The sequence below is a fragment of the Rhineura floridana genome, chromosome 16 (genome assembly GCF_030035675.1).
Source record: "Rhineura floridana isolate rRhiFlo1 chromosome 16, rRhiFlo1.hap2, whole genome shotgun sequence".
NCBI lineage: Eukaryota > Metazoa > Chordata > Lepidosauria > Squamata > Rhineuridae > Rhineura > Rhineura floridana.
In genome coordinates this window covers 9276941-9392656 of record NC_084495.1, presented here as the reverse complement: position 1 = coordinate 9392656, position 115716 = coordinate 9276941, and the positions used below count along the sequence as shown (strand labels likewise).

At 45.3% G+C, this 115716-nt stretch overlaps 10 protein-coding genes across 13 annotated transcripts; all 10 read right to left on the bottom strand.

The window, feature by feature from the left end:
- Positions 1-7577: 7577 nt before the first annotated feature.
- On the bottom strand, positions 7578-12420 carry LOC133371447 (uncharacterized). The gene is made up of 2 exons (XM_061598899.1): positions 11987-12420; positions 7578-9262 (listed from the first exon to the last, which is right to left on the bottom strand). The coding sequence occupies exons 1-2, from the start codon at positions 12285-12287 to the stop codon at positions 8847-8849; spliced, it is 717 nt and encodes a 238-aa protein (XP_061454883.1). The 5' UTR covers positions 12288-12420; the 3' UTR covers positions 7578-8846.
- A 1903-nt stretch (positions 12421-14323) lies between these two features.
- On the bottom strand, positions 14324-19712 carry LOC133371451 (uncharacterized). The gene is made up of 2 exons (XM_061598905.1): positions 19245-19712; positions 14324-16196 (listed from the first exon to the last, which is right to left on the bottom strand). Exons 1-2 carry the CDS (start codon positions 19522-19524, stop codon positions 15805-15807), a joined length of 672 nt encoding a protein of 223 aa, XP_061454889.1. The 5' UTR covers positions 19525-19712; the 3' UTR covers positions 14324-15804.
- A 1878-nt stretch (positions 19713-21590) lies between these two features.
- Positions 21591-25550, bottom strand: LOC133371441 (uncharacterized). The gene is made up of 2 exons (XM_061598884.1): positions 25069-25550; positions 21591-23205 (listed from the first exon to the last, which is right to left on the bottom strand). Exons 1-2 carry the CDS (start codon positions 25373-25375, stop codon positions 22835-22837), a joined length of 678 nt encoding a protein of 225 aa, XP_061454868.1. The 5' UTR covers positions 25376-25550; the 3' UTR covers positions 21591-22834.
- A 6979-nt stretch (positions 25551-32529) lies between these two features.
- On the bottom strand, positions 32530-41118 carry LOC133371221 (uncharacterized). The gene is made up of 2 exons (XM_061598413.1): positions 40672-41118; positions 32530-34077 (listed from the first exon to the last, which is right to left on the bottom strand). Exons 1-2 carry the CDS (start codon positions 40976-40978, stop codon positions 33698-33700), a joined length of 687 nt encoding a protein of 228 aa, XP_061454397.1. The 5' UTR covers positions 40979-41118; the 3' UTR covers positions 32530-33697.
- Positions 41119-48074: 6956 nt separating this feature from the next.
- LOC133371452 (uncharacterized) lies at positions 48075-53992 on the bottom strand. Of its 2 annotated transcripts, none has more exons than XM_061598907.1 (2): positions 53318-53992; positions 48075-49458 (listed from the first exon to the last, which is right to left on the bottom strand). In XM_061598907.1, the coding sequence occupies exons 1-2, from the start codon at positions 53616-53618 to the stop codon at positions 49277-49279; spliced, it is 483 nt and encodes a 160-aa protein (XP_061454891.1). In that variant the 5' UTR covers positions 53619-53992; the 3' UTR covers positions 48075-49276. The 2 variants fall into 2 exon arrangements, with proteins under 2 accessions (XP_061454891.1, XP_061454890.1); XM_061598906.1 differs by having other exon boundaries at positions 48075-49654; positions 53318-53983.
- A 3808-nt stretch (positions 53993-57800) lies between these two features.
- LOC133371449 (protein shisa-2 homolog) lies at positions 57801-63792 on the bottom strand. 3 transcript variants are annotated; one of them, XR_009759320.1, is made up of 4 exons: positions 63035-63792; positions 61936-62120; positions 59412-59862; positions 57801-58281 (listed from the first exon to the last, which is right to left on the bottom strand). XR_009759320.1 is itself a non-coding variant. In XM_061598902.1 (3 exons), the coding sequence occupies exons 1-2, from the start codon at positions 63372-63374 to the stop codon at positions 59444-59446; spliced, it is 759 nt and encodes a 252-aa protein (XP_061454886.1). In that variant the 5' UTR covers positions 63375-63769; the 3' UTR covers positions 57801-58281; positions 59412-59443. The 3 variants fall into 3 exon arrangements, 2 of the variants coding, with proteins under 2 accessions (XP_061454886.1, XP_061454887.1); XM_061598902.1 differs by lacking the exon at positions 61936-62120 and having other exon boundaries at positions 63035-63769; XM_061598903.1 differs by lacking the exon at positions 61936-62120 and having other exon boundaries at positions 59536-59862; positions 63035-63768.
- A 1480-nt stretch (positions 63793-65272) lies between these two features.
- On the bottom strand, positions 65273-70018 carry LOC133371446 (uncharacterized). Its single transcript, XM_061598898.1, has 2 exons — positions 69527-70018; positions 65273-66706 (listed from the first exon to the last, which is right to left on the bottom strand). Exons 1-2 carry the CDS (start codon positions 69999-70001, stop codon positions 66546-66548), a joined length of 636 nt encoding a protein of 211 aa, XP_061454882.1. The 5' UTR covers positions 70002-70018; the 3' UTR covers positions 65273-66545.
- An 11622-nt stretch (positions 70019-81640) lies between these two features.
- Positions 81641-87327, bottom strand: LOC133371256 (uncharacterized). Its single transcript, XM_061598470.1, has 2 exons — positions 86821-87327; positions 81641-83322 (listed from the first exon to the last, which is right to left on the bottom strand). Exons 1-2 carry the CDS (start codon positions 87080-87082, stop codon positions 82907-82909), a joined length of 678 nt encoding a protein of 225 aa, XP_061454454.1. The 5' UTR covers positions 87083-87327; the 3' UTR covers positions 81641-82906.
- An 8299-nt stretch (positions 87328-95626) lies between these two features.
- LOC133371450 (uncharacterized) lies at positions 95627-100694 on the bottom strand. The gene is made up of 2 exons (XM_061598904.1): positions 100276-100694; positions 95627-97320 (listed from the first exon to the last, which is right to left on the bottom strand). The coding sequence occupies exons 1-2, from the start codon at positions 100565-100567 to the stop codon at positions 96836-96838; spliced, it is 777 nt and encodes a 258-aa protein (XP_061454888.1). The 5' UTR covers positions 100568-100694; the 3' UTR covers positions 95627-96835.
- A 6704-nt stretch (positions 100695-107398) lies between these two features.
- LOC133371409 (protein shisa-5-like) lies at positions 107399-114389 on the bottom strand. The gene is made up of 2 exons (XM_061598803.1): positions 113846-114389; positions 107399-109345 (listed from the first exon to the last, which is right to left on the bottom strand). Exons 1-2 carry the CDS (start codon positions 114288-114290, stop codon positions 108576-108578), a joined length of 1215 nt encoding a protein of 404 aa, XP_061454787.1. The 5' UTR covers positions 114291-114389; the 3' UTR covers positions 107399-108575.
- Between the last annotated feature and the right edge of the window lie 1327 nt (positions 114390-115716).

Below are 115716 nucleotides of genomic sequence, written 5' to 3'. Positions count from 1 at the left end.
TAGTGGCAGAACGTGTGATGGGCGGCTGCATCCTTCCTCGGGAGGACGACGACGCATCAGAGAACGTGGCGCAGCTCCCTACCAGGTCCAGTGGCACTTGCTCTCGGGTAGGCGAGCAGCCTTCGCCAGCCTGGTGCCCTCCAGATGTTTTGGACCACAACTCCCAGAAGAGCGTCCAAAACATCCGGAGGGCATCGGGTTGGTGAAGGCTGCCTTAGAGGAGACTTGGGTAAGTTAGATTTCAGCGGGGCTTAACCCTTTCGCAACAGCCATAGCCTATCCAGATCTACTCAAACATGAGTCTCATTTTGCCCACGGGAGGTAGAGTGGTATTCAGCGAAGACCTACTCAGAGTAGACCCACTGAAATTAATGAACCTAAGTTAAGCACGTCTATTAACTTGAATGGGTCTACTCTGAGTAGGACTAGCACTGAATGCCACCCTTAACCTCAAGTAAGTGTCGCACACGCACAAGCCCCGTTGACACCCTTGGGATGGGTTTCACAACGTCCACTTGTCTTCCTTGGGAGCGAGTGCCACTGAAATCCTTGGCGTCAGTTGCTCCGGAGTAAATGTGCCTAGGATCTGGCTGTTAGGAGCTGCAGTGTGCAATTGGGAGCGATTCCGATCAAACACAGTGCAGGGATCCCTGCGGAGCATACATCTGCATCAGATTGTAAGCACAGTTACTCCCTTGCTGGGAAACCCACCCGGCCAAATCCTGTACCTTTAAGAGAAGGCTAATGGACAGAAACCAGCAGATGGAGCTTTTTTTGGGGGGGGGAGCTGAGGTTAGGCAGGCTCACCTGCTATTACCTGTCCTTAGCTCCTCTTAAAGAGATATCTACAGGCACCCTGATTTTTCAGGGAAGCTACTGGCTCCAGCATTTGAAATCAGTGTAGACCACTGCCAGCCTGGTGCCCTCCAGACATCTGGATCAAGTTGGCAATGGCTGGTGTAGCCAGCCAGGCTACAGACTGCTCCTTGCTATATTGGTTTCTCCTGCCAGTGAGGTTTATTTATTTATTTCCATGGGGAAGCATTCAAAATTCTGCTTCCCAGCAGCACTCTTAAGGACATGAGAAGGGCCCTGCTGGAACTAGCCAAAGGCCGTTCGAGTCCAACATCCTGTCCTCACAGTGGCCAACCAGATGGCAATGATGGTGATGATGATTACTATTTATTGAACAACTACTTAATGCTTTATTTTATGTACAGCGCCATGTGCATTTGATGGCGCTATATAAAATACTAATAATAATAATAATGTTTCTCCTGCCCTTTCTCCCAAAGGACCCCAGGATGGCAAACACATCAACAACACCAATAAGAAAAGCATTCTAAAAACAGTTAAAAACATCATAAAGCACAATTACAATTAAAAACATTCTTTCATCAGTGATCATCGGGTTGCTAGGAACAGTACTTTTCAGCCATCAAATGCCTGGGCAAGCAGGAATGTTTTCAAATTCCTCCTGAAAGTTAATAGTGATGCACCTTACTGGGGAAGACATTCCACAAATGGGGAGCCACCACCAACAAGGCTCTGTCACAGTTCAGCACCAACCAGGCAGCACTCAGTGGCGGCACCACCAACCAGGCCTTGCTTGCCAAGATGGTTGATGATGGGGGAAGGCACTCGTTTAGATCTTTGGGGCCTGTTCATATATGTATGTATTATTTATTTAATTCATACCCAGTTTTTTCTCCAAGGAGCTTCAGGTAGTGTATACGGTTCTCCCCTCCCCATTTTATCCTCACAACAACCTTTGACGCTATTTAGGCTGAGAGAGAGCAACTGGCCTGAGGTCACTCAGTAAGTGTCATGGTTCAATGAGGATTTGAACCTTGGTCTCCCAGCTCCTAGTCCACTGCTCTAACCACTGGCTCTTTTGGGTGAAGGGAAACTTGGAGGAAGAGAGGAATGGCAAGAAGAGAAAACAAGGCAGGGGAGTTATGGGGGGATGACGACAAAGCCCTCTGCAAGCAATTGGTTCAAGCCATGGGTCAAAATGGTCTATTCCAGGGGTGGCCACTCCGTGGCTCTCCAGATGCTGCTGAACTGCAGCTCCCATCAGTCTCAGCCAACACAGCTCATGGTCAGGGATGATGGGAGCTGTAGTCCAGCAGCATCTGGAGAGCCACGGAGTGGCCACCCCTGGTTTATTCCTTCCTCAGCAGCTCGCTAGAGAGAAAAAGAGGGGAGTGACCATGCCCAACAGCTAGCATGTGGCTCCCAACAGTTGGCCCCCAGGGGGATGTAATCACTGACAGGGTAAAAAAAATTGCCCACTGCTGCTCTGATACAATGTTATTCAGCCTTGGGTCCCCAGATGTTAAACTACATCCTTGGCTGTTCGCTAAGTTGCCTGGGGTTGATGGGAGTTGGAGTCCAACATCTGGGGACCCAAGGTTGAAGAGTAGTGCCTCAAAGATGTAAACTAAAGGGAGGCTTCCAATGCTGGATTACCAAGGACAGTAAGATATACCAATTAGCAAAGAATTAAAATCTTATGGAACTGCCATATCAAGTCATATCATTCATCATATAATTTTGCCCAGGGATGATAACTATGACCCTAGATGATGTTGGGGGTCCACAGCCCACCAGCCAGCATCACCAATGGTAAGAGGTGAGAATATTAGTCTAAGAACATACAGAGGGCCACAGGCTCCACATCCAGGATTTAGCCCAGAGGTAACAGACATGGTGCCTTCCAGATGTTGGACTACTGCCTGCCTATTAGCTACCGGGCTAAGTTCAGAGTTTTGGTGTATAAAGCCCTGTTTGGACGCACCAGGATCCCTGAAAGATTGCCTTTCCCCTGATATATCCAGTTGATCACTGCAGGCGAGGGTCTCCTGCAGATACCATTTCTTCAGGAGGTCTGCTCTCCACAACACAGGAAAAAGATCTTTAGTTTTGTGGCACCAACACTTTGGAATTCCCTCTTGTTAAATATTAGACGGGCACCATCTCTATCGTCTTAGTTGGCACCTGCTGAAGACCTTCTTTCAACAAGCCTTTTAAGTAGAGACCTTATCCCAGTCCACATCCATGTTGGAATTGTTTTTTAAGATGTTTTAAACATGTTTGTTTTTTAAAAGATGCCTTTTTAAAAATATGTTTTGTTTTTATGATGTTTTAAAATGTGTTTTGTATTTAATATGTTTTATAGATGTTTTTAGAGCTTTGCCATTTGTTTGCCACCCCGGGCTCCTTCCAGGAGGAAGCGTGGGATATATGTTTAATAATAACAACAAGAAGCAAGAATTCCTATCAGGCCCAACCAGCATGGCCAATTGTGAGGGATGATGGGAGTCGGACTGCAACTCCAAACCAGGATACAACAATACCTGAGGGCACCATGTTGGCTACTGCTGACCTAGCCCCCCCATGGTCTTTTCTGACTGGCTAACACCATTCCATTGCCTAAAGGCAGGAAGTAAATGTTCTTTCCCATCAGCTTCTCTTATCTGATAGCACATCTGGAGAGAGCAGGGATTGAATTTGGGGCCTTCTTCACACACACCACAGAGCTATAGTCCCTCCCTAGGGACATACCAATGCTGTTAAGTGGATTGATCAGGGGTAGCCAAAGTGGTGCTCTCCTGGTGTTGGACTACAACTCCCATCATCCCTGGCCATGCTGGCTGGGAGTTGTAGTCCCACTATATCTGGAGGCTGCCATGTTTGCTAACCTCAGGCTAGAGTCATGTTACACATTCTCAAGTTGAAAACAAAACACTCTCTGTGTAATGTGTTAGTCGCTCTTTGTCACATCCTGGGTCCTGGACCTACAATCCTTCCTGTTCCTTCTCGCCTGAAACAGGAGACCCCAAAGATGCCCACCTCAGCTTTGGCCAGTTACCAACTGCACCACAACCCTCAGCAATCCCACCTCCTCCCTGGAAGCGGCCAGTGGGTTGAAAGTGGTTTAGACCTGTGGGGTTATTTATATGTATTAGCGTTTAGAATGCTGTTTGGTAGCATAGCGAAAAACAAACATGCACATGGAAATTTAAATAAATAAAAGTGTATTGTGGCCAAAGTATAAATTACTGACGTTGTATCTGCTTTAGTCCTAAACCTAACCTGCCAGCCTACCCATGCTAAACCCAACCCACAAAGGCCACACTATCTACCTCATAACCATAGCCCCATCTAACTCCAACAACAACCCCACTGTCACTTTCCCTTTATAAACCTTTCACTCACTCCCACTCCCTTGCAAACACTCCAGCCAATCACACGTAACATTCCGTTAACCCCAGAGCTTGGAAGATTACTTTTAAAAAGTAATAAATTACAGTTCCAGTTACATGGCCCAAAAAAGTAGTAATTACCATTACAGTTGCATTTGCTCTGAAAGTAACTGATTACTTTACTTTTTCTCAAAAGTAATCACTACAATTACATTTCTTTAATTTACAATTACTTTTAAAAAAGCCTACAAGGTGCTGGCCTTGGCTGCTGCACAAGTAGCCTAAAACAACATTAAAAATAAACAAACACATACAGCGGTAGTAGAATAATTATTTTTATTCATAAGATAGCAATGGTGGTCTCTCCGCTGGTAAGGGTGGTGGGGAGGGTGGCTGAGGCCACTACTCAGATCTTTGCATGTCAAACCAAGTGCAACCCTCCCCCACTCAGCCAGCCAGCATAATCTCTCTCACTTAACCACCTTCCAGACCCTGCCCTGCCACCAACTAAGGGACATTCACCCAAGCAAACATTTTCCCCTGAGATGCAAAAAAGTTAAAATACTGCCAATGCAGTAGAGTAGCCAGAGAGGGTGGTGGAGGCCACTTTGTGTGCCAAGTGCAAACACAGTATTTACACACACACGCATCGTCATCTTTCACCTTCACAGTTCTTTATCTCCATTCTGCTGCTGCCTCCTTCTCCTTTATCCATGTTCTTGACCTCCGGATCCTTTTCCCCTCCACTTCGTTCTTCACCACCACTATCTGTTTTTTAAAATAATTGCTTTCTCCACTCCACCCCGTCTCACTCTCCTCCTCCTCCCTCGTCGCCTCCTGCCCATCCACAGAGCATGAGGAAAGAGCGATGCTGCACAGAAGCCCAGTTTGAGGCACATGATTTTCATCCACAAATCAGAGGAGCAGAAGACTTCCCCTGCTGCCCCCCCCAAGTAATGCCCAAAAGTAACTCTGGAAATGTTACAATTACTCCACAAAAGTAGTAAAATTACTCCTAGTTCTATTACAATCAAAATGTAAAGGAATTACCCACTCGCTACTCAAAAAAGTAATGAATTACAAGTAATTCGCTACTTGTGACAAGTTACTTCCAAGCTCTGGTTAACCCTAACCTACCTGTACATAAGTTAATAGGAATTGAACCTTGTGCTTCTGTCACACTTTTCTAAACACATACACACATTCAGAGCGGCTTATGATTAATAAAAGATTAAAAATATGGAAAAGTTACAAACAAAAATGATGTTATGGAAATTTGTATATGCAGAGATCGTCAGCGGTCTGAGAGCATGTGTGCCAGTGTGTGCATTTACCCAAGTAGCAGGCTTTTACCCGGCATTTAGATCACTGGGACTTAAGACTTAGTAAAATAAGAAAAGCTACTGTATTTATAGAAGTACATAGTAGATAGGAAGGCATACCTAGTTCTAACTAACTAAGTTGGAGGCGCAACGCCCAGACTTGGGTATTGCCCTCATGGCTCAGGAGAGAGCGCGCGAAGACAAAGATGTCTCCTCTTTCCTTGGACAGTCGAAGAAGAAGATAAAGGAAGGAGGGACAGGTCAGCTTCTCTGAGCATATCAGTTTACAAGGGAAGGAAGTTAGGTAGAGAACAGCACAGGTAAAGGGAAGCAATTTGGATTCCTGCATTGAGCAGGGGGTTGGACTTGATGGTCTTATAGGCCCCTTCCAACTCTACTATTCTATGATAAGCCTAGCCAACTGGAAGCCCCTAACTCTGTATTCCCTTTGGGATGCAAACAAAAGAACCCAAACAGGAGTTGCTGTTGCCCCACTTCCAACAATGATACATAAGGCGGTGGAGCAACCCTTCTTACAATTCTATACAACAGACCCTCCAAACGCCTTCCAAAGTGAAGAGCTAAATGTCTGGGAGGAGAGAAATGTTTTTGCCTGGCACCTAAATATGGATAATGATGGTGCCAGGCATACCTCCCTAGGGAGGCATGTTCTACAAAAGGGGGGCCACCACTAAGGCGGCCTTTTCTCATGTTGCCACTCTCCACACCTCCTTTGGAGGGAGTACATGAAGAAGGACCTCCAATGCTAGGCACAGGGTCTGGGTTGGTACATATAGGGAGAGGTGGTCCTCTAGGTGTTGGGGTCCTAAGCAGTATAGAGTCCAAGAAGTTAGAGATCTCCAAGCCATGACAAACGCACTGCACTCACAGGAGACGTGAGTCTGGTTCCCAAAACTTGACAACTTGTCAGCTCCTGGTCCAGTGGTGAACCAACAGCAAAGGATGACTCACAATGTCTAACTTCAGAAGTCACATAAGCGATTGAACCAGGGAGGAAGCTATCGGAACTCATGCTGCATATATAGGAGTCTGGGCCCAATAACCTATGGGATGCTGGGCCCAATGTCCTGAAGGACCCTGCAGAGTTGCGTAGCGGAACGGAGAGTTTTGAGAGAGCGTGTGTGTGTGTTTGAATCTGTGCTAAGATTCTACCTTCCCTGCAAATTAGTCAGACAGAGGCTTTAAGCTTTAAAATAAGAAATAACTACTTTATTCTGGAAGTACATGCTTGATAGGAAAGAGTCCTATATCTAGCTAACTACCTAAGTTGGAGAAACGAGCACTGAGCCTAGTACTCGCCCTCATGCTGGTGGAGAGGGAGAGACAAGGAAAGATGTCTGCTCCCTTCTGGAGAGAAAGAAGACTGGGAAGGAGGGAAGGAACTGGGATCAACATCCTTTGCATATCAGTCTAGCAGGAAGGGAGAGACAGCAGGAGATCAAAGGACAGGTATAGCCTAGCAACCAAGAGGTCTCCTCTCTAGCTACCCTTTTTAACCCCATGCAGCCTCAACCCACAAGTTGGAGTTGAACCTCATACATTCCAACAGCATACACAGCATACATTTAAAACGTGACTTCCCCTGAAAAATCCTGGGAACAGTCGTTGAAGTTTTAAGGGTGCTGGGAATTAGAGATTTGATATGGGTAAACTACAGTTCCCAGGATTTTTGGGAGGCAGCCATCTGCTTTAAATGTATGGCGTGTACACAGCCTCAAGAGTTCAATAGGTGATGATACAATAGTACAATGCGTGTAAGTATTCACATGCAGGACACCCCTGGATTCAAATTTCCTTGTAACAAAATTGAAGGAGAGTGCTTAGCATGCCAAAAGAATCTGGTTTAAGGCTTTTAAAAAAAACCACCAACCTGCACAGAATACCTAATGTGGGAGGGGGGAGACAGAGAATGTGTAGAAGAGGAACCCAAAAGGTAAACCCTCCAGTTGTTTTCCTGCCTATTGCAGAATGAGTTGTAATGGAATCACCCCAGGAGTTGGATCAATACAATTTCAAGAGACCAGGATGAAAATACTATAGACATTTTTATTGGTGGTTTCATACATACATTTGGAAACATACATTTGACAAGTGTCTGTGCTAGTAAAACAGCTCCATGCATCCCGGAAGCAATTGATTCTGGAGGAGGCAACTATCAGTACGTGCCTAGTTTGCCTCTTTATGGGTAATGCACAGAAGAGGTCATACAATCATCATGTTTTAAAAAGCCAGGGGGTACCATCTGGCATATAAACCCCATGAGAGATACCCTGGCTTGTGCCAATGTGTAGCAGACAGCAACAAGTCTCCAGCAGGAACAGTCACAAAGAATGATACACAGATAAGTTGACCCAAAGTATATCCCACTAGGAGGTACAAAGGCATTGCCTACCTGAGTGTGCTTCATGTGGCAGCTGAACAATACTTCGTCATGTCTTCATGGGCAATGTTTGCAGCATTTGTTTCAGGAGCAGCCTCTGGGCATTGCCTGGTCAGTGGTCTCTCTAATGAGCTACAAAATGATAGCACAGAACTAGCTCTGCCCATAGGATTTGGTGGGTGCTCTTGGCAACATCTATCCCCCTGCCCCAATATTTTGGACATAACACAAGTCATCCCACATAAACCTATACTACTGGGCCTTAGAGATAGAGTCATCAGAGTTAGATAACTATCAACTGCATTTGCAACTGAAGACAAAGCATTTAATAGTCCACAGTTCTGTCCTTGAGCATGTGAACAACAGTGTAGTGTCCAGGCAACTTAGCTTCAGCCTTTTGTTGCCAGAGTGAAAAGTATTAAAACACGCCTTCTGGTTAAAGTAGTTCTCTTAAATTTAATGATCCACTGGGAAACATTTTGTCTCCAAGGAGCTCCCCCTAATCTATTGCATGAATTGGGGAGCCAGGAGTCTAGCAAACACCCAATTACAACATGCCAGTTTCTTGTTTGCAAAAGGTGGAGGACAGCATTCATGAAGGAAGCATTACATCTAAAAGAATAGTCCACCTTATTAATATAAATCAGGAGTTGACAAATGTGGCTCCCTTCAGATATTGTTGAACTCCCAGCTGCCATCAACATGGCCAGTGGCACCTTGGCTGATGGTGCAAGCTGCAGTCCCAACAACACCTGGAGGACACCCCAATGGGTAGCTTTGACACACATCATTAAAAACATATACGATTAGTTCATTTCCTTGACCCTGAAAGTGTGCTGTGACTAGCGGGGTAGTGCTTCAACTGTCTTGCTTAACTATTTAAATTAGAGGACAACATCCTTTAGACCGGAGAGCTTAAGATGCATTTTCCAAGCGTAGCTCTAAGATGTCCCTGGGAGTAACCCCAACTGGAAAACATGCTGCAGGCAAGATGACCGCCCCGTCACCGGTGCTCCCACGATGGAACTCCACAGCAGGTGCATTGTCCTGTGCAGGAGAATTGTCACAGCCTTCTGAAAGGTCCTTATAGGTATCTTGAAGGTCCTCAGAACCAAATGTTGGCAGAGCTCGTCTCAAGCAGGCACTAAAGCGGTGAAGTAAGTTAATGGTAGAGCGCCTTGTAGGGAGGAGATTCTCCAGATGGAACTGCTGACGTTCCTCACTGTATGATCTCTCCCAGAATTGGTTCCGGAAATAAAAATAGTAAATCCAATAGAAAGCTGTAACCACCACAATGGCTGCACCGATAACCAAAAACATATTCCACCAGTCTGGAAACAGAAGATCCATTTTTTATGTATTTCTACATGTTTATATATATCTTCCATAGTTCCCCCCCACATCTTTTCTGTATCCTCTATTCCTCATTTTTATTTTTATTTTTTGTTTCTTTTTTATTCCTTGTTTATTGTGAGCAGGTATAACTTGATTAGACTCTTAGTTTGCATGGTATGCAGTTGGCATAAAATAAGCTTGTAGTTTATCATTTAACAACATGTTTACATCCTTTGACTGTTAAAAATGTAGTCTTGCATGCATTTTGTACTTTTCTCATCTTAAAAAAATGCAGTTATCAATACTCGCTTTTAATACACATTTGCTGAACCATTCTGTTCATAAGACACATTATATTAAATGGTGTTACATCAGTGTGGTGTAGTGGTTAGAGGGTTGGACTACGACCTAGGAGACCAGGGTTCAAATCGCCACAGAGCCATGAAGCTCACTGGGTGACCTTGGGCCAGTCACTGACTCTCAGCCTCAGAGGAAGGCAATGGTAAACCACCTCTGAATGCCGCTTGCCACGAAAACCCTATTCATAGGGTCTCCATAAGTCAGGATCGACTTGAAGGCAGTCCATTTCCATTTTCATGACTGCAGCCTAAGCTAGATGAACTTGGCCCCCATTGAAACCAAAAGGAACTAAGCCTGGGCCATGAATAGCTTGCCTCTACTGATTTAAATAGATCAAAGTTCAACTTACTTGGGATCCAGCAACTTGTGCCCACCTCTCTCTCTCTCTCCCAATCCCCATTTTCTACCCTCAGACCCTTCCTTTTTTACCCGACAGCTCTTCTTCTCACAGGACAACAAGCTCACACCTTATTCACCCGAGAAGAGTTAAGCCACAGCAGCTATTGCTTCCTAGCCATTACCGTCCTGAGCATTATTAGATGCCCTGCCCTACCCTCCACACATTAATAAGCACTAAAAAAATGGGGGGTGAGGGAGCCATGCCCATCCAGACCAGCCCTCTGCTCCATGCTCACAACTGACAAGACAGAAGGGCATGGAAGGGGCAATCACACAGGACGAGTCTCGGCCATAAGCAGGAAGACTGCACACGATTTGCTGGACAGATTCTCAGTCTGAAGATGTAGAGCCAGGAATGAAGTCATGGGGCACAGTTCAGTGATCGAAAAAGATGTTAGCATGCTGTGATGGATGGACCGATCTAGTATCTCCATCCCAGCTATGAGTCTCACTCGCTCACTCTCTCTCACACACACACACCCGATTTCATAGCTTCATAGGATTCTGTCTCAAGAACTCAAGCCTTACATCACCGAGAGGTAGGGTATATAAGGCCAGGTCCCTGGTGAGTGCCTGGATGGGAGACCGCCTGGGAACCATATGTAAGCCGCCTTGGGTTTCTATCATGAAAAGAAAGGCGGGGTATAAATGTAATAAATAAATAAATAATAATAAATAATAGTTGAAGGCTCTGGGCAGCATGCTCCAGAATAAGAAGATGCATGCAATAACTTGCCTGGTATCTTTGAGGGAGCCACTGAATTCGACAAGGGACAGCAGGCACTTTCCAGTTAAGGATGGCTGAGGACCATTAACAGGAGCTGCAGCTAAAACACTTCAGCTCTAACTGCTGAGAAGGGCTTGTGCTGCTTTGTAGGTCAGAGAGCAATTCGCTGCGCATGGATCCTTGTGCAGCTGACCAGCACCATTCTTGCATGCAGGGGGCAACAAATCAAGAGGCAAAGCCCAAGGTTTGCTGCAGTTAGCAAAATGTTTAGAAAAGGCCACAAAGGCGTGGAAGGAAAGGGAAAGAACCCAAAACATCCCAAAGAGGACTAAGCAACTCTCACTGGCTGCAGGAGGGAGAGAAAATGAGCAAAGGGAATCTCCAGAAACGGAAAATTCAGGCAAAGGGCGTGGATTCCCTTCTGAAGAGGAGCACCTCATCCTACAACATTTTTTAAAAGGGTCCCACTTATGTCTTGGGGTTTAGACTTTACAATCTCCTCCATATAATCATAATAGGGCAAGAAGAAATCCCTCCCCTTCCTGTAATTTAGTATCTGCAAGGAAAGATTGTAATAATAACCCTACTCTCCATCAGACCTGTAGCCAGTGGGGCTGGGGGGAACCCCTTCTGAAAATGTTCTCCCCACACCCTTCTTGTTCTTTTACAAAAAAAGTAAACTGCAGGAAAAAAAACCCTTTTGGGGTTTCACCCCCCCCAAAAAAGGTGAGAGAGCATCCTAGTAATGGGAGGCTTCCAGCATCCATATGAGCTACCTCAAAACAAAAGAGCCTGCATTGGAGCAGGCAGGCAGGAGGCCAAGGTGATGGCCTTCAGCCTGAGCAGAGCCCAGCATCCTACACGAGAGGGGCGGCTTGGAAACCTTTCCAAAGGGGTGGCCATGTTAAGTCCTTTGCATCAACATCAGCAGAGGAGCTTCTAACATCTTTCAAACTTGCAAGGCACCTCAGAATTCTTTGCTTTAGAACGCACCGTTCCGTGTAATTTCAGTTAGGAGGACACTCGCGCAGAGTCCAAACCACTGCTACAAAGAAGAAGAAGATACCTTCTGGGGAAGAGAGCACCTCAGCGCTGCAAACAGGAGATTTATTTCCCCGTTATACAAATGGAGAGAAGGGCGGCTCTGGCCGCCTAAGGGGACCAGACTTCCCAGGCGCTTAAGGCCCACGCCAACTCCCCTGAGGCTGGACACGGCAAGCAACAAGTATCTTACCATGATCAGGTCCCACCTCGCCCCGGCCCTGGGTGACAGCCTGCAGCCTTCTGCCCGTGGGGCGCCGCTGCTCGCATATAGGGGCCTCTCCCAAGGAGCAAGAGCAGGGCGGGCTGCACGTCCCGCAGCAGAACCGGGAGCCCGCCCCGTCGCGCTCCTCCACGCATTGAAAGGCCCCCACCGACGGCGGCTCCGACCCGTACAGCCAGTTGCGGCACAATTCCTCTCCCTCCGTCTGCCTAGAGGCGCCTCCACCGATAGCCATCAGCAGGACCAAAACACACAGTAGAGCCCCCTTCATGGCGCAAACGTCTTCAGGGTAGGACCACGTCGGGGCGACGCCTCTTTCCACGGGCGGGCGCTTCTAGCTATTCAATCCAACCTCTCCGTCTAATAAACCCCAGTGGTCTCACCTGTTCCATTCAACCTCTGCCCAGCCATTTTATATGTGGCTGGAGACGTAACTGGTCTCAGCTGGTCTGGCCCCGATCCCTGCGCCAGAGGAGAACCCATTCTGGTCATTCACACTGGGCCAGAAGCAGTTGGTCAGTCTGACTGATGCTGCCCTGGGCCCCGATTCAGGGGTGCCTTACAGCAGGAGTCCATACAAGCTTACTCAGGAGTAAAAGCCTCGCCAATTTACAGATGGAACTAGCTAGCATAGATTTGCTCAGAAGTAAAGCTATACTTGGAGGGACATCACTGTTCAATGGAGAAGGCAGAAAATAATCTTCCCCATGTTGGACTATGACCTGGGAGACCAGGGTTCGAATCCCCATCTAGCCTTGAAGCTCATCGGGTGACCTTGGGCTAGTCACTGTCTCTCAGCCTCATGAAAACCCTTGAATTGACTTGAAGGCAGTACATTTACATTTTTAATGTTTAGACAAGTGACCAGGGCCAGCCATAGGACTATTATTATTATTAATTATTATTATTATTATTACCATTTATAGACCTCTTACTATCTAAAAGATCTCAAAGCAGTTTACAATGGATTACACATGGTACAATAAAAAAAAATCAAAATGAATATACAAAGCAATTGCCCCATGGGCCACAAGTGCCTTTGCCTCCCCCCCTTCAGTTTTGCACGGCCAACCAGAGGATTTATGGGGCTTGGTGCAGGTGTGATGTTGGGGGCCCTGCTGCTGCCCCCTGCAAGGACCCATGCAGTGTGTACAAAGCTGAGGGCTGTTGGAAGTGGGGCAAGAGCAACTCCTGTTTTGTTCTTTTGTTTATGTTCCAGAAGGAAGATAGAGTTGGGGTCCTCCAGATGGCTAGGCTTGACTACCTTTACCTGTGATGCTCTGACTTCCTTCCTTCCCTCTTCTCTTCTTCCACTGTCTGAGAGAAAGGAGACGCCTTTGTCTCTGCTCTTTCCATCCTGAGCCATGAGGGCAACTCCCAAACCTGGGCGTTGCGCCTCCAACTTAGTTAGAACTAGGTATGCCTTTCTATCTACTATGTATTTCTATAAATAAAGTAGCTTTTCTTATTTTTCTAAATCTTAAGTCTCATGATCCTAATGCAGGGTAAAAGCCTGCCGCTTAGGTAAACGCACACACTTGCACGCACACATCTCAGACCATTGACAGTCTCTGCTAATATCTATACAAATTTACATAACAAGAGCCACATGTGAGAATTATTGCATGTAGATGCTATTGGAAGTCGCTGATTCATAGGGTCGCCATAAGTCATAATCGACTTGAAGCCACATAACAACAACAAGAGACTGCACACTTGAGCATTCTGGCCTGCAGCTCCTCCTTGCCTTGGGATGAAGCAGAATAATAGATGGGCTTCATTTTTTTTCTTTCATGGGGATAAAGGAATAGGCATCCAGTTGTGCTTCCCCTGAATACCTCCTCCAAATTCCAAACCCTTTCTGGCAGAGCTTCGTTTTGCTTCCTAGGACTTACAGCTTATGTCTTTATTTTATTATTAAATATGTAGCGCTTATAGTGTTCATAGTAATGTTGCCTCAAAGCCTGTGTTCCACTGTGCTAATGACCTCAAAGAGGAAACTGAAAAGAAACATACCGTAAAGCTAACTGAGGGAACATCGTTTTCATAGCTAGTACCCAAACAACCTGAAGAACCTGGAGGAAAAGGTCACACTAGATTTGAAAAGAGATTTCTTAATATGCAATAAATAAATAAATAAATCTGGTTTTAACCTTACTTTTTAAACAATTCATCCACCTGAGCAGAATACCTCAGACAGGGAATGCAGACAGAGAGTGGGAATCCTAAGGGTGAGCACGCAAGGCCAGCCCTTCAGTTCCTTTCCCGCGACCAGCTGCAATGGAATCAAGCCAGAAGAGACCAGGATCAAAGTATCACACACCTTTTTATTGGTACATACATTTGGAAACATACATTTGACAAGTGTCTGCTCTATAAAAACAGCTTCATGCATCCCAGAAACGACTGATTCAGGAGGAGGCACCCATCAGTGCTTGCATGGTCTGCCTCTCTGTGGGTAATGCACAGAAGTGGACATATAATCCTCAAATTTAAAAAGGTCTTGCGGGTACCATCTGGCATATAAACCCCCATGATTACTATACTTGCATCAATGGTTTGTTGCATATTGGCACAATTACTATACATTACTAAAGCCTTGCATATAGCATGTGGCAGAATAACCCCCATGTTAAAGTATACTTGTGCCAACATGTTGCAGACTTTTTGGTAGGAACAGAATGATACATAAATCAGCCACCCAAAGGCCATCCCCTTAAGCGCAGAGGTACTAAGGTACCAAGTGTATTTCATGTGGCAGCTTAACAATACTTTGGGTATGTCTTCACTGGCAAATATTTACAGCATTCATCTCAGGGCCAGCCTTTGAGCATGACCTGGTCAGTGGTTTCTCTACTGAGCTATAACTTGCATCACAGAACTAGTTTTGCCCATTGGATTTGGTGGGTATGCAACATCTTTTGGTCTCCCCCCCCCGCAACATTTTAGATGCAACATAAGTCATTCCATATTAACCAATTTTCTTTAGAGATGGAGCCGTCAGAGGGAAGGCAAGTTTTATTAATCATACATTCGCAGCTGAAGACCAAATGTTTAACTATGCCCTCTAGTCTTGGAGTGTGTTGAAAAATGCATAGGATGATCAAGTGCAAGCAACTTGGCTTCAGCCTTCAATGTTGCCAGAGTGAAAAGAGTTAAAAAATATACTGCCCCTTGGTTAAAGCCATTCTCCTCTTAAATATAATGGTCCATTGGGAAACATTTTATCTCCAAAGAGCATCCTACCGCATGAATGAGGGGTAGGGAGTCTGCCAAATACCCAATTAAAACATGCCACTGTGTAGTTTTTAAAAGGTAGACAACATGCACCAAGGAAGCACTACATTTAAAAGAACATTCAGTCTCCTTAATATAAATCAGGTGTGGACAATGTGGTGTCCTCCAAATGTTGCTGAACTGCCATCAATCCCAGTCAGCATGGCCAATGGCATCAAGGGTGATGGGACATAGTCCCAACATTTGGAGGGCACCAGATTGGCTACCTTCGATATTAAAATCATTATTATACATGGTTAGTTCATTTCCTTGACCCTAAAAGTATGCTGCAACTAACATGGAGTGGTGGTTTGGCCACCGTGCTTAACTGTTTAGAGCAGCCTTTCCCAACCAGTGTGCCTCCAGATGTTGTTGGACCACAACTCCCATCTTCCTGACCATTGGCAATGCTGGCTGAGGCTGATGGGAGTTGTGGTCCAACAACATCTGGAGACACACTGGTTGGGAAAGGCTGGTTTAGAGGATAATGTCTTGTTGCATCACTGGGTGGATCAAGATCTATTTTCCAAGCTTGGCTGTGAGATGTGACCAGTTGTCGTCCCAACTGGAGAAGATGCTGGAGGCAAGACTATTGCCTCGTCCCCAGAACTCCCATGATGGAAGTGCACTGCAGGTTCACTGCGCTGTGCAGGAGAAATGTCACAGGTATCCTGAGAGCCTTCAGGGCTAGATGATGGTAGAGCTCTTCTCAAGCAGGCACCACAGCGGTGGAAGAAGTCAACGACAGAGCGCCTTGTGGGGAAATAATCCTCCAGATAAATCTGCTGTTCATCACTGTCTGGCGTCTCCCCAGACCGATACTGGGTATAACAATAATACATCCAGTGGCAAGCCATAAAACCAAGAATGGCTGCACTGAACACCCAAAACGAGTTCCACAGATCTGGAAATAGAAGATTGGTTATTTATGTATTTATATAAAAGTGTACATATCTGCATATATTTGTATCCTATATAATTCCCCTGTTTTCTTTCCTTATCCTCCTCTGTTCTTCATTTATTATTGTTAATTTTTTGTGGGTTTTTAGTTCCTTTTCTAAAAAACAAAGCAAAACATTACCCAGTGGTGGCTTGTGGCTCCATGTCAGTGGGGCAGTGGAATCCATTCCAGGTTCAGATTCCACTGACATGGAGGCACCAGCTGCTGCCACTGGTGTTACCTAAATGGATTCTGATTTTCTATGGTATACACTTCGGTATAAGTTTATGTTTTATTGTATGTGTATTGTACTTTTCTAGTCTTATTAATCCCCCTTCCCAGGCAACTCTGAGAATTATAGCTCTGTAAAGGGAATAGTCTCCTAACAACTCTCAGCACCCTTCACAACAGCCCTCGGGATTATTTGGGCAGTTATATATACTTGGTCTAACAGGGCTGGCACCAGGCATGACTGGGCATTTGGGCACCAGCCTGCCCCGGGCCCATGGCACCACAGCCCAATATCCCCCATACAAGTGGTGTGGGACTAATAAGCCCACCTGCATGCTCCACCTACCTCTCGAGTCATGTGAATGACATGCAGCGTAGCAAGCATCCCTGCCATCACCCAAGATGGCAGTGGGGGCATTGGCCCCTTAGGGGAGCCCCTGCTGCCATCTTGGGTGATGGCAGGCATGCATGCACTGTACATACAGCATCCACACTGATGCGAGAGGTAGGTGAGGCATGCGTGTGGGCTCATTGGAGCCCATGCTGTTTGTATTAAGGAGGTGCCTGGGAGCACCCTCTCCACAATACGTGGCAGGGTCAGGTTGCAGAACCCGATGCCACAGATCACTGAACGGGAACACCACCCACCTACCCTAAGAAGGGGCACTTCAGGGACCCCTTTGGACAGCAGGGGCCCTCTGCCAGGGCCCAACCTGGCTGCCCTCTGGCACCAGCCCTGTGGTTTAACCTTGCATTTGGTGAACTGTTTTGTTCAACTTTTTTTATTGTAAGCTACTGGGGTCAGTTTGTACCCCAGAGATATTTTTTTGTCACCACAAGTGTGCTTGACACTACAAAAGCATGTTGAGCCAACAAACGAACAAACACACACTTATGTGGAGTACTGTACATTGGCCCCTTCTCCATGCATATCATGTAAACGAGGGTAATTTTTGATCCAAGTGTTTATTTGTTTCCAGAAGGAAAAGGATAAGTGGTAACTGGCTGAAGTTTGGGAATGTTGTATGGGTGATAGTTTGTGCCAATGGCCTAGGAGGACAACCCTGTAGGTCTGCTCATGTGTAAATTACACAATAAAAGGCAGAAATTTGCCCCCGGGGCTTTTGCTGGGTTATTTTTGGACCACAGTAGGATTTTTGTTTCCAGAAGGAAAGTGGTAAGTGGCAGCTGGCTGAAATTTGGGGTTGTTATACAGATTAAAATTTGTGACAATGTCCCAGGAGGATATCCTTGTAGGTCTGCTTACATGTAAATTACACAATGAAAAGTGCACCTGGGGTTGAAAAGTACCCAAGTCTGCATGAATGCTACAAAGTACTAACACAATGATTATGCTATCAATTCAATTCAAATTTATTATACGGTCAAAGACCCGTTAAGCATGTACAGTTAAAAGAAATTAAAACAAGCAAACATATAAAATAAAAGTAACAAGGTATGGGGAAGTTATGTCTGTCAGGACACGGGGTTAGTGGTGTTTTCACAGCGTAAGGATTGAGCCGTGTGGAGAAACTTGGCAACCCCGAGCGGATTATGCTATCATAAAACGTGTTAACCTTTATGGCACAAAACGTGTTAACCTTTATGGCACAAAACGTGTTAACCTTTATGGCACAAAACGTGTTAACCTTTATGGCACAAAACGTGTTAACCTTTATGGCACAAAACGTGTTAACCTTTATGGCACAAAACGTGTTAACCTTTATGGCACAAAACGTGTTAACCTTTATGGCACAAAACGTGTTAACCTTTATGGCACAAAACGTGTTAACCTTTATGGCACAAAACGTGTTAACCTTTATGGCACAAAACGTGTTAACCTTTATGGCACAAAACGTGTTAACCTTTATGGCACAAAACGTGTTAACCTTTATGGCACAAAACGTGTTAACCTTTATGGCACAAAACGTGTTAACCTTTATGGCACAAAACGTGTTAACCTTTATGGCACAAAACGTGTTAACCTTTATGGCACGACAAGGAGTTGTATTCAATGCTAAGTCCTACTCAGACAGACCAACTGAAGTAAATAAACATGATTAACTTAGGTTCTTTGGTTTCAATGGGTTTAACTCTGACTTCACAGCTGGTATAGCACAGTGGGGAGGAGAGCCTGGCTGGGAGTCCAGAGTCTGTGAGCTCAAATCCCCGCTCCTGTCTCCTGGGTGTCAAGGGCCAGCTAAAGATCACCCCCACAGGCAGCGGCTCAGGGTTTACGTGCCCTGCCTCCTGTCCAGCCATGGGCAAGCGGCATAGTCCCAAGGAGCCCAGTTGCCCCCCAGCTGGCAGTTGCGGACAAGGGAGGGGCTGGCTTGGGCAGCTGTAGCAAGCTGAGCTGGCCCGAGCCAGCTGGGGAGGGCAAGCCTCAGAGGGAGGCAATGGTAAACCCCCTCTGAATAGTGCTTACCATGAACACCCTATTCATAGGGTAGCCATAAATCAGATTGACTTGAAGGCAGTCCATTTCCATTTCAACTCTGATTTAGTTGAATACAACCCAAGGTTCTTTGTTTAAAAGTGCAACATTCATGTTAACTAACTTAACATTCATGTTAACTTAGGCTGCTGGCCAACCTACTGCTACAGAGAGGAAAGGGAAAATTCTGGGGGAAGAGAACCTAAGGACTGCAGAGACAGGGGGCTCCTTTCCCCAAACTACAAAATGGAGAGAAAAGTATGTGAACACCAGAGAATACCAGACGGAGCCCCTCAAGGCCAACCCCAACTCCCTTGAAGCTGGCGGTGATGGCGGCATCTTACCTGGTGCAGAAGACGAAGATTGCTTGAACTCTCCATCGCCCTTAAGAATCGCCTGTAGCCTTCTGCCCGTGGGGCGCCGCTGCTCGCCTATAGGGGCCTCTCCCGAGGAGCAACAGCAGGCCACCCCGTCGCGCTCCTCCACGCATTGAAAGGCCCCCACCGACGGCGGCTCCGACCCGTACAGCCAGTTGCGGCACAATTTCTCCCCCTCCGTCTGCCTGGAGGCGCCTCCACCGATAGCCATCAACAGGACCAAAACACACAGCAGAGCCCCCTTCATGGCGCAAACGTCTTCAGGGTAGGACCACGTCGGGGCGACGCCTCTTTCCACGGGCAGGCGCTTCTAGCTACTTAATCCAACCTCTCTGTCTACTAAAGGCAGGCACACGCCACACAGGTTCCTTCAATAAGCTTTTATACGCCCATCCAACAACTTTCCCTTGAGGCAGCTGGGAAACACAGCTAGTCTCAGCTTGCCTGGTCCCGATCCCTGCACCAGAAGCAGACTAAAAGGGCTCCAGCTGCACTCTTGGCCCCGATTCGTGGGTGGCTTACAGCAGGAGCCCACCCAAGCTTACTCACAAGTAAGAACCACACCAATTTACAAACAGAGCTAACATACCTTTACTTGGAAGCAAAGCTATACTCCAAGGGACAACACCATCCCATGGGTGACGGTAAGGGAGAGGGGCTTTCCCAGTAAGCCATGACTCCTAATGCTTAAATTAGTGGCAGTGTCCCCCATACCTTTCTCTTAGCTGTTCCATACCCGATTGTATAACGACAGGAGTATTGGAAGCAATAGTGTAGCGGCCAATTCAGAAGTGGAGAGTCCCTTCATGAAAACCACAGCCATGCCCCCTCCCCCCCCTTTTTTTGCTGCTGGGTTAAGAATGTGATTCTTGTTAATGCCTTCTCCCACCTCAACAGACATCCCTAGGAGCCAATAAACATGAAAGGGGAGAGTGTTAGCTACTGAAAAGAGTCTTCTCAGAGGCCGACTCACCTTTCACCCTGATTGCCTCTAATCAACAGAAAGGAAACTTGTTAGAAGACTCTTCTCAGTGGCTAACACACTCTCCTTTTGTGCTAATTGGCTGAAGATACAAGGACCCTGCTGGAACCCTGTTCCCAAAAAAGTAAGGGGCCTAAGACCCCCACCCCACCCTACCCTGGACAACTACATCCCTCAGCAGAGTTAACACAGCAGTCGCAACAAATCAGTCTGTTAACATTGGAAGTGGGGCAAGAGCAACTCCTGTTTTGTTCTTTTGTTTATGTTCCAGAAGGGAGATAGAGTTGGGGTCCTCCAGATGGCTAGGCTTGTTTACCTTTACCTGTGATGCTCTGGCTGACTTCCTTCTGTTGCTAGACTGTTATGTGTTTAGGGAAGCTTACCTGCCCCTTCTCCTTCTGCCTTTCCCCTTCTTTCTTCTCCGACTGTCTGGGAGAGAGGAGACATCCCTTTGTCTCTGCTCTCTCTCCTAGCATGGGGCTAACTCCCGCACTTGGGCGTTATGCCTCCATCTTAGTTAGAACTAGGTATGCCTTTCTATCTACAATGTATTTCTATAAATAAAGTAGCTTTTCTTATTTTACTAAGTCTCCAGTCTCAGTGATCCTGAAGCAGGGTAAAAGCCTGCTTTCTTAGGTAGACGCGCGCGCACACTGGCACACTCGCATTTCAACATCTGCTGCTACTCTCTGCTGCTGTGGTGCTGCTTTTAAACAAAATTAAACAACACAAACACACACAGCAACAGTTAAGGCCAGTGGTAAAGGTGAGAAAGAAAAACTAAGGTTTATTTACTTCTAATATACACAGCCCTCTCTCCGAGTTAGAGCTCAGATAGAGAGCGCACCTCCTCATACATGGAGAACAAAGGAGAGTGTGTGGTCCCAGAAGAAGCAGGAAGAGATGCTCAAAACAAACTAAGTCGCAAGGTGGTCAAGTGAGAGGAACAGAAAACATTCCTCTTTCTGTCTAGCACCCCCTCTCCCTGGTTCAGGTAACCAAATACAAGTGTTGTTGGTTGTTGCTTTCTTCCAGCAAGGATGAGTGCAAGTATTTGTATGCAGGCCTCTTTTCAATTCAGATTTCCTTTTAGCACTAGATCTGAAGGCAAGAGATTGACTAGTGTGCAAAAACTAACCCAGCCCTGATTTAAGCCTTAAAAAAAAACCATCCACTTGAGCAAAACACCTCAGAGTGAATGCAGAGGAAGAATAGCAACCCTACAGCTAAGTACCTCAGACCACCCCTCCAGTTCTTTTCCTGCTCATTGCAGTACCAGCTGGCATGATATCCAATCAGAAGTTAGACAGCTACAATCAAAGAGACCAGGATAAAAATACTACATGCATTTTTATTGGTGATTTGGTGCATACATTCGGAAATATACATTTGACAAGTGTCTGTGCGACGAAAACAGCTCCATGCATCCCGGAAGCAATTGTTTCAGGAGACACCCAACAATGCTCACCTGTTTTGCCCCTTTATGGATAATGCACAGAACTGGTCATACAATCATCATGTTTTAAAAGGCCTTGGGTGTACCGTGTGGGATATTGGCCCTATGAGAGATGTCCTTGGCTTGTGCCAATAGGTGGTAGACAATAATTCTTCAGTAGGAACTGTCACACACAGAGAGAGAATAGTACATAGATGAGCTGCCCTAAAGCACATTCCTCTAGGAGAATTACTGAGAAATACTGTTTCATGTGGCAGCTGAACAATACTTTGTCATGTCTTCTCTGCCAAGGGTTTGCAGCGTTCATTTTAGGGGCTGCCTTTGGGCTTTGCCTGGTCAGTGGTCTCCCTACCAAGTTATAAAATGAGCACCCTCTTCCCCCCTTCCCAGTTTGGGGCACAACACACATCATCCCATATAAACCTTGAATTCAGAGATAGACCTACCAGAATTAGAGAAGGGAGGGGTGGAGTTGTATTCATTGTACATTTCCAACTGAAGGGGAAAGCATTTAATAGTCTGCAGTTCAGTCCCGGGGCATGTGAAAGACTGTGCAGCATGACCAAGTCCAGGCAACTTGGTTTTAGCCTTCTGTTGCCAGAGTGAAAAGAATTGAAAATACCCCCTCTGGTTAAAGCCATCCTTCTCTTAAGTATAACAATCCATTGGGAAACATTTTGTCCCCAAGGAGCTGCCTGTAACCTACAGCATGAATTTGAGGGGTGGGTGAGTAGGGGTCCAGCAAATACTCAATGACAACATGCCAGTGTCTTGTTTTTAAAAGGTTGACAGCACTAAGAATCAAGGAAGCACTACATGTAAAAGAACAGTCAGATTCAGTATAAATCAGGTGTGGACAGTGTGATGCCCTCCAAATGTTGCTGCTGAACTGCCATCAGGCCCAGTCAGCATGGCCAAATGCATCAGGGGTGATGGGACTTGTAGTCAGGAGGGCACCACTATTATGGCTACATTTGATGTACATTATTAAAATAATCATTATACATGGTTAGTTCATTTACTTGATCCTAAAAGTATGCTGTGACTAGCTTGGAGTGGTGCTTAAGCCACCTTGCTTAGCTATTTAGAGGATAATGCCTTGTTGCATCACTGGATGGATCAAGATCCATTCTCCAAGCTTGGCTGCGAAATGTGACCAGAAGCTGTCCCAACTGGAGAAGATGCTGGAGGCAAGATGATCGCCTTGTCCCCAGAGCTCTCACGATGCAATGGCACAGCAGGTGTATGGTCCAGTGCGGGAGAATTGTCCTGAAGGCGCTCAGGCCCAGATGATGGTGGAGCTCTTCTCAAGCAGGCACCACAGCGACAGAAGAAGTCAATGACTGAGCGCGTCGTAGGGAAATAATCATCCAGATAAATCATCTGCCGTTCACTACGGGGCTGGCTCTGAATCCAACATTTGTAAACCCAGTAGCAAAGCGCAATAAAAATAAGGGCTAAAGCGATGCCCCAAACGGTGCACACCGAGTCTGGAAATAGAAGATGATCTGTTATTTATGTACTGACACATTTTGTATTTATATTTGTCTTTTGTTGACAAATTTTCCTCAATCTTCTCTCCTTAACCTCCTCCAGTCTTCATTTTAGTTTTTTCTTTTTTGGTTCCTTTTATTTGAACAGGTGTGGCTTGATTAGATTCTTATTTTATATGGTATACAATTAGTATTGAGCTTATATTTTATTCCTTGTGCTATGTACTTTTCTAGACTTTTAAAAAAAGGTGGTGATCAATACTCAGGTTTTTAATTACACATTTGCTGAACTGTTCTGTTCAACTTTTTTTTATTGCAAGCCACTTATTTTATTTTACAGAAGTATTTCTATACTGCCCCCTCATCATTCATAGGGTAGTCATAAGTCAGGATCATCTTGAAGGCAGTCCATTTCCATTTTTCACAGATCAGGGTGGTGTACAGCAACATTAAAACTTTACAAACATTTAAGAGCAGTACAGAACAATTATTAAAATGGTTGGCTAAGAACTTGTCCCCAAAAGCAGGGCAGAAGTAAATAGACAGGGCATCTGTGCCCATCTCAGATTCTGGGTTGGACCCAGACTAAAGCTAAAATTCTAAACATGTCTACTCAGAAGGAAAAAAAGGTAAAGGTGTCCCCGCACTTATAGTGCGAGTTGTTTGACTCCTAGGGTGACGTATATATGGGGTGGGATTGCCAGTTCCTTCCCCGGCCTTTCTTTACCCTCCAGCATATGCCGGGTACTCATTTTACTGACCACGGATGGATGGAAGGCTGAGTCGACCTCAACCCCTTTTACCGGAGATTCGACTTCCTCCTTCTGTTGGAATCTGTGAGCAGAGCTTCGGCTGCGTTACTGCCGCTTATGACTCTGCACCATGGAGGATCTTAGAAGGAAGGCACATTGAATTCAGTGCATAAGTGGTGCCAGGCCTACAGCCTAAGCTAGCTGAACTTGGTTCCTTTTGAAATCAATAGGGACTAAGCCCATGCCATGACTAGCTTGCCCCCACTGTGTTTAATAGGACCAAAGTTCAACAGCATTTTGTGCCTCTCTTGCCCCCTTCCCCAGAACTTTCATTTCCCCTCCCAAGAACTCCTTCCCTTCTCACAGGGAAATTTTGCATGTGCAACAGGCTCACACTCAGAGGTGTAGTTGTCCAGGGTCATAGTGGGTCTCAGATCCCTTACTCTTTTGGGAGCAGGGTCCTTTATACAAGCCTATCAGCATGAAAGAGGACTATGTTACCCACTGAGAAGAGTCTTCTCACTTGGCTGGAAACATGCTTTCATGCCCTTTTGTGATGATTGCAGCCAATCAGAAGAAGATGAGTCAGTCCCTGAGAAGACTCTTCTCAGTAGCTAACACACATCTCTCCTTTCATGCTGATGGTCTCCTAGGGTAAGTGAGAAGTGAGCTTCATGGCAAAGTACTTTCTCCCTTGGTTAGCAACATGCTTCTTTGTCCTTTTGTGCTGATTGGAGCCAATCAGAGTGGAAAGAAGGTGAGCCAGTCACTGAGAAGACTTCTCAGCAGCTAACACACCTCTCCTTTCCTGCTGATGGGCTCCTAGGGTAAGTGAGAAATGAGCTTCCCCACAAATTACCTTGGTCTTCCAGAATTCTTACATTTCTGGCAATATTTAGCCCAGAGAGAGAGAAAGAGAGAGTGTCTCAGTCACAAGGAGGAAGGGAACAAGACTGTCAATCCAGCGCTATGGGGGTTCTGGGGAAGAGAGTCGAAGGGCTACAGAAAGAGGATTTCCCCCCCCAAAATACAAAGCAGAGGGACGCAGCCAGCTGCTCGAGGCCCACCCCAACTCCCTCGAAGCTGGACGTGGACGGAGTCATCTTACCCGGCATAGGAGCCGAAGCCTGCCTGAACTCTCCTTCGCCCTCAAGGATCGCAGGCAGCTTTCTGGCGGACGGCCGCAGCCGCCCTTCGGCGAGAGCCTCCTCCAAGGAGCCACAGTTGCAAGTCCCGCAGCGGAACTGGGCGCCCGCCCCGTCGCGTTGCTCCACGCATTGAAAGACCCCCACCGATGGCGGCTCCGTCCCGTACAGCCAGTTGCGGCACAATTCACCCCCCTCCCCCGTCTTCGCAGAGGGGTCTCCCCCGAGAGCCAGCAGTGGGACCAAAACGCCTAACAAAGCCCTCTTCATGGCGCACACGTCTCCAAGCGGGGGTGCTGTCCTACCTAATCATTCTAACCCCCCTCCACTAATAAACGCAAGTGGTCCCTCCCGTTTGCCCAGCTGCTTTTAATAACCCCTGCAGCAACTTTCCCTTGGTGAGGTCGGGAAACGCACCTGTCTCAGCTAGTCTGGCCCTGATCTCTGTGCCAGAGGAGAGCTCGGACTAAAAGGGTTCCAGCTGCAATTGGTTAACTGACCCTGCCCTTGGACCCAATTCCGGGGGGGGGGAGCTGACAGCAGGAGCTCACCCAAGCTTACTCAGAAGTAAAAGCCACACCGCTGTAGACCCTTCATGCAAACTTTTGGGGTACGTTTGGCCTCCAAGTGCACTTTCTATTATATAATGTCCATATAAGTAGACGTACAGGGGTGTTCTTCTAGGACATTGTTACAACATTTAAACTGTAAAAGGCCCCCAAATTTCATACAGTTAGCATTTACTGATTTCCATCTGGGGGAAAAACCCTACCTGGGGCCCAAAAATTCCCAGAAGTCCCGGAGGACAAACTTCTGCCCCAGGTGCAGTTTTCACTATATAATTGACATACAGTATGAGTAGACCTACAGGGTTGTCCTTCTAGGACAGTGTCACAAACTGACACCTATACAGTGTCGCCAAATTTCAGCCAGTTACCAGTTATTGTCCTTCCGGAAAAAAGAAACCACCGTGGTCCAGAAATAACCCCAGAAATTGTGTTGTGTTCAGTATGCATGGAGAAGTGGACAATGTGGATTGCTCAGAAAAAAAATTGCTTCCTCTGAATGACTGCTTTTTGGCTCAAGATGCTTTGGTATTGTCAAACACAGTTGTGGTGGCAACACAGAAAAAATGGTCTCTGGGGTACAAACCTCATCCTTTCCATTGGAAATCCTATTGGGATACAAATATATCCTTAGGTCAGCCAGTGTGACTTTTTTGCCGGGTCAGAATGAAGGTTTTTAAAAACAAATGAAGCTAGCTTATGTTTGCTGGGAAAGAAAGCCGTACTTTCTGAAAGTGTGTGGTGTCCTGCTGGGATTGTTGAAAGGAAAAAGAAAAGTAGCGGTGTCTTTGACTGCTTTGATACATATAAAAAATCAAGAATGTGAAGGACTTGCTATTGCAGCAACAATACCCTGAAAAAGAAATATGCAACAATTACAAAGATAAATATTTATTGCTGGACTTAACTATTGTTTCCCCTTTGTACTAGAATAGTGTACTGTATATTTTTGGAAGCTGCCTATAGCATATCATTTTGTCATAGAATATTTGGGCCTATGCAGTGCAGAACCCCCTCCTAGCAAAGAATCATAATGAAATTAAGGCTGTTTGTGTACAGGTGTGTTTTTGCAATATCATGTTTCATTGTACTTGCGAGGTCAGGCAGTGAAATACTGGGACAACCACACAATTGTTTTGTTTAAGTTTCCTGTATACCTTTCAGCACCTGCTTAAAACTTTTTTGTTTAGGCAAGCCTATCCTTACATCTATGGTGTTGATGTTGATAGATATTTTAGATGTTGATCTGTTTTAATCTTTTAGTAGCGGTTTTGTTTTAAATATATTTTGATTTCTTTTACAGATAATTTTAATGTTTTGTAAACCGCTCAGAGGTCTTTAGTTCCAAGCGGTATATAAATTTTGTCAAACACACACATACATCTGAGAAAGCTCATTGAATTCTGTGAGATTTATTCTGAGTACACATGTTGCACTACACTTCTGTGCCTATATGTGGCCAGATTTTAAGAATATTTACTGGTAAGAAAGTTCCACTATTTTCAGGGGAGGATTACACTCAGGTGGGGTGTTCAGATTGCCATGTTACACAGAAGTAAATGCCTTTGGATATAGCAAGAGTAAGCATGCAGAGAGATAGCTAGATAGATGTCTGGTTCCTTAGGTCTAGTGGAATCCAGATTACCAACATTCAGGAATAGTGAGTTCTGGCCCTATAAATGTTGTTGAACTACAGGTTCTCCATCCATGATCTAGTCCTTTATGATCTACTATAGGACTACTTTCCAGAGTCTGAAAGGAAGGAAGAAAATTATATTTCCCATCATTCCCTGTAATTTGATCCTCGAACTGGAGACTGACCTTGGGACCATGTGTGGGCAGACTGTGGTTTCTATTCAGTCCTATGCAAAGTGGACCCACTGAAATGAATGAACCTAAGTTAGCCGTGTCTATTAACTTCAGCGGGTTTACTCTGGGTGGGACTAGCATTGAATACCACCCTATGTGCTAAGCACCTCAGCTGTAGTCCCATCATGTGTATGTGCCCACATTGTCTATTGGCTAGAGTCACTGTTAACAAGCCAAGCACTCAACACAAATCAGAGCTCAGGATGTTGGAGATCTTCAGACCGGGATAACACACTGCACTCATATGAAAGACTTTGGTGAGATAAAGGATAGCATCTTGTGGGTCCTAAGGCATATGATGACTCTCTCGTTCCTGATCCAATGGTAAACCTACTTCAGTGCATGACATATGCTTAACTTCAATTTACATTTTACCCCATGGTTCATGCATTTTGGAACAAAACATCTTAATTTCACACATATGCTCATGGAGTCTAAACTGGCAGTGACTGACCAGGAACCAGACCTTGGGGTCATAGTGGACAGCTCAGGGAAGATGTTGACCCAGTGCACGGCAGCTGTCGAAAAGGCAAATTCCGTGCTAGGGATCATTAGGGAAAGTATTGAAAATAAAACTGCCAATATCATAATGCTGTTATAAAAATCTATGGTGCAGCTACATTTGGAATACCATGTACAGTTCTGATCACCTCACCTCTAAAAAGATATTGTAGAGTTGGGAAAAGGGCAACCATATTGTTCAAGAGGGTGGAGGAAAGGTTGCAGCATTTGGGGCTTTTTAATTTAGAGAAAAGGTGAGAAAGAGGCAACATGATAGAAGTATATAAAATTATGCATGGCATGGAGCAAGTGATAGAAAGCAGTTCTCTCTCATAACAATAGAATTCATGGACATCCAATGAAGCTGAGTGTTAGAATCATAAAATTATAGAATCATAGAATAGTAGAGTTGGGAGAGGCCTATAAGGCCATCAAGTCCAACCCCCTGCTCAATGCAGGAATCCAAATCAAAGCAGTCCCGACAGATGGCTGTCCAGACGCCTCTTGAATGCCTCCAGAGTTGGAGAGCCCACTACCTCTCTAGGTAATTGGTTCCATTGTCGTATAGCTCTAACAGTTAGGAAGTTTTTCCTGCTATACAGTCAAAATCTGGCTTCCTGCAACGTGAGCCCGTTATTCCGTGCCCTGAACTCTGGGACTATTGAGAAGAGAGCCTGGCCCTCCTCTATGTGACAACCTTTCATGTACTTGAAGAGTGCTATCATATCTCCCCTCAGTCTTCTCTTCTCCAGGCTAAACATGCCCAGTTCTTTCAGTCTCTCCTCATAGGGCTTTGTTTCCAGTCCCCTGATCATCCTTGTTGCCCTCCTCTGAACCCGTTCCAGTTTGTCTGCATCCTTCTTGAAGTGTGGAGACCAGAACTGGATGCAGTATTCAAGATGAGGCCTAACCTGTGCTGAATAGAGGGGAACTAATACTTCACTGTGATTTGGAAACTATACTTCTGTTAATGCAGCCTAATATAGCATTTGCCTTTTTTGCAGCCACATCACACTGTTGGCTCATATTCAGCTTATGATCAACGACAATTCCAAGATCCTTCTCAATATTGTACTGCTGAGCCAAGTATCCCCCATTTTATAACTGTGCATTTGGTTTCTTTTTCCTAAGTGTAGAACTTTGCATTTATCCCTGTTGAATTTCATTCTGTTGTTTTCAGCCCAATGCTCCAGCCTATCAAGGTCCCTTTGAATTTTGTTTCTGTCTTCCATGGTATTAGCTATGCCCCCCCAATTTTGTATCATCTGCAAATTTGTTAAGCATGCTTTGTACCTCCTCATCCAAGTCGTTAATAAAAATGTTAAAGAGCACTGGGCCCAGGACCGAGCCCTGTGGTACCCCACTCGTTACTTCTGCCCAGTTTGAGAAGGAACCACTGATAAGCACTCTTTGAGCACAATTCTGGAGCCAACTGTGGATCCATCTGATAGTTGTTCCATCCAGCCCACATTTAGCTAGCTTGCTAATCAGAATATAATGGGGCACTTTGTCAAAAGCTTTGCTGAAGTCAAGATATATTATGTCCACAGCATTCCTACAGTCTACAAGGGAGGTTACCTGATCAAAAAATGAGATAAGATTAGTTTGGCAATATTTGTTCTTCATAAATCCATGTTGGCTCCTAGTAATCACTGCATTGCTTTCAAAGTGCTTACAGATTGACTGCTTTATAATCTGCTCCAGAATTTTCCCAGGGATTGATGTGAGGCTGACTGGTCTGTAGCTCCCCGGTTCCTCCTTCTTGCCCTTTTTAAAGATAGGGACAACATTAGCTCTCCTCCAGTCATCCGGCACTTCACCGGTCCTCCATGATTTTGCAAAGATAATTGAGAGCTGTTCTGAGAGTTCTTCAGCCAGTTCCTTCAATACTCTAGGATGCAGTTTATCGGGCCCTGCCGATTTGAACTCATTCAAAGTGATTCCTTGACTGTTTGTCTATCAGTCTCAAGGTCCAATCCTGACCCTTCTACATCATGTTTCCCGGGAGGGTCATAGACCCTTTTTTGGGAGAAGACTGAGCCAAAGTAGGAATTGAGGACTTCTGCCTTTTCTTTGTCATCTGTTATCCTTTTGCCATCCTCATTGAGTAGCTGTGCCACCATTTCTTTTCTCTGTCTTTTACTATGGATGTACCTGAAGAAAGCTTTTTTGTTGCTTTTAGCATCCCTCGCTAACCTCAGCTCATTCTCAGCTTTAGCCTACCTGACACCATCCCGGCAGTTCCGTGATACCTGCCTGTACTCTTCCTTTGTGGCCTGGCCTTTTTTCCACTTCCTGTATGTATCCTTTTTTGTTTTAAGGTCAGCTCTAAGCTTTTTGTGAAGCCACATTGGCTTCTTCTGCTGTTTCTCCCCTTTTTTCCTTGTTGGAATTGCTTGCCATTGCGCTTTTAGAATTTCCTTTTTTAGAAACCCACCCATCTGTGACTCCTTTTCTCATTAGGGTCGCTTGCCATGGAACTGTACTTACAATTGTTCTGAGTTTATTAAAATCAGCTTTCCTGAAGTCCAAGGTGTGCGTATGGCTTCTCTCAGCTTTTGCTTCTGTTAAAATCAAGAATTCAAGTATGGTGTGGTCACTTCCCCCCAGAGGTCCCGTAACTGCCACTTCATCCACCAAAGCATCTCTATTGGTTAGAATCAAGCCCAGGATAGCTGATCCTCTGGTTGATTCCTTCACTTTCTGTAGGAGGAAGATTCAGGACAGACAAAAGAAAGTCCTTCATACAGCACATGATTTAACCATGGAATTTGCTCCCACAAGAGGCAGTGATGGCCACCAACCTGGATGACTTTAAAAGAGGACTAGACAAATTCATGGAGGAAAAAGGCTATCAGTCACTACTAGACATGATGGGTCTGCTCTGCCTCCACAAGCCAATTGCTGGAAACTGCAGGAGGTGAGAGCATTCTTGCACTCAGGGTCTGCTTGTGGGCATCCCATGGATATCTGTTTGGTCACTGTGAGAACAAGATACTGGACTAGATGGGCCAATGACCTGATCCAACAGGGTCTCCTTATGTTATGGTCTCTTAGCCGATTGTTGAATAGGCATTTATCTATGGCACGAACGTAAGCATTAGCATGTGGGTTCCTATTCAGTTCAGATTTCCTTTTAACACCAGATTTTAATGAGAGCAATGCTTAGTAAGTGGGGTGTGCGTGTGTGGATCTCTAATGCAAGCCTGATGGGGGGGAGAACCAGTCACCTGATCAGAAAACCTCAGGTGGGGTGGGGACAAGATCAAGAAATCCCACCAGTTCCCCCATGCAATTCAGTCCTCTCTCTTTGCCCAAGAAAATTACATCCATTGTGGTGAAGTGGCTAGCATGTTGGATTAGGACCTGAGAGACCAGGGTTCAAATCTCCGCTTGGTCATGTAGCTCCCTGGGTGACCTTGGGTCAGTTGCTGTCTCTCAGCCTAACTTACCTCACAGGGTTGTTGTGAAGATACGATGCTGTCGGGAGTCATGTGCTCCCAGCAGGGTCACCCATGGCGGTAAGGTTGAGGGAGAAGAACCAGACAAAGAACGATCCAAGAATGTCCTCAACGGCAGAACAGGCGGAGGATAACAATGTGTACGTTACAACGGCTGTGAAGGAGGATGAAGGCTGCAGCAGATAAAAGACTTCCAATTGTCGTGGCATCCCATGCCATTGGATCAAAGCCTTTTTCTGTCAAGATTGTGTGTTGATCGTCGTGCACCGATCTCACCACATAAAACAAATTCACGCACAGGCATCTTCCAACCAAATTATCTTGGAAGACAATCTTACTCGGCCAGGAGTGATCGCCAGCCACAGTGGGGAGGAGGAGAACTATGTATGCCGAGTTCCTTGGAGGAAAAGTGGGATAGAAATGTAATAAAAACATAAAAATATATTGGAGGCAGATAAATCCTTGGATCACAGGCTACCAATTACCATCTGTAATGGAATCAAACAAGAAGTTGGAACAGTACATTTTAAGAGATGAGGATTGTTGGAAGTGGGGCAGGAGCAACTCCTGTCTGGGTTCTTTTGTGTGTATTCCAGAAAGAAGATAGAGTTAGGGTCCTCCAGCTGGCCAGGCTTGCCTGCCTTTACCTGTGCTCTTCTCTACCTAACTTCCTTCCATTGTAAACTAATATGCTCAGGGAAGCTGACTTGCCCCTCCTTCCTTTGTCTGAAGGGCCACAGTTTTCCCCATAACCTGGTGCAAGAAATGGGGGTTGGGGGAGAATGTAAGGGAGTCCATGGCACTTCTTGACTGGCCTTTCTTATCTTTCCAGAGATCTCAAATGCTTCCTGGTCTTTCATTGCTGGAGCCCTCTCTTGGTTCCTTGGCTTTTGTAGCTTTTCTTAGTTTACTAAGTCTTAAGCCCTAAATGCAGGGTTAAAGGCTGCTACTTAGGTAAATACACATCCTGGCACAGACTCAGCTCACTCTGCTGAATCACTCTGCATAAGTATTTCCATAACAAGGATCAAAGTATTACAAACTTTTTAATTGGTGGTTTCATACATACATTTGGAAACATACATTTGGTAAGTGTCTGTGCTAGTAAAACAGCTCCATGCATCCCAGAAGCAATTGGTTCAGGAGGAGGCAACCATCAGTGCTTGCCCGGTTTGCCTCTTTATGGGTAATGCACAGAAGTGGTCATACAATTATCATGTTTAAAAAAGCCAAGGGGTACCATCTGGCATATAAACCCCATGAGAGATACCCCTGGTTTGTGCCAATGTGTAGCAGACAGCAACAAGTCTCCAGTAGGAATAGTCACAAAGACACAGATAAGTTGACCCAAAGTATATCCCACAAGGAGGTACAAAGGCATTGCCTACCTGAGTGTGCTTCATATGGCAGCTGAACAATACTTTGCCATGTCTTCATGGGCAATGTTTGCAGCTTTCGTTTCAGGAGCAGCCTCTGGGCATTGCCTGGTCAGTGGTCTCTTTAATGAGCTACAAAGTGACAGCACAGAACTAGCTCTGCCCATAAACAGGATGTGATATGTATGCAATGCTTTTGACAACCTCTTTCTGCCCCAAACATTTTGGATACAAGTCATCCCATATAAATTCAGGCTGCTTTTCTTTAGGGATGAAACTATCAGAGTTAGAGAAGCGGTGGGTGGGTTGCACTAACCGTGCAATTGCAGCTCAATGGGTCCAGCTTTTAATGGTCTGCCATCCAGTTCTAGAACAAGTGGACAGGTGTGCAGGAAAACTTAGCTATAGTGTTCTGTTACCAGTGTAGAAAGAGTCAAACACATCCCTCCTTTTAAACTCATCTTTAAAAGTAATGATCGAATGGGAAACATCTCATCTCCAAGGTTGCTCCCTCTAAACCAAGAGCGGAGAACTTGTGGCCCTCTAGATGTTGCTGGACTACAACTCCCATCATCCCCGATCAATGGCCAAACAGGCTGGGGCAGATGGGAATTGTAGTTCAACAACATCTGGAGGGGCCCATGCTCTCCTCACTAGAATTATTATGTTAATGAGAGGTTAGGATGTTGCAAAAAAGATACTAGCATCTCCCCCCCCCCCGATAAGGCAGAGAAGAGCATTGAGCAAGGGAGCACTACATTTAAAACAGTCTAGTTTAATATATAGTAAAATAATCATAATAGGGTTATTTCCTTGATCCTAGAAGGGAGCGCTGCATCGTCTTCCAATTTTTGCTCTGAATGGGAGAGTTTCTGGACACAAAGTGACCGCCTCATCCTCAAAGTGCCCATGACGGAACTGCACACTCTGGACAAGACAGCAGTTGTGGGTACCTTGACAGCCCTCAGCACCAGATGGTGAAGCTGTTCCCATGTGGGTTCCACGGTAGCCAGGGTGAATGACAGAGGCTCTCCGACTGCACCCAGCATCTCCCAGATGGCTAAGTTGCAGCTGCTGTTCTTTGTGGGATCTCCATGCATGCAGAAATTGCAGGAATCGTGTGCAATGACAGTAAATGCACAACCAACACACACCAGCAAAGACGAATCCACCAGAAAACAAAAAAAAGGTCATCCAGTCTGGAAAGAGATGGAAGCCAGTTTTACCAATAAGGATTTTATTATACATCTGCGGAACTATTCTGTTCAGCATTTTTATTGCAAGCCACTTTGAAAGGGTTGGCCCTAAAAAGCAGGATAGAAATAAAGTAAGTACCGGTGGCTAGTGCCGGCAGACTCTCTTACAGAGCTGCAAAGAGAGCTTTGTGCGTGTTTGAATCCTTGCTAAATTAGTCCCTGGAATTAGTTACACTGAGACTTTAAGCTTCAAAGTAAGAAAACTACTTTATTCAGGAAATACATCCTTGGATAGGAAAGAGTTCTGCATTCAGCTATCTAGCAAAGCTGGAGATGTGTACACTGAACTTAGTGTTTGCCATGCTGGGAGGAGAGAGACAAAGGCAAGATTGTCTGTCTCTGGAGAACAAAGAAGATGTGGTCAGCATCCTAAGAATATCAGTTTACACAGGAAGGAAGAGTTAACAGGAGATCAAAGGATAGATGCAGCCTAGGAACCAAGAGGTCTCCTCTCTAGCCACCCTTTTTAACCCCTTGCAGTCCCAACTCAACAGTTTGAGTTGAACCACATCTTTCCAACACAATCCAGAGTACATTAGTTGAATGTACAATGCTATCCTAACTTCGTCTACTCTGAAGAAGTCCTATTGAATCCACTGGAGCTTACTTCCAGGTAAGTGGGGTTAGGATTGCAGTCTTAATTCATTTATGTCATTGAAATTGAGGGAACCCAGTCCATGGCATGACTAACTTGCCCTATTGATTTCAGTAGGATCCAGATTCAACAAGATTTCTCTGCAATTTCTACCCATAGAACCTTCCTTCCCCCTCCCATCCCAGGACTGTAAACCTCAGAACGCCTCCCCTTCACAGAGGGCAATTTTGCATGTGCAACAGGATCACCCCTGATTAGTTGGGCCACAGCAACTACTGTTCCCAGCCATTACCATACCAGTCTGTATTAGCACCCCATCCCACCTTCCACATATTAACAGGGTGTGAAATATGGGGGAGAAGGACATAAAGGAGCCACGGCTATCTTAACTAGGCTTTAATTCAGAGAGCAGAAGCACATGGATGGGGCAATCACACAGGACAAGTTTCAGCCATAAGCAGGAAGGGAACAAGATTGCACATGACTTGATGGACGTATTCTCAGTCTGAAGATGTTAAGCCAGGAATTATCTCATGGGGCACAGTTCGGTGATCTAAAAGGAGGCTGGCATGCTGAGACAGACCCATCTTACATCTCCATCACAAGGAAGAGGGCTAAGAAAGAGCCCTATCAGCCAGAAAACAGTCAGCACCCCAGATATTGCAGCCTCATAAGAATTCTCTTTCAAGAGCAGGGTAGGGGGACCTGTGGCCCTCCAGATGTTGCTGGACTCCAACTCCCATAATCCCTGGCACTTAGCCATGCTGGCTGTGGGTCTGATGGGAGTCAGAATCCAAAAGCATCTGGAGGGCCACAGGTTCCCCATTACTGTACAAGTTCCTTGCTTCACCAAGAGGTAGGCTATCAAGTTACTAGCCCTCAGATGAAGGATCTGGGTTCAAGCTCCTGAAAAAGAAGAGGTACCTTTGTGAGAACTTACCTGGTGCCTTTGTTGTAGCTACTGAATTCAACAAAGTATAACACGTTCTTAGTGTTGGAAGTGTAGCAAGAGCAACACTCATTCTCTTTGCATGCCAGAGAGAAGATAGAGAGATAGTCCTCCAGGACTGCTAGGCTGTCACTGACCTGTACTCATCTATCTTCCTTCCATGTAAACAGATACTCTTGGGGAGCTGGCCTCACCTCTTTCTCCTTCCTGTTTGCCTCTTCTTTTCTGACCACTAAGTGATAGGGAGACATCTTGCCTTTGTCTCCCTCCTGAACCATGAGGACAATACCCAAGTCTGGTCATTATGCCTACAATTTAGGGTTTATCCACATGGGAGCATAACTTCGTGCTAGAGATGCTGTTCTTACCTCCATTTTCTGTTTGCACTATCTACAGTAAGGGATCAATGCCAGCTGCAAACACTGTATTTTCTAGTCACACTTGAGGGGAAGCATCAATCACGCAGTTTCCTAAAGACTATGCCCTCTAATTTAACATTTCCACTCCCTCTGTTTACCTGGCAACCGAGCATGCTCAGTTTGTTCTACCAGTAAATTTCATTTTTTAAAAAAATAACAACCCGCAAGTGTAATTGTTTGCGTTTTCACTGGTACAATACAGATAAAATACAAATCTTTGATTGAGCAATGTTATGATTTTGGGCACAAAGGAGGGGGAAAAGAAAATAAAGGCACCATTTGCAGCAACATTAAAAAAGCTTGCAGAACAGCAGAGAGAAGCAGAAGTTTCTCTTCATCCCACAGAAAATGAAATGAAAGAAGGGAGGAGGGAGTGGGCGTGGAGAGGGAAACGATTGACACACCCACCTAAAAGCGTCAGAGCACAGCGTCCGCAAGCCCTAGAGATAGAGTGGATATGATTTTTCCTGTGAAAAACTGTGAGATAGCTTCTGTTTGCCAGTAACATCATGTGAACCATACGAGTTATAAGGGGATGCAAATAGCACCAGACACACAGTAAATTGCCATGTGGATAAGCCCTTAGAGTTAGCTAGAACTAGTGCCTTTCCTATCAAGTATGTATTTTCTATTAACAAAGTAGTCTTTTATTGTTTTGAAACAAGTCTAAAGTGTCAGTGATCCAAAGCAAGGGAAAAGCTTTCTTTCAGGTATACCACACAGAGCACTGAGCAAGAAGCACTAAGCTAAACTCTGCTAATTTATGAAAACACTTAGAGTGCTTGCTTTGCCCACATGCCTGACACTGGCCACCACTGCTTCCAGCTGAGTGGTTGCAGACCTTTGCCAGGTACTGCAGCTGAAATGTTTAGATCTAACCGTTAAGAAGGATTTGTACTAGTTCGGTGTGGTGCCACTCCGCATGTCAGAGAGAGAACCCAAGACTCATGGAATCATTCACTGTGTGCTGATCCTTATGTAGCTGACTTGACACCATCCATACACAAGAGTGGTCTGCACGCAAACCAAGGTTTGGAGACAGTTCCACAAAAGTAGGATAATGAACCCCAAGAGTGTGCACGGGGGGGGGATTCAGAACAAGGGCAAAATCACATCCCCTCACAGCCACCACCACCCCTTCTAAGATTATACAATAAAATTAACTTTCAGTCTGTTACTTTGTTTGGAGTGCTTTCCCTTAGTGATGTATTGCAACCATGAATGCAGATCTCCATATTGTTGGAATATGTGGTTCAACTTCAACTTGTGGGTTGAAGCTGCATGGGGTTAAAAAGGGTAGCTAGAGAGGAGACCTCTTGGTTGCTAGGCTATACCTGTCCTTTGATCTCCTGCTGTCTCTTCCTTCCTGCTAGACTGATATGCATGGGATGTTGATCACATCTCCTTCCCTCCTTCCTCCTCCTCCTTTCTCTTGTGAGGGAGAGCAGACATATTCCTTTGTCTCGCCCTCTCCTCCAAGCATAAGGGCAAACAATAAGCCTAGTGTTTGCATCTCCAACTTCGCTAGTTAGTTAGATATAGGACTCTTTCCTATCAAGTATGTACTTCCAGAATAAGGTAGTTATTTCTTATTTTAAAGCTTAAAGTGTCTCACTAATTTGCAGGGAAGGTATAATCTTTAGCAAAGGTTCAAACACACATAAAGGCTCACTCAGAAATTTCCATTCCCAGTATTGCCACTATCCAACACATATGTTGCCTTTCAGCTAGATCTGCTATTTTTCTGTTCATGTAGTGTACTAAGATGCTGTAAGGTAAGGAACTTCCTTTGCTGAGTTTCCCTTCTTGGTTGCCATATTAAGACTAAAGGGGAGTGTGTTAGCGACTGTGAAGAGTCTTCTCAGTCACTTACTCACCTCCTTTCATTCTGATTGGCTCCAATCAGCAGGAAAGGACACTGAAGACATAGAGGCCCTGCTGGGACCCTGCTCCCCAAAAGGTAAGGGGTCTAAGACCATCTGGGACCCTGGACAACTACACTGCTGGTCTGCTGAGAAACAAAAATTGAACCAGGCTATGGTCTGAAGGCACATGAGCCAGCATGCTGCTGAAGCTAAGCAGGGTCAGGTCTGGTCAGTACCTAGATGGGAGACCGCCTGGGAACCATATGTGAGCCGCCTTGGGTTTCTGTCATGAAAACAAAGGTGGGGTATAAACGTAATAAATAAACAAATAAATAAATGGGGTCTGCAGGCATGGAATGGAGCAGAGATTCCCAAACTGTGGTCTGTGGACCATCACTGATCCACAAGCTTCATGGTCAGCAGCACATTCATAGTAAATATACACCTTGATTTTAATTGTATTGGCATTGCCTCTTTTCTTTTATACTGTATTACAATTTGAATTGCATGGAATGCACAATGTAATATAGTAAAATACAATGTGAGCAAAAAAAAAGAAGCAACAAAAATACAATTAATAATCATACAGTACCAAGCATCGCATGTTACAATTGTTAAACAGGCAGTAAAATCTTTAAGTGGGCCCCAAAGAGCACCAGCAATTTTCAAGTGTTCCATGGGGGGGGGGGGGAAGGGAGTTTCAGAACTGCTAGAATGCAGGATTCTGGAAAAGATTCTAGCATTCTAAAGAGGAGTACCTCCACACTGCAGCAATTCTAGTATAGGCTCTACTAGTGAAGTCTACACCCAGCAATGTAGCGGCAAATTCAGAAGTGCAGGGTCCCTTCATGATAATCACAGCCCCTGCCCCTCTTTTTTCTTTTGCTGCTGGCTTCAGAATGAGATCCTTGATAATGTCTTCTTCCACAACAACAGACACCCACAGGAGCCAATCAGCATGAAAGAGGAGAGTGTTAGCTACTGAAAAGAGTCTTCTCAGTGGCTGACTCACCTCCTTTCACTCTTCAACCAGCAGGAAAAGACAAGAAAGCATGTGAGAAGATTCTTCTCAGTAGCTAACAGTCCCCTTTCAAGCTGATTGGCTCATAGGATGCTAGAGACATAGGGACCCTGCTCCCCAAAAAGTAAGGGTTGTAAGACCCCCTGAGATCCCAGACAACTACACCCCTGTCTACACCGCAAGTCATAATAACCTCCTTCAGCCAGTCACCCCTCCCTTTGTGACTTAATATGAGAAACATCTTACAAATAAATACTTCTGCCCCCCCTCACCTCAAAAAGGATATTGCAGAGCTGGAAAAGTTTCAGGAAAGGGCAACTAAAATGATTAAGGGGATGAAGCAACTCCCCTATGAGGAAAGGTTGCAGCATTTGGGGCTTTTTAGTTTAGGGAAAAGGCAAGTAAGAGATGACGTAACAGAATTGTATAAAATTATGCATGGCATACAAAAAGTGAATGGAGAAAAGTTTTTCTCCTTCTCTCATAACACAAGAACTCATGGACATCCTACGAAGCAGAATGTTGGAAGATTCAGGACAGACAAAAGAAAGGACTTCACATAGCACATGGTTAAACTGTGAAATTTGCTCCCACAAGAGGCCTTAACGGCAACCAACTTGGACGCCTTTAAAAGAAGATTAGACTAGCCAAGATGGCTATGCCCTGCCTACATAATTAGAGGCAATGCGCTTCTGTAGACCAGTTGCTGGAAACCACAGGAGGAGAGATTGCCCTCATACTCATGACCTGTTTGCAGACTTCCCACAGGCCTCTAGTTGGCCACTGCGTGAACAGGACAGGGCTAGATAGGCCATTGGCTGATCCACCGGGCTCTTCTTATATTCCACCCATCAACTCTGACAAATGTCATGGAGATAATGAGAGGGAGCGGGCATTCCCTCAAAACAAAGAGCCTGCCCTGGAGCAGACAGAAAGGAGGCCAAGGTGGTGGACCAGGTGAGCAGTGCCCAGCACCCTACACAAAAGGCAAGGCTTGCCCAGAGGTTCTGGAAATCTTTCGGGGGGGGGGCGCTAATGTTGCCATTACAGCAACATTAACAAAGTGACTTTTGGCTATGTCAACATCTTCTGGCACCTTAAGGATTAAAACCTTTATTGGAAATGGAAATGGCCTGCCTTCAAGTCGATCCTGACTTATGGCGACCCTATGAACAAGGTTTTCATTGTAAGCGGTATTCAGAGGGGGTTTACCATTGCCTTCCTCTGAGGCTGAGAGGCAGTGACTGGCCCAAGGTCACCCAGTGAGCTTCATGGCTGTGTGGGGATTCGAACCCTGGTCTCCCAGGTCGCAGTCCAACACTCTAACCACTACACCATGCCAGCTAAAACGTCAGCCTTTTTAAGGTACTGCATGATGAGAGTTTTGAGCCTACAACTACACACGCTGTTAGTTTCAACCCAAGTTCAAGAGGGCTGAACTTGACAAGCCAGCCGCTGCCATAAAGAAGGAAAAGGTGAACTTTGGGGAAATTTTGGTGAAACGAGGCCTTTGAAAGAACCTAATGGCAGCAGAAAAGAATAAGGGAGGATTGCCAATATAGGGAATAGAGACCGAGGCAACCAAGGGCCCTAAAATAAATCAGGTTTCTGTTTGCTCCACCCCAAGTAGCCCCTTAAAGCTGTGTGTGTGTGTGTGTGTGTGTGTGTGTGTGTGTGGAGCATCTTACATTCTGCAGGATTCGAAGAACACAGCCTAGCCTCTTCCTCTAGGATCGTTTCCAGCTTTCTCGCAGTGGGGTACTCCTCCTCGTCTGTACGAGCCCCTCCCAACGCGCAACAGCAGGGCACGCTGCAGGTCCCACAACAGAGCTTGACGCCCGCCCCCTCGCGTTGCTCCGCGCACTGAACGTCCCCCACCGCCAGCGGCTGCGACTCGTACAGCCACTTGCACAATTTCCCCTCCTCCGCCTTTCCAGAGGCATCTCCCCCCAGAGCCGACAGCAGGACCAGGGCGCACAGCAGAGCCCTTTGCATGGCGCAAACGTCTCCAAGCGAGGGCCACTTCGGGGCGACGTCTCTCTCTCTCCCACAGGACGGGCCCGCCTGACTAGTTAGTTTAACCCTCCCCGTCTAACAAGTGTCAGCAATCACTCACAGGCTCTTAACTTAAGGGCGCCCAATTACCATTTATCAAGGAAATTTCCTTGATGTGGTGGAGCACTGTAACTCTTCTCAGCTGGCCTGGCCCCTATCCTTGTGCAAGGCAAGAACCCCTTCTGACCACTCTCCGCCAAAAACCAAACACACTCGCAGGATTAAGACGGTTCCAGCTGCAGCAGGAGAATCGCCCGGCTCCCGCTGCTGATTTGTGGATGGCTAATAGCGCCAACTTACTCAGAAATAGGCACTGAATTACTAACAGAGCCAGTATATGTTTACTCAGAAGTAAAGTTATACTGTGTTCAGACTGAGGCACTCTAGTTAAAGGAATCAAAGTTTTACACATCCCATACAAGCAATGTTCCCCTTTGCAGCCATTTTATACCTCTTTCTATAGGTTCTATAGGTGATGTAGGTTAGGCTTGGAGTTGGTACTTGGCCCAAGGGAGGAAGTGGGCAAAACCAATGATGATTTAAGTGAGTTTAAAATATGACCCTGCACATGCTGAGAGTGTTTTCTTTTTGTTTCTCTGGGTTGGCAAAATATGTCTTACTTGTGTTTTGCTGAAGGTTGTAAAACTCCACAGGCTCAGAACATTTCCGTAGTCCACCAATGCTTATCTCTAATGAATTTGTTAATCCTTAAGATGCCCCAAGTCTTTCACTGTGGCATTACATGGGTTCATTTTGGGGGAAATAGGGGCACCTTTGAGAACTGCACCAGAGTCCCCAACTACCTTAATCCTACCTTGTCTTTTGGACTTACTCCAGAGTAAACATGAATGCACATTTTCTATGTACTTTAGAGTAAGTGCCATTAAAATCCTTGGCAATTACTTCTGAGGAACAATGCATACTGTTGGGCTGTAACTACGCACACCTGGGAAGGCACATTGGAGAACTTACTCCTGGGTAAACATATTACACTACACAGCTGCTACAAGCCTTTGCACGTGTGTAGCTGGATTACAATAAGTCCCATTATTTTCAAGGGGCTTTACATCCACTTAGGTGTGTTAAGTCTGCTATCTTCCATGGGATAAAATCCCTTTGGAAATAGAGGGAGTTGTGTTTTGAGTAAACATGCATAGGATTGATCCTTAACAGATACTTACCTGTCAAGGCAGTAAGTTCCCAAATACCAGCTGCTGGAAACTGCAGGAGGGGAGAGTGCTCTTGCATCCAGGTTCTGCTTGCGGCCTTCCCATAGGCATCTGGTTGGCCACTGTGAGAACAGGATGCTGGACTAGGTGGGCCATTGGCCTGAACCAGCAGGCTGTTCTCATGCTCTTACAGGAAGAGTGAGAAGACTCAAAAGAAGCCACACCGGGTTGTCCACAGTCAAAGGCTAACAGTGAACAGTGGGGAGTTAGTTATAGGTTGGGGGCTTAATATTGTAAATGGGTGGTTGAGATATCAGAAACAGGTTAGTAGCAACAGGTTTTCTTGAGTTACTGCATTTCCTCTAGAAAGTCTACATGTGTGGGAAGGGGGAGGATATAGGCTGGCATTTTGATAACATCAATGTCATATGGAGGCTGTAAAAAACCTTGCATGAATGAGGATTTTACAAGAAGCACACTATGATAATCTCTACTGTTCTTACTCTGAATTAATAAATTTGGACTAAATACAACCCCTGGTTTTGCTATCCAGTTGAGGCCATGATTAAGACATCTGCTGGAGAAAGGACCCCCTCTGTCAGTCTCTTGATTCCAAAAATGCAGTCCAGCAGGGGAAGAGGTAGAAGATTTGTCTCCGTGTGGAACCCAGACAGCTAGTTCACAAATGGATTGAAAGTCACAAGATTTCTGTACTGATCGTTACTGTATGCTTTGAGCCATCTAATGAAGTAATAGAAAAGAAATTTAATATATATTAAGTACTAAGAATCATAAAACGGATTGTATAAATATATAAGAAAGTAGATAAGTCTCCTAGCCATCATTTTCCATTTAAGCCTTTCTTGACAAATGATTGCAGGGATTTTTGCCCCTCAGTACACTCCAATCACAGTGCTGTGATGTGGATGTTGAAGTAAGTACATCAGTTGTCAGCAATGTAGTGACAAATTCAGAAGTGCATGGTTCCTTCATGATGATCACAGACACTCACCCTTCTAAGATTTTACAACCTTCCAAGATTATAAAATAATCTGGCCAGGTTTGAACACAGCTTTCTGCTTCTCTATCAGTCACAATTTGACTGTCCTTTCTCACTGTTAAAGGTATTGCTTCAGTTCCTGAATTCAGTGTCTACGTGTTTATCTCCTGCTGCCACCAAACTGTTTGATGATGTAGATGGGATGCTATCATCAGGATTCACTGTCTCTTCTTCTGCAGTTACAGAATTCTCACTCTCTTTAACTCTTGGGATTTTGAAGTAGGAACTAAGACTGTGGGCACACTAGTCGCTTCAAAAGCAGCCAGAATGTTGGCTCAGCTGGCCACATCTCCCTTCCCACTGCTGCCTTCAGACCTTTCAGGACTGCCCACAGTAAAGCACTGGCCCAATCACTGTCTCTGCCTGAGCCTGCAGCAAAGCAGTATGTGTAGTGGTTAAAGTGTCAGGCTAGGACCTGGGAGACCAGGGTTTGAATCCCCATGCAGCCATGAAGCTCACTGGGTGACCTTGGACAAGTCACTATCTCTCAGCCTAACCTACCTCACAGGGTTGTTGTGGGGATTAAATGAGGAGAACCATGTTTGTACACCACCTTGAGCTCCCTGGAGAGAAGATGGGGTATAAATGCAACAAATTATAATAATAACAATTGGCCACCCCTGGAAAATAAACGGGTTGATCTACCAATCAGTTGTGAAAGCTTCCTGAAGCTGAATTTTAAAAAATGCACTGGAGCTGATCAGATGAGGTTTTAAGAGTAAAAAGGAGCAGAGTTTGACTAGAGTCATGTGCCCCCATTTTGAGAAGAGAGAGGTAGAGAGACACTGGAACCAGCACAACAGGAAGTGTGTCTCTATTCTAATAAAGCCTTACTTGCAATTGATACTCATTGGGGCTTGCATAACTGATTCACAAAGCTCTACCATGATAAAGAAAAACACACACTTTTTAGAAAAACTGATGTGTGCACAGGCTCCCACCTCTCTTTCTCTGGGGGCTTTTTGCTGCTGGGTTAAGTCAAAGCCTGTTTTCCCCCAAAATAAAGGAATTCACACTCTCTAAGCAGGCTAGGCACTTATTTTGCATAAGAATTTGTAACGTTTTGAACTTTGCCAGGTAAAAATTGATTTTTCCACCCCCTTTTCCTTCCACACATGCCTAGAATGAAAGAAAAACAGAGAAGTTTTAGCCCCATCATGCTTTTTTAAAAATCATCATCCTCATCATTATGCTGTAAGGTAAAGAACTTCCTTTGCTGTGTTTCCTTTCTTGGCTGCCATGCTAAGTCTCAGAGTATCTGCATTTGGGCAGAGCTTATGAGTTTTAGGAGGAAACTTAAGCATGGAAATTGCTGATCCTAACCTATAGTGTTGGCCACACCACACAAACATTCTTAGACATTTTCATTTCATCTTTCCATGCATAACACACACACTTTCTCCCCCCTAAATGTGTTATTTCTCTTTTCCTCCTCCTCCAGTACTCCTGACTTTGAGCTAGAACAAAACCACACAACTTCTCTCTCCCTCTGTTGCTTCTGGGTTAAGCATGAGAGCCTTGCTAATGCATTCTCCCACAACAGACAGCCCTAGGAACCAATCAGCATGAAAAGGGAGCATTTTAGCTACTGAGAAGAGTCTTCCTAGTGGCTGACTCACCTCATTTCACTCTGATTGGCTGCAATGAGCAGGAAAGAACAGAGAAACATGTTAGAAGGCTCTTCTCAGTGGCCAACATGCACCCCTTTCACTGATTGGCTCAGAGGATGCTGGAGACATAGGGACCCTGCTGGGCCCTGGCTTCCAAAAAAGGAAGAGTAAGAGGACTAAGACCCCCAAGATCCTGGATGACTTCACCCCTGGTTGTCAGTCCCCTTCAAGCTTTGTCCATGAAAGGCGGGCATAAGGAGTGGAGTTAGACTGTTCAGATGGCCTGCTTCTTTTTCCCTGAACAATTAAAAATCATAGCTCTTACTTTTTCTTCTTCTTCTTCATGCAGGATACAGCCAGGAGGGGGAAGGCTGGTGAGAAAAGGCTGACTTTCTCAAGTTTTTTATAATGGTAAAATCAAGTAGCACAATAGTCCCTGGATCTATTTGTCTGAAGGTTGACAGGTTCCTTACACAGAGACATCCGTATCAGGTATGTCCATAATTCTCACACTGATTGCCCCTTCAAAAAAAAAATTAGGGGAGGGAATATAATTTCTCTCTCTCTCCCCAAACAGGGAAATTTTTTCTTCCCAGAGAACACCTGCACTTTTCTGAAATTTGACGTGTTTCTGTTGGAAGTGGGACAAGAGCAACTCCTGTTTTGTTCTTTTGTTTAAACTCCAGAGGGTAGAGCTAAAGTCCTCCAGATGGATAGGCTTTGTTTACCTTTTACCTGTGATGCTCTGACTGACTTCTTTCTGTCGCTAGATTGTGATGCCTTTAGGGAAGTTTACCTGCCCCTCTTCCTTCCGCCCTTTCCACTCCTTTGTCCTCTGGCTGTCCAGGAGAGAGGAGACATCCCTCTGTCTCTGCTCTCTCCGAGCATGGGGCTAACTCCTACACCTGGGCATTATGCCTCCAACTTAGCTAGTTAGTTAGAACTAGGTATGCCTTTTCTATCTACTATGTATTTGTATAAATAAAGTAGCTTTTCTTATTTTACCAAGTCTCCAGTCTCAGTGATGCTGATGCAGGGTAAAAGCCTGCTTTCTTAGGCAAACACACTCACACGCTGGCACACTCGCATTTCAACATCTGCTTTTACTCTCTGCTGCTGTGGTGCTGCTTTTAAACAAAATTAAGTAACACAACTACACACAGTGCAACAGTTTCATCCTCTCAGTAGAGGCAGCCATGCCTGCAATTTGCATCAAATTCTAGCAGGAATAAAAAAGTTAAAATACTTAAAGAAAATAAGCTTTAATAAAAGTTCCCTGCACAAATTCCTTTCAGTGGATTGGCCTGAAATTGTCCACTCTGGAAGGGTTCCTTTGCCTGCAAATTTCATCCACTTATGTGAAAAAGAAAAAAGATTGAAGTCATGTTTAGATTCCCCATTATAGTCATAGGGACAAAACAGAACTTTGGGTTTGACAGATGAGATTCAGACCCAAATTGAATCAGAACAACAGTGGATCTGAAACATAATGGGCTGCTTCCAAATGCTAGAGACACATGGTGAATCTTGTAGTAGCTGCAGATTGCTAGTATTTAGCCCATGATTGCTAGTATTTAGCCCAGTGTTGGACAGGTAATCATTTGTGACATGGTGAGCGTAAACAGCAGCTTGCTAGTTTCTATTAAATTCAGGTTTCCTTTCAACATCAGATTTGAAGAAATGAGATGCTTAGCATGCTGTTTAAAAATCTGATTTAACCCTGATTTTGAAAAAATTAATCCACCTGAGCAGAGCACCTGGGGGAGGGGGGAAGAGAGCAGAAACACTAAGGCCAAGAGCACTCTAGTCTATCCCTCCCATTTCTTCCTGCAACTCATTTGTCCCTCATCACCACAGGCAAACACCTAGATTAACTAGGAACATGCAGCTCCAGCCTGCATCTACAACAAGTATGGTATGGAAACGAGGGTGTTGGACTAGTACCTGCAAGACCAGGGTTCAAGCCCCAACTCAGCCATGAAGCTTACTGGGTGGCCTTGGACCAGACATCTTCCCTCAGCCTAACCAGTCTTACAAGTTGTTGTGGTTGGAAGTGTGGCAAGAGTAACTCCCATTTCGTTCTCTTTGCATGCCTGAGGGAGATAGATAGTCCTCCAAGGTGGCTAGGCTGTCTGTCTGTCTTTACCAGTAGTCCTCTACCTGTCTCCCTTCTGTTGTAAACTGATACCCATAGGGAAGCTGATCACCCTTTCCAAACTCTCCTTCTCCATCCAGCTGAGAGGAAACTTTTTTTCTTTCTTCTTCTCCTCTAGCATGGGGCTGATGTCCAACCCTGGCCATTGTGCCTCCAAATTAGCAAGTTGGTTGTGTCTTTCCTATCAACTATGTATTGCTATAAATAAAGTATATTTTCTTATTGTATAAAGATTAAAGTACTCAGTGATTTGAACACATGGTAAGAGCCTGATCCTCTAAGGTAAATCACACAGCACATGCTGGCTTAACTCCACTGAGCTTAGTTAAATTCTCTGCTAATGCACAACAGTTGTGAGGCTAAACTAGGGATGGGGTGAACCATACGTGCCACCTTATGCTCTTTAGAGGAAAGGTGGAATATAATAACTAATAAAATAGAACAGAATCTCTAGATGCTAGGCAAGGCTGGAGAGCTATCGTAGGCAGCTAAACTCTTGGGCCACAGAATACTAAATACCAGATTCAAGTCAGAGGTTGGGCCGCTACTACTCAGAAGAAAAGGATCAAAATACTGTTGGAATATATGTGGTTCAACTCCAACTTGTGGGTTGAGGCTGCATGGCGTTAAAAAGGGTAGCTAGGTTGCTAGGCTATACCTGTCCTTTGATCTCCTGCTGTCTCCCCCTTCCTGCTAGACTGATATGCAAAGGACGTTGATCCCTGTTCCTTCCCTCCTTCTTACTTCTTCTTTCTCTCGAGAGGCAGAGCAGACATATTCCTTTGTCTCTCCCTCTCCTCCAAAGCATGAGGGCAAGCACTGGGCTCAGTGTTTGCAGCTCCAACTTAGCTAGTTAGCTAGATATAGGACTCTTTCCTATCAAGTATGTACTTCCAGAATAAAGTAGTTCTTTCTTATTTTAAAGCTTCAAGTCTCTGTCTGACTAATTTGCAGGGAAGGTAGAATCTTAGCAAAGATTCAAACACACACACGTAAGGTCGCTCAGAACTCTCTGTTCCCAGCATCGCGACTCTCCAACAAATACTAGACACATCTTTATTGGCAATTTAGTACATACATTTGGAAACATAAATCTGGCAAGGGTCTGTGCTATAAAACAAACTTCATGCAATTCCAGAAACAATTGATTCAGGAGACACCCATCAGTGCTTGCCTGCTCTGCCTCTTAGCGGATAATGCACAGAAGTGGTCATACAACTATCAAGTTTTTAAAAGTGTTTAAAGGCCATGGGGGGGTACCATCTGGAACAAAAACCACAGGGTAGCTACACTTGTGCAACTAAGTCTTTGGTAGGCACAGAATGATACATAGATCAGCTGGCCCTGAGTATATCCTCCTAGGAGTGGGGATACTAAGATGTTGCTTTTCATGTGGCCACTCAACACTACTTTGTCATGACTTCAGTGGCAATATTTGCAGCATTCATTTCAGGGGTAGCCTTTGGGCTTTGCCTGGTCAGTGGTTTCACTACCGAGCTATGAGGTGACAGCACAGAATTAGCTCTTCCCAGAAATAAGTCTTGGTGGATAACCAATGCCTTGGCCAACATCTTTGTGTCCAGACACACACACATACACCATCATTTTGGACACAACACAATTCATCCCATACAAACACATTTTGCTTGCCTTTAGAGATGGAGCCATCAGAGTTAGAGAAGGGAGAGTACGGTTGTATTAACTGTGCATTTGCAACTGAATGCATTTTGTGGTCTGCCATCCAGTCCCAGAACAAAAGGAAAAGCTGTGCAGGATGGAATCCATACAACTTGGCTCCAGCTTTCTGTCACCATGGTGGAAACGGTTGAAATTAAATATCCCATTCTTTTCATTTGTTTTCTTTAAAAAAATTATCCAATGGAAATGTATAATGATCCATTAGGAAACATCACTTGTCTCTGAGGTAACTCTCTCTAAACTAGTGCATTAAAGTGTGTGGCAGGTATTTAGAATGAAAAGCCTCGTTGCAACATACCAATGCCTTGTTTGCAAAAAGGTGAATAATATCAATGCATAATGGAGCACTACATTTAAAACAGTAGTCATTCTAGTTAATATATATATATAGTAAAACATCCTCAATGTCCTTTATTCTAAAAAAACCATTCTGTGACTGTCTGGCATGGGGCTGGGTTTTGGAAGGCAAGCCTCACTTCTTAAATTAGGCAAGGATTTCATGCCTCCTCGATTTAGTCAGTGATGTTTCACTTCCCAGGTTCAGCTCTAAGGTGCAACCAGGAACACTTCCGAGTGGGAGAGTTGCTGGAGACAAGATGATCGCCCCGTCATCCTCGGAGTGCCCAGGAAGTAACTGCACATCTGGTGTGTTGTGAAATGCAGGAAGACGGTCACAGATACTTTGAAGGTCCTCCACACCACCACCAAATGCTGGCAGAGCTGTTCTCCTGTAGGCACCACAGAAGTGAGGATGGTCAATGGAGGAGAATCTGAAAGGAGAGTCATCCTCCAGAAGGATCTGCTGCTGCCTTTCACAGAAGAATCTCTGCTTACACCAGAATCGTGAGCAAGGATAGTAAACACCCCAGTAAAATGTTACAGTAACAAGGGCTCCTGCACAAAACCAAATCAACCTCACCCAGTCTGGAAACAGAAGAAAGACAGTTATTTATTTATGGCATTTGTATACCACTTTTCAGGCAGACCTCACAAAGCAGTTTACATAAGATTATGACAACAATAAGTATTGGTTTTTTAAAAAAAGTTATGATAAACTGGAAAAGACAACTTGTTTATTTAAGAAGAAACTGTTCCTGCTTCTCCTCTACCCTCAGGGCAAGATGGTTCTGCAGGTGCCCCAGTGGTGACAGTTGGGGGAGAGAGGGAGGCAGGGGTCACTTTAGGAGCTGGACACTGACATGCAGGAGGGCATTAGTTGTTGGAATATATGTGGTTCAACTCCAACTTGTGGGTTGAGGCTGCATGGGGTTAAAAAGAGTAGCTAGAGAGGAGACCTCTTGGTTGCTAGGCTATACCTGTCCTTTGATCTCCTGCTGTCTCTCCCTTCCTGCTAGACTGATATTCAGAGGATGTTGATCACAGTTCCTTCCCTCCTTCTTACTTCTTTCTCTTGAGAGGGGAGTAGACATATTCCTTTGTCTCTCCCTCTCCTCCAAAGCATAAGGGCAAGCACTGGGCTCAGTGTTTGCAGCTCCAACTTCACTAGTTAGCTAGATATAGGACTCTTTCCTATCAAGTATGTACTTCCAGAATAAAGTAGTTATTTCTTATTTTAAAGCTTAAAGTCTGACTAATTTACAGGGAATCTTTAGCAAGGATTCAAACACACACATATAAGCTCGCTCAGTACTCTCCGTTCCCAGCATCGCGACTCTCCGACATTAGTCACAGTTATCAGTGCTTTGCTCTATTTCCTGAATTATTTTGTTCAACATTTTTATTGTTAAGCCATCTTGTGAAGGATCACCTGAAAAAGGGTTGAAAGAAGGGTACAATTTCAATCCCATTTACCTGGGACAAAGCAACATAGGTCAATAGAATTGAGGTTGCATGAACACTTTGCTGGATGTGGGTGCTACTGAAATCAGTAACGTAAGTTAGCCATCCTATTGACTGGTTCCCATTGTAATCAATGGGAACCAAGTGTTGGAATTTTATTGAGTTGCGTAGCAGAGTTGTGTAGCACTGCGGAACGGAGACTATTGAGCGAGCTTAGTTTGTGTGTGTGTTTGAATCTTTGCTAAGATTCTACCTTCCCTGCAAATTAGTCAGACAGAGACTTTAAGCTTTAAAATAAGGAACAACTACTTTATTCTGGAAGTACATGCTTGATAGGAAAGAGTCCTATATCTAGCTAACTGGCTATGCTGGAGCAGCCTGCACTGGTCCCAGTGCTGGCCCTCATCCTGGTTGAGAGGAGAGACAAAGAGAAGATGTCTGCTCCCCTCTAGAGAGAAAGAGAACACTGAGAAAGGTGAGAAGGAACTGGGATCAACATTCCTTTGCTTATCAGCCTAGCAGGAAGGGAAGAGACGGCAGAGGATCAAAGGGATCGGTATAGCCTCAACCAGCAAGCGGTCTAGCTCTCTAGCTACCCTTATTAACCCCATGCAGCCTCAACCCACCAAGTTGGAGTTGAACCTCATACATTCCAACACCAAGTTCAGCTAACTTAGGCTGCAATCCTAACCCCACTTCTGTGGGGAAAAGCAACACTGAATTCAGTATGACTTACTTCTGTGTAGACATGGTTAGGATGGCAGCCTTAGTTTGCATCTAACCCAGAATCTGTAATCATCACCGATGCCGTACCGCAAAATCCTAATCATGGCTACTCAGAAATATGATACCGCGAGAGCTAGGGCTTGTTAAGAGTGGTGTTGCCCTGTAGATCAAAAGAGGGGATCACCTCCTCTGTGGTAGCAACTAGCTTGGGCATCTGGCACCGTTAATATATGGTTTCCATCATATGCTGAAGATGCACCTTTTTACCCTGGCTATATAGTATATGTTTTCAGGATTCCCTCTATTCCTGTGACTGTGATTTGTTTTAAACAGTTTTTAATATTGAAATTTAAATTGCTGTAATCCATCCTGGGACCTTATGGTGAACAGCGGGTAAGAAGAAATAACAACAACCAATGCCAGCAATGGTTTGGGGTCAAATCAGTGTTGCAGAGTCGTGAAATTAGAGAGCATCTGAGTGAGCTTTGTGCGTTTGAATCCTTGCTAAATATTACACCTTCCATGGAATTAGTCAGACTAAGACTTTAAGCTTCAAAATCAGAAACAACTGCTTTATTCTGGAAGTACATACTTGATAGGAAAGAGTCCTAATCTAGTTAACTAGCTAAGTTGGAGACACAAACACTAAGCCTAGTGTTTGCCCTCATGTTGTGAGGAGACAGAGAAGAGAAGACGTCTTCTCTCATTCTCTTGAGAGAGAAGAAAAAACATCCTAAGAATAACAGTTCACATAGGAAGGAAGAGTTAGAGAGGAGACCTTCTGATTGCAAGGCTGTACCTATACTTTGATCCCCTGCTACCTACCCATTTTAACCCCATGCAGTCCCAACCCACCAATTCAAGCTGAACCACATATTCCAACAATAAGCACATTTGCAAATCGGGAAAAAACGCTGTTGTGAGCATCACACACATAGCGCAATCACGCATGCGCGGCAACCAATTATATTGGCTACAACAGAATGCTTCTTCTAAGCCTAATGTCCGTGTGGGTAGGGAAGGGAAAAGGGATCTTAGAAGTGCCAGGGAAGGCATCTGCGGGCACCTATGTTCCTGTGGACAATACACTGGCACCCCTGCTAGATACAAGGAGTTGCATCATTTGCTGCGCACCGATCCTTATGTAACTGAAACGGCATCTCGGACACACAGGAAGGATCAGAAGGCAAACCTCAAGGTTTTCAGAAGTACAAAACAAAAAACCCGAACTGTATGTTCACGGGTGGGGGGGAGGGGGGGAGACCTGGAAATAGCCCAGTGAAGACCAAGCAGTGTTCAATGGCCACAGAATGAGTGTTTGTTGAGGGAGGGGAAAAACAGGGCAGAGGAGAGGAAGGGACTAAACAGTTTACTGGTGGGAGCAGGTTGACTGCATTTTTTAAAATTCAGTTTCAAAGAGATTTCCATCAGGGGAGGCTGTTTCCACCTGCCTTGCCCCACCCTCCAACCCAGGAGGCCTTCAAACGCAGCTTCTTTCGGAGGACTTTCTGGCCCTTTGGGTTGGGCTGTGGGGGTTTGGGGGATGGGGGGGAGATTTTTGTATCAGCTTGGGGGTCAGTTTTTAAATATTTTTGCTTTGGCTTTGTAGCAGCCACTCCAGCCCCCTTAAAGATGGACAGGGATAGCTCCCCAATAGCGTAGTGGCAAATTCAGAAGTGCAGGGTCCCTTCATGATAGCCATAGCCATGCCCCCTTCTATCGTTTTTTATTTTTTATTTTAGAATGAGATCGGTGTCAATACCTTCTCCAGCAACAACAGATGTCTCCAGGAGCCAATCAGCATAAAAGGGGAGAGCGTTAGCTGCTGAAAAGAGTATCCTCAGTGGTTGACTCACCTCCATTCACTCTGACTGGCTCCAATCAGCAGGAAAGGACAAGAAAATATGCTCCAAAACTTTTCTTAGCAGCTAACACACTCCCCTTTCATGCTGATTGGCTCACAGGATGCTGGAGACGCAGGAATCCTGCTGGGATCCTCCTCCCAAAAAAGTCTAAGACCCCCGAGACCCTGGACGACTACACCCCTGTAGCTCCCCTTACTTGACACAGGGGGCGAAGAATGCCAGATCTCTTGGCCGCAGGTGGGGCGCTGCTCCTCGTCTTCAGCGGCCTCTTCTAAGGAGCAGCCGGAGGTCTGGCCGCAGGTTCCGCAACAGTACTTGACGTCCTCGCCGTCGTACTGCTCCGCGCACTCGAAGTCATCCACCACCGGCGGCTCCATCCCGTAGAGCCAGCGGCTGCACATTTCATCATCCTCAGCCGTCGTCGAAGCCTCTCCTCCTCCTAGACCAGGGCCAGGGCGCAGCAGCAGGGCCAGGGCGCAGAGCAGAGCCCACTCCATGGCGTCAGCTTCTCCAGGCCGGGGCCGCTCGCAGCGACGCCTCTTCCCCCCGCAGGCCGGCTGCCCCAGGCGAGTTATTCCAAACCCGCCCCGTCTAATAAACACGCTCGGTCCACTAAAACCACCTTTTATATTCCCTCAAGAAACGAGGGCGGGAAAGCAACTCGTCTCAGCTGGTCTGGCGGCCCCGATCCCTGCCAGACAAGGACCTCTTGGGATCATCGTTACATGGGGGAATTGTCTTACCCTGAGTCAGGCCCTTGGTTCATCAAGCTGAGAATCTTCTCCGCTATTTGGCAGCGGTTTTCCAGGGTTTAGATTGGGGAGGGACCATTCCCACTCCTCACTGGGGACGCCGGGACTTGAACCGGGAACTTTCTGCATGCAACGGAGGTATCTTAAGGCAGTTCCAACGCTGCTCCCCCCCCTCTTGAAATGGAGGCAAATAACTCCTGCTGCAAGCGGACCATGAACCCGTCTCTTGGCCCTGAATTGTGGGTGGCTAACAGCACAAGCCCATTCAAGCTTACTCAGAAGTAAGTGCCATAGGGAGTCACAAACAAACCAAGCCAGCTTATGTTTGCTTGGAAGTAATGTCATATTGTGCCCTCCAGAGGCATCCATCCTTAGAAATCAGTTGGATCCCATGCAGGACTACTGGGAAGTCTCACTTTATTTAGTGGAGCTTTTTCTCAAGAGTCAGCATGGTGTAGCGGTTAGAGTGCTAGACTAGGAGGACCACGTTTAAATCCCCACTGCGACCATGAAGCTCATGTTTGGGATCTTTCACCCTTACCTACCTCTCAGGGTTGTTGTGAGGGCAATACTGAGGCGGGGTGCTAAACTCTGTACTCTGCCTTGAATGAACATCTTGAAGTAAAGGCAGGATATAAATGTAGTAAATAAATAAAATGAATGAATGTGTTTACTGAGCACTCAAAAATAAGCACTATTGAACAATGTTGGACTTCCTCCTGAATACACATTAATGCACATCTTTCACTTACTTGGCTATTAAGGGCCATTAAAATCTTTGGCAATTACTTCTGAGCAAAAATGCATACTATTGGGCTGTAAACATACTCACTTGGGAAAGCACATTGAACCCTGTGAGACTTATTTCTGAATAAACATGCACTATCCTGCTATGCTCATGTGCATATGTGTGGCTAGATTCCCTAAAGAAGTAAGTTTTACTATATTTGATGGGACTTACTCCCAGGTAGGTGAGTTAAAATTGCCATCTTACATTGCAGTAAACCTCTTTGGATATAGTGGGACTTAATTCTGAGTAAACATAATAATAATAATAAAATAATAAAATTTTATTTGTTAGTCGCCCATCTGTCTGACTTAACAGACATGCATAGGGTTGTTCTGTTAAAGAGCTTAATTATAAGTGGAAAGGCTAAATGGGGCCAGAGCCCACATCAAGAAAATCTGCAATCACAGGAAGACCCAAAAGATCTCTGAAAGACCCCTCCCCCCCAACTTGACATTGAAACTCTAGAAAGTCTTGGTGCCACTGCTTAAAAGGCGCCATGGAATGTTGGAATTCTGGGAATGCACCTTAAATAGGCACCATCTCTGTTATCTTTTCGGCACCTTTTGAAGACCTTCCTCTTTCAACAAGCCTTCTAAGTTGAGATCTTATCCCAATCTGCTTCTGTGTTGGAATTGCTTTTTACTATGTTTTTAAACTTTTTTTAAAAAAAAACTATGTTTTTTAACATTTTTTAAAGAAAGATGTCTTCAAGACTTTTTAGAGAAATGTTTTTAAAGTTGTTTTGTTTTAATGTATTTTAAAGTCTTTATAATGTTTTAAAGTGTTTTTAGTGCTTTTTTGGTCACCCTGGGCTCCTGCTGGGAGGAAGGGATATAAATCAAATAATAAATAAAAATAAATGAATTGGTTTTGCATGTCTGAAGGGAGATAGAGAGGAGTCCACCAGGTTGGTAAACTGCATCTGTCATTTGCTCACCTACTAATCTTCCTTCCTGTAAACCAATACTTCTTGGGGATTCTGACCACACCTTACAACTGTCCTTCCTGCTTCATCTCCATCTCTTTGACATATTAGACATCTTTGCTTTGTCTCTCTTAGCATGAGGGCAAAGACCATGCCAGGACCTTGTGCCTCCAATTTAGCTAGTTACAGAGCAAATCCAACTCAGGTGAAGCCTGTGTAAGTGGTGCCAACACAAGAGAAACCGACATAAAGTTCCATCACATCCAGTTGGCATTCAGGAGCCTCTGGGTTGGCTCAACACTGACTTATCCAGGAGCTGTGCACAGGGACCGGAAAGTAAAAGCCTGCTCTCCCAAATACCCCTCCTGGGGAGTAAGCCCTCTTCATTCACTTCTATTGTATTTATTTTCTTAGACCTTTTTTCTGACATAACTTTTGCTTGAATAGGGACCTGCAGGAGCACTCTGAACACAAGTAGGATGTGGCCTAAGTCCCCTCCCTCGGCCACTCCCCCAACATGCCCCTTCTATAGGACCTATGCCGGTTTATGCTGGCGTCACTTATGCTGGTCTCAGCTGAACTGGTTTAGACCCCGGATGAGCTGGCTGGGCAAGCTGAGCCCCAGCTGAGCCAGGCTGAGGGACTTACACCAGCATAGCCCAGCTGAGTCAGAACCCAGCCAGCTCAGTCAGAGATCCACCGTATCCAACTCCCCTCAGCCTGGATTGCACCCTTAGAACTAGAATCCCTTTCCGATCTATTATGTATTTCCTTCAGTAAAGTAAGCTTTTTCTTATTTTACCAAGTCTGAAGCCTCAGTGACTACAGCAGAGTTAAAGTCTGCTTCTTTACAGGTAAAGTCCACCCCCACTTTCTCCAATGAGTTTGGGAGACTTGTGGGGCGGGGGGAAGTGGAGAAGGTGATTCCTTGGCAGCTCAGATGTGAACCAGAAGAGAATTTGAGGCTCTAATGCTGTTCTGTCACCCCCCCCTGCATTTGCCTAGGGGGGTGGAGAGATGTTAATTTTGATGAATTCAGATAAGCAATAAAGATTGATACCAAGATGTGCTAATTAGGTTGCTTTATTTGTTAACAGCTAGCAGATTATGATTCTTCAGAGCAGATAATACTTTACCATGCGGTTACTCAAGGAGGCTCCCTTTTGTTATAATATATGGAAGGGAGTCTCCTGACTATTGGATTAACAGCCTTCCCTATGCCTCCAGGACACTATGCTATCAATGTTCAATGGTTGATATCTGCTGTTGATGTGCCCTGCACTGTGCTCTGAGCTCCCTTTATGATAGGCAGAGAAATGACTGTAATATGTAATTTCTAGTTTTGTAGGTGGCCAATAGGTGGCACTGCCAAATCAACTCACTGGATGTTTACTTTCTGTTCCCACAGTTCTCATGATCTCACCTTCTGTAATCATAACATCACTGATAAGACATCTTAGCTCATCCTCTCTCTATTTCAAATGAGATTTGTGCTTTCTGCATGAATCACTTCTTGCCCAGGCAGTGAACTCAGCCTGCATTTCAAAGCTGACCACTAGATAAGAACTGCAAGCAAGCACTTTACTTTCCATGGTGCATTATTGTTTCAGACCGAAAATTAGGCTATAGAGGAGGAAATTAAAGAAGCAGTTGTGGGATTCTACATAACCAAAGAGCCCTTGACAATACAAATGCTCATCTCAAAAAACGAGGTGGGGAGAATTATGAAGTTAAACTTGTATCAAAGCCCCAGAACTATGGAGGTTTGCCAGTATCTCTATCTAAAATAGTAGCAGAAGTTCATGCACATGCAAATGTTGTTGAAGACCCTGGTGATCTACAAGACAAAGAAAAAGAAGAACCTGAATTTAGAAGACATTACTTAGAGTTTTAAACCCAAAAGAGCAAGCTGGTGTTTTTAAAAAAAAAAAAAAGAACTAAAATTTAGCCTGTATGTCACAAATCTAGCTGGAAGAAAGACAGTAGGCTAGTTAAGTGAAGGGTTCGACATACACCTACTACATGCTGTTCCATCCCCTTTGCCTCAAAGGAGTATCAGCCAGGCCTTCCAGTCACAGGGCTTCTAAGCCTGCTTTGGCCTTGAATTGCAAGCTTATTGAAGAAGCTAAAAACATGGACCATAGGATTCAAAGCAGCAGCTACAGTAGGATTCCATCGGAAGTCAAACAAACCACTCCAAGAAAATACACACTTAAAAAAATGCTACACATGACTTTTATTGATGATTACGGACGTACAATTAAAAAACCATTAAGTTGGTAAATGTCCAGGCTAAAAACAGCTTATTGCATCCCAGAAGCACTTCACTCTCAAAAGGCACACTCCTGCTTAGTTTCTTCAAGGTTAATACAAAGAAGTGTTCACACAATATTAAAGTTTTAAAACCTTGGGGTGCTAGGCAGCATAACCCCTATGCTTTTCTAGGCAGCGTAAGAGACATTTTCCTGGGTCCTGTCAACAGGTAGAGAAACCACAAGTCAGAAAACCCAAAGAGAATTATTCATTGGTAAGATGGCCCAAAGTACATTTCCAGGAATTGTACATTCCCCCAGGAGCTGTCCACCCAAGTATTTCACGTGAAGTTTAAAAAATACTTCGTCTTGCTTTCACTGACAATGTTTGCGGTGTTTAGGTGCATCCTCCATGTTTTGCCTTTTCAGTGACTTTCAGAGCTATAAGAGGTTAGCACACAAGACAGGGAAGAAGCAGAGAAACAGAATTATTCATAGGTAAGATGACCCAAAGTACATTCCCCCAGAGTAGAGTTTCCAAGGTGTTATCCTCCCAAGTGTTTTGCATGGCAACTCAGCTATACTTTGTCCAATCAGAGTTGGCTTCTTGGACAGCCTTCATGCATTGCCTATTCAGGGACCTACACAGAGCTATAAATTGACAACATAAAACTAACTCTAAAGTCTTCATGTCCTTACAACTTGTTAGTGTCCGGCTCTCAGTTCCTTCACTCCCCACAATCAAGGGTTTGAGGCATCACACAAGTCAACCTATATGTGCACACATCACTTTCCTTTAGCGACAGAGCCTTCTAGTTCAAAGGCAAAGAAGCCCCTTCAAGATGTCATTTGTTATTCACCCACATCAGCACAATATATTTAAAGCAGTACTATACCACTTTGTAAACAGACATGGCTTTCCTCCAAAGAATCCTGGGAACTGTAGTTTGTTAATTGTGCTGAGAATTGTTAGGAGATCCCTATTGCCCTCACAGAGCTAAAATTCCCAGAGTGGTTTAACAATATAGTCCTCTTCCCAGGAAACTTTGGGAAGTGTAGGTATGGGGGGGTAGGGGTCTCCTAACAACTCTCAGTACACTACACTTCCCAGGATTATTTGGGTGAATCCGTGATGGTTAAAATGGTATCATAGTGCTTTAAAAGTATGGTGTCTACGTGGCTTCAACGACAAAATTATTCTTAAAGCAAAACATTCAATATGCTGCCATCCAGTCCAGGTAGACCAGTAGCATGTCAGGATCCAACCAGGAATGCCCTCATTTATTTTAAGCACAAGTTCCCCTCCTAAAGAGAAGACAACAGTAAAGAGACTGATGTGCAATTCCACTTCAGCATTCCCTCAACTAATGCACTGATTGCAACACAGCAGTGTATTTTTTCACAAACAGGTGAAGGATACCTTTGGGCAACAGCACCATATGCCTAAAAGAGTAGTCAGTCTATTTAACAGCACATTAAAAGCATGTAATTGTAGGGTTAGTACATTTCCTTGAAAGGAGCTATGATGATTTAGCACAGGGATATGTTTGGGGGGGCTCCCCTTTTCTCACCTTTACAGGTTGGGCCCCTACCAAATCCTTGGCTAGAATGACGATTCTGTTTCCATGGTTGGCTCTAGGGCAGGATGTGGCACATGAGCTGGATAATGTAGTGGAGACAAAATGATCTCCTCACCCTCAGAGATTCCACAGCTTGAATGACTGAACTGCAGTGTAGGTGGGTTGTCCAAGGCAGAGGGCAAGTCATTGGTACCTTGAGGGTCCTCAGTATCTAGAGATGGTGGATCTGTGTCTATGCCGGCATCATACAAATAAGAACCACCACTGACCACAAGCCCTGGAGGAAGAAGAACATGCTCCACCTGCAGTTCCTCACTGTGGGCTCTCAGCAACCTGTGCTCCATTATCCAGTTCCAGAAACCGGCTGCGATGTAGGACACACAAGTGCAAACAAATATAGTAGCTACTCCTGCAGTGATTAACCAGACATAGCTCTGGTGAACTGAAAAACAGAAGGACGGCCAGTCACTACTTTTTGCAGGCACCCTTATAGATTCTTCACAATCCCCGAGTTGCCCTTGAATCCTCGTCTTACCCTATCAGTTAAACCCCCAAACATCTCCCCTCTTTCAGGGCTATTTTGTACATGCAACAGATTTGCATCCTTTTCATCCCAGACTAGATAAGCAAGAATAACTGCTGCTCTCCAACTCGAACTCAAGACAGAATTGGACTTTCTTTCCCATCCTCCATGTATCAATGTACATGGGGTAGAGGCTGAAGACAAGCAACCATAAAGAACTATTCATGAACCAGAAGTGGACCACAAAGCCATTTACCAACTCCCATTTTGGCACTGAAGAGCCAGAAAATTAGTTAGTAGTTTAGAACAGTTATTCCTAAATGTTTTTCCTCATGGACCAGTTGAAAATTGTGGAGGGTCTTGGCTGACCATGTAATTTTTTTCTGCTTGTCGTATCAATTGTCAGGCATTGTCAGAAGTTGCGTGATTTTTATTGCATTTTTATTTTCCTCTATTTCTTGCATATTGTATTCTATGGTATTACAATCTGAATTCCATAGAATTTAAGTTGTAATGCAATAAAATGCAATATAATGTAATAAGCAAAGCAATAAAAGAATTACAAATCAATATGAATATTTACTGCAATGGATGTGCTGTCTCCCATCTTCAGCCACAAATCCAAAGACATGCCACAGACCATCTGAATGAAGCTTGTGGACCACTGGTGGTCTGCAGACCACAGTTTGGGAACCCCTGGTTTAGGATATTCTTGGCATGTTGGAGATGCCAGCTTTTACCGTTAGCACCTCCAACCCAGAGAGTAGGGGTGCCTTCCAATCAAACGAGGCAAGACACAGACTGGCAGTCACACCCCACATATTATAGCTTCATAACATTTGTTTCAAGAGTTCAGATCCTTTCAGTGGACACCCAAGTGGTTAGCCCTCGCCATGTACGCAGGAGGGTCTTGTCAACATGCTCCAGAACAAGCGCATGGATACAATATTTTCTTAGGCATGCAGTGCTGTCAGCTAGAAATATTTACACACAGGACAAGCTCTTGGTTGTACAACTAGCCACCAGCGCAGAATACTAGCAACACCACAAGTTATTGATAGCTGTGGTTGAGACAGCTACTACACCTGTAATTCCTAATTTGAACTGCTCAGAAGCTGTTGAGCATATTGGAACAGTGCATCTCTGTGTAGGGAAAAGAGTAGACAGATCATAATAAAATGTAAAAACTCCAGATTCCTCCACACAATGGAACATAGGAAGCTGCCTTATACTGAGTGAAACCCATTGGTGCATCTAGCTCAGTATTGTCTACACTGACTGGCAGTGGCTTTCCAGGGTTTCAGGCAGGAGTCTCTCCCAGCCTTACCTGGTAATCCTTGTAGGAAGTGGGGCAAGAGCAACTGCTGCTTGGGTTCTTTTGTTTGTATTCCAGAAGGAAGACAGAGTTAGGGTCCTCAGCTGGCAAGGCTTTCCTCCCTTTACCTGTGCTCTTCTCTACCTAACTTCCTTCCATTGAAAACTGATATGCTCTGGGAAGCTGACCTGCCCTGCCTTCCTTTGTCGTCTTCTTTGACTGTCAAGGAGAGAGGAGACATCTTTGTCTTTGCTCTCTCTCCTGCCATGAGGGCAACTCCCACGTCCGGGCTTTGCGCCTCCAACTCTGTTAGTTAGAACAAGGTATGCATTTCCTATCTGCTATGTATTTCTACAAATAAAGTAGCTTTTCTTATTTTACTAAGTCTCAATTATTTAAAAGACTGCTTCTTAAGTTACACATGCTGGCATACACAGTTCAGAAAGCTGAATTACTCTGGATATGTATAACAGTCCTGGAGACTGAACCTGGGACCTTCTGCATGCCAAGCAGAAGCTCTCCTTCTGAGCTATTGCCCTTTCCCTTGGAGATAAAACCAACCCAAGTAGTTTAATAACCAGTAAATTCATCCCTTCCCCCCCCCCCGCAACTGAAGACTAAGTCTGGCAATCTCTTGAGAGAGGAGGTGGTGATAATGGCAGATTTCAGCTACCTACCAGTGTGGTGTAGTAGTTAAGGTGTTGGACTATGACCTGGGAGACCAGGGTTCAAATCCTCGCATAGCCATGAAGCGCAGTGGGTGACCTTGGGCTAGTCACTGCCTCTCAGCCTCATGAAAATCCTATTCATAGGGTTGCCATAAGTCGGAGTCGAAGGCAGTACATTTACATTTTTACAGTGACTGAAAAAAGCAAAAGAGAATCACCATAGTGCAGAGGTTAAGAAGTCTGAGCAGAGAGACATAGTTCAAATCCACAATCAGCCACGAAGTTCAGTGGTGAGCGACCCTGGGCCATTTGCTACCTCCTCAGATGTAAGGAAGCATATACATTTGAATTATTTTGTCTCATATTTTTAAGTTTTGTATTTATGTTGTACAGACCTTAGTGTTTGTTTGTTTGTTAAAGTGTTAGGCAATGTAGCATTCTTCTAAATAAATAAACCTTGAGTAGAGGACAGAAAACTGTGTGGCATACTACTGCTTGGGACTGTGATTATATCATCTCTGAAGAACCTCTGTTGTAAATGCCCCCAATACCATTATGAGGAAAGACAGGTTATGAGTATTTAAAATAGATTATATATATATATATATATATATATATATATATATATATATATATATATATATTATATGCCACCTTTCCTCCAAGGAGCTCAAAACTACCTACACACTTCTCCTCCCCCTTCCCATTTTTTTTATCCTCACAACAAACCCTGTCATGTAGGTCAGGCTGAGAAAAAGTGCCTTGTCCAAGGTCACTCAGAGACCAAGTGGGGATTGGAACCCTGGCCTCCCATTCTTAGTCCAACGCTCCAACCACTGCACCACATTAGTACGATGTACAGATAGATTTGGGGCAGGGATCAGGGGTCGCCCGTCAGATATTGTTGGAATTCCACTCCCAGCAGCCTTGACTCCTGGCCATGCTGGCTGGGGCTGATGGGCGCTGTAGTTCAGCTGCGCCTGGAGGGCCACAGGTGACCCCCAGAAGAAAACAGAACAGATGGAGAGAATGCAGGCGGCTGAAAGACAAAGCCACTTGGATTCCACATCGCTTTGCCGTCAAAAAGGCCCCCTCCCAGCCAACTTACTCGAAACGACGGAGGGGATTATCGCACGTTGATTATCATCAGTCGGAGGCTCGGTGGTCCCTTCCCTGCGGTCGTCCATAAAGATCGCCTCCAGCTGTCCTCGGGTGTGGCACAGCCCCTGGTCTAGGCGGGCCTCTGCCGACGAGCAACAGAAGGGCAGGCTGCAAGACCCACAACAGAACTCGGCGTCCGCGCCGTCGCGCCGCTCCGGGCACTGGAAAGCCCCCACCGAGGACTCCGTCCCGTATCTCCAGACGCGGCACAACTCGCCCTCAGCCGTCACAGGCACCCACCCTAAAGCCAACAACGGGACTAGGGCGCACAACAGCACCCGCTCCATATCGCAGACCTACCCTAAATGATGGGCAACGCCTGAAAATGTCTTTTTCCCAATTAACAACCCCCAGTAAACCTGACCCACCTAGTCCAGGGAACCCAGCTAGCTTTTGCCAGTAACCAAACAGGCTCTAAGGGCCTCTCAATCTAGTTTTATATCCCTCCATGAAAATCTTTTTGATGAAGCCGGGAAACGCAACTTCTCTCAGCTGGGCTGGTCTTGATCCCCACCTGTCCATCAGCAAGGATCTCTTCGACTTTTCACACTTCCCTCTTGATCCGAATGGGGAGTCGTCAGAGCTCGTCGTCTTGATTCATGGGCCTTAACAACCCTCACTGACAGTCTACCTTTCTTGGGGAGGAAGTTCCACTGAGCTAGGAACAGTCCACCTCAATAATGTTTTGCGGAACTTGAAGCTAGCCCTTTCTGCTATGGCCCCAGGCTCGTAACAGCTGCACCCTATGCATGTCTCCTTAGAAGTAAGTTTGGCTTCTTTGGGATTTACTTTGAAGGAAGCCCCGTTGAAGTAATTCAACTTTTCTTCCAAGGAAACAGGCATAGATACCCCAGTGGATTTCCTTGGAAGGGTGGGATATACATTTAATAATAACAACAGATAGATTTAGGCTTCAAGATTTACAAGAGGTGTAAAACTTTCCATCCTAGCATGTCTACATCTGGGAAAGCACAATGAATTCAGGAGGACTTACTTCAGAGTAGACATATTTGGGTGCCTACTCCAAGGGAAGCTCGGAGGGTGGCAACAAGGGAGAGGGCCTTCTCAGTGGTGGCCCCCACATTATGGAATGATCTTCTTGACCAGGTACGCCTGACACCAACACTGTTATCTTTTCGGCACCAGGTCAAGACTTTCCTCTTCTCCCAGGCATTTTAGCATGTGTTTTAAATTGTTTTAAATTTTTAAATTGTGTTTTAAATTGTATATTTGTTTTAATGTTTTTGGTTGCTGTAAACCGCCCAGAGCTTTGGCTATGGGGCGGTATACAAGTGCAATAAATACATAAATAATAAATAAATTATGCAATAGTGACCATCCACTCCTATGTACATGCTCAGCCTGATCCTAACCATGTTTATGCCAAAGGAAAGTGTCCTAAGACTGGAGGTTGGTATATAAGTACACCCTTTGGGTTGTATTCAACTAACTTCTGCTCAGAGTAGACCCACTGAAATTAAAGGACCTAAGTTAGTCATATCAATTATTTCAGTGGGTTCACCTATTGACTAAAGCAGAGCTTACTTCTGAGTAAAGCTATACAGGATTGGACTGGAATAAGAGTCTAGTATTCAGGAGTGGAAAAGTCCTTGCACAGATCCCAAATTCTATGAACATCACCACCCCATCTCCAGTAAATCCATTTATCAACTGCTGTCACTTCCAAAATGTTTTTTTTATTATTAGGACCTGGTCTTGATATTATTGTTTCTGGGAGAAATGAAATAGGAGCAAAACACTTGGCATATCCAAACTGAACACTAGTTCTGTCTTCACTTCCATCACTATACAGAATTTTATGCTTCAAAATAATACTTCTTCTGTCTGAATTTGTGAAAGAACTAACAATACCATAACACTCATCATCTGAGCAGCATCTCCAAATAAACACACTGTTGCAGAGAAGTTTCTAAACAACACTGCAAACAGGGTGGAAATAGATCTAGCTATAGCTGCAACTAAAGTTAAATCTAGAAATTGATCATTATTATGTAACATTCTGTTGTTTTTTTTACTCTGGGTTCTATTATTCTAAGCTTGCTTCAACCTGGAATTGCATCCTCAGAAACTGATTGAAAGAGCTGAAACCATAGACTAAATACTAAGAAACAGATATAGCAGGATCTCATCAGAAATTAACACAAGCCTCTCCAAGTAGTCCATGTCAAAATGCTACATACACAAATTTTATTGAAAAAACAGGAAAATACATTTAAAAAGCATGCATTGACAGGGCTAAACATACATAGATGTGCTAAAAGCAACTTTTTGGATCTCAGAAGTATCTGACGCAGAAGGCACACAGGCTGCTTGCCTCTTCAGGAGTAATACACAGAAGTGGTCATACAAGGTTCAAGTTTAAAAAGCATTGGGGTACTATGCAACATAACCCCATGAGCTATAGGGCATGCTCTTGGCCCATGTCAACATGTAGAGGTTAAATTACAAACCAGGAGATTGTGTGTGTGTTAGTCATAAGACGACCCAAAATACATTCCCCAGCAGTCCCCTACCCAAGTGTTTCACACGGCACTTTAACAATACTTTGTTCCTTCTTCACTGGCAATGTCCCTGAAGCCAACTCTGCAAACAACCTCCATGCTTTGCTAGTTTGGTGGCCTCTCTACGGAGCTGGCAGCATCCAACAAGCTCTCTTCATCAGGGAAAAACTCAATGGCTTTGCAATGCCCTTGTGATGGTCTTGCTTCCTCTCCCTCTCTCCAAGCAACATGCTGGACATCACCATGCAAGGCATTGCGCGCCCACCCAAGTCTTCTTGTTCAGAAGCAGAGAAGCCATTTCAAGTTGTCATTTTCTCTGGAGGGTTGCCCTACTGGAGGATTTGTCACTGAAGGCACAGCATTTAATATACTGCCATGCAGTCCAGGTGCATTCAAAGCATGAGAGGATCCAGCCCAGTGGGAAGGTATTGATGTTATTCCTTCAAACACAAGTGCCCCTCCTTAAGAGAGCAGTAAGGAAACTGAGGTGCTTTCCTCACTATGGCCTCCCCTGAACTAAAGTATTAATTGGGACAAGAGGGGTGCAGTGAATAATCCCTAATTACATGCATATTACAACACCTGTGTTACACACATAAAATACACACTTGTGTATTTTTCACAAACGGGAGAACAATAACTTTGGACAAAGAAAGCACTACGTGTCTCAGGAGTAGTCTAGTTCATACATTAAAAAAGTATAATCAATAAGGAAATGAGCTCACTATATAACCCTAAAAGCAACTTGACTATAGGGATACAGTGTTGTAGTTTAGGGCCTTGCTCAGTCTGCACATTAGAGGAGGAGCTCCAGTCATTGTTTGGAAAAGGAGATCCAGCTTCCAAGGTGGAATCAGGAACAAGAGCTGATGAAGACAAGATGACTGCATAGTCATTGGAGGCTCCAGCATATGGAGCATCAGTGACAGCAGGCTGTCAAGGAAGGTGAACTTGCTCCAACTGCACTTCATTTCTTTCTCTGGGCCTAATGCAGTTTCTCATTGAATTCCGGAAACGGAAAGCAAGGCAGGAAACACAGATAAAAAACAATAAAGCACCAATCACTAGGAGGATGAACCAGACATACTTGGCTTGTGCTGGAGGAAAAAAAAACAGAAGGAAGCAGGTCAGTTACTACTTATTGCAAGCACCCCTGGTTCTTCAAGGTCCCTTCAGTCCTTCATCTTACATGGTCGAATTCCCAAATGCCTCCCTTAGGGAGGAAAAGTAGGATATAAACGTAATAAATAAAAAATGTTGCGTATGCAAGACACTCCTTTTCACCCCAGGTTAAGGCTGCCACAGTAACCTACTGCTCTGCATCTAGGACAAGACAGGATAATTTATCTGAGATGCCCACACTATTCATTTGCCAAGTCCTCTGGGTGGTTTATAAAACACAGCAGCGAGATGAAGAAGAATGCCTTCCACATCCTTCATGCATTTATATCTACCACACCAGTTGGGATATGCAATCCCATCTTCAACACTCTTCATCCCTTTTCCTATCCTCAGAGTTGAAGGGTAATAAAGGTGGTAGAGTTAGGTTTTCAGAACAGCAGAAGAAAAGCAGATTGAGTGTGCATTTACTAAAGGAAATACATAATAGAACTAGAATCCCTTTCCTGTCTAATTCGCTATGTTGGAGGTGCAAAGATCTGGCATGGTCTTTGCCCTCGTGCTACAGGTGAGAGAGACATAGCAAAGATGTCTTCCTTCTCCAAGAGATGGAGAAGGAGCATGGGAAGGTGTGGTCAGCATCCCTACAAGGTATCAGTTTACAGGAAGGAAGATTAGCAGACGAGCAAAGGACAGGTAAAGCCAAACAACCTGGAGGACTCCTCTCTATCTCCCTTCAGACACGCAAACACCCAATTTAAGGTGGATTCCCACAACTCCAAGAAAAAGGCACATCAGAAGATCAACACCACAGGCTTATCCAAGACCTGGAGCTGGGCTAGAAAGGCGTTTACCAACCCTCATTCTGGAGCCGAGGGACCAAGAATTCCAACAGGGGTGCATAGTTCAGTGGTTTAAAAAGAGTTTGAGAACTTCAAGCACGATGGGCGGGGGACCTAATGTGGCTGTTCAGGCTTCTCTGTCTGGCCCTTGGAACTCTCCCAAGACCACTCCCTCTCCCCCCAGGCCATACCCCTTCACAAACTTTGCACCCTGATGTTTTTGCCTGGTTGAATTGTGTACTTCAACTCTAATACTGCTTCTTGCTTGTCTGGATAGAGGATAGAAAGGTGTGTGAGGGTGTGTAGAAACTAGCCTATTGTACAAAGGACAAATTACATTCATTGCTCTGCCTAATTTTTGCCTCTGACCTGCTCCCTACCACTGGCATGTGACCCTTGGAAGGTTGTCCAGACGGGAATGTGGCCCTCAAAGTGTTCCTCATTCCTGGTTTAGAGCATGCTTGGCATTATGGATCCAGATTTCCTTCTCTCTAAACTCAAGCATCAGAGCTAAGAAAGGAACCCCCTGCAGGTTCAAAATAGACAGGACTGAGCTAGGTGGACCAAACTTCTAAACTCCATGAATTTCAGCTTCATGGGGTATGCATTGCTGAAAGAAAAGTCTTCAGTGGCGAGGTCCTAGGTGATTAACCTTCATTTTGCTGGTACAAGATATGGACGGATATCACAGGAATGGAGTACAAGCTTGTTGGGTATGCAATACTGTAGAACTAGCTCAGTTACAGGTGCCACATAATATTTGTTCCACACTTGTAGGAAACAAGCCTTTTAGCTGGGCAGCACCTACACTTTGGAGCTCCCTACATACTGACATCAGGTAATCATCTTCACTGTACGCTTTCCATCACCTGCTAAAAATATTTTTGTTCAGGCAACCTTATCTAGACACATAGAGATGGATGTGCGTTTTAATCTACTTTTTTTTAACTTATTGTTGATTTTAATTATTTTGAATTTCTAAAAATTTCCAGTTTTAACTCTGTCTTTTATTGACAATTTTAATGTTTTATTTTTTGGAAAACGCTTAGAGGTTCCATTTACAATCAAACAGTATATACTTTTCGTTAAATAGCTAGCTGTTAGGCAGCAGTCTTGGTTCTCTCCAGTTCATCCACCCAGAGAACCAACACAGCCACAAATGACACATTATTAGGGACCTGTGAAGCTTGTGCATCTGTAACTCCTAGTTATAATTGCTCAGAAACTACCCTGCTTACACAGGAGTGTTTGTTCGCTACATAGGGAGAAGCATAGAGAGCCCACAGCAAAAAAGCCAAATTTAAAAGCAGCACTTTCCTTCAGACTGTGGGTTGTGGTATCAAACCCCCTCAAAATAATTTAATAATGGGCCACATCCCCCAGATTAAAAACAACGCTCTGTCAATCCTGAGATGAGGAGACTCCTGCTGCTTTAAGACTTCCAGTTGCCCTTACACTGACTAAGGCTGCAATCCAATATGTCTACTCAAAGGTAAGCTCCATTGGGTTCAATAGGACTTACTCCCCGGTAAGTGTGTATGGGATGACAGCCCTAGGCATTAAGGCAGTCCTTGCCAACCTGGTACCCACTAGAAGACTTCTTGGACTACAACTTCCATCATACCCGGCCAACACGGGTGGAAGGTGGCGGTGGGGCTTATGGGATCCCAGTCACGCTGCCTGGGGCTGATGGGAGTTGTAGTCCAAAGGATCTGCCGCAAAGGATCTGCCGGACGATACCCTGTCCGCAATGGCTAGTTTAAGGAGAAAGTGGCCTGGAGAGCCTCTACCACAAACAGGTGTTAAGATGAAGAGAGACGTGCAGGCGAGAGCAGAGGAGTTCGGTGGCCAACAGATAATTCAGAGAGGAAGCCATGAAATGAAATCAGGGGGTTCACCATTTCTTGAGAGCCCCCTCCTCCCCGGGCCTGCTGAGGGACGGAGACAGCATCTTACCTTCCTCAGCAGCCGGAGACCGGGTGGTTTCTTCCTCTGTCCTGTTGGGGGTGCCAGCCTTCAGCTGGCCAAAGGAAGGACATTTCTCCTGGCCTCGGTGGACCTTTGCGGTGCTGCAACAGAATTGGGAGTCAGCACCGCCCAGCCCTGCCAACTCCGGGAAAGCCGTCGCCGGCGACTCCATCTCGTCCTTCAAGACGGCGCATAATCCGTCCGCACTAGACCCCTCTCCTGAAGTCAACAGCAGAACTAACACACACAGCAAAGTCCTCTGCAACGTCTCCATACCGCCAGGATATTCTAGAAGCGTCCTCTTCCCAGCACCCCGCAGCATGCCTGTCTCCTTCCTAGCCCCCCGGTCTGTCTGGAAGCCAGCCAACCAGCCAGCCCTTATATTCCAACAAGAAAGGCTCTTTAACGAGGCTGGAAGCGCAACTTGTCGCAGCTGGGCTGGCCTCCATCCCCCGCTGTCCATCAAGAAGGACCCCTCTCAGGCCACCCTCATTTTTACCTTCTCGTAAACGGCTGGGGAATCGGCACAGCTGCTCGTGGGCGGCTAACAAAAAGTACCCGATCCCCGCCCAAAAGTTTCCTTTGAAATAAAGTTCCACTGATCTAGGAACCATTCGGTTTTGCAACTTCAAGTCTTTTCTGCGAGGGCTCAGGTTTGCCCTTTCATGACACCTAGACCTGTGCATGTCTCTCAGAAGTAAGCCTCACTTAGTTTAATGGGGCTTACTCCCAAGTAGGCATGTCTATGACAGTCGGGAGGAAGCCATATGGAAGCAAAGCCGCCTTACCTTCAAGGAAGCAGAAAGGGATTGAAGTTGCAAGAATTAATGTGTGGTATAAAACTATCGTCCTTACCTGGGGAAAGTACAGTGAATGCAGAAGGGCTTACTTCTGAGTAAACATTCCATGTATTATGAGACAGTGCTTCATGTCTGTGCACAGGCGCAGCCTGATCAGTGCGGCTTACTGCAAAGAAAGTGTCCTAAAACTGGAGGCTGAAGAGCATAAGACAGCCTTTCCCAACTAGTGGGCCACCAGGTGTTGTTGGACCACAACTCCCATCAGCCTCAGCCAGCATTGCCAATGGTCAGGAAAGATGGGGATTGTGGTCCAACAACATCTGGTGGCCCAGTAATTGGGAAAGGCTGGCATAAGAAGAACCTACTGGATCAGGCCAAAAGGGAACCATCTAGTCCAGCATCCTGTTTTCACAGTGGCCAACCAGAGGCCCATGGGAAGCCTGAGTGCAAGATAGGGTTGCCAGGTCCATGGCCTGATCCTGATTCTGTATCTTTAGAAGAGAAAGTCAGCCAAGTGCAGGTGTTCTTGCAACACTGTAATGCGAAAAACCACAAGGTGGAATTCTCTTTTCTCCCTGCAAAACTTTTAAAGATACAGAAGACTTCTTGGAGGCCGGGCTGTTGGAAGTGGGGCAAGAGCAACTCCTGTTTTGTTCTTTTCTTTAAGCTCCAGAATAGAGCTAGGGTCCTCCAGATGGATAGGCTTTGTTTACCTTTTACCTGTGATGCTCTGACTGACTTCCTTCTGTGGCTAGACTGTGACAGCTTTAGGGAAGCTTACCTGCCCCTCCTCCTTCCGTCCTTGCCACTCATTTGTCCTCCGTCTGACCAGGAGAGAGGAGACTCCCTTTGTCTCTGCTCTCTCTCTGAGCATGGGGCTGACTCCTACACTTGGGAGTTATGCCTCCAACTTAGCTAGTTAGTTAGAACTAGGTATGCCTTTCCTATCTACTATGTATTTCTCTAAATAAAGTAGCTTTTCTTATTTTACTAAGTCTCAAGTCTCAGTGATGCTGATGCAGGGTAAAAGCCTGCTTTCTTAGGCAAACGCACGCACACGCTGGCACACACACATTTCAACATCTGCTGTTACTCTCTGCTGCTGTGGTGCTGCTTTTAAATGAAATTAAGCAACACAACTACACACAGCGCAACACAGGCCTGGCAACCAAGAGGTCTTTTGTATCTTTAAAAGTTGTGCAGGGGGAAGGGAGAATTCCACCTTGTGGTTTTTCCCATTACAGAGGTGCAAGAACACCTGCAGTTGGCTAACTTTCTCTTCTCCTAAAGATACAGGATCAGTCTCAGGCCATGGACCTGGCCACCCTAGTGCAAGAGCATTCTCCCCTCTGGCTGCTTCTGGCAATTGGTTTTCAGAAGCATACTGCTTCTGACTGTGGTGGCAGAGCACTGCCATCCTGGCTAGTAGCCACTGAAAGCCTTGAAATGGAAATGGACTGCCTTCAAGTTGATACTGACTTATGGCAACCCTATGAATAGGGTTTTCATGGTAAGCGGTATTCAGAGGGGGTTTACCATTGCCTTCCTCTGAGGCTGAGAGGCAGTGACTGGCCCAAGGTCACCCAGCGAGCTTCATGGCTGTGTGGGGATTCAAACTCTGGTCTCCCAGGTCATAGAATGAATGAATGAATGAATGAATGAATGAAGTCCAACACCTTAACCACTACACCACACTGGCTCTCACTGATAGCCTTATCCTCCACGAATTTGTCTAATCTTTTAAAGCCGTCCAGGTTGGTGGCCATCACTGCCTCTTGTGGAAAGGCTTTAAGTAAGAAAAACCCTATTGCCTATAGCAGAGCTTTCTTCTGAGTAAGCCTTCATGAGATTGGACTGGAACAAGGGCCTAGTAATAATGGGTAGTGGAAAACAAAAAAATCATTGTGTTCACCTTAATTCTATGAACATCAACACTCTATTCCCAACAAATCAATTCATCAACTGCTGTCATTTGCAAATTGATTTAAAAAATATTTCTTAAAGACAATGTTATAGTTGCTGGGACAAATGAAATAGGAATGGAACTCTTGGTATGTCCACAATGAGTACTAGTTCCGTCTTAATTTTCACCACTGTTCAGAATTTATGTTTCAAAAGAATGCATCTTCTGCCTGAACTTGTGAATGAAGTTTCAAAGCCTTGGGATACTATGCAACCTAACCCCATAAGCTATGTGTGTTGTGGTCTCAGCCCATGTCATCAAGTAGAGGTCAAACCACAAATCAGAAAAAGAGAGAGACTGTCATTCATAGATAAGACAACCCAAAGTATGCTTCCCCCAAGGAGTCACCCACCCAAGTGTTTCACATGGCAGCTCAACTTTGTTCCTTCTTCTCTGGCAGTGTTTGGAGAATTGGCTTCAGGGACAACCTCCATGCGCCACCTATTCAGTGGCCTCCCTACAGAGCTGACAGCATCAAACTAGCTTCCTCCATCAAGGAAAAACTCAATGGCTTTGGCATGGTCTTGCTTCTGGTTTCTTGTCTCACTCCAGCTAACGTTTTGGACCGCACCATATGCATGCGTGTGCATACACACACACCACATTGCTTTAGAGACAGTTTTCTGATTCAGAAATAGAGAAAGCAATTGAAGTTGCCCCTTCAAGTTGCTATTTTCTCTGGGTTGTCTTAATGGTGAATTTATTCTTGAAGGCAAAGCATTTAATATACTGCCATGCAGTCCAGGTACATTAGCAGCATGCAAACTCGAGCCCAGCTAGAAATGTATTCATGTTATTTCCCCCAGAAGTGCCCCTCTTTAAGAAAGTAAAGGTAAAGGTGTTCCCGTACTTATAGTGCGAGTCGTTTCCGACTCTTAGGGTGACGTCTTGCGATGTTTACTAGGCAGACCGTATATATGGGGTGGGATTGCCAGTTCCTTCCCTGGCCTTTCTTTACCCCCCAGCATATGCCGGGTACTCATTTTACCAACCACGGATGGATGGAAGGCTGAGTGGACCTTGACCCCTTTTACCGGAGATTCGACTTCCTCCTTCCATTGGAATCGAACTCTGGCCGTGAGCAGATCTTCGGCTGCGCCGCTTACCACTCTGCGCCACAGAGGGCCATTCTTTAAGAAAAGAGAACAGTAAATAGACAGATGTACTTTCCCACTATGGTCTGTCCTGAACCAATGTTTTGACTGAGGCAAGAGGGTACAGTGAATCCTCCTTACTGGTCCTTATGATGATACACCAATGTATTTTTCACAAACCAGTGAAGGACAAACTTTGGGCAAGAGAAGCTCTAAAGCAGAGGTACACATTATGATGGCTTCCAGATGTTGTTGATCTACAACTCTTATCATCCCTGACCATTAGACATGCTGGCTTGGGCTGATGAGAGCTGTAGCTCAACAACATATGGAGAGCACCATATTGCCTACCCGTGGTCTAAAGAGGAGTTGTTCTAGTTAATACACAATGAAAGCATAATTAGAGGGTTGGGTTAGCCCATTTCCTTGATTCTAACAGCAAACTATGTCTTGATTCTAAAAGTTGTGCTGTGGGGTCTTGTTCAAAATATCTATTAGAGGAGCAACCCCTATCACATCACTGGCTAGAAAACAGGTTCACCTTCCATGGTTAGCTCCAAGGTGGGTTCCGGACCACAAGCTAGAAGTTTCTGCTGGAGACAAGATGATCTCCTCATCTTTGGGTATTCTAGAGCTTTGATGGCTGAACTGCAAAGCAAGTGGGTTGTCCAAGGCAGAAGGCAAGTCGCAAGCACCTTGAGGGTCCTCAGTATCTGGGAATGTTGGATCTGTGTCTACACTGATACCCAACAAGTAAGGAGCATCAATGGCTGCAGGCCCTGGAAGAAGGAGAACTTCTTCCATCTCAGTGTCTTTTCCACCTCTCCACATATTGCATTCTGTCAACCAAGTCCAGAAATAGAATGTGATGCAAAAAACACAAACACAGCAGGATTCAGTGCCAATCACTATGATGACAATCCAGATATAGGTTGTGTTAACTGGGGAAAAATGGAAGAAAGCTAGTCAGTCATTACTTTTTGTTGGAATATATGTGGTTCAACTCCAACCTGTGGGTTGAGGCTGCATGTGGTTAAAAAGGGTACTAGAGAGGAGACATTCTGGTTGCTAGGCTATACCTGTCCTTTGATCTCCTGCTGTCTCTTCCTTCCTGCTAGACTGATATGCAGAGGATGTTGATCCCTGTTCCTTCCCTCCTTCCCAGTCTTCTTCTTTCTCTCGAGAGGGGAGCAGACATATTCCTTTGTCTCTCCCTCTCCTCCAAGCATAAGGGCAAACAATAAGCCTAGTGTGTGCATCTCCAACTTCGCTAGTTAGTTAGATATAGGACTCTTTCCTATCAAGTATGTACTTCCAGAATAAAGTAGTTATTTCTTATTTTAAAGCTTAAAGTCTCTGTCTGACTAATTTGCAGGGAAGGTATAATCTTTAGCAAGGATTCACACACACACATAAGCTCGCTCAGAACTCTCCGTTCCCAGCATCGCAACTCTCTGACACTTTTTGTAGGTCCCCCATGGATCCTGGTTCTTCAAGGTTCTACCCCTTAGTCCTTTGTCTTTCCCTGTCAAAACCCAGACAACCTCCCTTTAGGAGGGCAATACTGCATATGCAAGAGACCCACATCTTTTCATTCCAAGTTAGCACAGCCAAAGGTAAAGTACTGCTTTCCAACTTGAACACTGCATAATGTTTTTATGATTATCACAGTCAATCACCCAGTTCTCTCAGCAGTTTACAAAACACATCAGTAAGATATAGTAGAATCTCTTACTGCATCCTCCATGTATTAATATGCACCACATAAGGTAGGGTAGTGAACCCCATCTTCAACACTCTTTATCCTTCCCCCCCTTTCTCAGAGTTGAGGGGGATTAGAGGCACATAAGAAGGTGAACCCACAGGCTCCCCCAGGAAATGGAGTTGGGCCAGATTTTTTTTTCTTGCACTGACGAACCCAAGAATGTAGAGAGGGGGCATCACTCAGCTATTTAGGACATGCTTAGCATGCCAAAGGTCCCAGTTTACAAGTTTCCTATTCTACCTAATCCAAGTAGTAGTAGGTAGAGACAGTGTCGAATAGAGGAGTCAGACAAGACAGGGCTGGTATCAAACATCCAACCTTTCAAATTGGAGCTATGAACCTACACTCTGTTGATAGAGGATCTAAACAGCATGCTTCAGAATAGGGGTGTGGGTGCAATACCTTGCCAGGAGGACAGTGATGCTAGCAAGCAATCATGAAGGGGATGTTCTTGGTTATGTGTCCCTTCAAGGGTCTTGAAATATTGGACCAGAGGACCTTACGGATGGCTGTGACCTTTGCAGCTGCTGTGTCTGCGATTCCTAATTCCAAACAGCTTTAAAAACGTTGAGAGGCCACAATAAACTGCAAAAGTTAAAACCAACTATTTTTTCCACACAATCACTGAGGGACCCCAAGTAATTTAATAGCGTGACCATCACCTCAATTGTCCCAGAGTGCAGGACACAGAATAATGGACTCAGGTTAGAGGAAGCCAGATTTTGGCTGAACATTAGGAAAAACCTCCTACCAATGACCTACGGTGGGCTGTCCAACACTGGAGACCTTCGAGAGGCAGCTGGACAGGCACCTGTTGGGTATGCTTTAATTTGGATTCCTGCATTGAGCAGGGGGTTGAACTTGATGGCCTTATAGGCCCCTTCCAACTCTATGATTCTATGATCCCCCAATTAAAGACCAGCTCTGGGAAGCTCTTTAAGATGGGAGGCTTGAAACAATGGGAGACTCTCCTTGTCCTGATCATAACTGAAACAAACATATGCACGTCAGCATGATGCATTCAGACTGGAGACTCCCAGGTTCAAATCCCCAGCCATGAAGCTCACTAGCTTATGCATCATGGTGGAGAGCGTCCTGGTTATACAGTTAACAAATACTGCTCAGCTAAAAATATATATATATGAAGACTCTCAGCCTTTCCCAACTAGTGGGCCACCAGGTGTTGCTTGTTGCTGGACCACAATTCCCATCAGCCTCAGCCAGCATTGCCAATGGTCAGGAAAGATGGGAATTGTGGTCCAACAACATCTGGTGGCCCACTAGTTGGGAAAGGCTGCCTAGATAAAGAGACCCACTGTACCACAGAGGTGGAGACCAAAAGGGAGGCAGGTAACCGTGGCCTTAACCTTGAGAGGTGCTCAGGATCCAGTGTAGGATCATCCTGCTTGGGAATCATGACCCAGAAGTCTACAGGAAAAGCTGCCCAGGCGGAAGCTACTGTAAATAGCCGCCCTGGGCTCCTACTGGGAGAAAGGGTGGAATAGATAGATTAGATAGACAGACAGATGAAAATGGAAATGGACTGCCTGCAAGTCAATCCCGACTTATGGCGAGCCTATGAATAGGGTTTTCATGGCAAGCGGTATTCAGAAAGGGTTTTACTATTGCCTTCCTCTGAGGCTGAGAGGCAGTGACTGGCCCAATGCCACCCAGTGAGCTTCATGGCTGTGTGGGGATTCAAACCCTGGTCTCCCAGGTTGTAGTCCAACACTCTAACCACTACACCACACTGGCTCGATTAGACAGATAGATTAGATGGATGTTGTGTTGCATAACGGGGGGCAAAGGAGATTTAGTTGACCAGTATTCAGTGCTAGTCCTACTCAGAGTAGACTCATTGATGTTAATAGACATGACTAACTTAGGTTCATTAATTTCAATGGGTCTTCTCTGAGTAGAGCGTAGCTGACTATAACCACAGCAGTACAAGGTGGGAGGGGGGGTCAATTAGATTCCAAGCTTGGTTTTCTTCAAGATGCCGAGCGTCCTCCACCTTACCTCTTTTATCAGCTGGGGGCTGAGCTGTCCTGTCCCCTTTGCCGTCTGGAGTGACAGCTGTTAGCTGCCTGTCAGTGGGGCACAGAGCCTGGTTTAGCCAGGCCTCTGCAGACGAGCAACAGTAGGGGGCACTACAAATACCGCAACAGAACTTGCCGTCTGCACCGTCGTGCCCCTTCAGGTACTGGAAAATTAAGCCAGGCCACTCTGCCCCATCCATCCAGATGTGGCATGATTCCCCCTCAGTCTCCACAGCTGTGCCCCCCGGAGCCAACAGCAGAACTAGGAGACACAACAGAAAGTTTCCTCTACCATGATGAGGCCTGAGGTAGGAACAACCTTCTAAAACTGGCGTAGTTCTAACACTCCCCCAGCGTGCCTGACCCACCCTGTCCCTTTCAGATGGGCCTCTTCTGAGGAGCAGCAGCAATAGTACAGACAGCAACGAGCCCCTCGACAGAATCTGGCCTCGGCTCTGCTGCGCTGTTCCAGACGCTGGAGGGCTTCCACCGAGGACTCGACCCCGCATGTCCAGGCACGGCATCCTTCCCCTTTCACAGATCCGCACCCTAAAGCCAACAACAGGACCGAGGCCCACAACAGAACTCTACCCATACTCAGCCAATGGGATGTACTCTGAAGTGAGCTTTGCAACCAAGAAGAATAAACCAGTTGGAAAATGTCAGAAGACAATTCAGGGGATAACCTTGTACAGCTGCAGTCCTGCATGCATACAACTGAAACAGACTGTCCTATTGAACAGAGCGGGGATTGAGGCTGGGTGTAAGTGAGGGTTTGCTCTGGGCAGCTCTGTGTCTTTAACAGAGGTCTGATCTGCAGAAATCAGGTGAAGCTTGTCCTAACCTGAAGCTAGACATGCTCACCTGCTTAAAAGCTGTACTTCAAGCTACTGTTAAAGAGAGAGCTCTGGCTTTCGGTGATGTTGTAAGAAAGCTGTTTGCTCCAGCACTGGAATGCAACTTGACCGTCCTCCTTCACTCCATGAAAAGTACAGTCCTCGGCTGCGTACACACCATGCATTTAAAGCATTTGCTCCCAAAGAATCCTTAGAACTGTAGTTTCCCCCTCCCACAAAACAATCATTCCCAGCATCCTTCACAAATTACAATTCCCAGGATTCTTGTGTGTGGGGGGGTGTCCTTTACATGTATGGTGTGTCTGCAGCCTTTGTTACACAAACCTGATTCTCATCAACTGCTCCATTTGGCCAAGGAGACACGAGCCTGGCAAACTGGTTTGTGTGGGCCAAATTCTCACGTGGGGCTTGTCCACATGGGTGCATTACTTTGTACTAAAGACACGTTTTTTACCTCCGTTTTCTGTTTGCACCGTCCACAGTAAGGGCTCAATGCCAGCTGAAAAAACAGTGTTTGTTATTCACACTGAGGGGAAGGACCCAGTTTCCTAATGACCATGCCCTCTAATTTAACATTTCCACTCCCTCTGGTTGCTTGGCAACCAAGCATGCTGAAGTGGGTTCCTTTAAAAAAAACACTGAAGGGCAAATACCTGTGTTTTCCCTAGTAGGATGCAGCTGAAACACACATCTTTCTTTGAGCAGTGTTATGCTTTTGTGCACAAGTTAGGGGGGGAAAGAAAAGGCACTGTTTGCAGGAACATAAAAAAAGGCTAGCAGAATGGGGGAGAGTAGCCAAAAGTTGCTTTTCAGGCTACAGGAAATAAAATGAATGGAGACGGAGGGAGGCAGTGTGGACAGGGGAATGATTGACACACCCACCTAAAAGCATTAGAGCACAACGTCCGCGAGCCGTAGAGATACAGAGTGAAGACTTTTTTCCTTCCTTTTTTGTATTATCAGAGGATTGGGTTAGTATGGATTTACAGGGGGGAAACTGTGTGATAGCTTCTGTTTGCCAGTACCATCATGTGAACCATGCAAATTAAAAGGACATGTGAGTAGCACTAAACACACAGTAAACCACCATGTAGGTGAGCCGTGCTACATTCCAGTGGGGCTATTGCTACCCTCTTTTGCATCTGCTGTACATACAGAGCCTTGGAGGAGGGAGGTCCGCATCTGCCTCATTTATTTAGGAAAAGTCAGGGGCACTGCAACTTACGTAGCATCAGCAGAAGTGTCTCTGTTGTCAGGTGTGTTGGAAATTTTGGGATGCAACTTGAGCTGGGAGTTAAAAAGGTAAATAGAAAGGACACCTCCTTGTTCATAGGCTGTACCTATTCTTTGATCTCCTACTAAATCACCTTTTCTGTGTGAAGTGATGCTCTCAGGGTGCTGCCCACTCTTTCCAGTTTCTCCTCTCTTCGTTCTCTTGGGAAAGAGACAACATCTTCCCCTTTGTCTGTCTTTCTCCTCCCAGCATGAAGGCAAACACTAGACTCCTTGTTCACATCTCTAACTTAGACATATGTAGAACTCTTTCCTGACAAGGTATGTATTTCCTAAATAAAGTAGTTTTCTTGTCTGAGCCAAAAGCCTCAGTGTGACAAATGCCAGGGAAGGCATGCCACTTAGTAAGGTTTCAAATGTACACAAAGCTCGCTAAGGTGCTTCTTTGCAACTCTGCAATATGTTTATTCCTTTAAAATGGTAGCATTGATGGGCAACACCTTTGAAGGAACTTTGCTTACCATCTGAATTAGCTGGCAGGAGCCGGGGGGGGGGGGAGGAATGCTTGTAGGTGAGAACTGGCCAGCCAACTGCCAGCTGATTGCCTTTAACCTCGATCAGAGATGGGGAGCCATATGTGGCCAGTGAGATGCCTCAGAGGGCATGGTGTTGCTTGAACATGTGGAAGCTCATGCTTTAACAAATCTCCAACAAAGGGGAACTGCGAAGCAGAGGAGTAGCTACTGCAAATACCCACCTTAATCTCTAGACCAGTGGTTCCCAACCCTTTTTTTTTCTTGTGGATTTGAAAATACTTGGATAGGAAAGAGTTCTGCATCTAGCTAAGTTGGAGGTGCAAATCCTGAGCCCAGTGTTCACCCTCATGCTGGAAGGAGACAAACGCAAGATGTCTTCTCCGTTTCTCAAGAGAACAAAGGAAGAAGAGGCAGCTTGAAGATGTGGTCACCATCCTAAGAATTACATAGGAAGAAAGGCTTAGCAGGAGAACAAAGTATAGGTGCAGCCAGGGAACCAGGAGGTCTCCTCTCTACCTTCTAATCTTAACCCTATGCAAACCCAGCCCCCAATTTGAGTTGCACAATATATTTTCATCATAAGTTGTAAAAAAACCCCAACTCTTACATATTATATGTGCAAAATGTAGAAGACATACAAATACATACTTGTGTTCCTGTACTCTGAAGTCTAGATGGTGCTAACTTGATTATGAAACTAGCCATTTATGAAGGGGGCCACTTGAACAGCACCACACAGTTCTGTGTGATCCATTTTGTGTGATCTGAGTTATGAACCAACTTGGGAGAAGAAGAAAAGTTGTAGGGAAGGAGAAAATCTAACAGGTGTGGTTTGGCAACATAGAGTGGAGCTGTACCATATCCAGAAGACCAGAACAGATGAAACTCTGAGCTGTGCCATGTAAGACAAAGGTGCAGGGCTCTCTTCCAGGTAAGCACCACAATGCATGGGTCACCAATGCGGCACCTGAGCTTACACATGTACTCTCGGAGACTTTTCTGGGATCTGCAGGATCCCAGCCTCCTGCCCCTCCTGCCCGTAAAACTTTAGCTAACAGAAGTCTTTTTCTCAAGCCTAATTGTGGCATGGGTGCAACTAGGGGGTTATAGCTGGGGAGCTATATATGTATGGTGCCCACAGCAGTTTCTCCAGTTTGCAAATGTGCCCACAGACCCCAAAAGGTTGGAGGTGCGTGCTACAATGGATACCAATAAATACAGTGAAATTCACAACTGAAATTCCATTGTGGCTTTAGGTCCAATTCCATTGTAAGAGTTGTTGGACTGAAAACGCAGAAGGTAGCTTAAAGGTATAGTTTTTTTACACTGAAGGGGAAGGTGGGAGTTTGAGAGCTATTATACAGCCTAGGATCATAATCCAAAACTTTTCAGCCATGCAATACCCATGTCTTTTGCATTGTGGAATCCGCTTTACATACCTATTTTACTCTCCACACATATGTGAGAATGCATAACTGAAGACATGCAACATGGAGGCAGAGGCTGCAACCCTATGCACACTTAAAGCTCAAGTCCCACTCAACTGTGGCTCTTACTCAGTAGCAAACCAGCATAGGATGGGAGTGTACCATTTCCAGAACTCTGCAAAAGCACAATATGGTGATCATTAGGCAATATACTGCTCCTTTACAAGATGCAATGTAGATGATGTCCATTATGCCGAGGCACAAAATATTCACCGCATAAGAACAGGACACAATGAAAAACCCAGGTAACCCAAAGGCTTTACAAGAGGGAGTAAGTGCCAACAGCTACAATGGAATCTAGAGATGAACAAACCATTTCAAGAGGCCATTATCAGAAAAGTACAAACTTTATTAGTGCTTTGGCACATACATGTGGAAACATTCATTTGACAAGCGTCTCTGCTAAAAGCAAGGTAAAAACAGCTTCTTGCATCCCACAAGGATTTCCATGCAGGTGGTATATATTTCCTGCTTTGCTTCTTTGGAGTTAATATTGAAGAAGCGGTCAAACAATTTGCAAGATTAAAAGTAGTCTTGGGGTTTCACGTGGCATGTAATCCCACAGTAAATGTGAAGACATGTTTCTGGCGTATGACAATAGGTATTCAATCAATCATAAAAGAGCCCAGCGTACATCCCACACAGATTTAAAAATACTAAGGTCTCTCCCTTCCAAGCGAGTTTCATGTAGCAGTTTAACAATACTTTGGTCATCTCTTTGCTGGTCATGTGCAAGGAGTATGTTTCAGGGACAGTCTCTAGGCTTCCGCTATTCAGTGGCCTCCCTGCTGAGCCACAACTGACAGCAAAGAACTAGCTCTGCCCATGAAAGGAAAGGCCTGGTAGCCACGCAACCATGACACTGCCAATGGCAACTATGCTTTGGACATGACCCAAGTCGCCCCACATATATACACACTACTTTCCTTTTGAGTTAGAAGGCTCCCATTCTTTCTCTGTCAAGGGTCAATGTTAACAGATGGGGCGGGGATTGCCATTCTCTGGGCAGAGTATTTAGTAATGCAGTTCAAGGACACATGCAAAACTGTATACATACATGTATTTGTACACGTCCTGTTGACTTACCGCCAGTGACTGCACAGGAAAAGGTTGATGTGAAATATCCTTTTTGTAGATCCCATGTCCTCACCCCACCAACACTGTAACAATCCATATATATGGGGTTATGGCTTATCTCCAAGACTGGTTCCTCTAGAGCAGGGATGGAAAATGTGCTAATGGACTAGAATAGCCTTAGCCTGTGCCTGACCATTGGCCATGCTGGCTAGGGATAATGGGAGGCTAAACAGGAGGGCCACCAGGTTCCCTGTCCATGCTCTAAAGCAATTCATTGATTGGGGCATGGCATAGTAAAGACTTAGCATATAGATGTCACCATGACATACTAGCTTCTTAGTCTGTAAAAGTATGAAGCACAGGTTTGGGAAAGTAAGTCACTACAGTTAAAAGCAGTCTAGTCAAAACATTAAATCAGTTCCCTGATCCTAAGAGAGATCTAGGACTACTGAGCATGATTCTTCTTTGGCAGGTGCACCACACCTCTCACTTGGAAGGGGACCAAATACACCATTGGCTAGACCATGTCTTCCCCAAAGACAGCCTCCGGGGTGTGATGAGGACTACAATGAGTTCTAGGTGCAAGAGTCACAGGACACAAAGTGAACCCTTCACTCCTGGGGATTTCAGCACCCGCACGACTGGAATGCACAGACGATGCATCATCTGAAGGAAGAGGGGACCATCGGACTCTCCGCGAACCTTCAGCAGCAGAGGATGATGGAACTATGGATACGCAGGCACCATAGGGCTGAGGAGAGTTATTGAGAGGGGTCCTTGAAGGAGAGCTAAGGTGATCGTGCCAGCACCGACAGCATCGCATAAGGCAGGACCACAAGCAACGTTGGAATTTGCGGTGGTATAAGAAGAGTCCAATGCAAACAAGTTCACCAATGAGTAATATGATAAGGACAATATTGAAGTCCCAGTCAACTAGAAAATGAAAGGTCAATTTGACATGTTATCACAGTTAAAAATCCTGGCCCATACTCTCTCACACTCCTTCCTTTTCTGTGCTTAGATCCTCATCCACCTTGGAGAGACCACCTTGAGACCCTCTCCCTGCTTGCTGGCCTCTTTCCACCTGGCCTGGAAGGGTGAGGCCTTGACTGACTGCCGCTATAAAAGGTATCATTACCTGAAGATGCCAGAGACTACCTTGACTGGGGGGGGTGTTGTTCTGGGGCTTCTGTTGGGGTAAAAATTTAATTCTGCAATTCAGAATTTTTGTTTTCCTGTTCTTGGGATTACGCTTCTGTATTTTATTGTTGGATCTTATTAGGAATTATAAGGGTGTATCAATTTATTGTACATTTCTTAAGATGTTGTTGCTAACATCGACTATTTGAATTTATTTTCTAACAGTGAATTGTGTAACTTTTTTTCATGTTGTGAGTCGCCTTGAGCATAGATTGCTATGGAAAGGCAGCATACAAATAAACAGGGATGATGATGGTGATGTCTTGGCCTGCTAGCTGTTGGAAATGCGGAAATGCAACTCAAACTGGCTGAGTTTGCATGCCTGAAAGGCAATAGAGAGGAATCTTCCTGTAAACTGATACTCTAGGGATGCTGACCACGCCTCCTTCCTGTTCTTCTCGATCTCTCTAGGAGAGAGGACATGTTTGCTTTGTCTTCTCACCTGAAACATGTCAAAGGCTGTGCCTGGTCTTTCTACCTCCAACAAAGCTAGTGAACTAGAACTTTTTTCTATCAACTATCTATTTCCTTAAGTAAATAAGCTTTTCTTATTTTACCAGAGACAGGGTAAAAGTCTGCTCCCACAGGAAAAGTCACAGACTTGCTCACAATTCCACTGCACTGCTGCAGATCAGCTCACTCTGCTAACACCAGCAAGATGCCCAAACTCCAGTGGCGTCACTAGCGGGGTGCAGGGGGTGCGGACCGCACCTGGGTGACACCATGAGGGGGGTGACACCCAGAGCCGTCCATCACGGGGCAGGGCGCCCACGCCGTTACCTGGCAAAGGAGCCAAGAAGTGCTCCGGGTCGGCATCGGAGCAGCCAACTCCTCCTCGGAGGCAGGCAGGCGGGCGGGCGAGACCAGGAGCAGCATCGGTGGGGCGAGGGAAGCGCACCGGCGTTCTCAGGCCTGCTTCTCCAGCTGGGTGCCCCTCTGGCATGTGCCCTCCCAGGGGCATGGCTGACTGGCCTCGTGCGCAGTCAACAGGAGATTTGGGGGCTCGCCAAGGAGTTACCACACCGGGTGACACCAACCCTAGTGACACCACTGCTCCTCTCCCAGGACACCTTTTTTGCCACTGCAGGAGACTGGCATCCTTTCACAGCAACAAAGAAAGCTGCTTTATACTGGGTCAGACCATTGGTCCACCTTGCTCAGCATTGTCTATACTGACCGACAGCAGCTCTGCAAGGTTTCAGTCAGGGGCCTCTCCCAGCCCTATCTGGAGACGCCAAAGGCTGGACATTTTGCATGCAAAACAGATGATCTATCACTGAGCTAGGGGCCTTTTCCAGGTTTAGTAGTTATCATGGCTCTACCGCTCTGGAACAGGAGCCAGTCAGGAGTAGAATTGTTCTCCCATCTGCCATGTATGCACAGGGAATATCACAGCTGCACTAATGCTCAAACCCCTTTTTCTATACTCAAAGTAGAGAGGAGTGTATTGATGGGGACACCTGCACATCATCATCATCTATACCCCACCTTTCCTCCAAGGAGCCCATGCTTCTTCCCCTCCTCATTTTATCCTCACAACAACCCTGTGATGTAGGTTAGGCTGAGAGAGAGAGTGACTGGCCCAAGGTCACCCAGTGAGCTTCACAGACGGTTGAGTGGGGAATCTCAATCCTGGACTCAGGCCCTAGTCAAACACTCTAACTGCTACACCGCACCAGCTCTCTTCAAAAGGGCTGACCGAAAAACCACAAAAAAACAACCATCCACACACTCTTGATTTAAAGATTCAAATCACATCCACACCATGCACTTAAAACACATGGCTTCTCACAAAGAATCCTGGGAGCTATAGTATACAGAGCTACATTTCTCAGCACCCTTAACAAACTACAGTTCTCATAATTCTTTGGGGGAACTCATGGGCTTTAAATCAAATATACAACCTAAAACTCAATGATGGTGGTGATGAGCTCAGTGGTATACAACACACTTGGTGTGCTGCACGTTGACTTCCAGCACCAAGAACTCACCTAACAGTGTCAGGAAGGAATCCAGGTCCTCTGAGCCAGTCAGAGTTGACAATATTTGACTAGATAGATTGATGGACTGATTCTAGATAAGTTGGTTGTACATCTCACCTCCCAAAAAAGCCAGACCTTCTTACACCAAAGGGGTCATATGAGCAACCCACCAGTCCTCACTCTATAGTTGGGGGTGGTGGCTTTGGCGCCCCCCTGCAAATTATAAATTGGCGTTCTTACCTTTTATATTTTTTTGTGTTCATTTTTCAATTCAAATGTTAGTAATTTATTATTAATTTTTCCAGGTGTTTTTTAAAAAGTTTCTGGGCTTAGGGGTGCCTCTGGTGCCCCTCAAACATTGTGCCCTCCTGCCATGCTTACCTTGCTTACTGTGTTACACCGGCCCTGGGGAAGGACCTTTTCAGTGGTGGCTCCTGGCATGCAGAACTCTCTCCCACTGTGGTGTGCCTGGCTGTGGATCAGCGGTGAACAGTAGTGTAGTGGCAAATTCAGAAGTGCAGGGTCCCTTCATAATAGTCACAGCTGGTGGCACCCCCTTCTAAAATTATAGAATAACCTGACCAGGTTTGAATAAAGCTTTCTGCTTCTCTGTCACTGTCACCATTTGACTGTCCTTTCTCACTGCCAGAGATTTTGCTTGAATTTCTGAATTCAGTATCTACACATTCATCTCCTGCTGCTACCAAAGTGCTTGATGATGTAGCTGGGATGCTATCATCAGGATTCACTTTCCCTTCTTCTGCAATTACAGAATTGTCACTCTCTGCAACTTGGCTTTTGGAAGTAGGAGCTAAAAGGGACTCCTTTCACTTTGAGTGGTTCCAATCAGCAGGAAAACAAGGAAGCAAGTTAGAAGACTCTTCTCAGTGGCCAACGAGCTCCCTTTTTATGGTGAATGGTTCATAGGATGCTGGAGACCTAGGGACTCGGCTGGGACCTGGCTCTCCAAAAACTAAAGGGTCTAAGACCCTCCAAGACTCTGGAGGGCTACACCCCTGGTGGTGGAGCATCTGTTTGGCATGCAAGAAGCCCCAGGTTCAACCCCCACCCCCGCATCTCCATCTAGGACTGGAAGAAACCTCTACCCCAACCTCTAGAGAACTGCTGCCAGTTAGTGTGGACACTATGGAACTAGATGGACCAGTGGTCTAAACGGCAGTTGCTCGCGCCCCGTCTCCCTCATTAACGGTCCACCCGCTCGCCCACGAGCCTACTGTCGATGACTTACCCGGCTTCTCAGCCTCGGGGCCGGCCTTCGCCTCTACTCGGCCATAGCCGGCGTTCCGCTCCAGCGGGCCGAGGGACAGGGGCGGCTGCTTGTCCAACCAGATGTCCTCAGGCGGGCAGCAGGTGCCCTTCGCTTCCCCGCGCTGCCCCCAACTTTGGGAAGCTCCCACCGCTCGCTCCCTCCAGCCCACGTCGTCCTCCTCTGTCCCCGCGGACGCACCCCCGAAAACCAACAGCGGCACCAGGGCGCACAGCAAAGCCATGAGGCCGACACCTGCCAACGGGGACGCCTCTTCGCCAACCCAAACCCGCCGCGTGCAAGCGAGCCTTTGTAAGCAGCCAAACACTCCGGTTCCATGCCCTCCCAGCTCGCCTTTATATCCTTCCAAGAAGCCGGGAAAGGCAAGCGGACGCAGCTGGCTGGGCCCGATCCCCACGCGTCCATCACGAGCAAAGAGCCCTTGGGGCAGTCTCCCCTCCCAGCCACTAGCAGTGGCAAATTCAGAAGTGCAGGTTCCTCCCTAATAGTCACACCACACCTCCTCATACCCCTCACAGCCAGGTCCCCTCCTAAGGTTATTTTATTTACTGAATTTCTAGCCGGGCTGGCAATGCAATAAAGTTGTATTTTATTCATTAAAACTTAAGCTTTCAGTCTCTGCCATTAATAAGCAGGTTGTTTCAACACCAGGGATCCCTGGGGTCCTAAAGAGCTGCAGTTTCCCCGTCCCCTGCACTTAGCAAGTGGCTTCTGTCACTTTCTAATCTCCATCTGAGATCAGGTACACATAAATTATTTTCTGCAGATCCACTAAGTGTGGGTGGAAGTTAAAAAATCCGATGGCATACATGTTTCCTCAGAGAAGCAAGTCTCTTTATGTTTAATGGGGCTTTCTCCCAAGTGAGTGAGTACAGGAGAGTAGCCTAGACTTTCTTGTGAGGAAGGGGCGTAGAACGTTCATGGTGAAAGGACCACTTACACACACTAACCTGGGAGTAAGCACACTTGAATACAACTGGGACTTATGCATGCATCTAAACACACAATGATCATGCCAGATTGGTTGAAGCCTGGAGGTGTACTGGGGGGGGGGATAGGGGGTAGAGAAAAAAACACATCCCTTCCTTTATAATGATGCATCATTTTGGTTAAAGGAAGCAAAGTTTGATGCCTGTGATACAAGTACTAAGACTGCAATCCAATACATGTCTACTCAGAGGTAAGCTCCATTGGGTTCAATGGGACTTAGTCCCACATAAATATACATTGGTTTGCAGCCTAAGTCCCCCTTTGCAGCCATTTTAGTGTGGTGTAGTGGTTAAGGTGTTGGACTACAACCTGGGAGACGAGGGTTCGAATCCCCACACAGCCATTAAGCTCACTGGGTGACCTTTGGCCAGTCACTGCCTCTCAGCCTTAGTGGACGGCAATGGTAAACCACCTCTGAATACCACTCAGGGTCACCATAAGTCGGGATCAACTTGAAGGCAGTCCATTTCCATTTTATATATCTTCACAACAAGCCTGTAAAGGGCATCAAATGAGCTTCATGGCTGAGTGGGGATTTCCAGTCCTTTCTGCTCGAAAAAGAAAAAAATGCTGTAGTTACTATGCAGTATTAATAAATAACCACAACAAATGAATCAGTGCTTGATTATAACTATTTAAATCTTGAATTGATCCCGGCATGAACATCTGAACAGAACTGCTATAAATCTTAAATCACTTTTAATGCCCCACATTTGAAATAATGCCTGATTGTGCACTGAATGTAGCATTGCCAGCCTCAGATCAGCAGGTGAAAACCTTCAGTAACATAACTCCACCTCCCGGACAGAAACATCCAGATCCACACCCAGCTATATGGAGCTGCAGGCACACACAGAGACTTCCCACTCCCCCAACTTATTTTTTCCCGTTTCCCTCCCTAGTTCCTGGCTTTGGGCTGGAACAAAACCACACATCCCCCCACTTTGGCTTTAAAGAAAAAAAAGAAAGTTAGCAATACACTTTCTCTTTCTCTGCTCCAAAAGAGTAAGGTACCAATCCAAGAAGGTTTCTAGTTAGTGCTTTAGAGTGGAGCACACACAGAGAAAAGATCAGTCACATGGGATTTCATTTGCATTGTCAGAGTTTTCTGATGATCTTCCTATCGTTACTGAGATTCACACTTACCTAGTAGTAAGCCCCACTGAATGCAGTGAGACTTACTTCAGAGCAAGCATGCATAGGAATGGGCTGTAAGGCGGCATCCAAGGCACATTTACTTAGCAGTAATATCTCTAGTTCAAAAGAGAGAAAAACCTCAATGGATGACTGATGAATCTCTTGAAATGGTTAAAGAGAGAAGGAAAGCAATAGCAAAAGGAGACAGAAACAGGGTCAGAACCCTAAATGCAACAATACATTGACTAGTACATAGGGACAAAGAGAATTATTACAATAGTTATTGTATAGAAATAGAAGAGGACAACAAAAAGGGAAGAACAAGAGCCCTATTCCAAAAGATTAGAGAAATGAAAGGGAAATTTAAACCAAGAGTAGAGATGTTGAATAATCAACAGGGGAACACACTGACTAACATGAAATAAAAGGAAGATGGAAGCAATACACTGAAGAACTCTAAGGCAAGCACGACAGATTCATTCACAGAAGAACCATATGATGAAGAACCAGAAATTTTAGAATGTGAGGTGAAAGCTGCTCCTAAAATACTTGGAAGAAACAAATCACCAGGAACAGATGGCAGACCAGTAGAGTTGCTACAAGGAACTGCGACTGAATCTGTCCAAATTTTGACAAAAATTTGTCAGATATGGAAAACTAAACAATGGCCCACAGACCAGAAGTGTTCAATATGTATATCCCAATTCCAAAGAAAGGGGATCCCAGGGAATGCAGTAATTATCAAACTATTGCCTTAATATCCCATGCAAATAAAGTAATGCTCAATATTCTACAACAAAGGCTCTTACCATATATGGAGGGAGAAATGCCAGATGTCAAAGCTGGATTTAAAAAAGGAAGAGGTACCAGAGATCATATCGCAAACATATGTTGGATAATGGAACAGACCAAGGAATTTCAGAAGAAAATCATCACGTGCTTTATAGATTACAGCAACGCCTTTGATTGTATAGATCATGAAAACTATGGAATATTTTAAAAGAAATGGGGGTGCCACAGCATCTGATTGTCCTGATGCGCAACCTATACTCTGGACAAGAGGCTACTGTAAGGACAGAATATGGAGAAAACAATTGGTTCCCCATCGGAAAGGGTATGAGACAGGGGTGTATTTTATCACCCTATTTGTTTAATCTATATACAGAACATATCATACAGAAAGTGGGACTGGACAAAGATGAAAGAGATATGAAAATTGGAGGGAGAAATATCAATAATTTAAGATATTGAGATGATACCATACTACTAGCAGAAACCAGTAATGATTCGAAACGAATGCTGATGAAAGTTAAAGAGAAAGCACAAAAGCAAGACTACAGCTGAACGTCAAGAAGACTAAAATAATGACAACAGATTTATGTAACTTTAAAGTTGACAAAGAGGACATTGAACTTGTCAAGGATTATCAATACCTTGGCCCAGTCATTAACCAAAATGGAGACAATAGTCGAGAAATCAGAAAAAGGCTAGCACTGGGGAGGGCAGCTATGAGAGAAGTAGAAAAGGTCCTCAAATGCAAAGATGTATCACTGAACACTAAAGTCAGGATCATTCAGACCATGGTATTCCCCATCTCTATGTATGGATGTGAAAGTTGGACAGTGAAAAAACCAGATAAGAGAAAGATCAACTCCTTTGAAATGTGGTGTTGGAGGACAGCTTTGAGGATACTACAGACCGTGAAAATGACAAATTGGGTGTTAGAACAAATTAAATCAGAACTATCGCTAGAAGCTAAAATGATGAAACTGAGGTTATACTTTGGACACATAATGAGAAGACATGATTCACTAGAAAAGACAATAATGCTGGGAAAAACAGAAGAGAGTTAAAAAAGAGGAAGGCCAAACAAGAGACGGATTGATTCCATAAAGGAAGCCACAGACCTGAATTTACAAGATCTGAACAGGGTGGTTTATAACAGATGCTATTGGAGGTCACTGATTCATAGGGGTGCCATAAGTCGTAATTGACTTGAAGGCATATAACAAAATAAATTCCCCATTGAACAAAAGTTATCTTGTTCTCTCTCTGCTTGAACAACCCCCCCTTCAGAAAACTCCTCTCTGGGGCAAAGGAAAGGAAGCACTTGCTGGCAGACAACAGCATCTTTAACTTGAAGGGACCTACCCATTGCTCCATACTTCCCTTCACTTTTTTTAAAAAAAGCAAGCCCCAATCACTCCCCCAAAGTTTGCTGCTGGCTGGCAGCCTGTTTTCAGTAGTCATAAGAAAGTAAGTACCTGAGCTTGGCTGTTCACCCTCCTCTCTATGTAGACTTTTATCTGTCAGGCCCTCCTGACTCTCTTCCCCATATCAGCAAACAGTAGGAGCCAATTAGTGTGCAGGGGGGATCCATGCTGACTGCTTATTTGCTATAATGACTGCAAATTCTGCAACTTGATTGGCTGTAGAGACTGACCAGTTTCCAGCTCCTCCTTTCCTCCTTCTTTCAGATCTCCCCAGAAGAGTGGACATAGTGATTTTGTCTCTCTTATCTGCAGCATGAGGTCAAAGGCCATGCCTGGTCTTTGTACCAGCAATGTAGCTAGTTTGTCAGAACTAGAAACTCCTTCCAATAATTTATGTACCTCCTTATATAAACAAGCTTTTGTTATTTTACTAGAGCCAAAAGCCTCAATGACTGCATGCAGAGTAAGAGTCTGCTGCCACAGGTAAAGTCACAGACTTGCTCACAGTTCTGCTGTGCTTCTGCTGATCAGCTCACTCTGGTAACATTGACCATGCTGCAAGTACCCAGAAGTGCTGACCTTTGAGACAAAGCTTTCATGCTTATCCCAGCCACTGTCAAATAACATTCTGGTGCAAGCTCATATATGAATACCTGCTCTAATCTATCAATGTATTTCCTGATTTATAAAATACTGTTGAACCTGCTACTCCAAAAGCATGGGGTACATACAGAATAGCCAACTATAGGGACTAAGGCTGCAATCCTAACCCCACTTACCTAGCAGTCAGCCCCATTGAGCTCAGTAGGACATCTGTGTAGAAGCACCCACAAGTGTTAACCTTTGAAATGAACCTTTCTTGCTATGCGGCCACTTATTAATGCCTGCAATTCGCAGTCAGATAATATGCTGATGACTCTTTGGGATGACATGGTTAGGATTGTACTGTAAAGCAATGAGAGCTAGTACCAACCAGTCAGGAAAACACCCAGCCTGGTCAGCTCCCAGTTGTCTGACTGGCAGCATTGGGCATGTGAAGATTTTAATGGCATACCATAGTCTTACCTGCTAATCTGTACTGTTTGAAATGCTCCTAAAGAGACAGCTACAGGGGCCGGTTGAAAAGTTGGCAGGCCTGGATAGGAGTAGTTAACTTGCTCCGATGCTGATAGAAGGAAGTTTTCCCACTGCTGGGGGGTCTCCAGCTCTGCACCTTCTCAGTATTATCTGCAAGTTAACTTTCTTGTGTAGGGGTGGAATACACTGAGCCCATGTTTACATACAGTTTTGTCATATGGCTTAAGAGTTAAATAAAACAAACAGGATCCCCAAAGCAGCAAGGAGCAGCAGAGGCTAACATTTCTTCACCAGCAACTTCTGTGTCACTGCTAGAATTATGTATAGGGTGAAATTAGCCTGAATTAGCTGATGCCTCCTGACTATATTGCAGAGCGATTCAAGCACATACCAGAACTTTAGGTTCCCTCGAGTGCAACAAATCCACATTTTTTAAAAAAGCATTTTACCATTTGGAAAGTGCTGGGGAAATGCATTGAATTATGTGGGATGAGCATGTTGAAAGTGAGGCAAGAGCAACTCCTGTTTGGGTTCTTTTGTGTATATTCCAGAAGGAAGATAGAGTCAGGGTCCTCCAGCTGGCTAGGCTTGCCTCCCTTTACCTGTGCTCTTCTCTACCTAACTTCCTTCCGTTGTAAACTGATATGCTCAGGGAAGCTGACCTGCCCCTCCTTCCTTTGTTGTCTTCTTCAATTGTCGGAGGAGAGAGGAGACATCTTTGTCTTTGCTCTCTCTCCTGAGCCATGAGGTCAACACCCACGTCTGGGCATTGCGCCTCATCCAAACGGAGCGGGATAATCCACGTTTTCCATATCTGGTTTGTCATCTGACAGTCCTCACTTTGCCTGTTTGTTCACTCTTTCTCGATTAAAAAAAAAAAGCTTTTTTTGTGCCCACACATGCAGCAGGAGGACCTGTATTTCTTCTCGCTTTTTCCCAGCTCCGCCCATAGCACTCCCCCCTATCAGCCAATTGGTCCACAAAATATGAGTATGCTCCTCTCCCCCTTTGCAACGAAGCACAATAAGAGCGTGAAAGTTTGAATTTCCTGTGGCTGTAATGGAGTTCCTTGCCGCTCGCCACTCTGGAGCAGGGCCAGCGGGGGGTGGTGTCTCCAGGTGCTTATATGCCAATAATTGCTGTATATATATTTTTTGCTTGTATTTACCATATTACGCAAAAACAAATGTATGTGTTTTTGCCTTTATGCATAGTAAACATTCTGGAGATACACACGGCTGGCAATTCTACCTATTTCTCCAGAACTGCGTGTCATGTCTAGGAAGGTAGACCACCAGTCTCAATGGTTGTTGGTGCCCGAGACGCTGTAGCAAAAAACGTTTGAACGTAAGAGCGCAAAAGTTTGAAGTTCCTGTTGATTTGGTAATAGTGGCTGTAATGGAGTTCACTGAGTTTTTGGCTCTTTTACAGCTCCACTTACAGCTATTACATTTCTGCCTTGTGCAGTTGAGGGCAGCCAGAGCTCAAGGAGCGCCTGGACAGGGTCCTGTGCCACCCTGGAGCCCAGGAAAAGCAGGAGCCCCAGCAGTGCACGAGCCATGCCGAGCTTCCTCGGCTCCTGCGGGGTGGTGGTGGAGGAGGCTACTTCACAGCAGCTGCACTGGGGAAGGTTTGGGATAGGAAATGTCGCGATGTAGCCAGCTCAGTGTGGCAGGAGGTGGCGGTGGCTACATTTCCCCCCCTTCTGGCAACACTGTTAACAAGCCAGGGATTGGGGGAGGGGTATGCCTTTCCTATCTACTATGTCTTTCTAGAAATAAAGTAGCTTTTTCTTATTTTACTAAGTCTTTAAGTCTCAGTGATTTAAATGCAGGGTAAAATCCTGCTTCTTAGGTAAATGCACACACTGGCACATACGCAGCTCAGATCGCTGAGTTACTCTGCATAAACAGAGCATAGGAATAATGGAATGATTATAAGCACTCCACAACCAAATCAGAACAAATGCACAATAAAAGCCATAATCTAACCTCCATGTAAACTTTGGGCAAGCAAATCAGGATGCATGCTGAAATTAACAGGTCGTCTGGAGGAGCCACAGAGTTTGAAAATAAGAGCACTTGAAGCAAAAGATTCCAGAGCTTTATAGCTGCAGCTAAAGGCTACCAATTTGCAAAATGCACGAGAAAGTCGCTAAAGAAGACACTACCTAGACAGGAATTACATTCTTTGGAAAAATTATGCAGAGTATTACTAGCCAGTTTCTCTCTAGCTTTTCCCATCTTCTCAGAAGAGAGTCACTCCTTGTTCATTCCATCCTGGCAATGGGAAGAACAGAATGTCCATATTATACAGAATGGATTAAACAGTCCTGAAGCACTGCTTTCCTTAATGATGTTTATAAAAACCACATGCCCATCACATGTCACATTGGGATCACAACTAATTTAAACCCATTCTCCCCATTTTGAAATGTTGTATTTATAAAGAAATATACGATAAAACACATTTATTTCCAACTTTAAAAAGCATCCTTAGATAACCTAAGAACATGAACTTTGGCCATGTAACCTGTTGGAATTGAGAGAACGCAACTAGGATTGGTTTGAGGTTTGCATGCCTGAGGGGAGATGGATATGAATTCATATGGTCAGGGAAGCTGACCTGCCCCTCCTTGCTTTGTCTTCTTCTTTGACTGTCTGAAGAGAGAGCAGCTTTGTCTTTGCTCTCTCTCCTGAGCCATGCGGCGAACTCCCACATCTGGGCATTGCGCCTTCAACTTAAGTTAGTTAGAACGAGGTATGCCTTTCCCATCTACTATGTATTTCTATAAATAAAGTAGCTCTTCTTGTTTTACTAAGTCTTAAGTCTCAGTGATCTAAATGCAGGGTAACAGCCTGCTTCTTAGGTAAATACACACACCGGCACACACTCAGCTCAGATCACCGAGTATCTCTGCATATACATATTTCCATAACTGCATTAATGATGATAATTCAGTTTGCTCAATGTAAGCTATGTTGGTTTTTCTTAAGTTCAGTGTTTGTTTGTTTTTAAAGAAGTATTGGCCATAATGGCACCTTAATTTTTTAATCAATACAGCCTAAAATCCTGACTGAGGGAAGCAGATTAAGGGTTAAGCTATCCTGCCTACCAGTTCTCCCATGCCAAAAAAACAAGCAAACAGAGACGCATCAACCAGACTCCCAAGACAAATGGCAGACTGCGGCCATGCAGTACCAGGCTGCTTATGCCTAGAACGACATCCTTGCCTCCTAATCAAGGTAGGAGAGCTACAGGGCATAGCTACAGTCTCGGGGCATATCACAGCAAATGCTAGCTATAATGGAATTTTAAGAAGTTGAACAAAGGATTTCATGAGACCAGGATCAAAATGATGCACACATTTTTATTGGTAGCTATATCTGACAAGCATACACACTATAAAAACAGTTTCTTGCATTTAAGGCGCATTTCATTCCAGAGACATCTCTGCCTCCTTGCATGCTTTGCCCCTTCAGTGTCAATACAACATTCATGTTTAAAAGGGCTTTGGAGCACCATTGAGTATCATGCCTCATATAATCCCATGGTAACTATGCCGATTTGTCCCAGGTTTATAATACAAACAGAATCATGGTAAACTGGCCCAATGTACATCTTTCTTAGGAGTATGAATACTAAGACATTGCCTACTCAAGTGTGTTTCTTGTGGCAATTCACTATACTTGGGCCATGTCTTTGCTGACAATGTGTGAGGAGTTTGATTCGGGGACAACCTGAGCGGACTACCCATTAAGCTACAACTGGCAGCAAAGTACTAGCTCTGTCCATAAAGGAAAAGGGTTGGTAGTTCTGCCAATGACCTCACTGCCAATAGCTTCCTCTCAGTCCCTTCTCTCCCAACAATGTTTAGGATACGACACAAGTCACCCCACGTATATCCACACCACTTTCCTTTTGAGCTAGCAGGCTCTTGTTCTTTCTCTGTCAAGAGTCAACAGATGGGGGGATTGCCATTACCTGTGCAGAGCATTTAATAGCCTTTTCATGCAGTTCAAGGACACATGCAAACCTGTGAAGATTCATATGTGTCCTGCTGACTTACTGCCAGTGACTGCCCATGAAAAGGTTGATGTGAAATACCCTCTTTTTAGATCTCATATCTCTTCCCCCCTTAAGACAGAAACACTGTAAAAATCCATATATATGGGGTTATGCCTCATCTCTAAGACTTATTCCTCTAGAGCAGGGATGGGAAACGTGTTTATGGACTAGAACAACCCAAACCAATGCCTGGCCATTGGCCATGCTGGCTGGGCTTAATGGGAGTCCAAGCAACATCTGGAGGGCCACCAGGTTCCCTGTCCATGCTCTAAAGAAATTCATTGATTGGGGCATTGCACAGCAAAGACTTAGCAAATAGATGTCACCATGACATGCCAGTATCTTGTGTATAAAAAAATTAGTTTTGGGAAAGACAGTCACCAGTCTAGTTAAAACATACAATTAAAAGCATGACCATGCAGCGTTAAATCAGTTCCCTGATCTACGACCACCCAGAATGACAGAGGGTCACTAAGTACACCACTGCCATCCTAGGCCAAGTCTTCAATTTCAAAGATACCCTCTGAGGTGGGGCTATGACCGTCATTATCCTCTGGAGTATCTGACGAGATGTGACCCCAACCATTGCTACTCTCTGGAGTTATTGTTAAGGTGGGACTCTCCAGGGTGCCTACGAAGAAGGAACCCAGAGGACTGCTCTCCTCTGATGTCCCTTGAGACTGGGTTATCATTCCATTTTTTACTACTGTGGCATTTTCAGGTGCCCTGCCAGAGATTGCAATGCCTCCAGAGACCATAGCAGCAGAGGACTCTGGAGCTGTGCTCATGTGGGCACCATAGGGCTGGGAGGGATGGTCACCAAGAGAGTCATTCGAAGGGTGTCTATGGTCCTCCAGCCGCTGTGGTACATTATGGGTTATCAGCCAATTGCGGCATGCAGGGAAGGCCCAACAAAGGATAACAAAAGCAACTCCCACTGTTAAGAAGATTATTAGCAAATAGAAGTCCCAGCCATCTAGAAAAAGAAGAGGAAAAGCCAGTTACTACTTGTTACAAAAATGAGTAAAGGTCTTCCCATCTCCACTTTCTGTCTTTAGATCAGAGGCAAGCAAGCAACCTGTGCATCTCCGTATCTGCCCAACTCCCATCCACCCAGTCAGCATGGCCAACCATAAGGCTGATGAGAACCATAGTCCAGCATGATCTGGAGGGCACAGGATGCCCTGCCCTCCTTTCCTTGCCATCCAATCACACCACTTCTCCCTTTCCAGGGGACAAGGTTGCTGAGGCAAGATGACTTGCATCCTTTGCCCCAGATTACTGCAAGCTATTGTAAGTACTATTCGCAAACATCATTGTTATCTGTTGTCTTTTCTGTGCCTACTGAAGACCTCCTCTTTCAAGAAGCAAACCTTTTAAGTACTTATCCCAGTCTGCATCTGTATTGGGACTATTTTTTAGATTTTTTAAAAGATGTTTTGTTTTTAAGATGCTTTTAAGTGCTTTATTTATTTGTTTGTCACCCTGGGCTCCCTTTGGGAGGAAGGGCAGGATATAAATTTTAATAACAACATCATTAATTTCTCCGGGTGGTTCAGCAACTTAAAAACATAGTGTTAAAAAAGAGTTTAAAAACATCACAGTCACAAGAACAGAGTGGGTCTCATATCTCAGGTGTCAAAGTCCAGGGCAAAGAGGTGAGACTTCAGCATTTAGTGGAAACTAATAGTATAGTGGCAAATTCAGAAGTGAAGGATCCCTTCATGATAATCACAGCCATGCCTCCTACTAAGATTACAGAATAACCTGGCCAGGCTCGAATAATGCTTTCTGCTTCTCTATCACGATCACCATTTGACTGTACTTTCTCACAGAGATTTTGCTTGAATTACTGAATTCAGCGTCTACGCGTTTATCTCCTGCTTCTACCAAACCACTTGCTGATGTAGATGGGATGCTGTCATCAGGCTTCACTTTCTCTTCTTCTGCGATTACAGAATTGTCATTTTCAACAACTTGGTTTTTTGAAGTTGGAATGAATAGGAACTTCATTTCACTCTGATTGGCTCCAATCGGCAGGAAAGGACAAGGAAGCAGGTGAGAAGATTCTTCTCAGTGACCAATATGCTCCCCTTTCATGTTGAATGGCTCATAGGATGCTGGAGACACAGGATGCTGGAGACATAGGGACCCTGCTGGGACCTGGCTCCTCAAAAAAGTAAAGGGTCTAAGACCCCCTAGACCAGCCTTTCCCAACTAGTGGGTCACCAGATGTTGTTGGACCACAATTCCCATCTTTCCTGACCATTGGCAATGCTGGCTGAGGCTGATGGGAGTTGTGGTCCAACAACATCTGGTGGCCCACTAGTTGGGAAACGCTGCCCTAGACCCTGGACAACTATATAATGAAAGGGCCAGATGCAGCTCTTTGGGGAGGGAATTCTGCAATGACAACATCAGCCTGCCACGACTAGAATTGCTGTCCCGCCCACCTCTTAAATATGCACAGAGAACCAGAGGGGACCACCCCATAAAAGCACTTTTAAAACACACCTCTATTCCATACCCACGGCTGCGAAAAGAAGGGCCTACTGAGGTGACACCCACATAAGACTAGAGCCTCTACTGGTGTGTGCGTGTGGGGGGGGGGAGTGATCAAAAAGCCATTCACAAACTTTTGATTTAGACCTTAAAATCCTGTTTTTGGGGGGGGGGGAAGATGCAGGTCAGTGGTGTAGAATGTATTTGGGAAGCTGAAGGTCTCCATTCCAGCACAAAGAACAGGTAACAGGGGCGAGACCCAAGTCCTCTGAACCAGCCAGATAGCCAAATGAAATGAGTCTCTGACCAGCGGTGACTCATGACCACTGATGCTGGTAGGGTGGAAAGCAGGAAGGCCGAGGGTAGGTGGAGCCAGAGCCAAGGACAGGCAGAGCGAACTCATTCCAGCATTGCCCTTGCGGTCTTCCTTGAGGAGTTCTATGAGGGCAACACTGAGGCGAAGGAAGCTAACAGGTGGGCCTACCCCTTGGACTAGTTGCAAGTAAGACAGCAGGTAGGTGGGGGTGCTGGGGCAGTGCCCCCATTTGCCATAATGGACCAGCCTCCATTGCCACCACCGTGGTGTCCTCCAGATGTTTGGGGCCACTTTGCTGCCTGGGTCTATTGGGAGCTGTAGCCCCAAACATCTGGAGGGCACCAGGTTGCCCAGGGCGGGGCTACACACATACCTTGACTCTATGGAAGGAGGATTGGAAAGCAGAGGCAAAGGGACAGCAAAGGTATAATGGCCAACGTGCGTTAGACCTGGTAGGTCCTGCAAGAGGGAACTTTCGATACGGAAGTTCAGTCTTTTGTTATACCGTCTGGTCTTTTCTTCTACCAAAGGCTGAACTTCTGTATTTGAAATCCCCCCAAGGCGGACCTAAGAGGTCCTGCTTGCAGGCTTCCCGTGGGCATCTGGCTGGCCACTGTGGGAACAGGATGCTGGCCTAGGTGGACAACTGGCCTGATCCAGCAGGGGGCTTCTTATGTCCTGATGCACGTTCTATGTCCGAAACGCGTTGGGCATTCCCGCTTTGCCCGCCCCTTTCTCCTTGGACTCTCCATTTGGGGCTCCGTCGACTCTGGGAGAGGCAACAGCGCATCTCGTCTCTCCCAGGAAGCCCCAACCCCCGAGGGCAAGAGGTTAACGAACAAGCCACTGGCCATCGCTCTGCAGCCAAATCGTAACGGAGCAAAGCCAGCTAGCGCCAGGCAGGCGCCACAAAGGGCCGCCCTTCCGCCGGGCCTGCAAGCAGCGTGCCCAGTTCTTAAGCCCGTCCGACTGCTCGGGAAGCCGCTCCCCCAGTTAGGAAGGCTGATACCCTTTAAGTCGCAGACAGTTTCCCCAAAATCAAAGCCAGCAGAAATAATCTCTCTGTCCCGTTAACGCGCCACCGAAGCGCCCTGGAGCCAGGAGTCACCGTACCTTTATCTTCCGTCGTGGCCCTGTTCTTCCCTTGGCCTTGGTCCTCTATGGGATAAGGTTGCAGGTCCAGCCGGATCTCCCCAGGAGCGCAACAACAAGGCGGACAGCAGGTGTCGGAAAGCAACCGGGCGGCGGTGGTCTCTCCGCGCTGCGGCTGCTCCATGGTTTGGAAGGTTCCCACCGTCGGCCCCGTCCCAGGAGTCCAGGCGCTGCCCAAATCCTCGTGCTCCATCGCAGGCACACCCGCTAAAACTAACAGCAGGACCACGGCACCCCGCAGAGCCCGCTCCATAGTACTACACGCTTCCCTCAGGTCAACACGTCGGCGCAGCACCTCTTTCTCGACTGTGCAGTAACAAAGGTTTCCGTCAAATGAGTTAGCTCACAGACTGCCTCCTATAACAGGGAGTCTAGGACCCTGGCCTTGATGAGGTTTGGAGAGGCAACTGGCCTCAGCTGGCTTGGCCCCGATCCCCCCCCCCCCCCGTCCATCAACAAAGAGCCCTTCGGACCACCTTCTCGCCCTGCCCTCTAATGGGCCCAAACGGCACCTGCTCAAATGGACACCGCTCAAAGACCTGGTTCCTGAGTCACGGATAGCCCAACCCCAGTTACGTTTATTAGGAATAAATCTAACTACGTCCAGTGGGGTTTTACTCCTATGCAAATTGTGACTGGAGCCTAAGTTCTGAGAAGTAAGCCCAACAGAGGTTCCTTACTCTTAAGTAAGTGTGCAAAGAACGGCAACCTTACACTCCCAATGAAGCTAATGGAACCTCCAAGTAGGTAAGCACTACAGTGAGTAAACCCCATGGAACAAAATGAGACTTAGGCTGCGATCCAATTCACACTTACCTGGGAGTAAGTCTCATTGAACCCAATAGAGCTGAGTAGACATGTTTTGGGCTGCAGCCTTAGTCAGAGTAACCCTGCATGGAATCATCAACACCAGAGCAAGGAATGTTTGCATAGTAAGCTGCAGCCAGTGGAAAGGATTCCTTAATCACTGAGTTTTCCAGCACAGTGAAATAAGTTTGCTAAAGATGCTTGCAGTTGCCAGCTCCTTCACCTGAAACTGCCAGACTCTATGCAGCATTTTGAAGAGAGGGAGTTTGATTCTCTTACTATGCCATCCTATTCATGACTACTCAGAAGTAAACCTCTTTGAGTCCAGTAGGGCATACTCAAGGCATGTGTGTTTAGGGTTGTAGCTTCAACTGGAGCCTGTATCTTGGGAGTCAAGGGATGCTTCTAGGGTTGCCAGGTTCAGGGCCTGAGACTGATCCTGTATCTTTAGGAGAAGAGAAAGTCAGCCAAGTGCAGGTGTTCTTGCAACACTATAATGAGAAAAACCACAAGGTGGAATTCTCCCTTCCCCCTGCACAACTTTTAAAGATACAGAAGACCTCTTGGTTGCCAGGCCCAGCCTCCAAGAGGTCTTCTGTATCTTTAAAAGTTGTGCAGGGAGAAGGGAGAATTCCACCTTGTGGTTTTTCCCATTCCAGTGTTGCAAGAACACCTACACTTGGCTGACTTTCTCTTCTCCTAAAGATACAGGATCAGTCTCAGCTCCTGAGCCTGGCAACCCTACTGGACACTGCAAAGTAAAATACTGGTAAGACCCCAGCCACCCACCATCTTAAGTTGCACGGAGGAAGCTATACATATTATTTATTTATTACTTGATTTATATCCCGCCCTTCCTCCCAGCAGGAACCCAGCCCAAATTAGCATGTGCAGATGTGTGTTATGGTACTATGCTCTGAATTCTTTAAGCCCTTAGCAACACTCCTGCAACACAGGAATACAAGCTAAAATCTTTGGCCATGCACAGCCTTTTGCACTGCAGAATTATGTCTGCTTAGAGACTATACAGATTTCTGCTTGGCTCTCACTGTAGATATGCAAGGATACCAAGAAAGACCACCATTTTGAAGGCTAAGGCTGCAAATCCTATTTGGAAGCAAGCTGTATTCAAGAAAGCAGCTCTGACTTCTGAATAGAGATGTGTGTTTGGTCTGTAGCTAAATCTTCAGAACTTCCAGAAGCCAAGGGTAGTCAGAATCAGGAAACAGCATTTTTCATTGAGGTGGGGAGCATGTGTCCCTGCTGTTTGGTAACCGGTGTCAGGGCCATCCCTAAGAGAGAAGATTTGTAGCAGCTACTGTGTACAACATGTTTGGGGTGGGGAGTGGCAGCCATGGCTGTTGGCCACCCAGCGAAGCTCTCCTCCTCCCTTCCACCCACTAGAGCAAGGTAGGAGGGCCTATCACTGCAACTACAGCAACATGTTGGCATGGATGTAGTGCCAGGGGTACATATTACCGTGGGAGTGTCCTTGAGCAAAGCAGTTCTGGGAGGAAATGTTCAAGGAAATCTACATTATTATTCAGGAACCTTTACACTGTACTCCACAACTTTTTTATTGTCTGTAGTTGAATCAGGAACAAATAATAGCTAAATCCAAGGGTCTTGTAATATTTTTACTGTTTTGCTGTGAGACAGACAATTGCCAAAAGGTGGAAAACATTGCACAGTCTGAATATTGAAACTTGGCATAGTAATGTGTAGAATATTGCCATCTTAGTGTAAAAAAGAAAGAAAGAAAATCACTCATAACTTGCAATCTCTACAGGGAATTGAAACTCCGGATGTTTTTCACCTTACATGGTGAAACTTTATTATATATGCTAACACTACAGTGTGAACTTCCCACAACAGCAGCCTGCCAGTATCCATAGAAATCTGGGATGCATGAATAAAATGTAATATAGATTGCTTCTGATGATGTACCCATGGGACAAAATTGTATACTAAAATAGCAGCAAAATAAAACATTTAATCAGGGGATGCGGAGAGAGGCCACCACCACTAAAGCAGAAGGAAAACAATGAAAGGTATGTTTGCGGGGGGCGGAGAGAGAGAGAAGGGACCACCACCACTGCTGTCCTATAAAAAGGGGGGGGAGATGAAGATAATGGGGCAGGCACAGTATGCTTTGTCGTGGGCCCTGTACCCCAACTGGGCAGTCATATTTATATTTCATTAAAACACAACTGAAGGCTTCAGATTGCTGGCTTAGCTTGAAGTGAATAAGAGTATTATATACTCCAACTTGGGCTCCTGCTGGGAGGAAGGGCAGAATATAAAATAATAACAATAAATAAACTTAACACTGCTTTGCAGGAGGGAGCCCTAGCAGAGATCATCTCATCAGATCTGATCCATAGAATGTTGGAATTGGGCCATTAGTGTGGTCACACCTGCCTGTTGGAATTCCCTCTCCTTAAATATTATACAGGTGCCATCTCTGTTGTCTTTTCAGCATCTACTGAAGACCTTCCTTTGTCAACAACCCTTTCAAGAGGAAATTCTTAAACCAGTCTGTATCTGCGTTGGATGTGAAACTGTTTTTAATATATGATTTTATTGCTGATGTTTGTTATTAAAATTGCTGCAGGATCATAGGTTATTTAATAAAATTAAATACGTTTACCCATTTTGCCTCAGGGAAGACCTTAATGAGATATGAGGATCTGCAGGGCGCCATCCTTTGTCTGATTTGCTAGTCCTTTAGCCCAGTAGGAAGCCCACAGTAGCCCAATGACTGCCTTATTCTGGTAATTCACAAAGCTTAACCTCAGAAGCCAAATATTCTCCTTCCTTTCCAATCACAAATTCAATTCTCCACATTTCTGTAGCAAATTAATAAACTTTTTTAAAAATCCTCATGAAAATTCTTCAGTATTTTGATGTAAATTTCTCTTAATAAAAGTTGGAAGTGTGGAAGATTGCAACTCAGATTTAGGGGTTGAAGTCTGCATGCCAGAGGGAAGCCCACCTGGCTAGGCTGTCCAACTGACCCGTGCTCATCTCCTTTCCTTCCTTCCTTTGTAAACTGATACACTTAGGGAAGCTGACCACTCCTTCCTGCTTCTTCTCCAGCCACCGAGAGGAGCCACCTTGCTTTTGTCTCTCTCTCCTGTAGCACGAACGCAATGAACAACCCTGTTCTTTGTACCTCCCACTTGTTGAGCATATGCAGAGTAATTTAGTGGTCTGAGCTGCGTGTGCCAGTGTGTGCATTTACCTAAGAAGCAGGCTTTTACCCTGCATTTAACTCACTGAAACTTAAGACTTAGTAAAATAAGAAAAGCTACTTTATTTCTGGAAATACATAGTAGATAGGAAAGGCATATCTAGTTCTCACTAAGTTGAAGGTGCAGTGACCAGACTAGAGTATTGTCCTCATGTTTCAGGAGAGAGAACAAAGACAGAGATGTCTTTCCTCGGACCTCAAAGAAGAGTAAACAGAAGGAGGGTCAGAAGTGAGGTCATCTTCCCTGAGCACATCAGTTTACAACGGAAGAAAGTTAGGTAGAGAAGAGAACAGGTAAAGGGAGGCAAGCCCAGCCAGCTGGAGGACCTGAACTCTATCTTCCCTCTGGAATACACAAAAGAACCCAAAGGAGTTGCTCTTGCCCAACAAGTGGCTCCTGGGAGGAAGAGTGGGATAAACATTTAATTAATAATAATAATAATACACCTTAGAACTAGATTGTCTTTATCAACTGCAGTATATATTTCTATAAATAAAGTTGCTCTTCTTATTTTTAACCAAGTCTGAAGTCTCAGTGCTTTAAATCAGGGAAAAGGCCACTTCTTTACCAGTGAATCATACACACAGAGCTCTCGAAGCCACTGCTGATGCTGTACCACAGCTAATCTCTGTCAACAATAAACACATTCTGATATCCAGTTTTAACTAATGTACACATTTATGCAAGCAAAATATAATGCATTTTGTATGCTGTTTTCACTAACGTTTATTTTTATGCATACTCCCCCAATATATGCATTTTTGAAAACATTGGTCAGAGAACTGCGTCACAAAATTCAGAAAAGCACAAATTTCAAAGGATGGTTGGGTTTTGGTTCTGGTATTGTTTCAGAAAGTGCAGCTTTCATAGATTTAGCTTTAAATGCTAACTGAATCTGATTTCTTCCACATCCTATACACACACACGCCACTCCTACCATGAGGTCACATTAGGTAGCTGATGCTGAAGGGACAAGTACTGATAGAGAACAGAGCTGTGTGTGCCAAAAAGCCTGTGCTGCTCCTCTCAAGAAAGCCTGCTGCCCAAAGATGGGGTGGAGAGCACCATCCTCTTGCCAGCACTAAAATAATAGACAGGCAGTTGACTCTTACTTCCAATCTTTTCTCCAACACCTCAAGGAGATGTACATGTTTTTCCTCTCTCCATTTTATCCTCCCCGAGAGCTCAGGCTGAGAGATGGCAACTGCCCCAAAGTCATCACACCCAGTAAGTTTCATTGCTGCATGGGGATTTGAACCCTGGCCTTCCAGCTCCTGGTCTAGCACTCAACCATTATATCCCACTGCCTTCTATATGTGAAACAGAAGGGCACCCAGTGAGTTTATGGGGACTGGGGCGTGTGCAACATTGCAGGGCCCCTACAAGATCCCACGAATTGGTGGGGAACTCTTACATGCGCAGACCACAGGCAAGAAATACAAAACACACATGCAGCTCGAAGAGGGCTTCTCAGCAGAGACAAACTGACACCAAGTGAGGCATTTGTTAAACTTATGCCACCACATTAGGAAGTAAAGAACAAAATCAGAAGAACAAACTCTGAAACGCTTTCTTTGTTTAGGGCAATTAGGGGTCTTAGCAAAGTATTTCTTTCTTGCCTTCATAGATGCATATTTGTCAGGTACATTAACTTTGACCAAAGGAATAAGAATAATTTAGACTGTGTACACACCAAACGCTCTAATCACCTAAATCAGTAATTAGCGTGATTCTGTTTCATGTGCAATTACACGTTGGGGCCTCTGTGCTTTTATGCAACTGCCCCAGTTGCACCCCCACCAGCAGTCCTGCTATCTTGCCCTTTGCCTCAGAGAACAAACTGTTCAGCTGCTTCTGGCCCAGCAAGATTCCTTGGGCTGATCAACAGTATCCACACCGAGATGCTGGCTGTGATTAGCACCTTAAGGATGTTTAAAACTCAGTGCAGTCCAGCTGAGAGAACCAAGTTAAAGGGTTAAGCATTCCTGCCTACCAGTTCTCCCATGCAGAACATCCTCGCATTGTGCTTTTGAGATCCAACAGCCAGACTTGCAAGACAGAGCCTGCAGTCACCTAGCTGGAGCCGGCTTGCGTGCAGAAATATATCCTTTCCTGCTAATCGAGATGGGAGAGCTACAGGCTGCAGCTACAGCTTTGGGCCATGTTAGAAATATAGGAATGCAATTCAAAGTGGGTTGGGGTTTGCTTCGGCTGAAGTGAGAGAGAGAAAAGAGACCTCCAGTTTCCTAAGCTGAAGCCAGCCTTTGTTCTTCTGCTAATCCTTCCTTCCTGGAAACTGATACCTCTTAGGGAAGCTGACCACAATTGCCAGCTACTCCTTTCCTCCCTCTAGATCTCTTGAGGAGAGAGAGAGCATCTACAGCATGAGGTCAAAGACCATGGTTGGAACTAGAAACTCTTTACTGTCAAGTACATGTTTCCTTAAGTCAACAATTAAATTTCTTATTTTACTATTGCATATAATCACTGAGGCTTTAGGCCGAGTAAGAGTCTGCCCCTACAGGTAAAGTCACAGGCTTGCTTATGTAGCCAGTACCAAGTTAATGGAATGTTGGGGTAACTAGAAACTGCTATGCAACAGTGATTAGGGAAATAAGGCCAGTTGAGAAAGGCCAGTTTGGGGAACTACAGGAGAGTGAGCTGCACTGGACAGAATGGCCATCAGGAGCAGGTAAATTGGGAGAACCGCATCAGAGAAGCCAAGGCATCAAACAGCCGCTTCCCCAAAAAGACAGCAAGTTGAGAACAATCACTTGAACACGCTTACTGTGTTATCCTGAGGAATGCCAACAAGGGACATTGGGTTGTGGGTTCTTGCTTCTGTGTTAATATACTGTGTATAAATTTTATTTCTTCTGATTGTCTGCTGGAATCCTTCAATTATCCATCACAGATTGTCTTAAAATCTTCTACGCTTACAATCCCGCTGTGCTGCTACTGATAAGCTCACTCTGCTAACAGGCCATAGGCATCAAGCAACAAATCATTTCAGGAGACCTGGGTGAAAATAACTACTCCACACATTTTTATTGGTGATTTGGTACATACATTTGAAAACATACAATTGACAAGTGATTTGATGTTCACATTTGAAGACATACATTTGGCAAGTGTCTGTGCTATAAAAACAGCGTCATTCATCCAAGAAGCATTTTACTCAGGAGGCAGACATCGCTGCTTGCCTGCCTGCTTCCTTTGCCTCTTCAGGGTCAATACACAGAAAGTGGTCATACAATTTTCAAGGTTAAAAAAGTCTTGGGGGCATCATGTGGCATATAACCCCCGTGGTAGCTATGCAAACATTTCTCTGGCTTATGCAGATATAGAGAGAGATTAAAACAGCTCAGGTAGAATACTATCATTCTTGTTAAGTACATTTCCCTAGGAGTAAAGATGCTATACCAAGGTATTGCCTATTCAAGTGTTACACACAGAAGCTCAGCAATATTTGGCTGAGTCTTCACTAGCAATGTTTAAGGCAATTGTTGAAGGCACAGCCTCTGCGCTTAGCTTGTTGAGTGGCCTCCCCAATGACCAACGTCACAGAACCTTCTCTGCCCATCAAAAGGAGTATATATGCAATTCCCAACATCCTGGACGCAAACCATCCCACCTCATACATATATATGCAACTTTCTGTTAGAAACAAAGCTATCTAATTCAGTTAAAGAAGCTCCTTCAGGTGTCCTTTCAAAGGGGTGTGCGTGATTGAATTTAACTGTGTCTTTGTACTTTAACCAAGCATTTAGTTGTGTCTCCTCTATGTTAAACTGGTGATCAGCAACATATCATGATCAAGTCGAGTTAGCTTACTTCTAGTGACCGGAGATGAAAGGGCTGAAGAGAGAGACCATCATGACACAAGGGGCTGCCCCCATCTCCAAGAGGGGTTACTCTGAGCTACTAGATGAATTGGGGTGTAGAATGTTTTGTGAAAAACTCTGTATGCTAATCCTTACGGCACTCCAGTTATCTTGTTTGCAAGAAAGTGAATGACGAACAAGTGAACACTAAACAAGTAAAACACTACATTAAAAAAATAGTGATCAGTCTAATCAGGACATACTATTAAAAGAAGTCAGTTACGGATTCCTCAATTCTAAAAACAAGCTATTACAATTCAGTGTGGAGTTCTGCTTTGGCAGGTCTACCAAACCTCCATTGAAGGTGGATATGCAGCTACATTTCCAAGTCGTCGTCCTCCTCCTTGACAGGCCCTGGCAGGGCCGCTTCAGCCCCTTGCCCAGCATGCCCCGAGGTGGAACCATCATGAGCAGCCCTTGCGGATGCAGCTGAAGACAAGGCAGTTGCCTCTACATCATCACGGTATCCAGTGTTTGCACAACCCACCTGTGCAACAGGCGCACTGTCTAATGCAGGACGCAGAAGCCAGCTTCCTAGAGGGTCCACTAAAGAATAGGGTGGTGGGTCATAATAAGGGGGAGGGAGCATGCGAGAGGCCCTTGGAGAACGGGGAGGAGAGAGGCGAGAGGTTCTGGGAGGACGGGGAAGGGAAGGACCAGAAGCAGGAGACATGCAGAAGGCCCTGGGACGATGGGGAAGAGAAGGATCAGGAGGAGGTGCGCGAGATCCACTTGTAGAATAGGGAGGAGGAAGATCAGAAGGTGAGAAGCGAGAGGCCTTAGGAAGAGGGGGAAGAGATGGATCGTGAATAGGAGACATGCAAGACTCTCTTGAAGAATAGGGAGGAGGCAGAGGAGGAGGAGGAGGAGGCAGGCAAGACCGTCTTGGAGCACGTGGAGGAGGACTTGGAGGATGAATGCTAGGCAGCCTTTCAGGAAGCTCAATCATGTCCACCCGGGCATCTTGTCTATGCTGACGAGGGCGTCTCAGCACAACCTTGTATTTGGCACAGCAATAGCTGTATGCACAGCATGCGCAGCTGATGCCTACCGTTGCAAAGATAACCCAAATGACAGTCGTCCAGGCTGAAAGAGGAGACAAGACAAGTCACTAATCATCACAGACGCTTGGGGAAGAAGGGTGCTGTCCCCTTCCTCTCAATCTTCTGCCCTTTGATCCTTTCTTCACCAGCACAGCCTCCTCCAACAATTCTTCCCCTGTCACACTCCAACCACAGTGAATTTATCCCAGAGGCCACCCACATTAAACAGGCACATAAATTGGGGGAAGAGAAGAGGGAACATCCCACGGTGGCTACTCTTTCTATCCAGAAATGGGGACAGAGACACATCAAGGAGACATCTCCTCCCACAGGGCAAACCCTTGAAAATGGAGCTCAGCATCCAGAGATTTTAATCAGAGGGCATCTCTCACTGGCACAGCATTGCTTTGCATGCTGAAGGGCCCACCTCCATCTCAGATAACAGAGGCAAGAAAGGAACCTCTGTCCTAATCTTTAAGGTAACCTTTCCCATCTTGGTGTCCTTCAGGTGTTTTATACAACAACTCCCATCAGCCCCAGCCAGACGTCTGGGCTGATCGTTCCAAGTCCCTATATTGCAGATTCATTATTGTTTTATTTATTTACTAACCACATGTGCATACTGCCCAATAGCTAACATCCTCTAGGTGGGGGACAATACAATTTCATATGGGTTTCAAGATGTTGTAGGCCAGGAATGGGAAACCTTTGGCCTTCCAGATGTTGCTGAACTACAACACCCATTTACCCTAGAAAGCATGACCAATGACCAGGAATGTTGGGAGATGTAGGTCAACAACATCTGCAGGGGGAAAGGTTCTGCACTCCTGCTGTAAGGCAAGAAAAGCTTCTGAATGCCTGAATCCTTGACCCTCAGCTACAGAATCTCATCTTTGCTGCAGGAGTAAATCTGGGTCACATACTGGCAGAGGCAGAGGCATACACAAACATTCTGAACTAAAAGACCACCCTGCTTAATTTCTCACCACTGCTACCTCAGATTCTAGTTTCCAGTCCTATGCAGCTCTAACTTTCATTGGGTTACTCTCAAAATACCTAGAGGTTTTTGGTGTAACCAACCAGTATAGATACTGTCCTGGTGAACAAGGGAAAGCAATTATTTCAGATTACTTGTTTATTGAGCATTCATCTGATCTGCTTGCACAGTGCTTCTGTAGACGTTAGATTTGGGGAGGGAACCTCTGGCCCCTGAGCCAGATTTGACTGGCCAGGCCTCCCCATTTGGCCCACAATACAGTTTTCCCCAATCCATGAGAAAGCAATAATGACACACAGGTGTTTGTTACTGTTTTATACAAAGAACTGAAATTCACGGGACATCATATGTGAAGGCAGATCTAGGGAGATAGAAATGTCCAGTTCCTGCAGAATGGAGGCTTGGGCTCATCACCCATCAGCTGATGGTCAGTGAGTTCAAGCATACTGATCTGCAGTGCTTCAAAATACCATGCAAGGCTCTTCGCAAGCCTTATGTGGTACTTTGAAGTCAGTATTTCCCCCCATCCCATAGACCACCTTTAAGGGTGGGTGGGACAATACACTTATCAGTCACCTGACACCATTAGGAGATGAGATGATTGACAGGCAGGTGGCCCCACCCACCTGTCAGTCATTTTTTTAAAGAGTGGATTTGTTACACTAAGGACCACAGAATGTTTTACTTATTGTTATTGGATGTGTTAGTTGCTTGTTACCCAAAAGTCTCCAAGGGATTTCCAGTACATTTAAAGACATAAAAATACATTATACCATTAAGACAATTGTACAACACACCTACTGTTCATTAAAATACACACACACACTGTGTATCACACATTGGATACAAGTCTAATAGGATTTGTTCTTGTAGAAGGAAATTGATTGGTATGTTTAGGAAAGAAAGGAAGAGGAGAGAAAAAGTAGTGGGGAGGAAAAAGCAGGAAATAATTGTAAAAATATGAATGTAAAAAATTCAGTTGTATCAAGTATCAGTTAGGAAGAAATAATATCGTTAAAATAACTAATAATGTAATTATAAATGATAAAGTATTATAGCTTTATATGAAAAGATTAAAATCAGTATGAAAAACAAACAAAAATGAGAAAGCTATGATGAAACACAGCTATTTGTTACTGTTTTATACAGAGAACCAAAACTGTTTTGAGTTTTTTAAAAACAAAACACCAGACATCCACTTTAATTGTGTAAACCTAAGTTTACAGTGCCAATTGAACCCTTTCCACAAAATAGTGACAGTGGAGGCAAAACTTGGCAGAAGCCCGACATTGTCTTCTCAGACAGCTAGGGGGCTGCCCCCCATGCTTTACAATGAGAAAAGGTTTGTTTTTAAAGGGGGGAACTATTTCTTTTTATCAAATAAAATACTGGTAGACGGCATCAAGTGTGGCCAGGGCTAGAGGTTGCCCACCTGCTCCTTAAAGCAAGTTGAGGAATGAAGAGGTGTAGGCAGAGCTACTCACTAACCATTTAGCCTGTTTCCAATCCAGACTGTCACTGTTTTTGCAGGTGGGATTCAATCACATGTGGGCAAATTCAGGCTGTACAATGGAAGTGGATTTGGCACTCTTGCACAACAAACCTCCTCACCAAAAAAAAGGATCAGACTTTTTTGTAATTAAGGAGAAAGTGTGGGATAGCAACTCTGGTACATCATATAGCCTTTCAGGAAAGCAAAAGAAACAGAATGAATGTTCAGTAAACAAGACATCTGGAAGCAACCTTATATGAAGAACAGGCTGTTTTAAATACACATACTGCCAAACGAAATGGTTGATTTATTTTTTACAGACATTGCATCCCAAACGGTGCTGTTTATTGGGCTTGTGTTATTATCATTCTTACTATATTGAATTTCTTGCCCAGTCTTTACCATCAGGCCCCAGAGCAGATTACAACAATATAAAAAACAAGATTAAAGTCAGTGAAAACAATTTGCAATCAGAAGATTAGAGAGGAGTATATTGGTAGGGATATGTGGGCACGAGTTCAAGAGCCAGGATAACAAGGTGTATCTTCAACATATGCCAAAAGCTGTACAATAAAGCTCCCTTTGGGAAGGGATTTCCATAGAATGTTCTCTTCTAAACTTGGAGGTCACCGATTCATGGGGAAGCTATAAGTCGTAATCTGCTTGAAGGCACATAACAAAAAATAGCCACACTCTTCCCCCCTAAAAAATGTTTTGTGGCATATGCCACATAGGTTAGAGTGTCTCACAGGCTAAAAAAACCCAAGAACCAACCATTTCTTCCACACATTAGGGACTGTGGGTGGCCTCTACAAGTAACACAGGCTATGGTCTGAAGGCACATAATGCCAGCTCCCTGCTGCAGGGTCAGGTCTGGTCAGTGCCTGGATGGGATACCGCCTGGGAACCATATGTAAGCTGCCTTGGGTTTCAATCACGAAAAGAAAGGTAAGGTATAAATGTAATAAATAAATAATAAATAAACACGGCACCAGTGAAACCCAAATACATATGAACAAGCCAACTCTACTGGTCATCCTTATTTAGAAATCAAGGAGGCAAAGGAAGAAGAAAGCAATGCGACAAGGGGACGCTTTAGACACTCTCAGAGAAGGAACACAACACAACATGCTCAGGTTAGAAAACAGATTCTAAACCAGAGGTGGGCAGTAGGTAGACACAGATTTCTGGGAGATATGAAGCAGATGCAAGGGTTTCTGAGTCCCAGCTGCAGCAAGAACACAAAAATGACACTAAAACCCCCAATTTCAGCAGCGCTGAGGGGGGGAGGGTAACTGGGGCCACATCCACAACTTACAGTCTAAGCACTCGTGCAGATTGAACTTCCATGACTTTCCCAAAGCATCCTAGGAATTGTAGTTTGATGTAAGGGTGGCAAGAATTGTTAGGAGACCACTATTTCCCTCAGGGAACTTCAGTCCCCAAAGTTCTCTGGGAAGAGGGAGCGACTGGTAAATCATTCTGGAAACTTAGCTCTGTGAGGGGAATAAGGGGGTCTCCCAACTCCTCTCCGCATCCAGCTCCCTTCAAGGCTTGTTTTCAAAACAAATCCCTAGACTCAAAGAGTGTTTTATTTTTATTTATTTTTTTTAAAAAAACGCCTAAGCGTATATCTTTTGCGCCTGGCTCTGGTTGGTGGATCTTGAAGTTGTAGTGTTGTTGTTTTTTTAAAGAGTAAATTGATGTCGCATGAGCTTGAAGCCCGCTGGCCCTTACTATGCAGCGCGGCAAGTTAGAGGAAAGAAAATCTAGAACGCCGCCGGACCATTTAGCGCTACAGCGCGAGCCCGTCTACAGCCTTTTAGGATAGTTAAGCAAATAGCTATTAAGGGGGGGAGTTGATGGCAGGAGAGGAGGGATTTTAGGGAAGAAAACAGAGAACAGAAATAACGGAATAGAGAAGAGAGCCGGCTAGTGTGTCAAAGAGGAAGGCGGTAGTCAGCACCCTCAATTCCCAGAGAACACCATCTTTATCTCTGGTCTCAATCTTGGGCAAACCGCCCTCGAGCAGAACATCGACAACCCCATCTTACATGTGGCATGGCGCACCGGGACCAGGGCGGTGGTCCAGTCTTCAGTCAGCAGCAGGGTGTTGGCCCCTTGTCGAGGACTATCAGGAGTGACGGTCCCCTCTCCAGCCAGGAACGGGGTGGTGGAGGTCACTTGTTGTCCAGGGCCCTCAGAAGTGACCGTCTTGAGCAATCTGTCGGTGGGGCATCGCTCCTGGTCTAGGCGGTCGTCTCTGGTCGAGCAACAATAGGGCGAGTTACAGGTACCACAGCAAAACTTGGCCTCCGCGCCATCCAGTCGCTTCGGACACTGGAACACTCCGGCCGGCGCCCCCATCCAGTCCATCCAGGCGCGGCACAGTTCGCCCTCAGGGGCACCTCCTGAAACCAACAGCATAAGGAGGGCGCATAGCAAAACCTTCCCGATAGCGCAAGGATGCCCCAGGCAGGGGCTAAGTTTTAAAAACATCTTCTTTCCAGCGCGCCCCTTCCCCGCGCCTGGCCGGCTTTAACCCTCCCCGTCCAACAAGTCCCCGCTAGTAGCCAAACACACTCTCAGCCGAGGCCAGCAAACCAGCATTTATATCCATCCATCCATTTGAACTTTTCGTTGATGAGACCGGGAAGCGCAACTCGCCTCAGCTGGGCTGGCCCCGATCCTTGCTACCCTTCTACCAAACGAGGACCCCTCCCACCATTCTCATCTGCCACAGGAGGAATGGGCCATAATGGGTCCTTCTCCAAACGGACAATTGGCACAGCTGTGGCCCTGATGCCAGGGACGCTCACAGCCCGAGCCTATCTGTACTTACTCGGAAGTAAGGCCCGATGTGTTCAATGGAATTTGGACGTCTCAACTAAGCGTGCGTGGCACGATCGGCAATTGCTCCCATTGAACAGAATCGGGCGCACTTCAGAGTCAGCGGCATGCGTGTTGCCGGGCAGACCGTCTTCAGTTTGGATGGCATTGGGAGTTACTCCCGAGTAAAGGTCTTCTGGGCTCCTGCTGGGAGGAAGGGCGGGGTATAAATCAAATAATAAACAAACAAACAAACAAATAAAAAATAGACATGATTCGGATCACGCTGTAAGGCTGCCGTCCTGTGCAAGTTGTTTGGTGGGAATTACAGGGACAGTTTGGCCTGGTGAAATCTGCACCTTTAACAGGGGCGAGGAGGAAGGAATCTCATCAGGTGTCGCTTGTCATCAAAGCCCACCCCATGTTGCACTTGGAGCCCTGACATTAACTTATTGTATTTATTGATTTAAAAGCATTTATAAACTGCTTAAGGTTTCAAAATGTCTCAGCAGTGTACAGTCTAAAAAACAAACATCAGTAAAACACAACCTAAAACAAATAAAACCATATAATAGCAAATAAAACAGAAATTCAGAGGATTCAGACTGTAAAACACGTTCAATCTTATAGGTCAGGGAAGGCAAAAAGCCAAGACGCCAGAAGCAAGGGATGGTTGCTTAGTCACATCCTGGGATCCCTTGGAGGAAAGTGGGTGAGGATCATGACGATCATGTTCATGATGATAAAGGCAGAGGGAAGGGCATCCCACAGCAGACTGGGATGCAAATGAGCTCACTCTTGCACTTCAAGGCTATAGTCCTCTGTACATCAGGGGCCCAATCCTAGATGTCTACTCAGAAGTAAGACCCATTTTATTCAATGGGACATGCCCAGGTGAGGCTGCAATCCTAACCTCTGGGAGTAAGCCCCACTGAAGTCAATGCGACTTTCTTCTGAGTAAACATGGTTAGGGTGGCTGCCTAAAGGCCCCTCTAGATGGCCTTTTCAGTTGTGCATTCATGATGATTTGTGCTCAAGATTGGGGTGGTTATACGTGATCCTGCTTTCAATACTGATTGTGCCTGGAAAAGTTTGG

Coding starts and splice junctions, on each gene's coding strand:
- LOC133371450 (XM_061598904.1), bottom strand. CDS start 100,567: ATGGAGCGGGCTCTGCGGGGTGCCGTGGTCCTGCTGTTAGTTTTAGCG. Junction 97,321..100,275: donor GGCCACGACGGAAGATAAAG/GTACGGTGACTC, acceptor TTCTTTTTCTAG/ATGGCTGGGACTTCTATTTG.
- LOC133371221 (XM_061598413.1), bottom strand. CDS start 40,978: ATGCAAAGGGCTCTGCTGTGCGCCCTGGTCCTGCTGTCGGCTCTGGGG. Junction 34,078..40,671: donor TTCTTCGAATCCTGCAGAAT/GTAAGATGCTCC, acceptor ATCTCTTTCCAG/ACTGGATGACCTTTTTTTTG.
- LOC133371256 (XM_061598470.1), bottom strand. CDS start 87,082: ATGGCTTTGCTGTGCGCCCTGGTGCCGCTGTTGGTTTTCGGGGGTGCG. Junction 83,323..86,820: donor CCCCGAGGCTGAGAAGCCGG/GTAAGTCATCGA, acceptor TTCATTTTCTAG/TTGACTGGGACTTCAATATT.
- LOC133371452 (XM_061598906.1), bottom strand. CDS start 53,618: ATGGAGTGGGCTCTGCTCTGCGCCCTGGCCCTGCTGCTGCGCCCTGGC. Junction 49,655..53,317: donor TTCTTCGCCCCCTGTGTCAA/GTAAGGGGAGCT, acceptor TTCTGTTTCCAG/ACTGGGTGAGGTTGATTTGG.
- LOC133371449 (XM_061598902.1), bottom strand. CDS start 63,374: ATGGAGCGGGTGCTGTTGTGCGCCCTAGTCCCGTTGTTGGCTTTAGGG. Junction 59,863..63,034: donor AATCCCCTCCGTCGTTTCGA/GTAAGTTGGCTG, acceptor TCTGTTTTTCAG/TTCACCAGAGCTATGTCTGG.
- LOC133371409 (XM_061598803.1), bottom strand. CDS start 114,290: ATGTTTTTAAAACTTAGCCCCTGCCTGGGGCATCCTTGCGCTATCGGG. Junction 109,346..113,845: donor CCCGGTGCGCCATGCCACAT/GTAAGATGGGGT, acceptor CTCCTCTTTCAG/CCTGGACGACTGTCATTTGG.
- LOC133371447 (XM_061598899.1), bottom strand. CDS start 12,287: ATGAAGGGGGCTCTACTGTGTGTTTTGGTCCTGCTGATGGCTATCGGT. Junction 9,263..11,986: donor CGAGGTGGGACCTGATCATG/GTAAGATACTTG, acceptor TTCTGTTTCCAG/ACTGGTGGAATATGTTTTTG.
- LOC133371451 (XM_061598905.1), bottom strand. CDS start 19,524: ATGAAGGGGGCTCTGCTGTGTGTTTTGGTCCTGTTGATGGCTATCGGT. Junction 16,197..19,244: donor ATCTTCGTCTTCTGCACCAG/GTAAGATGCCGC, acceptor TTCTATTTCCAG/ATCTGTGGAACTCGTTTTGG.
- LOC133371446 (XM_061598898.1), bottom strand. CDS start 70,001: ATGGACAGCGGGGGATGGAGGCCAGCCCAGCTGCGACAAGTTGCGCTT. Junction 66,707..69,526: donor GTCTCCGGCTGCTGAGGAAG/GTAAGATGCTGT, acceptor TTTTTCCTCCAG/CACAAGCCAAGTATGTCTGG.
- LOC133371441 (XM_061598884.1), bottom strand. CDS start 25,375: ATGAAGAGGGCTTTGTTAGGCGTTTTGGTCCCACTGCTGGCTCTCGGG. Junction 23,206..25,068: donor GGCTTCGGCTCCTATGCCGG/GTAAGATGACTC, acceptor TTCTATTTCCAG/ACTCGGTGTGCACCGTTTGG.